The 144,179-nt window shown below is 37.9% G+C and overlaps 3 protein-coding genes and 1 pseudogene across 4 annotated transcripts; all 4 read left to right on the forward strand.

Moving 5' to 3' along the window:
• The first annotated feature begins 7,115 nt into the window (after positions 1-7,115).
• Positions 7,116-9,205, forward strand: LOC128638498 (gamma-crystallin M2-like). The gene is made up of 2 exons (XM_053690487.1): positions 7,116-7,364; positions 8,936-9,205. The coding sequence occupies exons 1-2, from the start codon at positions 7,116-7,118 to the stop codon at positions 9,203-9,205; spliced, it is 519 nt and encodes a 172-aa protein (XP_053546462.1).
• Positions 9,206-48,044: 38,839 nt separating this feature from the next.
• LOC128638505 (gamma-crystallin 2) lies at positions 48,045-50,812 on the forward strand. Of its 2 annotated transcripts, none has more exons than XM_053690508.1 (3): positions 48,045-48,053; positions 48,465-48,711; positions 50,544-50,812. In XM_053690508.1, the coding sequence occupies exons 1-3, from the start codon at positions 48,045-48,047 to the stop codon at positions 50,810-50,812; spliced, it is 525 nt and encodes a 174-aa protein (XP_053546483.1). The 2 variants fall into 2 exon arrangements, with proteins under 2 accessions (XP_053546483.1, XP_053546473.1); XM_053690498.1 differs by having other exon boundaries at positions 48,465-48,707; positions 50,537-50,812.
• Positions 50,813-67,145: 16,333 nt separating this feature from the next.
• Positions 67,146-88,085, forward strand: LOC128659488 (gamma-crystallin 1-like; annotated as a pseudogene).
• Positions 88,086-95,677: 7,592 nt separating this feature from the next.
• LOC128638516 (gamma-crystallin 1-like) lies at positions 95,678-99,643 on the forward strand. The gene is made up of 3 exons (XM_053690517.1): positions 95,678-95,686; positions 97,954-98,196; positions 99,368-99,643. The coding sequence occupies exons 1-3, from the start codon at positions 95,678-95,680 to the stop codon at positions 99,641-99,643; spliced, it is 528 nt and encodes a 175-aa protein (XP_053546492.1).
• The last annotated feature ends 44,536 nt before the right edge of the window (positions 99,644-144,179 follow it).

Genomic DNA, 144,179 nt, shown 5'->3' on the forward strand with positions numbered 1-144,179 from the left:
TCAAAATTGGAATCCACATGGATGCATTTTAGTTTTGTATAGAAACATTTTTGTAATATACCTGTACTAGCAAATATGCTTCTTATTAAATCTATAGCTGTTTCACATGTGTATTTAAGTATGCACCATGCACTAGCATTTTAAACACAGCACTTTCTCACAGAGCCTAATGTGCTTGTAGCATCTGGTAATGACTTAACTTGTACATTGATGACATGATACAAGTCGTACTGGTGCTCTGTGCTCTAGTGCTGCAGAGTAAAATGTTAACACTAAAACAGTGATAACTTTTACTAGAAACATTTCTGCCAGTACATGTATATTATAAATATGTTTCTATTCAAAGATGTAATTCATCTATGTGCATTTAAAATGTCACCTGAATGTCCCTTTAATAAGTGCTACTGGTTCAAAAGCTGCTGAATTATCTCAAGCTATGGTGTCAAATGACCACAAAGTGGCAGGCTAGGACTACTGCAGCTATTGCACCCATACAACTGAACAAGGGTTGTCATAAACTGAGGTAGAAAATATAGAGTTTCTTTTACTGTGTGTCCTATGGTAACAGGAGGAACCAAATTAGTAGTATAAGTACTAATTAAAGAATGTAGGAAATGTAGGATATTATCTACTGGTGCTGATGACATATAGTTGTTTAGAGAAATGTTTTAGTTTGAATGAATAACAGCACAATAATTCTGCATTGTGCCATTTAGTTTGTCTGCATCTTCACTTGCTTTATAAAGTATGGGGGTTGAGATAAGGAAAATCCATTATATGTCTTAACCAGGGCAACAGCTAGTTCAAAATCAGGAAGCTACAGATTATTTCAGACGGGCAAGCAAAATTAACAGTGGACAAATGGAGTTGATATAATAAAAAGGCATATGGAAAATTTGTTTCATTTAAGAATATTTATTTGGTCACAAAATCAAAGCACAGTAAAGCTGACAATTAAATCAGTTTTGAACGATGTTGGCAAATTCACAAGCATTTTTTTGTGAAAATAGAGTTCACGATTTTCTTTTAGCAATAGTTACTTTTTATAAATGATGAACTAATGGAGAAATGAGAATTGTGACCCCACCAATAAAATATGTCTGCCTTGCTCTATCATTAACATGAGTAACTTTTCATCTTGTTGCTATTCCCGGTGTTTTAGGTTCCTGCAATGGATGTTCAAATTTTCCAAGATACTTCTTTTCTGGGATTAAATACAAAGTAGTGTAGGTTTAATGGTCTTAAAATTACATGCTCTAACAAATAAGAGCACATCATTTTTTGACTATTATGACCCATTAATATGGATTAGACTGCTGCTGTTAAGTGTGGTATATGTTTTTATGGGCAATGTAAATAAGAATCACTGAATTTAATGTTTAAAAACAAGGAAATACAAGTAAAAAACAAACAAAAACTTAAAACTATTAAAAGTCAAATGGATATGTCTAAAATGTTGGTTGGGGGACATTAGGTAGACTTCTAGAAATCCAATTTTAAACATTCTATTCCATCCATGGAATTTCTAGAAGGTTACAAAACTCTAGCTGTTTGTAGAGTATTGACAGGGATATTGACTGAGAAACTCAATGTAAACCCAATGTAAAATTGTCATTATATTGTGCTTTATAATAATACCTTTGTTATTAGAACAATGATAAAAGACAAATAGGTATAGAACAATGATAAAAGACAAATAGATATAGAACAATGATAAAAGACAAATAGGTATAGAACGATGATAAAAGACAAATAGGTAAAGGCTGAAGAACAAACAGAATGATGCTATCACACTCATGACACATACACAATACACATATTACATTATTATGCCCATGCCCATGTATAGAAAAGGAAAATGCTTTGAAAAAAAAACACTGTATCTTATGGTTTCATTATAATTTGAGACTGTTCCCATTACAAAAAAGTGAGATAAAAGGTAAAAGGTAACAAATAGAGAGCAATGTAAAAAGGATCATCAATCAAGAGCAGACTCATGGAAATCACATGGTTGCCTCATTGTTCCGTTTACAACCAAGTTCCCTGTATGATGCCATTACACTGAAGCGTGTTAAGCTATGTAAGTTCTTCAGGAATATTGCCAGCGGTTTCTGTATACAGACTGTGTTTTGTAAATTAACTATATGGCCTATATGAGAGCTTTCAACATTTTGTCACACAATGAACTAAAATAATATCACTTGACAGTTGAGCATAAAGTTGCATTTTATCCAGAAAACAAACCATGCATTATTTTCATTGCTTTTGTTTGTCCCTGTGATGTATATAAAGGTCACATTCTTTCAATGTGCATTCATTCTGATCCCTCCCTGATCTACAAAGCACAACCTAAACCAGGAAAGGTAAGAACCATTATAGTAAGGGATTGATACCATATTATTTGATAATCTATAAGATCCTCTTTATGCTATTTTGAATACTTTGCACATAATTTATGGAAAACAATGATGTAAAAAGTTTAACTACTTTATTAAAAAATGTTTTTGCAATCTTTGTTCAACATAGATATGTTGAACAAAGATTGCAAAACATTTTTGAATAAAGTAGTTAAATATTAATATTAAATATCAACATCTGAGACAAACAGCTACAATAACCATTATTGTTTAATCCTGTTTGGGAAATTGTATTACTGAAATATACAACCTTGTTAAAAGCAAATGAAAATAATGGTTAGTACAATTTTTAGAGAATATCCCTTACACAAAATATGGAACAGTGATGCAAATCTTCATTTAGAGGTATAGCTATGAGTTCTCTGAACTATAACCTACACAGCAGAGTAATATGTCCTGACTAATTGTTGACTTCCAAGCTGAGAGAATATCATGAAAAATTTGCACTAGTCACAGACTAGTAAGAAATAAACTTTTAAGCAAAATAAACTAAGTGCTATTTTGTATTAGAAGAGAGATAGGATAAGTGAACAATAAATTAGCCACTTAGGTATAATATAATAAAAATAGTAAATTAGACAATAATACAAATAAATAGATTATTAGATTTAATGATAGACAATCAAATATCATAACTTTAAAAGTTTCAAAACAAAATGACTTGAAATAAAAAAAAAAAATACCACCCATACATAGTAATAACAAAATAATGTTTAGCTCTTGTTTATTAAAACTTTGATATCTCTAAGAGAGAACTAAAAATTAAATTATGTTTAGGTATTATATTTTTCTTAATGGTTTGAATTAATATATTATTTATATAAATATTATTTATTACTTTCATATATAGTATTTAGGATATAAAATATTGAATTTTCATAGTTACACTTAATTTTTACATATAATATTTTACAGCCGAAAAGTCTATTAACAACAGCATATGACAAGCTATGTCACTAATTGGCACAGTGTAAATTTGAGATCATATTTGGCCAGAAAATGAGTGGTGGAAACAATTTTGCGCAGGTGTTTGTGCTCATCAGGTGTATTACAAGTTGAAAGTAAACACGATTATGATACACACATTAAAAAAAATTACAAAGTACAGTTACACTAATGATGTTATAATGGCTCAAAGATATGAGATCTCAGGTGTTAGAAAAAAAGGCAGGCAAAGGGCTTTAACATAGAGATACTTACATATACATGCCAAAATATGTATATGTGTGTATATATATATATATATATAAATAACATTATATATATATATATATATATATATATATATATATATAAATAAAATTTGTATTTATGAATACATAGAACATATTCTTCTATGTGAAAAACATTGGAATGTAAAATATTTATTTTTCATGTCGGGTAAGCACACATGAGAAAATGAGCGCAAGTAGGGTGTTCAATTTTTTTCCCACTTTTTTTTCTCCATTGACTCCTATGGGAGAATACATGAATGCTCACGCAATATCCTAAGTTCGGCTTTTTGTGCTTGTCGGGTTAACGTGGGATTGAAAACAGTTTACTTTCTACTCTAATATGAGTGCAACCCGATGCGTGCAAAAATCTTACTTCAAGTGTATTTAACGCTGGAGCAGGAGTGTTAATTAGAGCTCCACTTGTAATCTGGCCCATTATCTTTTTTAGCTTCCTTTCACTCCAATAGGAGCTAAAAAACAACCTTCTGCTGTCATAATTTTATCTATCATAAATCCAAAATCTGACATCTTTGTAATCTTACAGATGGTATTACCTTTTTGGCAGCCTTTTTGACGGAAATCAGAAACTTGACCTATATCTTTAAATTTTGTATTTAATGTTTTTCAACACTAACTCAGATTTTCTCATAATAATGGATTAATACTTAAAAAATATCTTTTCAATTATAACTCTAAAAAATCCTTAGTTTTAAATATGTAAATCATATTAAAACACTGAATAGCATAATTACAAGGTAAATAGCATTGCCAAGATGAGCTGTCACTGCTATATTTCTGCTTTATAATGCTGCTTATTAAAATGCATTTCTTTTCTCTGCTCACGATTTCAGTTCATCATAGTGTGTGAAGTTTTCTTTACAGGGTTTACAAATTCAAAAATATTCAGTCTATTTGAAATCCTAGTAATAATGCTTTTACACCAAAGTTTTCTAACACATCTGGAGTGTGATTTTATAAGCTTTTCAAATTCTACAGTCATGCCCTATTGAATTTTTTTTACTTGTTTAAAAAGGCTTTAGTATTACCGTTTTTCCTGTATGTATGATCATTCACATGTTAATAAACATGATTGATTCTAGGTTTAAAAATATAGCGGAAACCACACATTTTACCTATGAACTGTTATATGGACATGATATGAATGGCTATTCATACATATGGTGTCAAACATTCAAACAAATTAGTTATCGTCATAAATAATTAATTAGTTAGTTGTCATGTATTATTCTCAATTTTGGCTTCTTTGCTTCCATGAGCATTAGTGAGAAAACCCCATAAAAAAGACTGACACATTAGTTTTCTATAAATGAAAGTGTTTTAAACTGTTTACTGTTTTTGAAAATCTACTGGTTTTACATATTCATATAGACTCTTCCATGATTGCATTGGGAAGGCTTAGAAATATAATAATAATAATAAAAAAAACAAATAATGAATTGACCCAGATTCCAATTCATTTGAATTCGGATGCTTATACATCATATAGTAGCTTTAGTGATTTTGTTTATGCTTTGATTTCTATGCCATTTCAGTTCTTAAGAGAAGTGTTAAACAGTTGTACTTATGGCAGGGATGAAAAAAGCCTCTAACAAAATGATATGAGTGGTACAGGAGGAGAGAATTGCTTTTTTTTTTTAAGAATTTGTTACATTGGTGCCACGTTGACATCAATAAAGTGACTCTATTGGGTGCTTGTGCTTGGATATAAACAGCAACTTTTTCACATTTGCCCTTCTAGAGGATAGAAGGGAAAGAGGTGACATGATAGAAACCTTCAAATATATGAAGGGACTTAATAAATTAGAAGCTCAAAGCATTTTTCACAAAAAAATAAATGCCAAAACAAGGGGTCACAATCTAAAATTAGAGGGTAGCAGATTCAGGAGAAATTTAAGGAAGCATTTTTTTTACAGAACGGGTGGTGGATTCATAGAATGAACTTCCATTTGAGGTGGTAAACACAAAGACTGTAAAGGAATTTAAAAATGCCCGGGACATGCATAAGGCTATCCTAAGGAAAAAGTAACATGTAATATGGGTAGACTTGATGGGCCTTTTTGGTTCTTATCTACCGTCAAATTCTATTTATTTTCTATGTTTCTGGACCATGGGAATTCCACTCAAATTAAAAGAAAAATGCTGACTAAAAAAATAGTTAAACACAGAAAATGAAAAACTATAATAAATAGGAGTGTCACAACTGTTTTTATGAGGTTTTTACATCACATTTTTTTATAGACAGTCACAGTAAACATGCAAGATAACTAATTAATTCATTAATTAAATAAATAATTATTGATAATGACTGACTAATATGTATACATTTAGTTTGTTTTCAGTTAGCCATTAACACAATCCATGTTATGTGCAGTTAATAATGTTTTTGTTATTTTATATTTAGCATCTATAAACTCCACAATGGTACTATTGAATACTATTGAAAAACCTTGTGATAAATTAGTTGTTGTGAAAGTTTCAAATAGAATGGAACATATACACATTTTAAGAAAGCCATGAAAAACAGCCTGCATAAGATTTATGACAGACTTTAATTGGGACTGTTTGTTTTATGAAAATTCTAGTGCAGAAATAAAAAATTAATGTCAACTATTCTGAGAAAAAAATATCTGTATATAATGGCGGGAACAGTAGTGGATTATGGTAATAGTATTAAACCCATGTACAAATAAGGGTCCAAAGTTGGAAGCTGCATAAACAAACTATACGCCGAAGTATTATTATTATTATTTCTTCTTTGTTTTTTTATTACTTTTACTTTTTTCATCATTTCCTTTCCTATTTCATTTTATTAATTTAGTTGATAAGTGTATCCTATTATATGGATAAAATGTATAATTATGTTTTTTAGTTTGCTTACATATGTCCTTTGATAATAGTAACAACATTTCTTAAATGTTAGCATATTTATTATATCATTGATTTGTATTAGGCAAATAGCATGTTATTTAATTGTTATTGAGTTTACAATTGTGTCAATTGGCAAAGTATGATTGGTTACTACATTCTTTATAAGCAAATCACACGGATCAACCAGGGTCTCTGAGGAAGCTCATGTGCGAAACGTGTCAGATCATGTGATATGTCCTTACTAGCTTGTTTTGTTATTTTTCTCTTCATTGGATATTTAGTGAAGAAACCTCCTAAAATGATTCTCCTACAATCTTTTCTTCTAAAATCATATTTAGTACAAGGGTGTATGCTAAAGAATTTCCCTTATTCTTTAGGAGTTAATAGTGAACAGCAGATGTTTAATTTGCCTGCATAAGTTGATACAAGCAAAAAACCCTGATAACAATGCATACAATGTTATAATAAAGCAAATTAATAGGGAGAGGTATTACTTTATCTACCTCACAGACAGTTTCTATCTCATTTTCTGGTTATTATCCCCACCAGTGCCCCCTCTTCATAAAAATGTTACTGCTTTATTTTTTCCTTCTAGATGCAGATCATATTCTATGAGGACAAAAACTTTCAGGGCCGGTTTTATGAGTGCAGAAATGATTACCCTAATCTAAGCCATTACTTGGATCGCTGTAATTCGATTCGAGTTCTAAATGGATCGTGGATGATATATGAGCGTCCTGAGTATATGGGATATCAGTATTTTCTTCAAAGGGGAGAATATCCTAATTTCCAAGAATGGTTGGGGTTCAATGACTCCATCAAGTCTTGTTTAGTAATTCCACAGGTAAGCATGGAACACAGAAATTAAAGATTTTGTAGCCAGATATAACAATGGCTTAAATCCAATAAAACATGTTAGTGGAACTAAAATCTTATAGAAAAAACTTGCCACAACATTACCACTCACAAATTAAGTAATTCACACAGCCACGAGTTGTAAGTCGCTCTCCATTATCATCAATCAAGCCTCATCTATCTCATATCCATTCATAGTTTTTACAGATTTCACATGCTTGGTCAAAGTTTAGATGAAAAACCCTTTCAACACCACAGGTAGACCACAAAATGCCTATTGCAAAGACCTTTTAAGAAGCTTTTCATTCTATCGAGCAAGACTGCTTTACCATATCTTACAATTATTTTACAATTACAAACATTTACATAAAGCAGTTTGCAATTTTGTTTTCTAGGTATTGCACATTGCTCTTATCTGGTGTGCAAGCTATCATGTCTCGGGCACCTCATACAACTCTAGATGTAAATGGCAGGAATACCCACTAACAAAATATAGGTGGAACAACGCTAAATTAATTTTGATCTTGCTTTCACAATGATGTCCCTCTGCAAACCCACAAACATCTATAAATATAGGTCAGAGACTTCATATATGCTATCCATTTACCATTCGTTCCTAGCCTAAGGTTTGTGATCACCTTGAAAAAACTTCCTCAATAATATCTTTTAAAAGGTTAATAATAAAGTATACAGGGGTTAATTTATCTTTTCCCAATATATGGATGCATATACATTATAATGTCATGTCTCAGTATATCATTTCCATATAACAACACAACAAATTGTATTTATTTTCAAATTATTAACCTGTAAGTACAGTATGGATACATACAATTATTAATTCAAATCTATGAAAAATAATAAATCTGACCTCACTCACATGCAAATGAAATAATGATGCATTATGAGGTAATTGAAAAACATCAGACCACGATAAATATGTATTTGTCTAATGAATGTCAAAACTAACAGAGAACATTTTTCTTGCAAATCAAATTATTAACCCTATGAACAAATCTGAGATGAATTACTACATAATCTATACACAATATAAACATGATGAAATAAACCACTTATTTGTGCATTGTCATATCTACTACATGCCAGATAACCTGCTTTCATCTCAAAAAGCCATAAGAAACATTATTCCCAAAGCAGTTTAGAAATAGTGCGCAAATCACTGGTTCCCAATACCTTTTTAATCTGTAATGTTTGTATGTGTGCATGCAAGATTCCAGTATTCAAACCATCCAATAGAAATAATCCATAAAAAAACACTATGACTGCACTCTCATGATTTCCAATAATAGTGCTTTGTTAACATATTGCATCTTTCTTTCTTTCTTTCTTTCTTTCTTTCCTTCTTTCTTTCTTCTACAGTATCTATCTATCTATCTATCTATCTATCTATCTATCTGTCTGTCTGTCTGTCTGTCTATCTGACTGCTTGTCTAGCTGCCTAAATATAAATAAGCTCACTTGTCTTGTGCTTGTAGTTTAACTGAACGTATGATATCCTAAGTGAAACATTTCTAACACTGATCTATTTTACCTCTACAGTACAGTGGATCCTACAGGCTGAGGCTTTATGAAAGAAATAACTTTGGAGGCAAAATGCTAGAGGCCATGAATGATTGTCCTTCAGTCTTTGAACGGTTTCATCAGAATGACATACAATCCTGCAATATATTTGATGGTTATTGGATTTTTTATGAACAACCTTATTACCGAGGACGTCAGTACTACCTGAGACCTGGAGAGTACAGAAGATTTACTGACTGGGGTGCTATGAATGCCAGAGTTGGTTCTTTCAGACTGATTAGAGATTAGTTAAAGATGTTACCTTAGTCTGTAATGGTCTGTATCAGTGCTTAATAAAAAATATTTTCAAAAATATTTCTTCGAATATCTTTGCTGTGGCCAAGAAGGGACCAATATAAATAAGCTTGAGCTCAGAGATAACCAATCACTGTGTAGAATGTTACATGCTCAGTTTAGTTTTTCCATGCTGGGGGGAGATGAACAAGCACAATTTTTGAGGTATTTTACAAAAACAATATTGCAAAATAAAGCTAAATAAATAATGAATATATACTGTAAAAATTGTTTGTAATTAACCATGGGGAATTGAACTCTGAGTTTAATGACCCTTTATTTAAGCAAAAATCTGCATAAAGTAAGAAAATGGCAGTATGTGGCTTATAGAAAATTAGTTTGTTTCTACTTAAAGGGATAGTCTAGTCAAAGTTATACTTTCATGATTCAGATAGAGAATGCAATTTTAAGCAACTTTCTAATTTTTTTCTATTATCAATTTTTCTCTATTCTTTGGCATCTTTATTTGAATGTAAGCACAAAAGCCAGGCCATTTTTGGTTCAGCACCTGGGTATTGATAATAGAAGTAAATTAGAAAATTGCTTAAAATTGCATGCTCTATCTGAATCATGAAAGTTTAATTTTGACTAGACTATCCCTTTAATATAAAAAAGGGACAGATTACTAGTGGCGTACTATAAGATTTTTTCACTTATGGTCTTATTGCGCTCAAATGAAACTTTTTAAAAAAATATTTAAAGTTAAAAGTAAAAAGTTAGTGCACGAGTGAAACATGATGATCACTAACTTCACGTCTTCGGATATCATGAAAGTGTTAACTTCTTCCCATATTTTCAATGGAGCGCGCTTTTAAAAAAACAACTAAACCCAAAGTAAATTATTAATATTTCAAATTCCATGCTCAAACCGTTTAACCTAGAAACTTGAAATTTGGAAGGTACATTGTTTTTAGGACATATGCACCCACTAAGGAAGGATTTTTGGAAATTATGTCCCTAAGGGGGTGAAAAAGGGGAGTTAACTTTTTATGAGGATAGCTATATCTCAAAAGCCGAGAATGTTACAGATGTGAAAATTGGTATTTACATTCTCCTTGAAAAACAAAGAAAACGTGATTTACCATTTCCCTAAAATCCACGTAAGGGGGGTCAAAAGAGGTGGGCTGATTTATGAGGAAACCTATATCTAAAAAACTGACGATGTATAAGAGAGATATAGCTACCGGCCACCACATACTAATTTATGACAGCCACAGTGAGGCTGCATACTACTATTATCCTTTCCCCACCAGAACATGGGATTCTACAATGTGTATAGGGGTATGTCAACACTGAACAGCATTACAACAGATATGTTATATTATTGTGCAGATACCAGAGCTAACTTCCCTTTTGATTAGTTAGAAAGCTTTCTATAGAGCTCCGCTCCGCTTGTTTCTACAGGAAGACAGTGTCCACTTAGTTATTAATGATTATCCTTTTGCAGCTGGTCATAGTAACAGTATGCCAGTGTCTGTATATTAGAGGACACAATATTTCCAGCACCATGCACCAAATTTCCAGGAGTAGTAGGTTTGCTTTCAATCCGCTCTGTACCATAGTCCAGGCCATTGTAACTTTATGTCTATATACATGTCTATACTAGATGTGAGTTATGCTACTCATTGGGTTTCTGTACCTTTCAACTTTGCCTAATTTTACCTCTAACTTACTAGAGGTATGCAAGTGATTGACCTCCTAGCTATAATTACCTCATGTCTAAGGATTAGGTGACAATGCCTTCCAGAGGCGGCGCCTTTTTGAGTTTAGATGTTTTGTTCACTTGTCCTCAATGATGGGCATACACAGCTAACCGTTACTAATATGATCTTAACTAGCCCGACACAATGTTATTGTATATTATACATTATGAAAGGGATCAAAATATATCTCAGTGCCTCTCTTCTACACATAGTATTGATCGGAGATATCCTCACTTGTTCTGTACTTAAAAATTCAGAGACCCAAAAGCTTTATCAGTCTGACATCCTGGCTGGCTCTGCCCCCCCCCCCCCTTTTATCTCTTTTAGAGCGTCTCTCGCCCGCTGAATTTCCCTCCTCCAAACCCAATAATACCAACCCCCCTTTGCTTCAATCCTCTTTGAATAGATAAACAATTTTATATTTTCCACTGCAATGTGGGGCCCATTCTTTTTCTCTTTATAATATAAAATCGAGGTTCTCCTACACACTATGAAAATCCTTACGTACACTCTAGCTCAATTCACTCTAGACTGATACTCTCACTTACTAGTTCCTTATTGTGGATGGATAACTCCTTCTACAGACAGATGAAATAATAGATTAAGCCACACACACTATAAGCAAAGTGTTCTTACTATTTCAAAATTCTCCAGGATGTATGCCTAGAGTCATTATGGAACTGCTATTCCGCTATGTCTATATGCTAAAAATGTATGTCCTATCATAATGTTGTTATTGTCTATTGATGATTTTCTATGTAACATCCTTCATAACCTCAATAAAAAATATAATAAAAAAAAACAAAAAAAACTAATGATGTTACAGATGTGAAAAACATAATTTATCTAAGAATTTACCTGATAAATTAATTTCTTTCATATTGGCAAGAGTCCATGAGCTAGTGACGTATGGGATATACAATCCTACCAGGAGGGGCAAAGTTTCCCAAACCTCAAAATGCCTATAAATACACCCCTCACCACACCAACAATTCAGTTTAATGAATAGCCAAGAAGTGGGGTGATAAAGAAAAGAGTAAAAAGCATCAACAATTTGGAAATAATTGTGCTTTATACAAAAAAATCATAACCACCATAAAAAGGGTGGGCCTCATGGACTCTTGACAATATGAAAGAAATGAATTCATCAGGTAAATTCTTACATAAATGATGTTTTCTTTCATGTAATTGGCAAGAGTCCATGAGCTAGTGATGTATGGAATATCAATACCCAAGATGTGGAACTCCACTCAAGAGTCACTAGAGAGGGAGGGATAAAAATAAATAACAACCATTTTCCGCTGAAAAAATAATCCACAACCCAAAATAAAAGTTATTCTCATAATGAAAAGAAAAACTTAAAACATCAGCAGAAGATTAGAAGAATCAAACTGAAACAGCTGCCTGAAGAACTTTTCTACCAACGACTGCTTCTGAAGAAGCAAATACATCAAAATGGTAGAATTTAGTAAATGTATGCAAAGAGGACCAAGTTGCTGCTTTGCAAATCTGAATCAACTGAAGCGTCATTCTTAAAAGCCCACGAAGTAGAGACCGATCTAGTAGAATGAGCTGTAATTCTCTGAGGCGGGTCCTGACCCGACTCCAAATAAGCTTGATGAATCAAAAGCTTTAACCAAGAAGCCAAGGAAATAGAAGAAGCCTTCTGACCTTTCCTAGGACCAGAAAATATAACAAATAGACTAGAAGTCTTCCTGAAATCTTTAGTAGCTTCAAAGCTCTCGCCACATCCAAAGAATGTAAGGATCTTTCCAAAGAATTCTTAGGATTAGGACACAAGGAAGGGATAATTTCTCTACTAATGTTGTTAGAATTCACAACCTTAGGTAAGAATTTAAATGAAGTCTGCAAAACCGCCTTATCCTGATGAAAAATCAGAAAAGGAGATTCACACGAAAGAGCAGATAGCTCAGAAACTCTTCTAGCAGAAGAGATGTCCAAAAGGAACAACACTTTCCAAGAAAGTAGTTTAATGTCCAAAGAATGCATAGGCTCAAACGGAGGAGCCTGCAATGCCTTCAAAACCAAATTAAGACTCCAAGGAGGAGAAATTGATTTTATGACAGGCTTAATACGAACTAAAGCCTGTACAAAACAGAGAAAATCAGGAAGTTTAGCAATCTTTCTGTGAAATAAAACTGAAAGAGCAGAGATTTGTCCCTTCAAGGAACTTGCAGACAAACTCTTATCCAAACCATCCTGAAGAAACTGTAAAATTCTAGGAATTCTAAAAGTATGCCAAGAGAATTTATGAAAAGAACACTATGAAATGTAGGTCTTCCAAACTTGATAATAAATCTTTCTAGAGACAGATTTACGAGCTTGTAAAATAGAATTAATCACTGAGTCAGAGAAACCTCTATGACTTAGTACTAAGCGTTCAATTTCCATACCTTCAAATTTAATGATTTGAGATCCTGATGGAAAAACGGACCTTGAGACAGTAGGTCCGGCCTTAAAGGAAGTGGCCAAGGTTGGCAACTGGACATCCGAACAAGATCCGCATACCAAAACCTGTGTGGCCATGCTGGAGCCACCAGCAACACAAATGATTGTTCCATGATGATTTTGGATATCACTCTTGGAAGAAGAACTAGAGGCGGGAAAATGTAAGCAGGATGATAACACCAAGGAAGTGTCAGCGCATCCATTGCTTCTGCCTGAACATCCCTGGACCTGGACAGGTATCTGGGAAGTTTCTTGTTTAGATGAGAGGCCATGAGATCTATCTCTGGAAGACCCCACATCTGAACAATCTGAGAAAACACATCTGGAAGGAGAGACCACTCCCCTGGATGTAAAGTCTGATGGCTGAGATAATCCGCCTCCCAATTGTCTACACCTGGGATATGCACCGCAGAGATTAGACAGGAGCTGGATTCTGCCCATGCAAGTATCCGAGATACTTCTTTCATAGCTTGGTGACTGTGAGTCCCACCCTGATGATTGACATATGCCACAGTTGTGATATTGTCTGTCTGAAAGCAAATGAATGGTTCTCTCTTGAACAGAGGCCAAAACTGAAGAGCTCTGAGAATTGCACAGAGTTCTAAATATTGATTGGTAATCTCGCCTCTTGAGATTTCCAAACCCCTTGTGCTGTCAGAGATCCCCAAACAGCTCCCCATCCCAACCTGAAAGACTTGCGTCTGTAGTGATCAAAGTCCAGGTTGGCCGAACAAAGGAAGCCCCTTGAACTAAACGCTGGTGATTTAACCACCACGTCAGAGAGTGTCAAACATTGGGATTTAAGGATATTAACTGTGATATCTTTGTATAATCCCTGCACCATTGATTCAGCATACAAAGATGGAGAGGTCTCATTTGAAAAGGAATCGCGTCCGATGCTGCAGTCATGAGGCCTAAAACTTCCATGCACATAGCCACTGAAGGGAATGACTGAGACTGAAGGTGCTGACAGGCTGCAACCAATTTCAAACGTCTCTTGTCTGTTAGAGACAGAGTCATGGACACTGAATCTATCTGATAACCTAAAAAGGTGACCCTTGTCTGAGGAATCAAGAAACTTTTTGGTAAATTGATCCTCCAACCATGTTTTTGAACAAACAACATTAGTTGATTCGTGTGAGATTCTGCAGAACATAAAGACTGAGCTAGTACCAAGACATTATTCAAATAAGGAAACACCGCAATACCCTGCTCTCTGATTACAGAGAGTAGGGCACCTAGAACCTTTGTAAAGATTCTTGGAGCTGTTGCTAGGCCAAATGTCTAGAAAAGAGAATCTCAGGAAGATAATGTTCTGGATGAATCGGAATATGAAGGTATGCATCCTGCAAGTCTATTGTAGACATATAATATGCTTGCTGAACAAAAGGCAGAATAGTCCTTATAGTCACCATCTTGAAAGTTGGTACTCTTACATAACGATTCAAAATTTTCAGATCCAGAACTGGTCTGAATACATTTTCCTTCTTTGGGGCAATGAATAGATTAGAATAAAACCCTAGACCTTGTTCCTGAAAAGGAACTGGCATGATTACCCCTAAAGACTCCAGGTCTGAAACACACTTCAGGAAAGCCTGAGCTTTTACTGGATTTGCTGGGATACATGAGAGAAAAAATCTTCTCACAGGAGGTCTTACTCTGAATCCTATTTGATACCCTTGAGAGACAATGCTCTGAATCCATTGATTTTGGACAGAATTTATCCAAAAATCCTTGAAAAACCTTAATCTGCCCCCCACCAGCTGAGCTGGAATGAGGGCCACACCTTCATGTGGACTTAGGTGCTGACTTTGGTTTTTTAAAAGGCTTGGATTTATTCCAATTTGAGGAAGGTTTCCAATTGGAAACAGATTCCTTGGGGGGAAGAATTAGATTTTTGTTCCTTATTTTGACAAAAGGAACGAAAATGGTTAGAAGCCTTAGATTTACCCTAAGGTTTTTTATCCTGAGGCAGAAAAAAACCCTTTCCTCCAGTAACAGTTGAAATAATAAAATCCAACTGAGAACCAAATAAATTATTACCTTGGAAAGAAAGAGATAATAATCTAGACTTAGATGTCATATCAGCATTACAAGATTTAAGCCATAAAGCTCTTCTAGCTAAAATAGCTAAAGACATGGATCTAACATCAATTTTGATAATAACAAAAATGGCATCACAAATAAAATGATTAGCATGTTGCAGTAAGCGAACAATGCTAAATATGTCAGAATCCAATTCTTGTTGCGCTAAATTCTCCAACCAAAAAGTTGATGCAGCCGCAACATCAGCCAAAGAAATTGCAAGCCTGAAAACATGACCTGAATATGATTAGGCTTTCCTTTGATAGGATTCAAGTTTCCTATCTAAAGGATCTTTAAAAGAAGTACTATCTTCCATAGGAATAGTGGTACGTTTAGCAAGAGTAGAAATAGCCCCATCAACTTTGGGGATCTTTTCCCAAAACTCTATAGAAATTGCTGGTAAAGGATACAATTTTTCAAACCTTGAAGAAGGAATAAAAGGAGTACCTGGCTTATTTAATTCTTTAGAAATCATATCAGAAATAGCATCAGGAATAGGAAAAACCTCTGGAGTAACCACAGGAGGTTTAAAAACAGCATTAATACGTTTACTAGTCTTAATGTCAAGAGGACTAGCTTCCTCAATATCTAAAGTAATTAACACTTCTTTTAACAAAGAACAAATATACTCTATTTTAAACAAATAAGTAGATTTGTCAGTGTCAATATCTGAAGAGGGATCTTCTGAATCAGATAGATCCTCATCAGAGGAGGATAAATCATTATGTTGTCAGTCATTTGAAATTTCATCAACTTTATGAGATGTTTTAAAAGACCTTTTATGTTTATTAGAAGGCGGAAATGCAGACAAAGCCTTCTGAATAGAATCAGTAACAAATTCTTTAAAATTCATAGGTATATCGTGTACATTAGAAGTTGAAGGAACTGCAACTGGCAATGTACTATTACTGATGGATACATTCTCTGCATGTAAAAGTTTATTATGACAACTATTACAAATGACATTCGGAGATATGATTTCCACAATCTTACAACAAATGCACTTAGCTTTGGTAGAACCAATGTCAGGCAGCAAAGTTCCAACAGATACTTCTGAGGCAGGATCAGATTGAGACATCTTGCAAAATGTAAAAGAAAAAACAACATATAAAGCAAAATTATCAATTTCCTTATATGACAGTTTCAGGAATGGGAAAAATGCAAACAGCATAGCCCTCTGACATAGAAAAAGGCAAGAGGCAAACAGCAATGGGGTATAAAATTAAACTAATGAAAAATTTGCTGCCAAGTATGACGCACAACAATATCCGGAAATTACACACTTGCGTCACTAACAACGCAACCGTGTGTAAGGCTTCCGCATCAACTACGATACCGGAAATGACGAACTTGCGTCAACGGACGTACTTTTCACGCCAAAAAAATTATTGCACCAAGAATGATGCAATAAAGTCTAGCATTTGGCGCACCCGCGGGCCTAATGCTGCCCGCAATTTGTAAGAAAAAAGTAGTCAATTTGAAAAAAAGACTAAACCCCAGGTAAGAAAAAAATATTTCTTAATATGTTTATTTCCCAAATATGAAACTGACAGTCTGCACAAGGAAATAAATGAACCTGACTCATGGCAAATATAAGTACAATACATATATTTAGAACTTTATATAAATGCATAAAGTGCCAGACCATAGCTGGGGTATCTTAAGTAATAAAAAACATACTTACCAAAAAAGACACCCATCCACATATAGCAGATAGCCAAACCAGTACTGAAACAGTTATCAGTAGAGGTAATGGTATATGAGAGTATATCGTCGATCTGAAAAGGGAGGTAGGAGATGAATCTCTATGACCGATAACAGAGAACCTATGAAATAGACCCCCGTTAGGAAAATCATTGCATTCAATAGGTGATACTCTCTTCACGTCCCTCTGACATTCGCTGTACTCTGAGAGGAATCGGGCTTCAAAAAAGCTGAGAAGCGCATGTCAACGTAGAAATCTTAGCACAAACTTACTTCACCACCTCCATAGGAGGCAAAGTTTGTAAAACTGAATTGTGGGTGTGGTGAGGGGTGTCATTATAGGCATTTTGAGGTTTGGGAAACTTTGCCCCTCCTGGTAGGATTGTATATCCCATACGTCACTAGCTCATGGACTCTTGCCAATTACATGAAAGAAATTGGTATTTAGATTCTCCTTGAAAAATAAAGAAAAATGTGTTTTACCATTTCCCCAAAATTCACTTAAGGGGGGGTCAAAGGGGGATGATTAATGAGGATAGCTATATCTCAAAAAAACAACAACGTTACAGATATGAAAAATGGTAGTTAGATTCTCCTTGAAAAATAAAGAAACACATGTTTTACCATTTCCCCAAATTCCACTTAAGGGGGGTCAAAAGAGAGGGGACTGATTTATGAGAATACCTATATCTCAAAAACCAACAATATTACAGAAGTGAAAATTGGTATTTAGAGTCTCCTTGACAAATAAAGAAACACATGTTTTACCATTTCCCCAAAATCCAGTCTCTAATCTGAGTGAATCATTAGTAGAAAATTTTCAGACAAAGTGTGAACAGTTTGTTAGTGATTGCTCGTTTAATTGGATGAGACTAATGGTTGAGGAAAATGAATTAAGACTCAAAAAACTAATTAATGAATTAGAAACCTCTAAAAATAAGGTAGATGAGTGAAAAGAAAATGATAAATATGAAAAGTTAATGACAGTAAGAAAATCAGAAGTAAGGAAAATACAGGATACAATTAAATATCATAAAAAAAGAAAATTTTCAATTGCGACTCAATTCATAAACCTTTATGTGTATAGTTTATTTAAGTGTAAATGATTTAGTGCTGGATAGAGCGACCTTTTTCCATTCCCTACCTTATCCTCATTCTTACTTAATCTTATTGTCCTTCATTTTTTTCTAACTTTTATTATATACATTAATTAATTATAGTCCCCTAGCACCAGTAATAGCTACAGGATATGCATAGGTAGCAATTATTTGTAAAATCTTCTCATTAATTAACTATGTGGTACAGTTACTTTAGATACTAATAATATTTCTGAACACACGAAGTGTTCTTTCTTTTTTGGTAAACATTGCACACATAGAAACACACAATTAAGGTTTTTGATAATTTGTAAAAGAATAGGAAAATTCTTGTTTTCAATTGAAACTTGTGCAACACTTAATTGAATAAAAAGTGAGCATGGCAGGTTTAAACACTACTGATTGGGATTTTGATATTAATGAAACTTCACAATCTCAGAAACTAATAAAAATGAAGGAGAAAATGCAATTGAAGAAATCACTATCCACAAAGCGTGATTGTTATTTTGTATAAAGAAAAACATGATTTACCATTACCCCAAAATCCACATGGGGGGTCAAAAGAGGGGGCTTATTTATGAGGATACCTATATCTCAAAAACCGACAATGTTACAGATGTGAAAATTGGTATTTAGATTCTCCTTTAAAAATAAAGAAAAATGTGTTTTACCATTTGCCCAAAATTCACTTAAGGGGGGTCAAAAGAGAGGGGGCTGATTTATGAGGATACCTATATCTCAAAAAACGGCAATGTTACAGATGTGAAAATTGGTATTTAGAGTCTCCTTGAAAAATAAAGAAACACATGTTTTACCATTTCCCCAAAGTCCACTTAAGTGTGGTCAAAAGAGAGGGGGCTGATTTATCAGGATACCTATATCTCAAAAACCAACAATATTACATAAGTGAAAATTGGTATTTAGAGTCTCCTTGAAAAATAAAGAAACACGTGTTTTATCATTTCCCCAAAATCCACTTAAGGGGGGTCAAAAGAGGGGGGGGGGACAATTTATATTTTAACAACCAACAATGTTACAGCCATAAAAATTGGTAATTAAATTCTCCTTGTAAATTAAAGAAATACTTGTTTTACCATTTCCCCAAAATCCACTTAAGGGGGATCAAAAAAGGGGGGCTGATTTATGAAGATACCTATATCTCAAAAACCGACAATGTTACAGACATGAAAATTGGTATTTAGATTCTTCTTAAAAAATAAAGAAACACATATTTTACCATTTTCCCAAAATCCACTTAAGGGGGGACAAAAGGGGGACAGATTTATGAGACTACCTATATCTCAAAAACCGACAATGTTACAGACGTGAAAATTGGTATTTAGATTCTCCTTGAAAAATAATGAAAAACGTGTTTTACCATTTCCCCAAAATCCCCTTAAGGGGGTCAAAAGAGGGGGGGGGGGGCGATTTATGAGGATACCTATATCTCCAAAACCAACAATGTTACAGACCTTAAAATTGGTATTTAGATTTTCCTTGAAAAATAAAGAAACATGTGTTTTACCATTTCCCAAAATCTACTTAAGGGAGGTAAAAAGAGGAGGGGTTGATTTATGAGAATACTTATATCTCAAAACCCCACAATGTTACAGACGTGAAAATTGGTATTTAGATTCTCCTTGAAAATAAAGAAACATGTGTTTTACCATTTCACCAAAATCCACTAAAGGGGGGTCAAAAGAGGGGTGGTGAATTATGAGGATACCTATATCTCAAAAACCAACGATTTTACAGACGTTAAAATTGGTATTTAGATTCTCCTTGAAAAATAAAGAAACGTGTTTTACCATTTCCCAAAATCTACTTAAGGGAGGTCAAAAGAGGAAGGGTTGATTTATGAGAATACTTATATCTCAAAAACTGACAATGTTACAGATGTGAACATTTATATTTAGATTCTCCTTTAAAAATAAAGAAACACATGTCTTACCATGTCACAAAATCCACTTACGGGGGGGGGGGGGTGTCATAAGGGGGCTGATTTATGAGGATACCTCTATCTCAAAAAGAAACAATGTTACAGTGAAAATTGGTATTTAAATTCTCCTTTAAAAATAAAGAAACACCTGTTTTAACATTTCCTGAAAAAACACTTTAGGGGGATCAAAAGGGGGGTGATTTATGAGGATACCTATATCTCAAAAATCAAATATGTTACAGATGTGAAAATTAGTATTTAGATTCTCCTTTAAAAATAAAGAAATGAATTTTTTAAGATTTCCCAAAAAAACACTTAAGGGGGGACAAAAGAGGGGGGCTGATTTATGAGGACACCTATATCTCAAAAACCAAATATGTTACAGACCTGAAAATTGGTATTTAGATTCTCCTTGAAAAATAAAGAAGCACATGTTTTAACATTTCATGAAAATCCACTTAAGGGGGTCAAAAGGGGTGATTTATGAGGATACCTATATCTCAAAAACCAAAGATGTTACTGATGTGAAATTTGGTATTTACATTCTCCTTTAAAAATAAAGTCACACGTGTTTTACCATTTCCCAAACATCTACTTCAGGTGGGTAAAAAGAGGGGGGGCTGATTTATGAGAATACCTATATCTCAAAAACCAATGTCACAGACGTGAAAATTGGTATTTAGATTCTCCTTTAAAAATAAAGAAACAAGTGTTTTAACATTTCCCAAAATCCACATGGGGGTCAAAAGAGGGGGGCTGATTTATAAGGATACCTATATCTCAAAAACCGACTATGTTACAGATGTGAAAATTGGTATTTAGATTCTCCTTGAAAAATAAAGAAAAATGTGTTTTACCATTTGCCCAAAATTCACTTAAGGGGGGTCAAAAGAGAGGGGGCTGATTTATGAGGATACCTATATCTCAAAAAACGGCAATGTTACAGATGTGAAAATTGGTATTTAGAGTCTCCTTGAAAAATAAAGAAACACATGTTTTACCATTTCCCCAAAGTCCACTTAAGTGTGGTCAAAAGAGAGGGGGCTGATTTATCAGGATACCTATATCTCAAAAACCAACAATATTACATAAGTGAAAATTGGTATTTAGAGTCTCCTTGAAAAATAAAGAAACACGTGTTTTATCATTTCCCCAAAATCCACTTAAGGGGGGTCAAAAGAGGGGGGGGGGGACAATTTATATTTTAACAACCAACAATGTTACAGCCATAAAAATTGGTAATTAAATTCTCCTTGTAAATTAAAGAAATACTTGTTTTACCATTTCCCCAAAATCCACTTAAGGGGGATCAAAAAAGGGGGGCTGATTTATGAAGATACCTATATCTCAAAAACCGACAATGTTACAGACATGAAAATTGGTATTTAGATTCTTCTTAAAAAATAAAGAAACACATATTTTACCATTTTCCCAAAATCCACTTAAGGGGGGACAAAAGGGGGACAGATTTATGAGACTACCTATATCTCAAAAACCGACAATGTTACAGACGTGAAAATTGGTATTTAGATTCTCCTTGAAAAATAATGAAAAACGTGTTTTACCATTTCCCCAAAATCCCCTTAAGGGGGTCAAAAGAGGGGGGGGGGGGGGCGATTTATGAGGATACCTATATCTCCAAAACCAACAATGTTACAGACCTTAAAATTGGTATTTAGATTTTCCTTGAAAAATAAAGAAACATGTGTTTTACCATTTCCCAAAATCTACTTAAGGGAGGTAAAAAGAGGAGGGGTTGATTTATGAGAATACTTATATCTCAAAACCCCACAATGTTACAGACGTGAAAATTGGTATTTAGATTCTCCTTGAAAATAAAGAAACATGTGTTTTACCATTTCACCAAAATCCACTAAAGGGGGGTCAAAAGAGGGGTGGTGAATTATGAGGATACCTATATCTCAAAAACCAACGATTTTACAGACGTTAAAATTGGTATTTAGATTCTCCTTGAAAAATAAAGAAACGTGTTTTACCATTTCCCAAAATCTACTTAAGGGAGGTCAAAAGAGGAAGGGTTGATTTATGAGAATACTTATATCTCAAAAACTGACAATGTTACAGATGTGAACATTTATATTTAGATTCTCCTTTAAAAATAAAGAAACACATGTCTTACCATGTCACAAAATCCACTTACGGGGGGGGGGGTGTCAAAAGGGGGCTGATTTATGAGGATACCTCTATCTCAAAAATAAACAATGTTACAGTGAAAATTGGTATTTAAATTCTCCTTTAAAAATAAAGAAACACCTGTTTTAACATTTCCTGAAAAAACACTTTAGGGGGATCAAAAGGGGGGGTGATTTATGAGGATACCTATATCTCAAAAATCAAATATGTTACAGATGTGAAAATTAGTATTTAGATTCTCCTTTAAAAATAAAGAAATGAATTTTTTAAGATTTCCCAAAAAAACACTTAAGGGGGGACAAAAGAGGGGGGCTGATTTATGAGGACACCTATATCTCAAAAACCAAATATGTTACAGACCTGAAAATTGGTATTTAGATTCTCCTTGAAAAATAAAGAAGCACATGTTTTAACATTTCATGAAAATCCACTTAAGGGGGTCAAAAGGGGTGATTTATGAGGATACCTATATCTCAAAAACCAAATATGTTACTGATGTGAAATTTGGTATTTACATTCTCCTTTAAAAATAAAGTCACACGTGTTTTACCATTTCCCAAACATCTACTTCAGGTGGGTCAAAAGAGGGGGGGCTGATTTATGAGAATACCTATATCTCAAAAACCAATGTCACAGACGTGAAAATTGGTATTTAGATTCTCCTTTAAAAATAAAGAAACAAGTGTTTTAACATTTCCCAAAATCCACATGGGGGTCAAAAGAGGGGGGCTGATTTATAAGGATACCTATATCTCAAAAACCGACTATGTTACAGATGTGAAAATTGGTATTTAGATTCTCCTTGAAAAATAAAGAAAAATGTGTTTTACCAGTTCCCCAAAATTCACTTAAGGGGGGTCAAAAGAGAGGGGGCTGATTTATGAGGATACCTATATCTCAAAAAACGGCAATGTTACAGATGTGAAAATTGGTAATTAGATACTCCTTGAAAAATAAAGAAACACGTGTTTTACCATTTCCCCAAAATCCACTTAAGGGGGTTAAAAGATGGGGGGACAATTTATGAGGCTACCTATATTTTAACAACCAACAATGTTACAGACGTAAAAATTGGTAATTAAATTCTCCTTGTAAATTAAATAAATACTTGCTTTACCATTTCCCCAAAATCCACTTAAGGGGGATCAAAAAAGGGGGGCTGATTTAGGAGGATACCTATCTCTCAAAAACCGACAATGTTACAGACATGAAAATTGGTATTTAGATTCTTCTTAAAAAATAAAGAAACACATGTTTTACCATTTTCCCAAAATCCACTTAAGGGGGGACAAAAGGGGGGGATTTATGAGACTACCTATATCTCAAAAACCGACAATGTTACAGACATGAAAATTGGTATTTAGATTCTCCTTGAAAAATAATGAAAAGCGTGTTTTACCATTTCCCCAAAATCCCCTTAAGGGGGTCAAAAGAGGGGGGCGATTAATGAGGATACCTTTATCTCCAAAACTAACAATGTTACAGACGTTAAAATTGGTATTTAGATTATCCTTGAAAAATAAAGAAACATCTGTTTTACCATTTCCCAAAATCTACTTAAGGGAGGTCAAAAGAGGAGGGGTTGATTTATGAGAATACTTATATCTCAAAAACCCACAATGTTATAGACGTGAAAACTGGTATTTAGATTCTCCTTGAAAATAAAGAAACATGTGTTTTACCATTTCCCCCAAATCCACTAAAGGGGGGTCAAAAGAGGGGTGGTGAATTATGAGGATACCTATATCTCAAAAACCAATGTTTTTACAGACATTAAAATTGGTATTTAGATTCTCCTTGAAAAATAAAGAAACGTGTTTTACCATTTCCCAAAATCTACTTAAGGGAGGTCAAAAGAGGAAGGGTTGATTTATGAGAATACTTATATCTCAAAAATTGACAGTGTTACAGGTGTGAAGTTAAACATTTGTATTTAGATTCTCCATTAAAAATAAAGAAACACATGTTTTACCATGTCACAAAATCGACTTACGGGGAGTCAAAAGGGGGCTGATTTATGAGGATACCTCTATCTCAAAAATGGACAATGTTACAGATGTGAAAATTGGTATTTAAATTCTCCTTTAAAAATAAAGAAACACATGTTTTAACATTTCCTGAAAAAACACTTTAGGGGGATCAAAAGGGAGGGGGGGTGATTTATCAGGATACCTATATCTCAAAAATCAAATATGTTACAGATGTGAAAATTAGTATTTAGATTCTCCTTTAAAAATAAAGAAATGCATTTTTTAAGATTTCCCAAAAAAAAACACTTAAGGGGGGACAAAAGAGTATCAGGAGACCTATATCTCAAAAACCAAAGATGTTACAGACCTGAAAATTGGTATTTAGATTCTCCTTGAAAAATAAAGAAGCAGGTGTTTTAACATTTCATGAAAATCCACTTAAGGGGGTCAAAAGGGGGTGATTTATGAGGATACCTATATCTCAAAAACCAAAGATGTTACTGATGTGAAAATTGGTATTTACATTCTCCTTTAAAAATAAAGTCACACGTGTTTTACCATTTCCCAAACATCTACTTAAGGGGGGGTCAAAAGAGGGGGGGCTGATTTATGAGAATACCTATATCTCAAAAACCAATGTCACAGACGTGAAAATTGGTATTTAGATTCTCCTTTAAAAATAAAGAAACACGTGTTTTAACATTTCCCAAAATCCACATGGGGGGTCAAAAGAGGGGGGCTGATTTATGAGGATACCTATATCTCAAAAACCGACAATGTTACAGATGTGAAAATTGGTATTTAGATTCTCCTTGAAAAATAAAGAAAAATGTGTTTTACCATTTCCCCAAAATTCACTTAAGGGGGGTCAAAAGAGAGGGGGCTGATTTATGAGGATACCTATATTTCAAAAAACGAAAATGTTACAGATGTGAAAATTGGTAATTAGATTCTCCTTGAAAAATAAAGAAACACATGTTTTACCATTTCCCCAAATTCCACTTAAGTGGGGTCAAAAGAGAGGGGGCTGATTTATCAGGATACCTATTTCTCAAAAACTAAAAATATTACATAAGTGATAATTGGTATTTAGAGTCTCCTTGAAAAATAAAGAAACATGTGATTTATCATTTCCCCAAAATCCACTTAAGGGGGGTCAAAAGAGGGGGGGAAAATTTATAAGGCTACCTATATTTTAACAACCAACAATGTTACAGACGTTAAAATTGGTAATTAAATTCTCCTTGTAAATTAAAGAAATACTTGTTTTACCATTTCCCCAAAATCCACTTAAGGGGGATCAAAAAAGGGGGGCTGATTTATGAGGATACCTATATCTCAAAAACCGACAATGTTACAGACATGAAAATTGGTATTTAGATTCTTCTTAAAAAATAAAGAAACATGTGTTTTAACATTTTCCCAAAATCCACTTAAGGGGGGACAAAAGGGGGGGGATTTATGAGACTACCTATATCTCAAAAACCGACTATGTTACATACGTGAAAATTGGTATTTAGATTCTCCTTGAAAAATAATGAAAAACGTGTTTTACCATTTCCCCAAAATCCCCTTAAGGGGGTCAAAAGAGGGGGGGGCAATTTATGAGGATACCTATATCTCCAAAACCAACAATGTTACAGACGTTAAAATTGGTATTTAGATTATCCTTGAAAAATAAAGAAACATGTGTTTTACCATTTCCCAAAATCTACTTAAGGGAGGTCAAAAGAGGAGGGGTTGATTTATGAGAATACTTATATCTGAAAACCCCACAATGTTACAGACGTGAAAATTGGTATTTAGATTCTTCTTGAAAATAAAGAAACATGTGTTTTACCATTTCCCCAAAATCGACTAAAGGGGGGTCAAAAAAGAGGTGGTGAATTATGAGGATACCTATATCTCAAAAACCAACAATTTTACAGACGTTAGAATTGGTATTTAGATTCTTCTTGAAAAATAAAGAAATGTGTTTTACCATTTCCCAAAATCTACTTAAGGGAGGTCAAAAGAGGAGAGGTTGATTTATGAGAATACTTATATCTCAAAAACTGACAATGTTACAGATGTGAACATTTGTATTTAGATTCTCCTTTAAAAATAAAGAAACACATGTTTTACCATGTCACAAAATCCACTTACGGGGGGTCAAAAGGGGGCTGATTTATGAGGATACCTCTATCTCAAAAATGGACAATGTTACAGACATGAAAATTGGTATTTAGATTCTCCTTTAAAAATAAAGAAACACATGTTTTAACATTTCCTGAAAAAACAATTTAGGGGGGATCAAAGGGGGGGTGATTTATGAGGATACCTATATCTCAAAAATCAAATATGTTACAGATGTGAAAATTAGTATTTAGATTCTCATTTAAAAATAAAGAAATGGGGGGGGGGGGCGTGTCTCTGGGCAGCACCTTGAATGGATGCAATATCAGTTGCTATGCGTGGAACATCGGTAATTTGCCTTTTATTGATGTCTAAGAGGGTCATCTATCTACCTCAACCTGATATCTTGACACTACACACTCAGCTGAATCGAATGATATAACAATATTGGGTATTCCACCTTAGATTACTGATCCGGAGCATTGAGGCCTAAGGCAGACTCCTCAGTGAGAGGCTTTCAAACCCCCCCCGGTATACTACAGGCCGGGTAAGCAGTGTATTATCACTGAAAATTCAAGACACTACTACACAAGCAATGGAACACAGTAAGATTATTGATATGATAAGCTCCATCCTGGAGTCTTATAGAGAGCAACTCTGCAGCGACATAGAGAGGGCATTTAGATACGATCTATACAGCCACGTGAAAATGGCGGAGCACCCACAAGAAGCAAACACAGCTATACATTTCCAGGAGCCTAGCGCAGTGGAGGAGGTGAGTACGGGGGCTACCGTTCATAGCAGTGGGAACACACCTATTTCTGGACACAGCAGCGAGTTCAATCAAAATAAAGAAACACATGTTTTAACATTTCCTGAAAAAACAATTTAGGGTGGACAAAAGGTGGGGGGGGTGATTTATGAGGATACCTATATCTCAAAAATCAAATATGTTACAGATGTGAAAATTAGTATTTAAATTCCCTTTAAAAATAAAGAAATGGGGGGGCGTGTCTCTGGGCAGCACCTTGAATGGATGCAATATCAGTTGTTCTGCGTGGAACATCGGTAATTTGCCTTTTATTGATGTCTAAGAGGGTCATCCATCTACCTCAACCTGATATCTTGACACTACACACTCAGCTGAATCAAATGATATAACAATATTGGGTATTCCACCTTAGATTACTGATCCGGAGCATTGAGACCTAAGGCAGACTCCTCAGTGAGAGCCTTTCAACCCCCCCCCCCCCGGTATACTACAGGCCGGGTAAGCAGTGTATTATCACTGAAAATTCAAGAAACTACTACACAAGCAATGGAACACAGTAAGATTATTGATATGATACGCTCCATCCTGGAGTCTTATAGAGAGCAACTCTGCAGCGACATAGAGAGGGCATTTAGATACGATCTATACAGCCACGTGAAAATGGCGGAGCACCCACAAGAAGCAAACACAGCTATACATTTCCAAGAGCCTAGCGCAGTGGAGGAGGTGAGTACGGGGGCTACCGTTCATAGCAGTGGGAACACACCTATTTCTGGACACAGCAGCGAGTTCAATCATCTGGAGGTTGAAACCGCAACAAGAGGCACTGCTTTATATGCCCCTGGAGTGATGCGCATGAAGTGGCGATACCGGAGGAGACAAGCCCGCAAAGCCTCACACCGATTGCGATTATTGTGAGCTCCGGACTGCAGCTTCCGCAGAAAAAAAGGTGAAATACATAGGTGTGAAACTGTCATGCACGCCACTAAAAGTTTCAGACCTAGTAAAACCAGCCTCACCTAAGCTCTCTGACAGCGGCCAACATGCCTGGGGTGTCACAGAGCATAGGGTAATCCCACTAAACCTGGAGGCTCCCTACTCAGAAACAGCATGCCGTGGGGGACACAGAGAGCAATCCCTCAGAAGTAATTTTTATGGGCCGGCAGGGAAGATTCACGAGAGACTTGACCGTATCAGCACAGGCTTCAAAGTTGGAGTCGGCTAAAAATGCTTCATTTGATCCGGGAGAGACTGGTAATCAGTTGCTTTTACAGACTGCTGCAGCTAAATTACAAAGTTAGGACTATGTATATTACGTTTTGCCTCTGGGCCCTTTTTGTCCTATTACTAGTATATATCCTCTACCAAGTTCCCAAAGGCTGGATATCTGATTCGATTTTAGAGATCTGGAATAGGGTGATGTATCTACATTGCCTTACCAAGTTGCTACGGGGCTTTACATCCTCCTATAAATCTCTCTGTGCTGTAATCTGCAGCAACTTATTTTCTACCATGGACAGTTTGGATTGAACTTTATTTGTAGTATAGTTTGTATAAGACAATATGACAGTCACTGTTATGATATATATTATAGTTCATTGATACTGTTTCACTTAAGGTCATTATGGTCTCATTGCTATGAATTTCTATGTTACTTATAGGTATAAATCATAGCCTTCTACTAACTGACATGTTATTTTCAAGTACCTACTAAGCCCAGAACTCATTGAGGTTTACATCGGCATTTTGAGAACACTTTTAGACACATTGTCCCCTAAATATATCACAAAAGGATTTGTTTATGTGCACTACCAGAGATCTGCTTATAGTCAGTTTATTGGTTAGTTAAAAATACCCTATTTTTTATGTGCCCGCCATTAGCTTAGAAGGTCAAATGGTTAAGCTTAATAATAACGCCCAAGATTTTCACTTTGTACTTTGGCTCTCCATGCTATGTACATCTAGGACATACATGGGACAGTCTAGTGAGTCGGCTGTTTTACATTTATCATCTGTACGTGTCCAAAGACGCTTTTTTTTTTTTTTGAGACCAGTGAGACTGCAATTTAACATAAGCTTATCTATGAACTGTGCCCATATATTTTTTTTTTGTGTCTATTATGCTCCCATGGTATGCTATCCTACTTCTCCCCTCCTCCTGCATAACTATAGAAACATGTGCTCTTTAAACATGTAATGGTTGTATTATGTTCCCATATGAAGACATATAAGTATCTTGCTTTATAATTAAGAATACAATGCTGCCCTTGTACTTTGTAATACCTGATTTAGGGGCTATATTGTTCTACCTGACTTATTTACCATAAGCATAATTATTGTGGTCATTGTTCATAATCCCTTGCTACGTTTCTTAATATGGGTTCATTTTACCAAACCAGTTGTTTGCATTTGGGGTCCAAAAGTGGCCCATTTTATTATTTTCTTTGCTTCCCCTAAAATTTCTTATTTTGTCTCAAATTCTTTTCAGGAGGTCCAAGAGAGGCCTCTATTTTTCATAGAGGGAAGCCATTGTTCACAACTTCATATTATATTTCAAGGGGACTCTCCTCAAATTGAAAACCTGAGGTGATCTTATTTTTGTATAATTGGGTGATTAACTGTTTGTATATTGCGACACTTAACATGTATATTGTATGTTGATTATCCTATGCTCATGATACCAAGTTTTATTCGCCTGTACCATGTTTTTATTTTTCTTTCCTTAACAACCTCAATAAAAAATTATAAAAAAAAATAAAAAAAAATAAAGAAATGAATTTTTTAAGATTTCCCAAAAAAACACTTAAGGGGGGACAAAAGAGGGGGGCCTGATTTATGAGGACACATATATCTCAAAAACCAAAGATGTTACAGACCTGAAAATTGGTATTTAGATTCTCCTTGAAAAATAAAGAAGCACGTGTTTTAACATTTCATGAAAATCCACTTAAGGGGGTCAAAAGGGGGTGATTTATGAGGATACCTATATCTCAAAAACCAAAGATGTTACTGATGTGAAAATTGGTATTTACATTCTCCTTTAAAAATAAAGTCACATGTGTTTTACCATTTCCCAAACATCTACTTAAGGGGGGTCAAAAGAGGGGGGCTGATTTATGAGAATACCTATATCTCAAAAACCAATGTCACAGACGTGAAAATTGGTATTTAGATTCTCCTTTAAAAATAAAGAAAAACTTGTTTTAATATTTCCCAAAAATCCACTTAAGCAGTGTCAAAAGGGGGGATGATTTCTGAGGATACCTATATCTCAAAAACCAAAGATGTTACAGACATGAAAATTGGTATTTAGATTATGAGAAACACAGAGAATTAACGAAAATTCAAGAAGTTCATGTCAGCGAGTGTGCAAGCCCGAACTGCACACATGCAAGGGCACATGTCGTTGCGAGTGTCGTGTTTTTTGCTATTTTTTACAATTCACAAAATCCACATGAGCGAAGACATGGGCAACAGCTATTTTATATATATATATATATATATATATATATATATATATATATATATATATATATATATATGCAAATAGAAAGAGAAAATCAATAATATAAAATACGCGCACTGACACAGTGTATCTATAAAAAAAAGGGGGGTGAGCGTAGATAAAGCTGATCTTAGCTTCTGTACTGGAAATGAAAGTTACTTAAATCACGATTCCCATCTGGGCAAATCAGCACTAGTGAAAAGCTATCTGCTTACCAGATGTAACCTCAATCTTATGAGGTAAGATGTCAGCTCTGTAAAGGTGAGGGAAGGGACTCTTCTGTCCTCTATATTACTTTTTCTGGACTTGAGTAATACCTCCACCTTGGGTCTTGTCTCTGGATCAAATATTAGTGTCTAACACATATGAGTTCATGCTGATAACAGGCTCCAATGTCTGTGCACAGGAAGAAGATTCCCTTATTTACTCCAGTTACATCAATACCTGATATCTCTCAGTGCTCTGGCCGTGTCAATCCTTTGATGACCGGAATCCTTCTGCTGCCTCAAAGTCTCCTTTTTAACTTGAAAAATTTGGGAGATGTGGACCAATTGACAAAGTTTGAAAGTTAGAAATACCCAGCAACAGCTGCACACAAAGTAAATGGGAGCCCTTCCATTTACTTCCTGTGCAGCTGTTGCTTAGGAATACTTTTGTATCAGATAGTGTATATATGAGTGTGACACTTTATTTTAATGTACTAATGTACTAATGCATGCTAATCCATTGAGTGCAAATTTTGTTAGTGCTCAAGTGGACCTGTTTACTTTCAACTTGCAATATGCATGTAAGTTAGCATTGTCGTGATATTGCTTACTTTAGAGCGTCACATGTAATCTAGCCCAAAAGTGTCTCCAATAAAAAAGGAAATACAATACAAATGCACAGGCCCTTGTACAAGTGGGAAATTAAATTAATTCAGTCATTTTACGAACAAATGGAGGTTTATCTCATAATATATTTTATTACATGGCTCCTTTTCTAGCATGTGTACCAAAAACAATATTTTGCTAAGGCAGAATAGGATTTAGGTAGTCATGTAAGATGTCATTTCCAAATACATTTTCTAAAATTATACCTCTTTGCTTTTAGCAATTTGAGGACATATATTTTATTATGACTTTATATCTATGTGTAGAAGCACATTAAACAGGTCCTGTATTTTGCCATTTATTTTTCGATTTAATTTACATTACAATCTCACAATGGCATTTAAAATATTTAAGAAATTGGCAGGAATTAAAAATCAGAGATATAACATAAAAATATTATTCCAATTGAGGTGCTCTTCTATTTTTTCTATTTAAAGCAAATGTATGAAGGAACATCTCTCTACAGTAGATATTAGTATGTGTTTTCTGTTTTTTTTTATTTTTCTCTTCCCAACATATAAAAACAAATATACTTCATAATGCTTTGAAGTTGATGGGATGGAGAGTACTAAGGTTTCTGTAGACTGCTTCCTTCATTAGTGTGTCATATGATACAGAAGGAACTTGGCAGAATAGTGTACTGGACTGCATTAGTACTGTTGATTTTTTGGTGCAACTGGGAATGCAGTCCAAATTGTGGCCAACCGAGCCATCCACTGCTTGAATCTATTATACTGATCTGTAGTTCTTACTTACACAAGCCAGCAGGTGTCACTACAATTACTATTAGGCATGATGGCTTGTAAGGCAGAGTAAACCAGATTGTGACACAAAATTCTTCATATTGGAAATAGTGTATATTAAATAACATGCTTTTTTGACTTGTTTTTAAACCTGTTTAAAAATACTTTAAAATGTGAGTATGAAATAAAAACAGACATTTAAGAACCCGATTGGCAATGGTCATTATTTACGTTTTCTTGTTTTCCTGCAAATTTCAGTACAGTCCACTAACTGGCTATACAATAAAGATGAAGAGAGGTTTAATGAACCTATATCATATATTCATATGAACAAATGGCATTGGGCCAGTTTACAAGTTGCTCTCTAATAATAGCGCAGGACGCAATACGCAATATCACTGGACTGCACTAACACTTATGTGCCTCTTGATCTTAGTTTACAAGAGAAGGGTTAGTGCGGTCGACTTTGCTTGAGTGCAACCTATACTTACAATGGATTTTGCAAATGCGTTAACTTGTGCTAATATTACAAGTTTAAAGTTATAGGTGCACTCAAGTGAATGCCGAAACCGCTTTTGATAAAAGCTTTTAACGAAACATGTCAGGCAGGGGATATTTGGGATCCTCATTTTTAACAATTATAGGAATCTTTGTATAAACAGAATTGCGATAGCAGTTGGAACTTGGGAGCCTGTTCATATAACAAGCATCTCAGTGTGTAAATCCTCACAAGCAGCAGCTGTGCAGCGTGAGTAGCATGGTTAATGTATCAAACATATGTGCAATATAGAAGTGATGTGATTAACCCAGGATTTTGTGATGTTAATATGCTTCAGATACATTGCTGCATGATACCTACAACTTACCATTAAGTTATACAACACAGTGAGAACAATCATTTTCAGTACTTTCAATATTGGTTAACGTTTACACAGCAAATTCATAGAGGTCGAATTATCAAGCCGTCAACTGTGCTGCATTCACCGGCACCAATACGCTCGCCTAACATAGCCTAACATCGCGGCCACGGACCTGAATACGATTGCCATATTTATTAAAAAAACAGCAAAAAGCTGTGCACCAAGTACTGGGCGATGAGCAGTGGACTGTTGTTAACTAACAGTCATCGATCTCGCCGCTATTCGGCTTTTTCCAAACTTTATTTATACCCTGTCACTAAACACCGCCACTATACTATACTATACTAAAATGTTTAACCCCTATCCCGCCGCATTATAATTACCTCATAATTAACCTACCCTAACTATTATACTAAAATTACATTAAACTATATTAAACTATTAATTAACCTACCCTAACTATTATACTAAAATTACATTAAACTAAAAATTAAATTATTTATATTACATATTTAAAAACCTAACCCTACTCAAATTATTTAAATCTAATATTAAAAATTACTAAATTACAAAAAAATAACAACTAAGTTACAAAAAATAAAAATCACTAAGTTACAAAAAATAAAAAACCACAGTATCAAAAATAAAAAAAGAATTACACCTAATCTAAGAGCCCTATCAAAATAAAAAAGAACCCCCAAAATAAAAAAAACCCTAGCCTACACTAAACTACAAATGGCCCTTAAAAGGGCAATGGGGAAGTTTTTTAGGTAGGGTTTTATTTGGGGGGGTTGGTTGTGTGGGTGGTGGGTTTTACTGTTGGGGGGTGTTTGTATTTGATATTTACAGGTAAAAGAGCTGATTTCTTTGGGGCAATGCCCCGCAAAAGGCCCTTTTAAGGGCCATTGGTAGTTTAGTGTATGCTAGGGTTTTTTATTTTGGGGAGTCTTTTATATTTTAATAAGGCTCTTAGATTAGGTGTAATTCTTTTTTATTTTTGTAACTTAGTGTTTTTTATTTTTTGTAACAGTGTTTTTTTATTTTTTGTAACAGTTATTTTTTTGTAATTTAGTCATTTTTAATAGTAGATTTAATTAACTTGAGTAGGGTTATGTTTTTAAATATGTAATATAGTTAATTTAATTGTTAGTTTAATGTAATTTTAGTATAATAGTTAGGGTAGGTTAATTAATAGTTTAATATAGTTTAATGTAATTTTAGTATAATAGTTAGGGTAGGTTAATTAATAGTTTAATATAGTTTAATGTAATTTTAGCATACTAGTTAGGGTAGGCTAATTAATAGTTTAACATAGTTTAATGTCGTTTTAGTATAATAGTTAGGGTAGGTTAATTAATAGTTTAATATAGTTTATTTTAATTCTAAAGGTAAGTTTTAATTTATTATAAGATAGGGATGAGTTATTATTTAATGTAAAGTAAGCGGGTTGTTAGGTTTAGGGGTTAATAGCTTAATTTAGTTTATGGTGGCTAGGTTTAGGGGTTAATAGGTTAAGTTAGTGGTAGTGATGTGGGAGGCCAGGGGTTAATAATTTTATTACAGTTGCGGCAGGGTCCGGGAGCGGCGGGATAGGGGTTAATACATTTATTTAGTTGCAGTGGGCTCCGGGAGCGGCGGGATAGGGGTTAATACTGTTATTTAGTTACGGTGGTCTATGGGAGCGTCGGAATAGGGGTTAATACTTTTATTTAGTTGCGGTGGGGTCTGGGAGCGGCGGAATAAGGGTTAATAACATTATGTAGGTGGCGGCGATGTCGGGCGGCAGATTAGGGGTGTTTTGACTTGGGGCTTACGTTAGGGTATTAGGTGTAAACTTTAATGGTTTTCTACCATAGAAATCAATGAGATATCTGGCAGCATCGAACATAAGTTTTCGCTGCTTTCAGACTCCCATTGATTTCTTATGGAATCTGCAGCCTCCAGGGTGGCTGATTGAAAACCAGGTACGCTGGTCCGGAATAGCTGCAAGCTTACCTGTTCGAAATTTGATAACTTGCAAAAGTTGTCAGATAGTGCTGAATGTGTATTCAGAACATCTGTAATGACGTAATCATCAATCTGTGTCGGATTGAGACCAGCAGATGGTATGTTACGTCACAAATTTAAACTTTTGCCGGTCTGTAGGCTTAGATAACTAGGCCGAATCAGGTTTGTCCCAATTGCGCTGCAGAATTCCAGCGTATTTGCGGTTGATGGCTTGATAAATATCCCTCCTAGAGTGAAGTATTTAGCCTAAACATGACTAAGTCTACATCCACTAGATATACCAAGTGAGAACTATTGAAAGTCAATATCCCTACTGAGTTGCCATACAGCCACAACCTATTTTCCCTATATTAATTCAATATTAGGGGAACAATTATCTTCACATGACAATAGTGATGCACTCAGGAATAGCGATAATTCTTGCAACATAAAGTAATACAAATACTATTAACTTTATATCTATATCATATCTATATATCTATAGCTATTATGTTGCAGAAACAGATGTTATTGTCATTATCTCGATTTACAATTACCCTTTAGTGTACATGATATGTTACTGAAGGCTAATATTTTATCGCTTGGAATAAGCAATAATTCATAATACTAAACTATTGCCACTCTATTCTATTAATGAATAGATATATTTCCTAATATCATCGTTAGCACAGTGTATTTCTTTGTATCAGATTATCATCACACACCTATTTATCTTTAACCTCTCCATAAACACACAGCAGACCTTGAATATTACTTATGATATGACTTCCACCTGTTTGTAGATTATTGTACACATTTACACTGTGGAATCACAGTGCAAATTAGAGACATATCATTCCCATAATCTTCTTTTAATATTTTAGTTTCCCATTTTTAACAAGTAATTTCAATAAAGCTATGTTTTTATAACTCTTTTGGTGTTTCCCATAAATGTGGATTAATTCAGATTCAATTGTCACAGTGGAACAATGGTATGGAGTGCTATACAGTATACACTTCAGTGACAGTTTGCCATTACTAGTATTGTCTTTCTCTTGGTATACAGCACCCACCCCCAAATTATAATCAGGATAATAAAACATTACAAATATATATTTTATTGGAATACCATTTGGTAGTGACATTCTCTATTTCTATCTTTTTCTTTTCTTACTTTTATTTTGCGCTAGAATATTTAGCTTAACTTCAGACCTGAAATAAACTGCAAGGGTTAAAAAAAATGTCCACAAACCACATCCAAAACACATTAAAATAAACCATTAAATGCATATATATTAACACAAAAGTTTTACAATTTTTAAAAAGGATATGGTATGCGGCAGGGTGTTTGACTGGAAAGGGCTCTAGTGTGTATATATATATATATATCTTTTATACATTTCTATATATATATACATATATATATATATATATATACATATATATATATATATATATATATATATATATATATATATATATACTGTATATGTATCAACAAGTAGGGACTGCACTCACTGGATTCAGCTCAAATAATACCTTATTTATTCAATGGTGACGTTTCGGGGTACCCAAACCCCTTCCTCAGACCAAACACATATATATATATATATATAAACACATAAATACACATGTACAGTGGGTATTGAAAAGAATCCCCCAATTGAAAATAATCGCGTTGTTGCTTTGCAGCCTGAAATAAAGACAGACACAGTTTTTGTTTATCCAGTTGTATTTAGTCAGTGCAAATTATAACATCCATTGAAACATATAACACCAACATGTCAGACAAAAATAAAGACAATTCAAAAACAGAATAACTGAGTAGGAAAAAGATCACACCCTTGTGTCAGTATTTTGTTAAAGGGCCTTTTGCTTTAATTACAGCCTTTAGTCTGTTGGGATATGTCTCTACTAACTTTGAACATCTAGACTGTGCACTATTTGCCCACTCTTCTTTGCAGAACTACTTCAGTTCCTTTACATTTGATGGTGACTGTTTTTGGACTGCAGTCTTCAAGTCATGCCACATATATTAAATGGCGTTTAAGTCTGGACTCTGACAAGGCCATGCAAGGACATTCACCTTTTTCTCCTTTAACCACGGTGTGGTCATGTTTGCTGTGTGCTTCTTCCCATTGACAACTTCCTGGCAGAGGGCAACAGATTTTCCTCAAGAATTTGATGGTATTTTGCCCCATTCATTATTCCTTATATCCTGACAAGTGCTCCAGTGCCTGCTGCAGAGAAACCCCCCCATAACAGGATATAAATACCACTGTGCTTTACTGTAGGTATGGTATTATTTGGATGGTGAGTTGTATTGGATTTCCTCCAGACATATCATTTGGTGTTGAGGCTAAATAATTCAATTTTAGCCTCATCTGACCACTTTCCATGTGGCCTCAGAATCTCCTAGGTGTGTTATGGCGAAGCTCAGTTGTGACTGCATGTGGCCTGTCTTGAGGAGTGGCTTTTTTCTTGCAACCCTCTGGTACAAGCCACATTTGTGGAGAATTTGTGATATTGTAGTCACTTTCACACAATGACGACACTTTGTCATAAATTCCTGCAACTGCTTCAGAGTTGCTGTGGTCCTCTTGGTAGCCTCTCTGACCATTTTCCTCCTGGTTCTTTCATCCAATTTGGAGCGACATCCTGATCCAGAGAGGGTCTGTGTTGTACCAAATACATTCTACTTCTTAATTATAGACTTCATTGTGCTTCTAGGCCTTGATAAGGCCTTTGATATTTTTTTGGATCCATCTCCTTACTTGTGCCTGTCCATAACTTTATCCCGGAAATCTTTTGATAGTGCCTTGCCACCCATAGTTGATTGTTTGCTTCAGTTGCTCCTGGAACGCTCTTTTCATGCTGAGCTAATCAATATGTCCACAGCTGATCACAGTTGAAAGTCAAATGGATTTGTGTGTTCCATTGAGAAGATGATTAGCTACACTTGATTGAGTTTACAAGTAATTTTAGGAGGTGATTCTGTTTTTGAATTGTCCTTATTTTTGTCTGACATGTTGGTGTTATATCTTTCACTTGGATGTTATAAGTTGCACTGAGTAATTACAACTGGATAAACAAAATCTGTGTCTGTCTTTATTTCAGGCTGCAAAGCAATAAAATATGATTATTCTCAAGGGGGGTGATTATTTTCAAAATCCACTGTATACACATATATAGACATATAAGCACTTTTGAGCCCTTCCCAATCAAATAAATATATAGATATTTCTATATATATCTGTATAAACAATATATATATATATATATATATATATATATATATATATATATATATATATAAAAAAAAAAATATATATATATATATATATATATAGACCTGCATACCTATATCTGTCTATATTCATATAAATATATAGGTATTAAAAATATATATTTTGTAAAACAATTATTGGATATATAAAAATATCTATTTAAAAACAAAAAAAAATTTGTTCTATGTAAAGAACATAGGAATTTGAAGTATTCCTAACACACCTTCTGGTTTAGCACAGTTGTTTTAGAGCAATTTCTGGTTAGTAAACAAGTAATAACTAATAGGTTTTGTTTTAAACGTCTATGGGGAAAAGTTAACGATATCCAAAGTCCTGAAGTTAGGGTGCCTCAGTCTTTCTCTCTCACACTAACTTTTTACTTTCAACTTGTAATATGCGTACTAATGCGGCAGTAATAATTTTTTTACTTTGAGCACAGTTAGCTCGTGAACTGAAAAAAATTAGCACGCCCCTTGTAATCTTGCCCATTGTTCGATATTTTAGTGTGAATTGTTCATGCACAAAAAAATGTTTTCTTTATAAATCATCTTGGAATGCTTGCAAATATGTGGAGAAGGTCACTTTTGCATATTATTAGGTACTTTTAGGTGTCAAATTTGAAAAGTGAAAAATGATGATGAAAATTTGTTGAAAATTACTGAGAAATAGATTCTTATTGCCTTTTTTTCCAGCTTTTTACAAACTAATACAGAATAGTCTTCTAATTGTTCACTGTGTTGCCATTGTTTTAAAGAACATTTATTTAAAGGAACATTAAACTTTTAAAAGATTGCATGGTATTCTTAACCAATTAAACAGTACATATAAAAAGTGTTAAAATAAATTTTGTATTGTTTTGAATCCATGATCATACCCTTTGAATATCCTCTTTTTTCCTCGGGTGTTGCTAATTAGGGAGAGACATAGGGGTCTATTTATCAAGCTCCGAACAGATCTTGATGCCCCGTGTATGGCTCGCAAGAAACACGAGTTATGAAGCAGTGGTCTAAAGACCACTGCTCCATAACCTGTCTGCCTGCTCTGAGGCGGTGGACAGAAATCGCCACAAATCAACCTGATCAAATACGATTGGGTTGATTGACACCCCTGCTAGCGGCTGATTGTCCGCGAATCTGCAGCGTATGCTGTCGGCTTTATCGATGTGTGGTGGACATGGTTCGCTATAGTGGATCATGTCCGTCCGCACAATGATAAATGGACCCCATAGAGCTACATTTACTAAGCAGTAGGGGCTGCTTTTAAGCTGTTGTGATACAGCCAAGTTGATTTTTATCCTCTCTTCCACCTCAGAAAGAATGATTAGATGCACAAGTGCAGGGGGTGGCATTGAACGAGGATATTCTTGTGCAATGATAACTGTGGGCAGTGGATGAACTGCATCTGCTGCCCAATCATCACAAAGACGGGGGACAAATCCTGATTTGGGAACCTTATTCATCTGTTTTTAACTACACAGGGGTGATAATGTGCTAAGCGATCACAGTGTAGAATGTTGTAGAGGTTTACATTATGTACTGTAGCTTCTCTGAAAGAATTTGAAACACATTTTCTCAGAGCTAAATTACACGAGAAAGAAACATAAATAATGAAATATTTTTAATAAACATAATGAAATATTTTATCAACAATTCTATTTTTAATTTGTTGTTCCTTTAACCCTTTGTGCCATATGGATGTAGGTATTATGTCACACAGTAAGCTGGCCAGAGCACTGTGTGGATGTAGTACCTCTGTTCAACACAGAGGCACACGTTGTGGTTCCTGCTTGTTAGCTTAGATACAGAAACATTGAATTTGATGCTAGATGAGAACCAAAAAGGCCTATCAAGTCTACCCATATTACATGTTACTTTTTTCTTAGGATAGCCTTATGCATTTCTCAGGCATTTTTGAATGCCTTTACAGTCTTTGTGTTTACCACTTCAATTGGAAGTTCATGCCATGATTCAATCACCCTTTCTGTAAAAAAAATGCTTCTTCACATTTCTCCTGAAAAAGACGCAACCAGGGTGCTGAAGGCATCTACCTTCATATAGTAACCATGTGAAGCCAGATCGCCAATTGATACAAAGAATGACAGTGTCTGTGTAACTCATCATTCGATAGTGGTGAGTAGGAGCGGTGGAAGGGAAGGAGGGAGGCCATGGACTGCCCAGAAGAGGAGGGAAGATGGAGGGGTGGAGTTCCCTACTCTACGTCAAAAGTGTTAGGCAGAAGAGAGGGAGAGAAGGGGCTCTACACTACAGAAAATGAACGTTTGGAGGGGGGACATGGAACGCTACAGTAATCGCTTGGTTGGGGAAGCTGAGGAGGGTGAGGGGGAACCCTACACTACAGAAAAATACCTAAAATTAATATGATATAATGTAAAATAAAAAAACAACAGCATAATTAGATACTGGCAGGCAGGCTGTGCCTAATGGCCAATCACAGTGGAAAGGAAAGGGGGAGGGTAAGAGAGCTCTTGGTGGGATCAGGAGGGTGGGAGGTTGAGGAGGGAAATCTATACTTTAAAAACTTCAATATATACGTATATATATATATATATATATATATATATATATATATATATATACACATATATATAATATATATATATATATATATATATATATATATATATATATATATATATACGTATATATATTTATGTATTTTTTTAAATTTTTAATAAAAGACCTACACTGCATACTGGCAGACTGTCTGCCAGAACCTAAGATGGTGGTGACCAGTGAGGGGAGGGAAAAAGTTGTTTGGGAGGGATCAGTTAGTGAGGGAAAAGAGCTGTTTGGGAGGGATCAGGTAGGGATCAGAAGGTAGGATGTGTCAGGTTAGAGGGTAATCCCTATACTGCAACAAAAATGAATCTTACAAGCTGACTGATTAACCCCTTCACTGCCAGAAATTTCAAAAGAGTGGCATGCAGCTACAATTTGCGGCCTTTTTATTGACAATAAACAATGGTAAAGACATGTATGTCTGCTGTGTCTGAACAAAAGGGACTGCAGAGAGGCAAACCCAAAGTGTGCGAAAATGTTGTCAATTGTTTTATGTGTTCGTATTTGGTGGCCAAATAGTGGCATCAAATATACCAAAATGGGCCTAGATCAGTACCTTGGGTTGTATACTTTATATATATATATATATATATATATATATATATATATATATATATATATATATATATATATATATAAAAATGGAGTGATAGCAAAAATGTTCCAGTACTTTAGTGAAGGGGTTAATTTAGACACAATAATATCTGTGTTGTCTGTCTAGTAATTCAGGTTTATTTTGTAGGTATCATTGTGTGATATCAACACTTTCCATTCAGCTGAAAACAGCAATGCCAGCTGTAAATTTAGCCTATTGTTATTTTATGTACAGTAAATCAGGTAATCAGGAGTGAATACATTGCCAGATTATTCCTTCTTATTAGATAATGGTCATGATTTCTAACAAAGGTTTAGGCTGAACAGGTAATCAACCAATTATATGAAATATTTTCAGCATTTTATGCATAGTGACATAATGGTAAATAAATGTTTATAAATCAATTATTAATAACTATAATGATCAAAATACCCATTGAGTATTTTCTCAGAAGATTAATAGCACATTTTGCAAATGAAAGCATTTAAAAATGTAAAGGGTCATGCAAGTTAAGAAATTAACGGCTAGATTAAGAGTTGTGTGTTAGGCTTAAAAAGCAGCGTTGGCCGGTCCTAATGCTGCTTTTTAACGCCCACTGCTATTACGAGTCTTGCAGGTACAGGTGTACCGCTCACTTTTTTGGCCAGACTTGGAAATACCGCAAATCCACTTATGTAAATTGCGTATCCTCTTTTTTTCAATAGGACTTGCATAGCGCCGGTATTACAAGTCTGACAAAAAGTGAGCGGTAAACCCTCTCCTGTCAAGACTGGTACCGCATTTTAAAGTCAGTAGTTAAGAGTTTTACACTACAACGCCGTAGCATAAAACTCTTAACTAACACCCATAAACTACCTATTAACCCCTAAACCGAGGCCCCCCCCACATCGAAAACACTAAAATAAATTTTTTAAACCCCTAATCTGCCGAACTGGACATCACCGCCACTATAATAAATATATTAACCCCTAAATCGCCGCACTCCCGCATCGCAAACATTAGTTAAAAATTATTAACCCCTAATCTGCCGTCCCTAACATTGACGCCACCTACCTACATTTATTAACCCCTAATCTTCCGCCCCCCAACGTCGCCTCCACTATATTAAAGTTATTAACCCCTAAACCTAAGTCTAACCCTAAACCTAACACCCCCTAACTTAAATATAATTAAAAGAAATCTAAATAAAATTACTATAATTAACTAAATTATTCCTATTTAAAACTAAATACTTAACTGTAAAATAAACCCTAAGCTAGCTACAATATAACTAATAGTTACATTGTAGCTATCTTAGGGTTTATTTTTATTTTACAGGCAAGTTTATATTTATTTTAACTAGGTACAATAGTTATTAAATAGTTATTAACTATTTAATAACCACCTAGCTAAAATAAATACAAAAGTACCTGTAAAATAAAACCTAACCTAAGTTACAATTACACCTAACACTACACTACAATTAAATTATTTCCCTAAATTAAATACAATTAAATACAATTAAATTTAATTATCTAAAGTACAAACCCCCCACCACTAAATTACAGAAAATAATAAACAAATTACAAGATTTTTAAACTAATTACACCTAATCTAATCCCCTAACAAAATAAAAAGCCCCCCAAAATAAAAAAGCCTTACCCTACACTAAATTACAAATAGCCCTTAAAAGGGCCTTTTGTGGGGCATTGCCCCAAAAAAATCAGCTCTTTTACCCCCCAACATTAAAACCCACCAACCACACAACCAACCCTACTCTAAAACCCACCCAATACCCCCTTACAAAAACCCTAACACTAACCCCTTGAAGATCACCTTACCAGGAGAAGTCTTCATCCAACCGGGCCGAAGTCCTCAACGAAGCCGGGAGAAGTCTTCATCCAAGCCGGGCGAAGTGGTCCTCCAGACGGGCAGAAGTCTTCATCCAGACGGCATCTTCTATCTTCATCCATCCGACACGGAGCGAGTCCATCTTCAAGACATCTGACGCGGAGCATCCTCTTCTGACGACGGCTAAGACTGAATGAAGGTTCCTTTAAATGACATCATCCAAGATGGCGTCCCTTCAATTCCGAATTCTATCGGAATTAAGGTAGAAAAAGGTAGAAAAAATCCTATTGGCTGATGCAAACAGCCAATAGGATTGAGCTTGCATTCTATTGGCTGATTGAAACAGCCAATAGAATGCAAGCTCAATCCTATTGGCTGATTGGATCAGCCAATAGGATTGAAGTTCAATCCTATTGGCTGATTGCATCAGCCAATAGGATTTTTTCTACCTTTATTCCGATTGGCTGATAGAATTTTATCAGCCAATCGAAATTGAAGGGACGCCATCTTGGATGACATCATTTAAAGGAACCTTCATTCATTCTTAGCCGTCATCAGAAGAGGATGCTCCGCGTCGGATGTCTCTAAGATGGACCCGCTCTGCGCTGGATGGATGAAGATAGAAGATGCCGTCTGGAGGAAGACTTCTGCCCGTCTGGAGGACCACTTCACCCAGCTTGGATGAATACTTCTCCTGGCTTCGTTGAGGACTTCGGCCAGGTTGGATGAAGACTTCTCCTGGTATGGTGATCTTCAAGGGGTTAGTGTTAGGTTTTTTAAGGGGGTATTGGGTGGGTTTTAGAGTAGGGTTGGTTGTGTGGGTGGTGGGTTTTAATGTTGGGGGGGATTTGTACTTTTTTTTTAGTAATTAACCATAACTGGGATCCCATACTAAATCATCCTTTTTAGCTGTCAGACTTTCATCATTCCTCACCTTAAGGTCCTACTTAAGCACATGAGTCCACCAATATGGCCACCTAAAGATCTACTTATTTTATAAACCTCTTATCCCATTTAAAAGACTTCCTTCTATATTGAACCCCCGAGCACCACTATCCCCACCTCAGTTACCTCTTATTAAATAAACATTCTCCCCACATCAAATTTAGCCATGACTTTCTGCAAACACTCCAGCAGCAAATAAGTTACCTGTTTCACTTTCTCCCATTCAAGACAGTCAATTCCATGAAATAGAATAATGAAAACCCACTTTTCAGGTTCATAATGAGAGCATCTCCACCTTGTTAACACTACTTATACCTTGCACGGGGACCATTTAACAGCAGTATTCTTCTTCATCTGAAAACATTTGAACCCCTTTATAATAGTGTGGGTCCCTTGCTATTATACCCTCCCTCCTCCCTTCTGGTCACCGGAAATAGCACGGTCTCGCTGCTGGCCCTTAAGTGGTTAATTTTTTTAAAGATATATATATATATATATATATATTATTTTTTTTAAATACTAAGCATATTTTATTCCAAGTGAAGAACATTAGAATGGTAAGTATTACAGTTAAAACACAGTAAAAGATTAAAATATTCCTTTTAATACTAATATACAGAATGTGTAAACGTGAGTGTAATAGTTTATTTTAATGTATTTATAGTGTGTTTGGTGTCAATTTTTATATTAGGTCTTCACACGCAGTATCTCAATGAGCGCACATTTTGTTTGCATTAAAGCACAACCTTTTACTTTCAACTTGTAATATATGGGTAAGTTAGTGTGGTTGCGATATTGCTTATCATGACAAGCGCTAACTTCAGCGTGCCACTTGTAATCAAGCCCAAAATGTTTAAAGGGACACTGAACCCAAAAAATTATTTTGTGATTCAGATAGAGCATGCAATTTTAAGCAACTTTCTAATTTACTCCTATTATCAATTTTTATTTGTTCTCTTGCTATCTTGATTTAAAAAAGAAGGCATCTAAGCTTTTTTCTTGGTTCAGACCTCTGGACAGCACTTTTTTATTGGTGGATGAATTTTTCCACCAATCAGCAAGGACAACCCAGGTTGTTCATTAAAAATGGGCCGGCATCTAAACTTACATTCTTGCATTTCAAATAAAGATACCAAGAGAATAAAGAAAATTAGAAAGTTGCATAAAATGTCATGCTCTATCTGAATCACGAAACAAAAAATTTGGGTTCAGTGTCCCTTTAATTATATCTAGTAAAAAAAAAGGCTATGAAACATTCTTTTGTTATCTATCTTGCTCTGTTTTGTAATTTAGGTCTAAAAATTATTATTTAAAATTCCTGAAAGTGTATTAAAAGGGGAATACCCCCTGGAATGCAAATCAGTTCAAAGTTTGCTAACAAATTGACAGTTGTAAATTGTTTTAAAACATTTAGAGCTAGATTATAAGGTGAGCTCAAAAATATTAGTGCTATTAAATAATACCCCTCAAGTTAAATTAGTAGTGCTTCTATGTTTGTGCTGGTATTACAAGTTGAAAGTAAAATGTTAGCATGCAAGCAAAAGACTCAGGCATATAACAAGACTATGCTAACTTCCTTTCCCCATAGATTTTGATAGGCCGTGCTACAAAACTCTATTCAGTCTTCCATGCAAGTGCTAACCAGAGGGAGTGCTAGAAAAACTGCACTGAAGCCAGATTATGATTGGAGTGCTTATTATCACTCATGCTTGCCTGCTAACTCTGCTCGACTTTGGATTTTTGCGAGTTTCGGATACAGCGCGTATTAAAAGTTGAAAGTAAAAGTTTTCGCTTTCGCTATCCCGACGCTAAAAAATTTGAACTTACAATATTGCAATATCGTTAGCATATTCCCCATAGACTTCAATTGAGCATGGAAATCAGAAAAAACACCTTACTTGCGTGCAAACCTGATCGTGTTTTCTCAAATGAGCTAAGGTGACATGAAATATTAATATTTCCCATTCCAATGTTCTTCACATATCATAATATGTTGTATTTATTCTTAAATACATATATCTGATGTTTTTTGGTAAAATTTATATCTTTAACCATTTATATATAGATGATTATTTATTGGTATAGATTATGAGATTATGTGAAGAACATTGGAATGTGAAATATTTACAGTAAATTCATAGTTAAACACTTTATTAAAATGTATATTGCATAAAAATGATTTTACATGTTTTCATCTATTTAAAGGGACAGTCGAATCAAAATTAAACTATCATGATTCAGACAATTGTTAACAACTTTCCAAATTACTTCCATTATCAAAATGGGCACAATTTTTTACATGCACACTTTCTGAGGTACCAGCTCCTACTGAGCATGTGCAAAATTCACAGGATATATGTATATGCATTTTGTGAGTTGATAGTTGTCACATGATGCATTAGGAAGAAAAATGTAACTAACTGAAATTTGTCAGAAAAACATCTACTACTCATTTGAAATTCAAAGTGCTTTTACATTGTCTTTTTATTATGCATTTATCGATTATTCAATTCTACTCTACTTACTGGTCCTTTAACTGCAAAAGGTTCCAAGCTACTACTGTATGTATGTACAGTATATATATATATATATACAGTATATATGTATATACTGTACATGTATTTATGTGTTTATATGTGATTTACTGTACATATTTCATATTTCACATTCCTGTGTTCTTCACTTACAGGATAATGCCATTTTTATTTATTAAATACATATTTCTATATATATGTGAATCTACCTTTACCTGTATATCTATTCCTATAGATATATAGTTATCGATATGTATTTTTCGGGAACTATATATATACTGTATATATTTAAGAATAAAAACTACATTATTTCCTTTGTGAAGAACATAGAAATGTAAAATATGTGTTTTGCTCATCATGTTTCTCAATTTAGATTTTAACGTGGTCGGGTTAGCATAGTAAAGTTATTTAGTGCTATTATATAATAACTTTCAATTTGTAATATGAGCAATGTTTAGCATTGTTGCTCTATCCATTGAAAGTATAGGATACAGATAGGATGCAGATCTTTCGTAATTTAGTGTCACTACTTAATTGTTTATATACCATGCATATATATATCTATATATAAAAATAGTTTTACTTTAAAATCTCTCTTGGTTCTAACTTCCTTCACCAGATCAAATAAATTATAAAATATGTATCACTGTTGTAAACATAAAAGACATTTTATTTTAAAAGTAACATCACAAGATAGAGTAAACCATTTAAACTTTAAAATTAAAGTGAAGATTGGGTAACTTTGTCTTTTTCCTGTAGCTATGTAGTTTTACTTTAATAGAACATAGAAGTCCTAAGTCATGTAAAAAAAAATGTAAGCTAGTGTTTAAAGAACAATAGCTGTATATGACAAAGCATGTTCGAGAGTAAGGCTTACAGATCTGTGCTAGATTTTCCATTTGCTACATTATACATGAGGAAAATCCCCCTTACTAGACAGAAATGTTCTCTTTTGTTAGATTCTGCAGATCGAGCATGGAGCCTGATGTATATAAGAGCCTTTGTACCACATTCTAACTACTGGGAACTTGCATCCACAGTCCAGCTAAAATGGGAAAGGTAACTATAATGAAATATTCTCAATAAAAATTCAATATCAAAAATAGGAAAACAGGATATTAAGTTAATATGTAACAAATAGAAAAGGCAAAGCTATTTGTTTATAAGAATACATTGCAAGTTGAATGTGATATTGTTATTAATTAATATTATATGCTGTGTATATTATATAACTAAAAGGATACTCTTAAATCTTGATGAAAACCTTTTTGATGATTTTGACAGTTTAAAGTAGACTACAGAAACATCTCAAAATATTTATTAAATAATTTTTGGATGCCATTGTGGTAGCCCTCTCTGACATTCATGGAATTAAATTTTTTTATAAGGTCTTAAAAAATGATTTCTTTTTTTTTTTTAAAGCAAACTATTTTTATTTTGTAACAAATCCCAATTACATTTGCTTTTTAGATCATCTTCTATGAGGACAGAAACTTCCAGGGCCGCTGCTATGAGTGCAGTGGTGACTGTGCAGACCTACATTCCTATTTTAGCAGGTGTAACTCCATCCGTGTAGATAGTGGCTGCTGGATGCTGTATGAACGCCCCAATTATTTGGGTCATCAGTACTTCCTGAAGAAAGGAGAATATCCGGACTACCAGCAGTGGATGGGATTTAGTGACTCAATAAGATCTTGTCGTGCTATTCCACAGGTGAGTAAAACATTTGTACACCATAGTGATTAACTTCAAAGTTCCTATAAAAATGCTGATTTATTTGTTTTAGCAATTAAGGGTCAATATCTAGTGGTTGTTTTTAAAGCCTAAATGTACACAACTACATTTAAAGGGACAGTTAATTCAAAATTAAACTTTTATGATTGAGATAGAGCACACAATTTTTTTAAAAAACTTTCCAATTCACATCTATTATCTAAATGTGCATAATCATTTTATATGCACACTTTCTGAGACACCAGCTCATATTGAACATGTGCAAGATTCACAGGATATACGTATATGCATTTTGTGAAGGTAACTGTAACTAACTTTAATATTTATGAGAACAAAATCTACTACTCATTTGAAATTAAAACTAAGTGCGTTTACAGTATCCCTTTATTATGCATTGATTGATTGTGCTATTTAGTGATTCTTTAAGAACATATAAAATGTCATAGGCTAACATTGCAAAACACGCATAGGCACCCTAAAACAATAAGACAGAATATTAGATTGTCTAGGATATTAATGTAATTAAGATATCAATTAATTATTCTACATTTTAATAATTCTATTTCATATAATTTTTGTTTGCATTTTTTCATCGTCAAATATGCTTGGTTATAACGTTATCAATTTCCAGATAAAGTATATCTTACCGGAAATCCATGATTAGCTAGAGTTTACACTCAAAGAGGCCCATTTATCAAGCTCCGAATGGAGTCTTCAGACTCGCCAGAAACAGCAGTTATGAAGCAGCGGTCTAAAGGCCGCTGCTCCATAACCCTGTCCACCTGCTCTGAGCAGGCGGACACACCTTGCCGCAATTCAACCCTATCGACTACGATCGGGTTGATTGACACCTCCCTGCTGGTGGCCGATTGGCCGTGAATCTGCAGGGGGTGGCGTTGCACCAGCAGCTCACAAGAGTATTGCTCTCCGCATTCAGCGAGGTCTTGCGGACCTGATCCGCACTGTCGGATCAGGTCTGCAAGACCTTTGATAATTTGGCCTCAAAGGCTCATTATGGATGACATTGTTCTGTAAAAGATGTAATATTCCTTATTATATCTTATGTAGATTGCATTACAACCGAAGACTGGGCATCTTCAGGTTTTACAAGGCTGATATGATTTTTATAAGAGTGGTGAGCTATACTGATATTTATGAATTACACACTTGAAGTCACACATATTGGAAGTGTACATAATATTTCAGATACCTGCAACAACATCTGTGAGGCCAGTTATATAGTAGTAGGTTCAGTGGAAATTTTGCAATAAGTCCACTTATATATTGCACACTCCATTGGTTTCATACATGTCTAAAACACTCTTTATTTTCTAGTGTACTATTGATATTAAAAGGACACACTAAAAATGTTATAGAAAATCCTAGATGCAAATCTCTAATATATTGTCACTCTGTGCTATATCTGACTTTCAAGTGTGTTCAGTCAAACTTCTGAATTACAACCATCACACTTAATATAATGTAATCTACTCTAACAATATTAAGCACAAATCTGTAAGTTTTCGAACAGAACATCATCCAAGCAATATTTACCTCCTGGGCTTTAGATGGAGAAAAAAGGCATGAACTTTCTTTCAGCTTAAACTTTTTATTTGCACATAATGTCAAGGTTTTGTAACGTTATGTAGAACTACAGTCTTTATCCTGTGGTGGTTTAAACGTTGAATAATTTTTTAACTTAATAGATTTTACATTGAATTTTGAATGTTCTGCTTAATATAAAGTGTATTCCGCTTTGGATTAAATCATTTACCAATAATTGTTTTCAATGTTTTTTTTCTATACAGCAAAGAGGACCTCACAAGATGAAGATTTATGAAAAAGAAGAATTTAGAGGACAGATGCTTGAGGTGGTGGAAGATTGTCCATCTGTCTTTGATCTCTTCAAATACCATGACATCAACTCTTGCAATGTCCTTGAAGGTCACTGGATCTTCTATGAGCAGCCCAACTACAGGGGACGTCAGTACTTCTTGAAACCCGGGGAGTACAAGCGTTTCAGTGAATGGGGCTCTCTCAATGCAAGAGTGAGCTCATTCAGAAGGGTGTTGGATGTCTGCTAGATAGTCATGTTCAGAGATAAGCTTCTTCTCTTCATGAAATAATAAAAATTTAAAGCAAAATCTTATTTTGTTGCATTTGTCCACATTAGTGCTTTATATTGAATTATCTAAATTATTTATCCCCCTTTCATAATAAGAAAGTATGCCCATCTTCTTCCTTTTAATCATGTACATCCTTCTAACTGCTTTACAAATATGCCCTCATTTGCTTATCTGCTTCCCTTCCTCTCATTACCTCTGGTTAATGTTAACCTCTTCCTTTTTAAACCAGCAATATCTCTCATCACATCAGTCCTATCAATCCTGTTACCCCATTTCTACTTTCTCTGCTCTCACCTCCTCATTTTACACCATCTCAAACATTTTACAGCCTTTAGTCAAGATCTAACTATGTTACTTCTTTTCTAATTTTTCTACTTCACAATCTCTAATTTCCTCTTCCTCCATCCCCTTCTTCTGAATAAACTACTATTTTTTATCAGATCTTCCTTTGTCACCTCACTTCTATAATTCACTAAGATGTTTCTTTCCTGTTTATCTCAACATCTCTCCTCTTATAATAATTATTTATCTCTTTTTTTTCCATTATCTTTTTTTATTCTTATACTTCTTTTTCATATTTTGAATTTAACTTTTTTCTTTTTTTATCCTATATCTTTCATCCTCTTAACTTACTGTTTTCTTTCATCAGTTGTTCTAATTCTAATTTGTTTTTGTTTTTTGATTACACACTATTTTCTCTGTCTTTATCTCTATATATCTCAATATTAAACACTAGTCTTGTTACCTTATAAATGCACATATTTAGCTACCATAAAAAGGCAAAAAAATCAATGCTATTTTTTAATATGGTTGACAAAACCATTCCAATCTTAGGACCTAAATGAGAGCCTGAAATAAGAGATTTATGTGTTATTGCTAGACCTACTTCACACATTATTTTAATCTCATATATTTCACAAGAAGCCTGCCTATAGTATGTCCATTTCATTTTACGGATGTCATAATTCAGTAAGACTTTTGGAAAGGGACCTGTTAGTTCATATGCATTCCAGATAAACATTATCTGAACTAATGACAATTTTTATTTTTCTATGTTAACATTTGTACCTAATTATGAAAAGTATGAACTTTATTTTTCCTAGAAATCCTACAATATATGTGAAAACAATTATATAATGGATACAGCCATTGTCCTATATTTTTTACAACTTACAGGGCTACAGACTTTTAAGTGTTCACCAAACCAGTTAAAGGTCCATACTCCCTTCATATAGTTTTCATTATTTTTCTAAATATAGATATATAGATAGATAGATAATACCACATAAAAGCCTTGTTTAATGAAATATTGTATTTTTCAGGGGCAAATTGAAATGAGGTACCACACTAGTTATAGATGCTTCACTCAAAGGGGTTCTAATCAAATTTTAGAAATTCTTTTATATCAAAAATGTTTATTACATTTCAGAGAACCCCAAATCTTTAAAAAATTATACGCAAAAGTCACCTGTCACAGCCTATAAAAAAGGCCTATTTCCCTGCAAACAAAAAAATGTAAAACCTATCCTCAAATCCTCACATTACAGATAATTTTATTAAACAACAAAAAACACGTGAACAAAATCCAGGGCTCTTTCACCTGCTCCTCCAAGTGTTGTGTATCTCATAATGTTTAACCAGAGAAAACATGAGGGGCACTATATTGGGAAAGCAGGACAATAGTTCAGCTATAATATAAATTATACGAATACCAACAGTACTGATAGGGAACTGATTAAACAGGGAGAGAAGGATTTGTGAAAACAAATTCATGAACCTCTCTGTCTTCTTCAACCAAGGATGGAACCTGAATAAAGGCTTTATGAATTTAAAAGGACATTGTAAATCTAATTTTTTTGTGTGTATGTTATAACATTCACAGAGAATTATTTAATCATGTACATGACTTGTAAAATACCACACCTGCCTAGATGAGAGAAATAATCTCTACAAACATATGTTACAACATTATTCTTTGTTTGTTCATTTGTAACGATCCAAGAAGTCATATCCAGGAGTCACTAGCTGTAGACTGAGCTTCATCTGAACAGGGATCTCAGGGCCCTGAAAGCTTGAAATGGTATTCTTTATTAAATAGCCAATAAATGTATCACCTGTATATCACTTTTATTATTATTATTATTATTATTTATTTTTCTTTTTACAAAATGATTTATTCTTCTTTCAGATACAGAAAAAAAAATATTAATTATAGAGTCAATTATAATTATTTAAATTAATGGGATGCTGAACATAGAAGCAACTTTCATCTACAGAAAGGTAGTTCTACTGAATTAGCGATACAAATAAAAGCATAGAAATATAGATTTTGCTTTAGATAAGAACCAGCAGGACCATCAAATCTGCCATGTTTCCTCCTATAATATAGCCTTAATTAAAGGGACATAATACTCATATGCTATATCACTTGAAACTTATGCAGTATAACTGTAAAAAGCTGACAGGAAAATATCACCTGAGCTTCTCTATGTAAAAAAGGAAGATATTTTACCTCACAATCTCCTCAGCTCAGCAGAGTTAATTCTGTGTAAAAAGTTATAAGGGCTGATGCTGTATCTGGTAGTTCCAACCCCTTACAAAACAACTTAACATAACTACTTAACTTATAAATAAAGACACGACACAGATAGCTGGGATTTAAAGACCATAACGATGGTCATATTTATTAACTTGACTTCAACGGAAGTCATTCAAATATTTAACCTGTGGCGGCATTCGAGGCCTAGTAAACTATTAGCTCCATATGACAAGAGGTCGCAGCCAGATGTTGTGGAATTGCAAATGCCAAGGGTGGGCACAAATGTGGCCCCACCCCATTCCGTCTAGTAGGCGCGGACGTCCTAAAGGATCTTCAGCCAGCAGACCCGCGGGGCGGGGCCCCCCAGGTCACGACCTGAGGACATCACCCCCGCCCATTAGCCCGACTGTCACCTCTACAGACTCCGCCCTCAATTGTTGATGGCTACGACCTCCCGCCATTAGGAGATACGTGGATGTTATGATGCGCTTCAGCCTCTAAGGCACTGGTATGGCCAAGCCCTGCAGCAAAGCTTATCCAGGAAGCAAATAAATTACGGCTAAGGTCTTACCAAGACTAGGTCAACTAACCCCATCCCTGCCTTTCGCATCTAAAGGACCAGCAACCCGTCCGGGAAGCCATCTGCCTGAATGACGCCTAAAAACTGTTGCAATAGCAATTACTTAATTAACCATTTAACAATAGGGTTGGGAGGGAGGGAAACTTTCTCCTTGCAAAATCCCAGGTGGAAGAGGCCAGATTGTTCCAGAACTTCGTTTATATTAGGTGAGCCTAAGACCTCCCCTCACTTTGCAACATTGTTGCTACTACACTACACTGGGATTTTCCACTAGCCTGTCAGCTCATCCCTTAACTCCATTACAGGAGACTCTGCTACCTTTCATTCCCCTAAGGGCTGATGCTGTATCTGGTAGTTCCAACCCCTTACAAAACAACTTAACATAACTACTTAACTTATAAATAAAGACACGACACAGATAGCTGGGATTTAAAGACCATATCGATGGTCATATTTATTAACTTGACTTCAACGGAAGTCATTCAAATATTTAACCTGTGGCGGCATTCGAGGCCTAGTAAACTATTAGCTCCATATGACAAGAGGTCGCAGCCAGATGTTGTGGAATTGCAAATGCCAAGGGTGGGCACAAATGTGGCACCACCCCATTCCGTCTAGTAGGCGCGGACGTCCTAAAGGATCTTCAGCCAGCAGACCCGCGGGGCGGGGCCCCCCAGGTCACGACCTGAGGACATCACCCCCGCCCATTAGCCCGACTGTCACCTCTACAGACTCCGCCCTCAATTGTTGATGGCTACGACCTCCCGCCACAAGAGACAGGCACTCCCACATAAACCGGGCTCTTGCCGCCACCCGCTAAATATTACTAACCAGAGCCGTTTTGAGGTCCACCAGGAAGATCGCCAGCCCTTCGTCGGACAGGTGCACCCCGTCCGGGCGATACAGCCCTTTTTTGTCCGCTGAGATCAGTTCATGGCGGACCACAAAACCCCCCTACCTCTATTACTGCTCTACCCAGCTCCCTGTTAACTTTTTTTCTAACCCTATATGCTATCCTCGGTGTGGGAAAATATCTCCAACGCAGCCGGGGGATTATGTTGGACCAGGCCAGCCTAACCCCCGGAAACGTGGTACAGATCCACTTGACATCCGACCTCATCGCATTGATGAGATCCAGAGCAGGTGCACTCCCTATATCATTTCCCCCCATGTGAAGGAGGATGATGTGGGGCTGTCCCCATCTATGTCTGGCATTCTGGAGGAGGGCAGGCAAACCATCCCACTGTAAGCCTCTACGGCCCAACCACCGTATTGATGCCTGAGACGTCGGAATCCCCAACTGCTGCCCCTCAGGAAGAGAATGGGCCTTCAGTGCCGCCCAGTGCACGTAGGAGTGCCCTATTATCCAGATACGAGAAGGACCTGTAGCCACACCTGAAAAACGGATTACATAGTCAATCACCTTAGACTAAAATTAAACAACACAACCAAACAAATGTAAAACGCCAGTTTCCTTCCTCCTACACCGAATACCCCCTAGGCCTCAGCTGGAGGGCGCACGTAAGACTTGTAACATTGGGACCTCCATCGGCCCAACTTCTGTATGCGATCTCCTTTCCAACCTAGCGTGGCCGCGCTGGTGGCAGCCCCTATTCGGAAGGAATGGGGGGTGATTCTACACTTCCCCAAACCTGCTGCAAGCGCTACCTTTCTGAGCACCGCTGCGAACTGGTACCGGGAGAGATTCGATCCGTCGGAATGCACTAAGAACTGGGCGGGGCCCCGCGGTCGCTGCGCCATGTAGGCCCTTGTACTCACAACCGGGCAGACGCCTGATGCCGAGGGAGTCAGAGTGATCCACACCCCTTTCCCCTCCTGGTCAGTCTTCGAGTGCGGGATAAACAATAACAAATTATCGCCCGCCAATTTGACATGAGCCAACTGCATACCCGTGTTAATTGCATCCTTTGAGGTTGCGACCAGCTCGCCCGGCCTGAGGGCCGCAAAGAATGCCAAGGAGAATACGCACTGAAACAGTTCTCTTTCGCCGGGTTCGACGCAAATGCCCTCGATTGCGTCCACCAGCCTGGCTAGCCTACAAAATGTGACAGGTTCACGCGCATCTTTCGCTCTACCCTCGAGCCTTCCCCAGCCCTTAATCACTTGCTTCACCAGGAAACCTTTCGTGATATTGGGCCACTCTAGCATATTGCAAAAGAAGGAGATTGCAGCTATTCTATTGGATATAGCGCCCTTCGAAGTCCCTTGCCCATGTTTCTCTGCCAGCCACTCCAAGAACAGATCCCTCGAGACCCTTTCCGGCGCTGCGCCCTGTGCGTAACAGTAACTTACCCACTCGCCCCAGTGCTGTGAATAAGCTCTCCACGTGTTCTGCGCCAGGGATGCCCTCACTAGGTGCCCTATGGACCTCCCTGCCCCGCCAACTGCCAAATAGAGTGGGGACAAGGTAAGCCAACTGCTGCTGCGTTAGGGGCCAGTCTGCGAAACTGTTCCCATTGAAACCTCGAGAGTGCGTCCGCCAGGGTGTTGTTGACCCCGGGAACGTGCCTCGCGGAAAACTGAATATTGTATTGCAAGCACCTCAGCACTAGCTGTCGCAAGTACCTAACAACTACCGGTGACGACGCGGACAACCTATTTATGGCGAAAACAACGCTAGCGTTGTCCGTCCAAAACACTATGTAGCGATCCTTTAACGCCGACCCCCAGAGCTCCATAGCCACAACTATGGGAAAGAGCTCCAGAAGTGTCAAGTTCCTTGTCAGTCCGGCTCGGACCCATGCCAAGGGCCATGGCTCGGCGCTCCATTGCCCATCCAAATAGGCGCCATAACCTGCTGCTCCAGCTGCATTCGCGTGTGTCTGCGGTGCCAACCAGCAGGAAGTCGTCCAGATAATGAGCGACTATTCCCCCGCCGGCCTCCGTGATGATGGCCCAGTGCAAGAATGAGCTAAACTCTTCAAAATAAGCACACGATAGCGAGCAACCCATGGGCAAACATTTGTCTACAAAATAATTCCCCTCGAATTTACACCCCATCAGTCTGAAAGACGCTGGGTGTATGGGGAGTAACCGAAAGGCAGATTCGATGTCCATTTTGGCTAGCAGCGCGCCCGGACCCGCCGCCAACACCAATTCCAACGCCTGGTCAAACGATTGGTAAGACACCGAGCTTATCAGTGGGTCTATTGCGTCATTGACAGAACCCCCTTTCGGATAGGACAAATGCTGAATCAGGCGGAACTTCCCCGGTTCCTTTTTGGGAACCACCCCTAAAGGGGAAATAACTAGGTCAGGGATGGGAGGTTGGTCAAATGGACCAGCAAATCTTCCCAGAGCAATTTCTTTGCTCAGTTTCGCCCTAACTTCACCCGGCATTTCGTAAGCCGACTTCAGATTCTTGTGCGACGAGGACCCCCACTACCAACCCCAATGTTGGTATCTTGAAACCTTCGCCAATCCCCGCTAGTAGGTTGGCAGCCGACACCCTGTCTGGGTAGGCCGCCAGCCAAGGTCTAATGGCGTCCAGCTTCAGGGGTGTTGGAGCTCTTTTGTCCAGCCCCCCCCCGATTTTGCCCCACGGAAAGCTCCTCCGTCCCTCCGCTTCGGGCATTCAACACCTGGGTGTTGACCGCTGCAGTACATGCAAGCGTGCCGAAAGGAACAGGAAGCTCCTTTGTCACACTGCTTCTCATTGTATTTCCAGCACTCCCTGCCTCTCCGCTTGATGGGGCCCGTTGGCCTCTGGGGCCCTGACCGCAGCAAGGGAGCTCCTGCCCCCCCCTTTTCCGGTATGAGCAGGGACCACAGGTCCAAGTCTTTTACCCCAAAGTTCAAGACCGGGTTATCGACCATCTTCCGCCTAAATTCGCTATCATAAGCACGCCACATGCCTTCCCCATATCTATTATAGATACATTCAATGATTTCCGCGTACTTAATTACATCGACCGCGGCCTCCGGCCTCTGTTCGATGTAGCAGGAGGAGAATACCCTAAAGCACTTCCTCCACTCCTCAAATGTATCTGGGCGCTGGATCTTCTTTGGCCCAGTCCCATCCTCACTACGCTCTTTATCTCGCTGCGCCTCAAGGGACAGCTCGAACATATTGACGTATTTATGATCGCGGATTTTTTGTACCGTCTTGGGTTTGAGATGTGCATGGAGGCAGTGGATCTTGCAGGGATAAGAGTCTCCCTGCAATGCCACCCTCCTGGTACTGACTGACATGTCCTGCGGCTGCGCAGCGCTCTCGCTTCCCTGGCCACTGCCCTTGGATATTGTCGCCGTGCTTTGCCCCGCTAACGGCGCAGCCTGCTCCATGTTACCTAAACCTCTAGCCTGATTACGCTCAGCCACCAATAGCCTTAACATTTTGAACATGCGACGCTGCCCCTTACTGTTAAGCCCTAATTTCTTCCCACCATCTGAGTCTGAATCAGTGCTATAGTCGGTGTCAGTGATGCGTGACAAATTAAATACATTTCTCTCACCAACTGCCGATGTTGAAGGGGTAGATGTTCCTGGTGCAGCTGCCACTGATCCGCCTGCCGGCTGTACAGATAGTCCTACTCCCGTTGTACCCGGGCCCTCTGTCCTCTGCGGTGTAGGCACCATGTCCTGTGGGGGAGAAACAAACGAGAGGGGAGTATCCAGGCCAGCCGTGTGTCCCCCTTGACTGCCGCCCCCAATCGGGGTAGAAGTACTGCCTGTCTGGGACCCCTCTAGCCCTCTCGTCATTCATATCACCACTCCATTCATTCGCTGGCCCTGCCACATAGGGGGATTCTCTGACCACACGCTCCCTGACTGAATGAACGCTCTGAGCACCTGCCGCAACAAGCCCTTTGCCCCCCTGGACCCCTGCAGTTATTGTGCCTAGCGACTCGCCCTGTGCCCCATCAGTGGGCGCATTCACCCTTGTTTGGGGTACATAGTTGCTGCTGGCACCCCCCCCTGTTATACCACTGGCGCTCCAGCAATGCGCTTCTAGCTCTCCCATAAGCCTGCTTGCTAACACTGGACCCCCTGAGCCTCCCTCTCTGCGCGCCGCGGCCCCTCTGTAAGGGACTTGCTCTGTTTGCATTGCTAGCTATTGCAGAGTGTCGCGCAGCGGAGCAGGCCCGCCCGGATACTCCCCCCTCACCTGTGGAGAGTACCCGGCTAGGCCTCTTGCGCGCTCGCTGGATGTGTCCCTCTGATCCAGGTTCCGGCCGTGTGACTACCGCGGCGCCGGAAGTGACGTCACGCGTGTCACCTGACCGGCCGGAAATGGACGCGGCGGACGCAAGGCCGCAACCGGAGCCTGCACTGGTAGTTGCAGGCTCCGACTGAGCCACCAATGATAGCGGCGGTCCGGTGAGTGGGCGAGGACCCGCAGGCCCCGCTCCAGTAGCCGACTGAGCCACCAATGAGGCATCCGGGCCGGGCCCTAGGGACCCGGCCGGATGATTTACAATACTGGGCCCTGCCTGATGAGGGTCGCTAGGCCCCCGGCCCACTTGAGGGGGATAATGAGGGGCGGTAGGCCCCGGTTCCACCCGGCTTGCCACCGGAGGCAGAACGGCGGCCGTGAGGGCCTTAAACATGCCCACTATGGCCGCCGCCGCCTCCGGCGACATTCCGGAGGCCGTAAGGGCCCCCAGGCCTGCCTCCAAAGCCGTGTCTAGGCCGGATGGGCCAGCGCTCACTGCACCCGCCTGTCCCGCAACCATCACAGTACCGGGCCCGGCGGGTGCAAGTTCAGGGGCCGGGGGGTTAGTGACCACAACATTAGGAGTTAAAGCAGATGATACTGGCCTTGTTTTCTCCGGAGTTGGTGGCACCACATCCTCATCCTCCTCTTCAATTACAGGTGCACTCCTCAAGGATCTCCCAGGGGACTCCCTGAAGCGAATGGGCACCGCAGCACTTCTCTTAGATCTAGACATTTTCGCTTGAAGAATGGCAAAACTTTCTCCTTGCAAAATCCCAGGTGGAAGAGGCCAGATTGTTCCAGAACTTCGTTTATATTAGGTGAGCCTAAGACCTCCCCTCACTTTGCAACATTGTTGCTACTACACTACACTGGGATTTTCCACTAGCCTGTCAGCTCATCCCTTAACTCCATTACAGGAGACTCTGCTACCTTTCATTCCCCTACTTCCGCTGCTGCCCAGCTACAGGTAAAAAAATAATAATGAAGAAATGAACAGCAGCCAATCAGCATAAAAAGTGCTCAGGTCATGAACTATTTTAGTGTGATCTCATGAGATTTCACTTAACTCTCATGAGATTTCATAGTAAACATCCTTAAACTGAATAGGTGTGATAAATCACACTAAATGTTAGGAAATGTCCTTTAATCTTTGCCTAACAAATGTGATTAATTGATAGGCACCTCTGAAAAAGGCAAATACTTCAATGAAAAGAAAGAATGTGAATGCTCTAAATTTAACCAGCGGTTAATTTGAGCAACTCCCAACTGTGTGTTAATATGAGGTCAAGGCTAGCAAGTATATTAGAATAACAACTTAAAATGGTCTTTTTTAGTCTCTCCTGAAAACAAATGCTCAGCAGTAAAGAGATTCCGCTTTAAACTTCTATTCAGTTAAATCTTCACTGAATGGTTATACTTCAGATGTTATATGCAAAAATTATAGTAATGGTACATGTAAGCAAGTTCGTTTGTTTTAGAGCAATGACACAGACTTAGAATCAGGTAAGTATATTTGCGGTTTTCAACCATACAGGAAGGGAGCGGAAAGGTAACAAAGTATCAGTTAATACAAACAGTATCCGGTTCTGTGGTCCCGTTCAGCCGTCTGTCCTCACTCAGAGTAGAGAGCTGTGTGCGCTCTGAGGTCCGTTACAGTTCACGTCTGTTTGATGTGGAATAGAGGAGAATGGAGGGAGTGTGTCTCAGCGTCGTGGTGACGTCATCTGAATTTCCTTGAGTAGCGAGACGGCAGTCAAAGTAGCAAGCTGTTAGCTATATTTTCCCTTTGGAAGTTTCAGGTTTGTAACCAAATACCAGTTGGCTTTAAGTATTATTAGTGAATTGTATGAAGGAGATTTTCGTTATGTTAAGTTAGAAGGCTTAACAACTGTAGATATGTTAGAACAGAGCAACAGGGGATTCCCTAGCAAACATCAATAATCAAGCACTGAAGCTTGAGAAAGGGTGTGCCTAAATAGATAAATGAAGGGGTGGAGATCTGAGTTTAAAGGCACAGGTTCATGGCAATACATGACAATAGGTAAATAAGATGAGAGGGCACAAAGCTCGCTCTTTTGCCTGTTCTGAGACAGACATACTGATTTGCTGCTTAGAAGTCCTTTACAATGGGATGTGGCTACTGAGCAATTTTTGAGGTAAAATATCTTTCTTTTTTACATAGAGATGTTTAGGTGATATTTTCTAGTCAGATTTTTACAGCTATGCTGCATCACTTTTCAACATTTGGGTATCATGGTCTTTTAATTCTTAGGCTATCTGTATGCCTGTCTTAGACATTCATGACATACATTACTGTAATTGTTCTTACAACCTCTAATGGGAGTTTATTCAATGCATAATCATCCCTTTTGTAAAGAAGTGCTTGTACACACCTCCTACACTACACTATTCCTTATAATACTGCCCTCTAGCTTAAGATCATGACCCCTTGTTCTAGGTTTTGCTTTATTTTATGAAAAATATTTTCATCTTCACCTTTGCTATGCCATTGACGGTTTCTATAATTTCATCTATCTCCCTTCTCTTCTCTTTGCCATACACATTACAATCATATAGTCTTTCTGGGTAAGTTTTATTTTTTTAGAGCATGTACCATTTTAGTTGTCCTCTATTTAACAGTTTCTAAATTCTACTATAAATGTAATGTCCTGAAAGATCTTCTTCAAATAATAGATTATGATTGACCCAATAATCTACAAAAACACAAAGAGAATTACTATTATGTAGTAGTGATGAAGACACCTGTTAATCAACCTTTATGTACTGTCATGTTCAGTATTGTTTAAACATTGGGCTCACAAGTAAAAAATGAAAATAATCAACATGCCACTTGTGCATCGCTAGTCTGAATGAGTAGTTTTAATGTACTTGTACAATGAGTGTTAGACAACGCAGGAATTTGCAAAATAAGGATGGAGAACAATGGGATTGAATCCAGAGCTAAGGATGGATTGCAGAAGAAAGAGAGAGGTCAAAGGCACTTATGTAAATTATTCAGTAGTTAGTGCTGAAAATAAAAGAATGGATTAGGATTTAATTTGTATGATAAGGAATAACAGTTTTTTGCACTGCCCTGAAAATAAAATTGTCAAGACTTAAGTTAATGAGTATGAAATTTAAAAGAGATTTAAAACACGTCAAGGTCAGTAGATGTAATTATAGTATTGTTAATGACAGGGGAGATAAGTGTAGCTTGGCTTTGTCAAGGGGGAGGGGCATAATTACCTCTAGCTTGGACTCTGATAGTTTTAGGTAAAGGTGTGACATACAGGTCCAGTGGCAGAAAACCAGCTATTAGATTGATATTCTAAAGTAACCTCAAGAGAGGATCTACAAATTTGTAAGTAATCAATATAAATATGGTATTTAAAGCCAAACGGGTAGAGACATTTTAAAAAAAGTATGTAAAGTAAATGGAAAGGTACAAAAAATGATCATACAGACACCTAATAACAAAAGTAGAAGAAATGAGAAGGAAACACAGAAGGAACAATCAAAAAGATTGTGAATTGAAGGGACCGTCAACACCAGAATGGTTGTTGTTTTAAAAGATAGATAATCCCTTAATTACCCATTCCCCAGTTTTGCATAACCAACACAGTTATATTAATATACGTTTTACCTCTGTGAAAACCTTGTATCTAAGCCTCTGCAGACTGCCCCCTTATTTCTGTTCTTTTGACAGACTTGCATTTTAGCCAATCAGAAAAAACTGTCAAAAGCAGAGGCAGCCTTCGAGGTCTAAGAAATTAGCATATGAACCTCCTAGTTTTTTTGGACTTTACTGTCCCTTTAACCACAAGAAGGAAGCATCACAAAGATTGGTGAATGTCTGAAAACAGATGATGAACCACAGTATCAAATTCAGATGGGAAGTGTGGAAGAAAAAGTAAAAATAATGATTTTGTACAGAGGAAATAAATGACGTAAGCTCAGTCTCCCTAAAATAAAGAAGACAGAAATCAGATTACAGTTATCTGAATAATGGAGTTTAAGAAAGGAAAAACTTATGTAGCTATAAATTAGTTACTATAAGACATGGAAGAACTATTTGGCATACTTGGAAGAAAAAGTAGTTCCTAAAGAGGTTTCTTTGGAACAGGTGTTATTGAATTTAATTTGAATGAATAGGGGAAGGTACCAGGGGTAAAACAGAAATAAGAGATGTGAGGAAAAGTGGCTGAAAAAGATTATATGGGATTTAGTAAAGTTTCTAGGATGAGAACATCTATCTTACCACATAAGTAAGGGAATCCTTGCTTTTATGCAAAAACCGTCAAGAAGGAAAAGGGAACATAGACAAACAATTTACATAAAACAAGTAGAGATATTTTTTGAGGTGTCACTCCACTAGGGTGGAGTTTTGAAAATAAATGGATAGTTGTAGACACGATGAGAGTCTAAAAGTGTCATGTCTAATAGTTCATGTCTAAAAGTGGCAATCTTAAAGTTAGTGGATAGGTCTTGAAATATTATGGCCATTAAAAAATATGAAAAGTAGATGTGTTAGCATAAAAAAGTAGCAGTGCTGTAATATGAGAGCATACGTTTGTAGAAATAGAAGACAGTGAAGTAAATCAGAGGTCGGGGCCATAGGTAACAAGGATATTTTGTGATTTTAGATGCCAGCTTGTCTGAGCAAAGTGCACATTTATAGATGCTGTTAAAATTAAGGTTCCTGGAACATAGATGATTGGTATTTCTTGATTTTATGAAGTTTTCTCTAAGTCTGCGTTGGATTGGCTTAGATAGGAGTAGTTAGGCTGAAGGTTGGAAGATATAAAAGATATATAGCAAGATCACAAGTAGCACTCTATTTAGCACTTTTGCTCGAGTGCAAACACCACCAAAAGTAAACTTTTAATGCAGTTAGTGTGCGTATTACAAGCTGAAAGTAAAATGTTTGCGTGCGAGCAAAAGCTGATGCATTCTAACTTCAGGACTTTGGAAATCGCAACCATGTTAACTTCTTCTTGACATAGACTTTGATTGAGAGCGTTAACTGGAAAAAACCTTATACATTATAGCACTTTTCATTCAAATGCCTTGACATATACCATATACCTTTAAACCCTTATAACTTTTTAATTTTAATATTTATGTGTATAATTTATATCTGATAGTGTATATAGGAGTGTAACACTTTATTTTAATGTATTTATGTTGGGCTTGGTGCAACTTTTTTTAGCCCTAACCCACTACACTAGGTCTTCAGTCGCGTTGACCCGACAAGTGCAAATTTAACATTAGCACACCATTTGTAATCTAGCCCATAGTAGAAATGTAATTATAATGTGATTGCTAAAATAACAGTGGTAACACAAAACAAGGTAAAATGTATTGGTGTTGTTGTGAGTACCATTATTCTGTGTAAATGTGTTTTATATTGTTGTGAGAGATCAAAACAACAAGGACGATTGGTATTTCTTGATTTTATGATGTTTTCTCTAAGTCTGTGATGTATTGGCTTAGATAGAAATAAAGTAGGAGTAGTTAGGGTGAAGGATGAAGGTTATTAATGATATAGAGCCAGATTACATTTTGTCCTCTATTTAGCACTTTTGCTTTAGTGCAAACACCGCCAGAAGTAAAATTATAATGGGCGTGGGTTAGTGTGCGAATTACAAGCTGAGATTTAATTTCAGGACTTTGGATATTGTGATCGCGTTAACTTCTGCTCCCCTAGAGTTCGATTGAGAGCACAAACTGGAAAAAACCTAAAGCGTGATAGCCCTTTCCATTCAAATGCCTTGTCATATACGGCATACCTTTGAACCCTTAGAATTTTTTAAATTTAAATATTTTTGTGTATAATTTATATCAGTTAGTGTATATATATGAGTATAACACTTTATTTTAATGTATTTATGTTGTGCTTGGTGCAACTCTTTTTTTAGCCCTAACCCTTTACACATGGTCTTCAGTTGCACTAACCTGACAAGAGCCACTTTAAGATTAGCGCGCCACTTGTAATCTAGCCCTTACTAGAAATGACAAGGTAAAACATGTTGTGTTGTTGTGGGTACCATTATTATGTGTAAATGTATTTTTTGTTGTGAGAGATCAAAAGAAGTGTTAATGATAGACATTGGAAGTAGCATTGGTGTTGGGGTGGGTTGCAGGAGTAATAAGAAAGTCTACAATTATAGTTGATATGTCGAAGGAAGTGAACTGCACCCCCCGGAGCTTTATAAATGGGCAGGTGCCCCAAAAAGTTGCTCATGTATAAGCTTGAATAAAGTTTATTCCTCTTTTTAATAAGAAACTTTTGGAATGCAAATTTATGTTTTTTATATTGCATGTTGAGGTCGGGGGAGACCTAAAAGTTGGCATCCAGGAATATATAAGTCAATTGCCTATGTGGTATGGAGTGCAGGCCCAAATCTTTTCTCAAAGGAAGTGAACTGCCACAGACAGATAGGGAAATTATCAAGAACTTTTGAATCTGGACCAGTGGGACAGTACACAAGAGAAATTAGTTTGATAAGACCAATCTCAGAATATGAAAATATGCATGATACGGTAACGGTGATTGTTTAAAAATTAAATGTGATGAAAGAAGGATACCAATTCATCTAATTTTTTCTGTCCCCATTGTTAGGGTGATGTGAAGAGCAAGGAAATTGAACAGACTATTTACAGCTGGCAAAGTTTTGTAAACAAATAGTACAGAAGTCAATATCATGTATACAATCAGCAATCAGCAAGCCTTTAAAAGGCTTCTAGGTAGTTTAACTGAATGTAAGATAACTCATTTGTTTGTGACAGCTAAACTGAGATCAACATTTAATGATCATTATTAATATTATCATATTATTCTATTCTTACTGAAATAATCAACCGGGAGATCAATTAACTACAGCAAACTTTAATATAGTTCAGCAAAGATATAGTAGAAACAAACCCACCAGAAAACACTCAGATATAAAGAAACCGATAAAGGAGAAGTTAAGCTAATCATAAAGAATATAAAAACCTGCAGGTAGTGGGCCAGGATACTCTGTAATTATCTGGATCTTAGAACAGAGGTATGAAAGTGTTTGGGATATACATTATCAAATATTTAGACTGCCTAATGGACAAAGATGATTCACCATAGCTAGGAATAATTATCTTCTGTGTTCTATTTATTCTGAACAAGAGATCATTTTGTCAGTTCCTTGTCTATTCAAGAGGGGTATTTTGAGACTTGTAGAATTGACATCATGGAACTCACTCCATTTTGGCTTATAGTAGGTTTGTTTTTTTTATTTCGATCTAAACTGTGTTAACACAGTCATAGAACTGTACAAATGTATAAATGTTCATGATTTCATTGCAAATACATGCTTGATTGGGTTTCTATTGACAATGACATTCTACTTAGCAAGAAGCTTGAGATTTTATCATTATAAAAGTTACTTTTTGCTAAATATGTTGTGAAAATTTTAAACTATAAGATATCACTACAGTGAAATATTACTGACATTTATTTACACTTCTCATTTTATTATTGCAAGCCTTTGTGCAAATAAATGTTATGTTTTCCACTTGTAACCTATTGAATTGTGATATGAGAAGATAACATAGGTATCATAATTGTTGGTCTCTTTGCAAAACCAATTCTCATTACATATTATCTTTTTACACTTTCGTTAGGCACAAATTACATTATATTAGTAATCATATCACGTATGATAAATATATAACATCAGTTACATCACTAATTGTATAACATAACATCACATGTGATATGTGTGTAAAGTCAAACTTCATCTCCCTAATAACAGTGCAGTTTGGCACAAAATAGTTTTTACTGTAAATAGAATACAGTGAAACCCCTGTTAACTAATAATAGAACTAATGCAAACTATACTGTAATCTAACTATGCAGAAAAGTATCTTTTGTCTCTGTAAATTCTGTAGTTCTAGCATTCTGTATCATATATAAGAGACTGCCAGGACAGTTTCCACTGAACACCTGCTGGAAATCATGGGTAAAGTAAGGAATTATATATATATATATATATATATATATATATATATTAGTGATGTCGCGAATAGTTCACCGGCGAATAGTTCCCGGCGAACATAGCATGTTTGCGTTTGCCGCGGTGGGCGGACATATGCAATGTTTTATCCGCCCCCTATTTGTCATCATTGAGTAAACTTTGACCCTGTATCTCACAGTCTGCAGACACATTCCAGCTAATCAGCAGCAGACTCTCCCTCCCAGACCCTCCCAGCTCCTGGACAGCAGCCATTTTAGATTCATTTGGAAGCTGCATTCTTAGTGAGAGGAGGGACAGTGTAGCTGCTGCTGATTTAATAGGGAAATCGATAGCTAGGCTAGTGTAGTCAGTGTCCACTACAGTCCTGAAGGACTCATCTGATCTCTGCTGTAAGGACAGCACCCCAAAAAGCCCTTTTTAGGGCTAGAACATCATTTTTTTAATTTATTTTTTTCCTGTGTAATCTAATTGCAGTTGCCTGCCTGCCAAGCCACTTGCCCAGTGCCACCACTCATATCTTGTGTAACAGTAGTGTAAATTTAAAAAAACAAAAACTTTTTTGACTGTGAAACATCAGTCTGCTTGTGTAATCTAATTGCAGTTGCCTGCCTGCCAGCGTGTGTGCCAGGCCCACTTGCCAGTGCCACCACTCATATCTGGTGTAACAGTAGTGTAAATTAAAAAAAAAAAACTTTTTTGACTGTGAAACATCAGTCTGCTTGTGTAATCTAATTGCAGTTGCCTGCCTGCCAGCATGTGTGCCAGGCCCACTTGCCCAGTGCCACCACTCATATCTGCTGTAACAGTAGTGTAAATTTAAAAAAAAAAAAACTTTTTTGACTGTGAAACATCAGTCTGCTTGTGTAATCTAATTGCAGTTGCCTGCCTGCCAGCGTGTGTGCCAGGCTCAAAGCGTTTACTGTGCCCACTTGCCCAGTGCCATCACTCATATCTGGTGTAACAGTAGTGTAAATTTAAAAACAAAAACCTTTTGGACTGTGAAACATCAGTCTGCTTGTGTAATCTAATTGCAGTTGCCTGCCTGCCAGCGTGTGTGTCAGGCTCACAGCGTATACTGTGCCCACTTGCCCAGTGCCACCACTCATATCTTGTTTAATAGTAGTGTAAGTGTACATTTAAAAACAAAAAAAACTTTTTTGACTGTGAAACATCAGTCTGCTTTTTTGTGTCAGGCTCACAGCTTATACTGGGCCCACTTGCCCAGTGCCACCACTCATATCTTGTTTAATAGTAGTGTAAGTGTACATTTAAAAAAATAAAAACTTTTTGGACTGTGAAACATCAGTCTGCTTTTTTGTGTCAGGCTCACAGCGTATATTGTGCCCACTTGCCCAGTGCCACCACTCATATCTTGTTTAATAGTAGTGTAAGTGTACATTTAAAAAAATAAAAACTTTTTGGACTGTGAAACATCAGTCTGCTTTTTTGTGTCAGGCTCACAGCGTATACTGTGCCCACTTGTCCAGTGCCACCACTCATATCTTGTTTAATAGAAGTGTAAGTGTACATTTAAAAAAAAAAAAGTTTTTGGACTGTGAAACATCAGTCTGCTTTTTTGTGTCAGGCTCACAGCGTATACTGTGCCCACTTGCCCAGTGCCACCACTCATATCTTGTTTAATAGTAGTGTAAGTGTACATTTAAAAAAATAAAAACTTTTTGGACTGTGAAACATCAGTCTGCTTTTTTGTGTCAGGCTCACAGCGTATACTGTGCCCACTTGCCCAGTGCCACCACTCATATCTTGTTTAATAGTAGTGTAAGTGTACATTTAAAAAAATAAAAACTTTTTGGACTGTGAAACATTAGTCTGCTTTTTTGTGTCAGGCTCACAGCGTATACTGTGCCCACTTGTCCAGTGCCACCACTCATATCTTGTTTAATAGAAGTGTAAGTGTACATTTAAAAAAAAAAAAGTTTTTGGACTGTGAAACATCAGTCTGCTTTTTTGTGTCAGGCTCACAGCGTATACTGTGCCCACTTGCCCAGTGCCACCACTCATATCTTGTTTAATAGTAGTGTAAGTGTACATTTAAAAAAATTAAAACTTTTTGGACTGTGAATCATCAGTCTGCTTTTTTGTGTCAGGCTCACAGCGTATACTGTGCCCAGTTGCCCAGTGGCACCACTCATATCTTGTTTAATAGTAGTGTAAGTGTACAAAAAATGACAGGCAGAGGCAGGCCACCCCGCAGGTGCCGTAGTGGTCGTGGTGCTGTGATTCCCTTTGGCCCTAGAATAATGCCCAATGTTCAGAGGCCACGTACCATGAACTCGAAAAGTTCTGAGGACATAGTTGACTTTTTAACACAGGACACCCAATCTTCTATAGCTTCTACTCCAAACCTTGATGCACCATCCTCCTCCAGCTTATCTTCGGGCAGCACCTCTCAAGTTACCACTCGCCCGCCTGCCACCACCACCAACACTACCACCGCAGCCGCTTCACTTGATCTGTCAGAGGAGTTATTTAACCCCTTAGTGACCAGACCACTTTTCAATTTGTTGACCATCTGGGACCAAGGCTATTTTTGCATTTCTGCGATGTTTGTGTTTAACTGTTATTTTCTTCTTACTCATTTACTGTACCCACACATATTATATACCGTTTTTCTCGCCATTAAATGGAATTTCTAAAGATACCATTATTTTCATCATATCTTATAATTTACTATAAAAAAATTATAAAATATTAGGAAAAAATGAAAAAAAAAAACATACTTCTTCTAACTTTGAGCCCCAAAATCTCTAACACATCTACAACCACCATAAAATACCAATGCTAAACAGTTTCTAAATTTTGTCTTGAGTTTAGAAATACCCAATGTTTACATGTTCTTTGCTTTTTTTGCAAGTTATAGGGCAATAAGTACAAGTAGCACTTTGCTATTTCAAAACCATGTTTTTCAAAATTGGCGATAGTTACATTGTAACACCAATATCTGTCAGGAATCCCTGAATAACCCTTCAAATGTATATATTTTTTAAAAGAAGACAACCTAAGGTATTAAACTTGGGGTATTTTGACTTTTTTCATGCAACCATTTTACCACCAATCTATGCCAAAGTTTGGGGGGAAAAATAAATAATTAGATTTTTTGACAAATAGCAATTTAAGAATACATTTACTGATAAAATGGTAAGGGTTACTGCCAAATAACACCCTAATATGTCTTCAGTAGCATCTCCTGGGCACAGTGATACCACCCATGTATAGGTGTGTTGGGTTCTCTGTGGGCTAAAAGCCCTTATTTTTAGAGAGTGCATTCCAGTTTTTCAACTTGGAATTTTCACATCGGTCATCATGCACCCATGTCCTATTTGGGACATTTCTGAAGCTGGCCAATGGAATTTACCCCCATCAAACCATATATTTTTGAAAAGTAGACACCCTAGGGTATTTAAAATGCTGGTATTTTAACACTTTCCATGCACTAATTCAACCACTAGTCTTTGTCAAACTTTAGGGTAGTTATTTTTTTGTGTGATTTTTCACACACGTATTTTAAGCATGGATTTTCAGTTCCTGTTATGTGTTACTGCCAAAAAACACCTCAATATGTGTTCAACAACATCTCCTGAGTACAGTGATACCACCTATGTATAGGTGTGTCGGGTTCTCTGGGGGCTAAATGGCCTTATTTTTAGGTAGCGCATTCCAGTTTTTCAACTTTGAATTTTCACATCGGTCATCATGCACCCATGTCCTATTTGGGACATTTCTGAAGCTGGCCAATGGAATTTACCCCCATCAAACCATATATTTTTGAAAAGTAGACACCCTAGGGTATTTCAAATGCTGGTATTTTAACACTTTCCATGCACTAATTCAACCACTAGTCTATGTCAAACTTTTGGGTAGTCATTTTTTTGTGTTATTTTTCACACACATTGTACTTTAGGCATGTATTTTCAGTTCCTGTTATGTGTTACTGCCAAAAACCACCTCAATATGTGTTCAACAATATCTCCTGAGTACAGTGATACCACCTATGTATAGGTGTGTCGGGTTCTCTGGGGGCTAAATGGCCTTATTTTTAGGTAGCACATTCCAGTTTTTCAACTTGGAATTTTCACATTGGTCATCATGCACCCATGTCCTATTTGGGACATTTCTGAAGCTGGCCAATGGAGTTTACTCCCATCAAACCATATATTTTTGAAAAGTAGACACCCTAGGGTATCTCAAATGCTGGTATTTTAACACTTTCCATGCACTAATTCAACCACTAGTCTTTGTCAAACTTTTGGGTAGTCATTTTTTTGTGTTATTTTTCACACACATTGTACTTTAGGCATGTATTTTCAGTTCCTGTTATGTGTTACTGCCAAAAACCACCTCAATATGTGTTCAACAACATCTCCTGAGTACAGTGATACCACCTATGTATAGGTGTGTCGGGTTCTCTGGGGGCTAAATGGCCTTATTTTTAGGTAGCGCATTCCAGTTTTTCAACTTGGAATTTTCACATCGGTCATCATGCACCCATGTCCTATTTGAGACATTTCTGAAGCTGGCCAATGGAATTTACCCCCATCAAACCATATATTTTTGAAAAGTAGACACCCTAGGGTATTTCAAATGCTGGTATTTTAACACTTTCCATGCACTAATTCAACCACTAGTCTTTGTCAAACTTTTGGGTAGTCATTTTTTTGTGTTATTTTTCACACACATTGTACTTTAGGCATGTATTTTCAGTTTCTCTTATGTGTTACTGCCAAAAACCACCTCAATATGTGTTCAACAACATCTCCCAAGTACAGTAATACCACCTATGTATAGGTGTGTCAGGTTCTCTGGGGGCTAAATTGCCTTATTTTTAGGTAGCGCATTCCAGTTTTTCAACTTGGAATTTTCACATCGGTCATCATGCACCCATGTCCTATTTGGGACATTTCTGAAGCTGGCCAATAAAATGTACCCCCATCAAACCATATATTTTTGAAAAGTAGACACCCTAGGGTATTTAAAATGCTGGTATTTTAACACTTTCCATGCACTAATTCAACCACCAGTCTTTGTCAAACGTTTGGGTAGTCATTTTTTTGTGTTATTTTTCACACACATTGTACTTTAGGCATGGATTTTCAGTTCCTGTTATGTGTTACTTCCAAAAAACACCTCAATATGTGTTCAACAACATCTCCCGAGTACAGTGATACCACCCATGTATAGGTGTGTTGGGTTCTCTGGGGGCTAACAGGCCTTATTTTTAGGTAGCGCATTCCAGTTTTTCAACTTGGAATTTTCACATCGGTCATCATGCACCCATGTCCTATTTGGGACATTTCTGAAGCTGGCCAATGGAATTTACCTCCATCAAACCATATATTTTTGAAAAGTAGACACCCTAGGGTTTTTCAAATGCTGATATTTTAACACTTTCCATGCACTAATTCAACCATCAGTCTTTGTCAAACTTTTGGGTAGTCATTTTTTTGTGTTATTTTTCACACACATTGTACTTTAGGCATGTATTTTCAGTTCCTGTTATGTTTTACTGCCAAAAAACACCTCAATATGTGTTCAACAACATCTCCTGAGTACAGTGATACCACCCATGTATAGGTGTGTCGGGTTCTCTGGGGGCTAAAAGGCCTTATTTTTAGGTAGCGCATTCCAGTTATTCAACTTGGAATTTTCACATCCCATGCACCCATGTCCTATTTAAGACATTTCTGAAGCCGGCCAATGTAATTTACCTCAATCAAACCATATATTTTTGTAAAGTAGACTTCCTAGGGTATTTCAAATGCAGGTATTTTAACACTTTCCATGCACTAATTTAACCACTAGTCTTTGTCAAACTATTGGGCATTCATATTTTTGTGTTATTGTTCACATACATTGTACTTTAGACATGGATTCACAGCTCCTTTTATGTGTTACTACCAAAGAAGACACCAATATGTGGTCACCAACATCTCCTGAGTTCAGTGATACCACCTATGCATAGGTTTGGTGGCTTGTTTGGGGGGTGCAATGCCAAATGTCTGACATGCGTTTGTGATTTTTTTTCACATTTAACATATTTTCTTTGCCTATCGTCTTTTTGGGGGGTTTTTTAACATACCCCAATTTATTTGTTTTCCATGAATGTGCATATATTTGAAAGGTTGACACCCCAAGGTATTGTATATGGTGTGCTTTGATGCCTTTGAAGCAACCGTTTTAGCCCAAAAAATTGGAGAAAGTGTATGGTGGTTATTTTTCAATTTTAATTTTTACAGACACATTGCTTTTTGACTACGATTTAGGAGAGACTGTTGTAAGTTATTGCAAAAGAATACTTCAGGTTGTTTTCTGCAAGGCACCCTGAGTACACCTATGCCCCCCATGCATAGGTTTGCCAGGATTTTGGGAAGGTTATGTTACAATGTTATGACTTGTGATTTTAGTTATTAACAATGAGAGTATTTCTTCTGATAGGCCTATCTTTAGTTTGGGGCCTATCACATACCCCACTTTTATTTATTGCCATAAAAGTGTATATTTTTGAAATGTTGACACCCCAAGGTATTGTATATGGTGTGCTTTGATGCCTTTGAAGCAACCGTTTTAGCCCAAAAAATTGGAGAAAGTGTATGGTGGTTATTTTATTATATTTTAACTTTTAAAAACGCATTGCTTTTTGACTATGATTTAGGAGAGACTGTTGTAAGTTATTGCAAAAGAATACTTCAGGTTGTTTTCTGCAAGGCACCCTGAGTACACCTATGCCCCCCATGCATAGGTTTGCCAGGATTTTGGGAAGGTTATGTTACAATGTTAGGACTTGTGATTTTAGTTATTAACAATGAGAGTATTTCTTCTGATAGGCCTATCTTTAGTTTGGGGCCTATCACATACCCCACTTTTATTTATTGCCATAAAAGTGTATATTTTTGAAATGTTGACACCCCAAGGTATTGTATATGGTGTGCTTTGATGCCTTTGAAGCAACTGTTTTAGCCCAAAAAATTGGAGAAAGTGTATGGTGGTTATTTTTCAATTTTAATTTTTACAGACACATTGCTTTTTGACTACGATTTAGGAGAGACTGTTGTAAGTTATTGCAAAATAATACTTCAGGTTGTTTTCTGCAAGGCACCCTGAGTACACCTATGCCCCCCATGCATAGGTTTGCCAGGATTTTGGGAAGGTTATGTTACAAATTTATGACTTGTGATTTTAGTTTTTAACAATGAGAGTATTTCTTCTGATAGGCCTATCTTTAGTTTGTGGCCTATCGCATACCCCACTTTTATTTATTGCCATGAAAGTGTATATTTTTTAAATGTTGACACCCCAAGGTATTATATATGGTGTGCTTTGATGCCTTTGAAGCAACCGTTTTAGCCCAAAAAATTGGAGAAAGTGTATGGTGGTAATTTTTCAATTTTCATTTTTACAGACACATTGCTTTTTGACTATGATTTAGGAGAGACTGTTGTAAGTTATTACAAAAACATACTTCAGGTTGTTTTTTGCAAGGCACCCTGAGAACACCTATGTCCCCCATGCATAGGTTTGACAGGGGTTTTGGTTAAAAAAAAAAAAAACAGGCCCAATTTTAGAAAAAAATAGAGTAGTGAAATGTAAAAATTTGGCACAGTAAAAGTAAAAAAAAAAAAAAAAAACCCATCTAACAGTAAACATAATAATAAAAAAAAAAATATATATATAACACCAAATGTATTTATTTTTTTAAAAATTGACCATTGTATGGTACCGCTTTAAGCAGTCCCCAATGCAGAGTGCAGGCTGTCCAGGGCAATCAGGACAGTGATGTATGGTGTCCCGTCTCTTCCCCCTCTTGGTACAGACTCTGCATTTTTTTGTGGTTTCTGCTTTGCGGCAGTAGGGGGGATTTTAAAAATAAAATGAGTAGCCCCAACTCTGCTCTCTCCCATAACCGCCCGGGGAGCAGGTGCATCATAGTACAAAATCCCAGTAATAATCTGGAGCTGAAACTGTATAAAAGTTTTTTTAACTCTGGGGTTTGCTTTTTTGAACAACAAAAAAAGCGTTGTGGGTTGCAATCTGCATTAGGTAAATTGCAACCTTTTTGTACCAGGCCCTTGTCTTCCGCATAATTTGGTAGGGCTGCAGCAGCTGATCAGCCAGATCAACCCCACTCATATGCCGGTTATAAGAATTGATGCACACTGGCTTCCTTATGATCTCAGCTCTGCCACATACAGAAACCGCCACCGTCCTCTCTGTGTGGATGGTGGTAAGAAGGTATACATCCTTCTTGTCTCTGTACTTAAGTGCCAACAGCTCCTCTTGGCGCAGAGCTGAGGTCTCCCCCCTTCGTAGCCGGGTGCGTACAAGTTGTCCTGGGAAACCTGCGCGGTTCTTTTTAATTGTACCGCAAGCTACTGTATCAAAGCAATACAGTAGCTTGAACAAAAGGACACTTGTATAAAAATTGTCTAAGTACAAGTGATACCCTTTGTTTATTAGGGGTAATATCAGGTCCCAGACAATCTTGCCAGTGGTTCCCATATGTTCTGGGCAACCTGGAGGGTCAAGGTGGCTATCCTTTCCCTCATACACCCGGAAGGCCTAAGTATACCCAGTCTCACTGTCACAGAGCTTATACACCTTTACCCCATATCTGGAGCGTTTGGAAGGAATATACTGCTTGAATCCCAGCCTTCCCTTATACTTCATTAGGGATTCATCAACGCATATATTCCTTCCAGGTGTATAAGCCTCTGCAAACCTGGCAGAAAAGTGGGTTATCAGGGGGCGGATTTTATACAGCCTGTCAAATTGGGGATGCTCCCTAGGGGGGCACAGGCTGTTGTCGCTGAAGTGCATGAAATGCAGAATCATTTCATACCTCTTCCTCGACATAGTCTGGGAGAAAATGGGGGTAGAGCAGATGGGGCTAGTACTCCAGTAGGAGCGAATGGAGGGTTTCTTTATGATGCCCATCAGCATAGTCAATGCCCAGGATTTTTTGAATTCTGGCACATTGATGGGGGCCCATTGCTGCTTTGCCAAATATGTTCCAGGCTTTGCAGCACGGAACTGATGGGCATATAAATTAGTTTGGGCGACAATGTTCCCCAATATATCATCGCCCAGAAACACTTCCAGAAACTGCTGGGGGCTAAAACCTGCCACATCTATATTTATGCCAGCATTTGCTGTGAAGGGTGGGATATCTGGCCTCTGGAGATGAGGCGTTACCCACTCTTCAGCAGCAATGGCAGCAACACGCCTCCTTCTGGCAGGGGGGCTAGCAGGGGGGCTGGCAGGGGGGGTAGAAGGGGGGCTGGCAGGGGGCTAGCAGCCACAGATACATCACTATCAGTTGAGACTGCATCTAGTGATGTATCTGAGCACATGGCAGGGTCAAAATTGGGGTCTGAGTCAGAAATAGAGGTATCTGACTCTGACGCAAGGATGGCATACGCCTCCTCAGCACTATATCTTTTCTGTTACATTTTTGTATCTGTCACAGAAAACAATTACTAAAAAAAATTAAATTAACTAAATTAATTAACTAAATTAACTAGCAAAAAAGTACAGCTATGCTACTGCCAGTGATTTATAGCGATCACTGGCAAGCTAGCGGTTAATGGCTCTGAAAATTAAATTAAATTAACTAAATGTTTCTGAAAAGAGCCTTTGGGTTTTTTAAAAATTACAACAACAAAATTAACCCCTAAAAAAATGCATAGACAGCAAAAAAGTACAGCTATGCAACTGCCAGTGATTTATAGCGATCACTGGCAAGCTAGGGGTTAATGGCTCTGAAAATTAAATTAAATTAACTAAATGTTTCTGAAAAGAGCCTTTGGGTTTTTAAAAAATTACAACAACAAAATTAACCCCTAAAAAAATGCACAGACAGCAAAAAAGTACAGCTATGCAACTGCCAGTGATTTATAGCGATCACTGGCAAGCTAGGGGTTAATGGCTCTGAAAATTAAATTAAATTAACTAAATGTTTCTGAAAAGAGCCTTTGGGTTTTTAAAAAATTACAACAACAAAATTAACCCCTAAAAAAATGCACAGACAGCAAAAAAGTACAGCTATGCAACTGCCAGTGATTTATAGCGATCACTGGCAAGCTAGGGGTTAATGGCTCTGAAAATTAAATTAAATAAATTAATTAACTAAATTAACTAGCAAAAAAAGTACAGCTATGCTACTGCCAATGATTTATAGCGATCACTGGCAAGCTAGGGGTTAATGGCTCTGAAAATTAAATTATCTAAATGTTTCTGAAAAGAGCCTTTGGGTTTTTAAAAAATTACAACAACAAAATTAACCCCTAAAAAAATGCACAGACAGCAAAAAAGTACAGCTATGCAACTGCCAGTGATTTATAGCGATCACTGACAAGCTAGGGGTTAATGGCTCTGAAAATTAAATTAAATTAACTAAATGTTTCTGAAAAGAGCCTTTGGGTTTTTAAAAAATTACAACAACAAAATTAACCCCTAAAAAAATGCACAGACAGCAAAAAAGTACAGCTATGCAACTGCCAGTGATTTATAGCGATCACTGGCAAGCTAGGGGTTAATGGCTCTGAAAATTAAATTAAATTAACTAAATGTTTCTGAAAAGAGCCTTTGGGTTTTTAAAAAATTACAACAACAAAATTAACCCCTAAAAAAATGTACAGACAGCAAAATGCAGCAAAAAAAAGTGCACCTATGCTACTGCCAGTGATATATAGTGATCACTGGCAAGCTAGGGGTTAATGGCTCTGAAAAGAGCCGTTGGTTCTATATTTTTTAACAAATAAAAGAAATAAATCTCTCTCTCTGCTAAATACAGGTGTCTCTCTCTCTCCAACAAAATGGCAAGTGAGGAGAGGGAGGGAGATCCACACTGATCATAGTCAATATTTACAAATATTGACATGATCAGACAAATGGGGTATTTTATTATTATTATTTTTTTTAGGGTGGGAGGCACAGATTGGGTGACCCTAGCTTGCCCCTATGATGATGCAGGCTAGGGACACCCCCAGAGGCCCCATGATGCACTGGGCATCGCCATCTTGGATGCCTAGTGAAGGGGGAGGGGGGGGGCTATTTGGGCTTTTTTTTTTATCCGTTTTTTTTTATTTTTAATTTATTATTTAATAACCAACTAAGTGCCTCGACCCACCGAGGCACTTAGCACACAAGCAGAGCATCGGAAGCGTGTCCGATCGCTTCCGATGCTCTGAAACACTGCCGGGCTCCACGTGGAGCGAAACCGGAAGTGATCATTCGTGGGGGAGTGATCAATCCGGTCCCGGCCATACGTCCTCGGTCGTTAAGTGCTTTTTTTTTGAGGACGTATGGCATACGTCGTCGTTCGTTAAGGGGTTAAACATCAGATGGAAGAAATGAGTGATGCGCAACCATTATTGCCAGAGGATGTAGATAATAGGGATATGTCTCAGTCAGGCAGCATTACACACATGGACGTATGGTGTGATGATGATGATGTTGTACCCGCTGCGGGAGTTTGGTCTGTCACTGTGAAGCGGGCGTAACCCTTACACTACCTGATCGATACAACATCATACCTGATGATTTAAAGCACGTTATTCCAAACAATTTAGGAATGTTAGGTGATTTATGCCCTTTATGGATTAAAACCAGACTCTGCATCAACTATGTAATTTTCTGTTGGAGTTTTGCCATGGATCCCCCTCCGGCATGCCACAGTCCAGGTGTTAGTACCCTTGAAAAAACTTTCCCATCACTATTGTGGCCAGAAAGAGTCCCTGTGGGTTTTAAAATTCGCCTACCCATTGAAGTCAATGGGGGTTCGCCCGGTTCGCAAACTTTTGCAGGAGTTCGCTTTCGCAGTTCATGAACCTAAATTTTTAGGTTCCCGACATCACTAATATATATATATATATATATATATATATATATATAATTGTGCATGCTGATTAATATGGAATCATGGAATCAGTGAATATTAACAAACTCAGCTTCATTCTGTGGGGATATATAGCAAAGTAAATACAGCACATTATTTAAGATAAAACTATATGCAACTATACCAAAACATTTTTTTTTCTTTCAGATTATCTTTTATGAAGACAGGGACTTTCAATGGCGTTCCTAAGAGTGCTGCAGTGACCAAAGTGATCTGCAGCCTTACTTCAGCCGATGCAACTTAGCCCATGTTGTAGATGGCTGTTGGGTGGTTTAGGAACACCCTGGTTACATGGGATATCAGTATTACCTCAGAATAGGTGACTATCCCGATTACCAAAAGCTGAATGGGATACAATGACTCCATTAGGTCCTGCTGCATGATTCCACAGGTACAACCTACATTTTAGCTACCACAAATCTGAATATTACACCTTTACAAAACAAATAGAAGGGAAATGCAAGAACATTTAATAATTATTTAAACAAAGGTTTGGCCCAGACTATTAGGTAAACATTTCTTTGTGTGAGAACAATGTTTTAATAAATTATCAAGTCTCACAAAATAACAGTATCCTTTTATAAAATTAACCATGGTTTAAGGACATACATTCTATTTTATTTGAGTATGCAACCAACATTTTCATTATATATAGCCTACAGTTTCTTTTACTCATTGAAGGTGTTCAACATAGAGACACAAATTAAGAAAATGTAGAGGAGGTAAACATGAGATAGGATGAAGTGCTAACACTGATTTTCATGCTATTAAAAAAAAAAGACAACATGAATATATTATGACAAATTATTCTTTTTTATTATTTTTTTAGGTATAAAAGCAATAGAAAATTACATTATTGAAGGCTATAGTGAAGAAACAAGTATGACATTTAACACCTTACATTAGAATGCACTATAGAGTTACATGTATTAATTGCCAAAAGGACAAGACCCCATCAATGTAAAAAACTATTATAAATAATAGCCCTCCTTTGTAAACATGAGTTTGAAGTGGAATGCATATAATTTTAACCTCACTTATAGGCCCAAACTCATTACTTGCTACAAATCAGTTACAGAGCCACAGTGAGTGACATAAAAGTTCATAGGCTAAAACATCAAAATAGCTAACAGTGTCTGATCATAATCTCCGACTTACATATATTCTCCCTTGACATCATCAACTATCATTAGATAGCACCTTTTTATTTAAATCCACCAATGTGCTTCATGCAAAATATTCCCTAAATTCCAAGCCACTGCCAGCACAAAACCATTTTAATTTCCTCCTAAAGATAAACCATTCAAATAATAATAATAAAAACATACGCCTAGATTACGAGTCTTGCGTTAGCCTTAATAAGCAGTTGGTATTACGCCCGCTGGTATTACGAGTCTTGAAATGACAGGTGTACCGCTCACTTTTTTGGCCAGACTCGGAAATACCGCAAATCCACTTACGTCAATTGCATATCCTATTTTTTTAATAGGATTTGCCTAACGCCGGTATTACGAGTCTTCCAAAAAGTGAGCGGTAGACCCTCTCCTGTCAAGCCTGGTACCGCATTTTAAAGTCAGTAGTTAAGAGTTTTATGGGCTAACGCCATAGCATAAAACTCGTAACTAAAGTGCTAAAAAGTACACCAACATCCATAAACTACCTATTAACCCCTAAACTGAGGCCCCCCACATCGCAAACACTAAAATAAAATATATAACCCCTAATCTGCCAAACCGGACATCGCCGTCACTATAAAAAATCTATTAACCCCTAAACCGCCGCACTCCCGCATCGCAAACACTAGTTAAATATTATTAACCCCTAATCTGCTGTCCCTAACATTGCCGACACCTACCTACATTTATTGACCCCTAATCTGCCGCCCCTAACGTCGCCGCAACTATATTAAATGTATTAACCCCTAAATCTAAGTCTAAACCAAACCCTAACACCCCCCTAACTTAAATATAATTTTAATAAATCTAAATAAAATTACTACAATTAACTAAATTATTCTTATTTAAAATTAATTACTTACCTATAAAATAAACCCTAAGATAGCTACAATATAACTAATAGTTACATTGTAACTAGCTTAGGATTTATTTTTATTTTACAGGCAAGTTTGTATTTATTTTAACTAGGTAGAATAGTTATTAAATAGTTATTAACTATTTAATAACTACCTAGTTAAAATAAAGACAAATTTACCTGTAAAATAAAACCTAACCTAAGTTACAATTACACCTAACACTACACTATAATTAAATTAATTCCCTAAATTAACTACAATTAAATACAATTAAATAAAATTATCTAAAGTACAAAAAAAAAAAAAAACACTAAATTACAGAAAATAATAAAATAATTACAAGTTTTTTAAACTAATTACACCTAATCTAATCTCCCTAATAAAATAAAAAAGCCCCCAAAATAATAAAAAGCCCTACCCTATACTAAATTACAAATAGCCTTTAAAAGGGCCTTTTGCGGGGCATTGCCCCAAAGTAATCAGCTCTTTTACCTGTAAAAAAAAGTACAAATCCCCCTTCAACATTAAAACCCACCTCCCACACACCCAACCCTACTCTAAAACCCACCCAATCAATTAATAAAACCTAACACTAACCCCTTGAAGATCACCCTACCTTGAGAAGTCTTCACCCAACCGGGCCGAAGTCCTCAACGAAGCCAGGCGAAGTGATTCTCCAGACGGGCAGAAGTCTTCATCCAAGCTGGGAAGAAGAGGTCCTCCAGACGGGCAGAAGTCGTCATCCAGACGGCATCTTCTATCTTCATCCTCTTCTTTCGACGTTGACTGTAGAATGACTGTAGAATGAAGGTTCCTTTAAATGACATCATCCAAGATGGCGTCCTTTCAATTCCGATTGGTTGATAGAATTTTATCATCCAATCGGAATTAAGGTAGGAAAAATCCTATTGGCTGATGCAATCAGCCAATAGGATTGAACTTCAATCCTATTGGCTGATCCAATCAGCCAATAGGATTGAGCTTGCATTCTATTGGCTGATTGGAACAGCTTAATCCTACCTTAATTCCGATTAGCTGATAGAATTCTATCAGCCAATCGGAATTGAAGGGACGCCATCTTGGATGATGTCCTTTAAAGGAACCTTTATTCTACAGTCGACGTCGAAAGAAGAGGATGCTCTGCGTCAGATGTCTTGAAGATGGACCTGCTCCGCACCGGATGGATGAAGATAGAAGATGCCGTCTGGATGAAGACTTCTGCCCGTCTGGAGGACCTCTTCTTCCCAGCTTGGATGAAGACTTCTGCCCGTCTGGAGGACCACTTCGCCCAGCTTCGTTGAGGACTTTGGCCCGGTTGGGTGAAGACTTCTCAAGGTAGGGTGATCTTCAAGGGGTTAGTGTTAGGTTTTATTAAGGGGGGCTTGGGTGGGTTTTTAGAGTAGGGTTGGGTGTGTGGGTGGTGGGTTTCAATGTTGGGGGGGTATTGTACTTTTTTTTTACAGGTAAAAGAGCTGATTACTTTGGGGCAATGCCCCGCAAAAGGCCCTTTTAAGGGCTATTTGTAATTTAGTATAGGGTAGGGCTTTTTATTATTTTGGGGGGCTTTTTTTTTTTTTTTTTTTTTTTTAGTTTTCAAAAGAGCTTTATTAAACTTGTCATGTTTACAAGTAAAAATATGCGAATAATGAAAACCAAAAGAACAATACAGATGCAAATATAGCAATGCGAGGACACAGTCCGTCCTCTAAACTGTCTATAGACATACATTGTGAAATAAATGATATACTGTTCAAGGAAGTACTGATAACACCATCATGAACAAAGATATTTAGTGGTACTGTATGACACAGTTGGGGGAGACCAAAAGGTCTCTTGGCCAAATAAAGGGGGGAAGGGAGAAAGGTCTAAGGGTGAGATGAGGGGGTAGGGAGAAGGGTTGAGTGATATGTCATCGGTCGTAGGTGGGTGTTTCAAAGGAAATCCAACTGGGTCTAGTCAGAACTATCCCTAGGTCAGATCTCTCATTCCCTCCGGGAAAAGCTAAGAGGGAGTGAGGACATTAGGTCTCCAGGTTGTATCATAAATGTCTTTCCAGTCGGTCCATGTAAGCTCAAATAGGTCAGAATTACCTAGGTTGTAAAATATGCTTTTTTCCATATTATATAAGTAGGCCATATAGGAGCAAACTCTCGTCCAACTAGGTGAGGGCTCTGATTTCCAGTCACAAGCAATCAGGTGTTTGATGGACATGAAGAGGTATATACTAATGTAAGCATGGTGTTTAGGGATAGAATGGATACCTATGTGTAATAGGGCAACTGCAGGAGAGCTACGTAAGGAGATTCCCAATTTGGAGAGGACTCCAAAGCATTTTGTCCATAAAGGGCGTATTTTAGGGCACTCCCACCAAATGTGTAAAGAGTCCCCTCTCTGGCCACAACCTCTCCAACAGTTCGGAGATGCGCTAGGGAATATTTTAGCTAGCCTGGTGGGCACATAGTACCAATGGGCCACCAACTTATAATAAGTTTCAAATAGGGTGGTGCAATGTACAGCTTTTTTGGTTCGTTCGAGCGCTTGTTCCCAATCATCTTTTTTATTTTATTAGGGGGATTAGATTAGGTGTAATTAGTTTAAAAAAACTTGTAATTATTTTATTATTTTCTGTAATTTAATGGGTTTTTTTTCGTACTTTAGATAATTTTATTTAATTGTATTTATTTGTAGTTAATTTAGGGAATTAATTTAATTATAGTGTAGTGTTAGGTGTAATTGTAACTTAGGTTAGGTTTTATTTTACAGGTAAATTTGTCTTTATTTTAACTAGGTAGTTATTAAATAGTTAATAACTATTTAATAACTATTCTACCTAGTTTAAATAAATACAAAGTTGCCTGTAAAATAAAAATAAACCATAATATAGCTACAATGTAACTATTAGTTATATTGTAGTGTGTAAGAACACCCGCTCAAAAGAGGATATTAAGTGTATAGTGATGGATTACCTGACACACAAATATACAGGCAGGTAAACCAGTGCACGGAACCCACAAAAAATAGTATTGTATATATAAGAAAAAATAAAGGTGGCTTAATCCAGCACTAACTATTAATACACCTCTAATAAATAATTGAAAAACTGTAAAAAACCCACAGGGAGCTAGCTTAGGGTTTATTTTATAGGTATTTAGTTTTAAATAGGAATAATTTAGTTAATGATAGTAATATTTATTTAGATTTATTTAAATTATATTTAAGTTAGGGGGGGGTTAGGGTTAGACTTAGTTTTAGGAGTTAATAACTTTAATATAGTGGCGGCAACGTTGGGGGGCGGCAGATTAGGGGTTAATAAATGTAGTTAGGTTGCGGCGACATTGGGGACGGCAGATTAGGGGTTAATAAATATCATGTAGGTGTCTGCGATGTTGGGGGCAGCAGATTAGGGGTTCATAAGTATAATTTTGGTGGTGGCAATGTCCGGAGCGGCAGATTAGGGGTTAATAAGTGTAATATTAGGGGTGTTTAGACTTGGGGTTCATGTTAGGGTGTTAGGTGTAGACATAACTTTTATTTCCCCATAGGAATCAATGGGGCTGCGTTAGGAGCTTTACGCTGCTTTTTTGCAGGTGTTAGGTTTTTTTTCAGCCGGCTCTCCCCCATTGATTCCTATGGGGAAATCGTGCACAAGCACGTTCAGCCAGCTCACCGCTACCGTAAGCAGCGCTGGTATTGAGGTGAGATGTGGAGCAAAATTTTGCTCTCCGCTTACTTTTCTGCGGCAAACGCCGGGTTTGTAAAAACCCGTAATACCAGCGCTGTCTGTAAGGGAGAGCGGTGAGCATAAACTGCTCGTTAGCACTGCACAGCCTTACCGACAAAACTCGTAATCTAGCCAATACTATTTTGAAAAAAACACCTTACCGGATATCTTACAGAAGAATCTTTTATCTTCAACTACTTCCTGCAAACCAATAGCAGGTCTCCTTTTTTCCAACTTCACAACAATCCTATAATTTTTAGGGGATCCCTACTTGAAATATTGAAAATGAGAAAATCTTGATTGGCTAGTCTGAAGAAAAAATAAAACCTGAGCCTTCACACTCTTACAATTTTTTAATGAGATCATGTAGAGGTTAAATGTACGTTTTTTTTGTGTGGAAGGGCGATCTTATTGGGGGGCTGGGTCAAAAGATAGATTATCATAGACCATGATCATGGTTAGGCATTGTAGGGGTGGGGCAGGATCATGGTTAGGTATCATTGTACTTAATGAAACCACACATCAGATTAATTGTAGTGGAGCAGGCCACAATTAGGGTTAATTACTGGGGTTTAGGTTGCAGTTAGCAGGGTGAAGTCATAGATTGGGTTAATGGGCTATAACAATAGTATTTATTAATAAAGCTAACTGAGTTATAAAGCATAGGGTTACAATCTCCTTGGCTGCTGCTCCTACCAAAGTAAGAAGCATTTATTTCTTACACACTCACAGTGTACTCTCACTAAATAATATAAGTTTGAGTATGATTAAGTCCCAAAAGTGGAGTGATACAAAAATATACTGTTGCTAGATTTTTTTGCATAGCAGCTCCATTTGAGCAACTTGCATAGAATCTACTTTTGTGTTTCTTTTTCTCTCTCATCCACAATTACACATGCGCATGCATGTACACACATACACAGAAATTAACTTTTCCCCTGACTAATACATTTTCTTTCTCTGTTGTTGTATATTTTTTGTGATTTAATGGCTTTTGTAATGTAATTTTAAGAGATTGAGTTGTATTATCCCTTTAAGATTATATTTTGGTCCATTCACAAAACACAAAAAAAATATGGTAATTACATGAAATCTTTCACAGTTGTTGGAAAATCTTAAGAATAAAATAATTATTAAATGGAAATCTTTTTTTTACTGAAGCTTTAGATCTTTGATAGAGATAAAATGCATTTTGGTAGTATTGTGGGTATATAAACTTTTCAAAGTCTACAATGGTGAATATCCTGAGTCCAAAAAGGTATGAGTGAGCTGGTGTTACACCTGGACTATTCTAAATGAAATAAAGTGCAAACTTCACTGAAGAGTAAGAGGCCTATTTATGAAAGGCCTGTCGGACATGACCCAACATTGCGGATCATGTCCGACAGACCTCGCTGAATGCGGAAAGCAATACGCTCTCCGCATTCAGCATTGCACCAGCAGCTCTTGTGAACTGCTGGTGCAACGCCGTTCCCTGCAGATTCACGGCCAATCAACCGCTAGCAGGGGGGTGTCAATCAACCAAATCGTATTTGATCGGGTTGAATTGCGGCGATGTCTGCCCGCTTCCTCAGAGCAGGTGGAGCAAAGATAGGAACATAGAGAGGCGTCTGTGTGTATTAGTAATAAACAGAGTCGAATAAGAAAAAAAGGGCCCCTGTACCAGGGTACTCACATTTCTTAAGAGCACTCAGACAGTGCTATTAGGTACAGGCTGGGTATTTATACAGCAACCCAGCTTACTGTTCTGCTGAATACAGACACTCAGGGATGCAGAGGCCCAGGATAACAGGAGCCAAGGGATTACAGGAACAAACAATTGCTAAATTTTCAACAGCTTAACACTTCCAATGGAAGCGATTGGTAAAAAGCAAGGTTCTAGGTTAAAAAGTTCATCAACCAATTTATTAAAAAAATCATTAAAAAAACATATTAAGAACAGGAACCAGATAGGCAGGGTATAATGACAGACCCCCCTAATAAAATGCTACGCGTTTCTCAGCGCTTCAAATGCTGTAGTGCTTTTCAAGCTCTTCTGTGTAATTAGGACATGTTATGGAGCAGCAGTCTATAGACCGCTGCTTCATAACTGGTGTTTCTGGCAAGCCTGAAGGCTCACCAGAAACACTGGGCTTCAAGCTCCATACAGAGCTTGATAGATAGGCCACAAATAGTCATGAAAGTGCATTAATAAACAGTGCAGTGTGACACATGCACCTCTATGGTGTCAAGTTAAGATATTGGTTGCAATTTGAGTAAATAAACTCTCACAACACATTCCTGAGAGATTAAAAATTGGAAGAGATTGGGGTTAATCTGATTTTTATACTAACAATGCAATCTGTCTTCATTATGTGATAAATGTGTTTGGACATAATGATTGCAGTATGAACTTTTAGAAATATAAATAAATATAAAGAATATAAGATAATATATTTTTCAATAGCCAAACTACACCCACTACATATTTGGAGGAGGCAATCTGGATTTGTTATAAAAGTAGATATGGCTAGTCAATTTCATTATGTTAACAAACTTAATTGGTTTACTGTTCGTATCTAATATTTTCTGCTGAAGTCAGTTATGTACAGATATGTGGCTGGGTTAGGGCTTTGATGCCTGCCATATGCATTATCAATTCTAAGCATTGAAAAGTTCTTCCTTTTCAGACATAAATTAGAGGAAAGGGAAACAAAATATATAGTAAAAATATACTGCAAAGTCTTTTTTACTACACATAATAATTTCATTTTGCAATCTAAAAAGTGTTTACTGCCCCTTTAAGTGCAATAGTATGGGGCATTGTCTTGTAAGCTCGACAGTTACTGATTCTCAGCTTGCAAAAATATATTAATTTGTTATAGAATACATCACCTAACAAATATGTACATATTTTTCAATGCTTTCTACTACATCATCATGGTTTATTTAGGATACAAATCCATGAGAGAGAAGGCTTAAAAGGCCAGATGATGGAGTTTACAGAAGAATGTCCACATGTTTTTGAAAAATTCCATCACCATGATATCCACTCCTGCTGCTGCATTGTAGTTGATGGACACTGGATCTTTAATGAGCATCCCAATTATAGAGGACACCAGTATCATTTGAAACCTGGAGAGTACCGAAGATATCATGAATGGGGTGGAATTAACAGCAGAGTGAGCTCTTTCCGTCGAGTGATGGATTTTTACAAAAGTGTGATGATCTTCCCAAATAAAATGCAACAATTCAGCATGTATGTTAAGTCTTTATGAAGATGATCTGAAATTATTAACTGTGTTCTCGCTCACAACATGGTGTCATATGGTTTACATGTAAATTTGTTCAAAGATACAAACATACTATTAACAACACCACTTATTAACACAATGGACATTGTTTGGAATTTTATAGGGTCAAAACCCCAAATGTGACCGTTCCAAGCCCACGGTCTCATAAGTCTGAGAAGTTTACTGGGCTTTTCACAGTTACAAAGGTGCCAGTTTTAAAACCATTATCCAATGCAATCTGCTCCAATCAAAATTAATGTGAATTGTGACCTAAATTCATCACAGTGGGTGCCAGTGCAACTTAAGGCAGTGTAGGTATACTCTATGATCTTTGACTTCCAACCAAACCAGTTAAAGGTCCATACTCCCTTTATGTAGATTTGTATTTTTTTCCTAAAGATAGATATAGATAGATAAATAGACAGATTATAGATATAGATAGATGATATACATAGATATATGTATATATTAATATAGATAGATGATAGATATATAGATAGATGATAGATAGATAGATAGATAGATAGATAGATAGATAGATAGATAGATAGATAGATAGATAGAAAGAATATATGTTCTGTCGGGCACACAAAGTCCAGTCTTTAAAGTAACAGCAATAAAAAAGATGAATCCAAAACAGTAAAGATAAAAGTAACTGTAATAATAGGCATACGCTAAACAACAACTTATATAAAAGTGCAGAATGTTTGCATTAATGTATGCGTGTAAGTCCAGGTGTTTTTTTTTTTCTTTAACAGTGGATCCTCATAACTTTTATTTCAGTTTACTGGTTATAGCTATATAAATTATTCTAGGTCATCATAACTAAAAATGTATATTGATTTTCCTGTTAAATAGGAAGAGCTATGATAACTTAGAATTGTATACTCAATGCATAAAACTACAAAAACGTCATATACCATAAGTCTGGGTACATGACTTTTATAAGGAAAGTTATTTTTATGTATCATATTTTTTTAAACAAAAAAATAGGAAAATAAAGGGCCAGATTACAAATGGCACGTTAAAAGTTATGTGCAAGCGAAAAGGGGTTTATTGCTGGTGTTTGCATGTGTCGGGTGTAGCGCTCATAATATAACTTGAAAATAAACGCAAATGCGTGAGCACAATTGATTTACGCTTGAATGATTACCTCATTTGCAGAGCTCTGGTTAACTATGTTGCGAAACAAAAAAATAAAAAGTATTTTACAAAGTACAGTTACATCCATAATAACACTAACATAAAATATTTATTGATATATTGCTCAAAAAAGTTATAAGAGCTCAAAGATATGAGGTCTCAGGTGTTAGAAAAAAAAAAGCAGCCAACGGTTTTTACCTTTGTATTTATATATGTGTTTATATGTGTGTACATCTGTATTAATATAATTATATGTGTATATATGTATTTTCAGACATACATACAAATATAAACACATAAATACATATGTACACATATATAGACATATATAAGTGCATTGGAGCCTTTTGGAGATAAGTCAAGAAAAACAGATGTAAATACATATTTATGCAATATTCATTTTAATAAAGTGTTATACTGTGTATTTATTGTAAATATTTCACATTCCAATGGGTTTTTTTTAAATAGATATTCCTATATATATCTGTATATATCTATACCTATATGTAATTATTTATATATATATATATATATATATATCAGTAATGAAAGGTGCACTGACTTTAGTTGCATTGATTGCATTGAGTTCATGCTGTGGGGCCTGTATTTTTAATATAGCAAATCTAAAATGTTAGTTTTTAATTTTACATAAGAGCAAATACCCTACTGCAAAACTTAGACGTAATGCAGTTACTGTTAGGTTAAACAATTTTGAATCATAAAACATTTAAGTTATATTGCACTGGGGTGTACTCACTTCTGTTGTATACTGTATGTAGAAATATGTATTTATGAATAAATAGAACATATTCTGCTATGTGAAGAACATTGTAATGTGAAAATATTCATATTTTCATGTCAGGTTAGTGTACTTGAGAATATGGGGCATATTTATCAAGCTTCGAATGATGCCCTGTGTTTCTGGCGAGCAGTTATGAAGCAGCGGTTACAAAGACCGCTGCTCCATAACCTGTCCGCTTGCTCTGAGCAGGCGGACAGACATCGCCGGAAATCAACCCGATCGAGTACGATTGGGTTGATTGACACCCCCCTGCTGGTGGCCTATTGGCCGCTAGTCTGCAGGGGGCGGCATTGCACCAGCAGCTCTTTTGAGCTGCTGGGGCAATGCTGAATACGGCAAACGTATTGCTCGCCGTATTCAGCGAGGTCTGTCGGACTTGATCCGCACTGTCGGATTAGGTCTGACAGACCTTGATAAATATGGGCCTATGTGATCTGTTTTTCGCGTGAGTAGAGTTTTTTTTCACTTTTTTTGCTCCATTGATTTCTATGGGGGAATACGTTAACGCAATTGCAGTATTCTAAGTTTGGCTTTTTGCGCACATTGGGTTAGCACGTGAGCGAAAACTTTCAACTTGCAAAATAGGGGGGACACTTACAATAATATTAAGTACTCACTCAAGCAAAAAAATTAGGAGGTTTCCTGGTTAAAGTGACAAGAATTCTCAAAATTGAAGTGTGCATGGGTATGTTTGAATTTACTCCCCCTAGAAAAAGCTTGTACAATGCTGTTAATGCCCCATGCAAATGGATGGATTGGCCTTCCAGGGCACCAGGAGATCTCCCGGTGGGCTGCAGCAGCTGGGGCTGACCAGCTACAATTTAAGGGGTGGTGCTGCTGATGAGGAGATGTAGCTGTATCATCTCTTTTCTCCTCTGAGCTATACATATTTTGTGTGTTCGCATTGCATGGAAGCTTTGCGCTCTTAAGAGCACGCTTCCATAGGCTCCAATAGAAGCCTCATTTGCATGCCGATAATCACGGCAGAGAACCTAGCACACCGAAGAGATATATTAAAAGTGATAACACAGTCCCCATAGACCACAATGTAACATCCCACAGCCACACTTTAAAGTGAATGTACATTTGAATGAATAAGTGCCCGTTTTTTTAAAAATACTATTAAAAACAGGGGCAATTCTTATTCATTAAAATTTACATTGAAGCGTTTTTTTTAAAAAAACTTACCTTTTTCTTTAGGAAAACCAGACTGGTGATCCTCCACCTGCTTCTCCTGCTGTAATTAGCGTATCGATGATGAAACCGGCTTCCTCCAATCGTTGCATGGCCTCACAAGCTGGATACCTTGAAGTGCTTGCAACAATTGTAGGAAGCCAGTATTGTCACTGCGGTGCTAAGTACAGAGGAGCTGCGGGCGGAGGATCGCCGGTCTGGTTTTCCTAAAGAAAAAGGTAAGTATTTTAAAAAAACTTTTCAATGTAAATTTAAATGAAGACTGCCCCTGTTTTTAAAAGTAATTTTTAAAACTGGGCACTTGAAAAAAAAAAAAAATGCTGCTATATTTTATAATAAAAAAAGTAGCAAGATTTTTTATTTTGGGGCAACTGGGGACATTTCCCCCCATGATTCTATTTCATATAAATTATTATTGATCACCTGATAGCACTTCTCCCCATCATAGGGCCAGATTATGAGTGGGTTCGCTATTTAGCGATTTTGCTAGAGTGGTAATTGCGCTAGAAGTAAACTGAGTGCGTCAGCTTACGCTGGTATTACGAGTTGAAAGTGAAAAGTTATTGCTCTTGCGCTAACCCAATGCATGCAAAATGCTGCACGTGTGATAACCTATTCCTCCATAGAAGCAAATGGAGCAAAAAAAGGTTGAAAAAAACCAACACATAACTCTTGCGCAAAACTGATTGCATATACTCATGTGTGCTAACCAACATTAAAATATGAATATTTCACATTCCAATGTTTTTCATATAGCATAATATGTCCTATTTATTCATAAATATTTATTCATAAATACATATTTATATATACATCTGATAAAAATTTTGGTACAATATATATCTATACCAATATATATAGATGATTATATATAGTAGATATATACAGATATATAAAGGAATATCTATTTATAAATACTTAGAACATATTCTGCTATGTGCAGAATATGGGAATGTGAAATATTTACAGTAAATACACAGTATAACAATGTATTAAATATGAATATTGCATAAATATGCTTTTTCATGTTTTCATCTACTTAACTGCATAGGGCTCCAATGCACTTATACATATGTCTATAAATGTATACATATGTATTATGTGTTTATATATGTATATATGTTTGTAAATACATATATAACATATAAAAACATAAATACATATGTACACACATATCAAGACAATTATATATAGATACATATACATCTTTAGAGATGTATATGTATGTATCTCAAAGTTAGAAGTCCTTACCTGCTTTTTTTCTGATAACTCATATCTCATATCATATTGTGCAATATGTTTTAGAAATATTTTTTATTAGATGGTGTAACTATACTTTTTATGTATTTTTGATGTGTTTTGTGAGACTTTTTTTGTTTTGAGACACAGTTAACCACAGCTCTAAAGATGCAGTAACCCAATGAATGTTAATCTTGATTTCTCTCAGTGATAACCTGCCTCTTAGGGGGACAAGTTCTGCCTTGATAAAAACTTCTCCTTTTATCATTTAAGAGTTCCTTGCCCCTCTAGGTCAAACAGTGAAGATATAGGATATATGTTAGAGCCAATCCCTGCCAGTAAAACCTAAAAACTAACCAGTAAAAACCCCAGGCTAGTGATCGCAGGGGCATGTGACACATAATGGGACACCCAAGTGAAATTGCAAGTAACTGGAAAAGTTTGTTTGTGAGCGGCATCTGACCATGGAATAGGTTGTTATTATTATTATAATTTATTTGTATAGCGCTTCAAATTTCCATAGTGCTCGGTACAGAGATAGGGGTATAAAATGAAAATGATTTGTGATTAAATACAAAACATAACAGACTAAACAAAACTAGTACAGAAGGAGGAGGGCCCAGCTCCAAAAAGCTTTTAGTCTTCAGAAGAGCTCACAGTCTACAGGAAGAGTTTACAGTCTATAGGAATATTTTACAATCTACAGGAAGAGTTTACAATCTATAGGAAGAGTTTACAGTCTACAGGAAGAGTTTACAGTCTACAGGAAGAGCTTACAGTCTAAAGGACAAGTTTACAGTCTACAGTAAGAGCTTACAGTCTACAGTAAGAGTTTACAGTGTACAGTAAGAGCTTACAGTCTACAGAAAGAGTTTACAGTCTACAGTAAGAGTTTACAGACTACAGTAAGAGCTTACAATCTACAGTAAGAGCTTACAGTCTACAGTAAGAGCTTACAGTCTATAGGAATATTTTACAGTCTACATGAAGAGTTTACAATCTATAGAAAGACAGTCTACAGGAAGAGTTTACAGTGTACAGTAAGAGCTTACAGTCTACATAAAGAGCTTACAGTCTACAGTAAGAGTTTACAGACTACAGTAAGAGCTTACTATCTATAGGAAGAGCTTACAATCTACAGGAAGTGTTTAAAGTCTACAGGAAGAGCTTTCTGACTACAGGAAGAGGTTACAGTCTACATAAGAGCTTACAGTCTACAGGAAGGGTTTACAGGCTACAGTAAAAGAATCTATAGGACGAGCTTACAGTCTAAAGGACAAGTTTACAGTCTACAGGAAGAGCTTACAGTCTAAAGGACAAGTTTACAGTCTACAGGAAGAGCTTACAGTCTAAAGGGTAAGTTAGCAGTCTACATTAAGAGCTTGCAGTCTACAGGAATAGTTTACAGTGTACAGTAAGAGCTTACAGTCTACAGAAAGAGTTTACAGACTACAGTAATAGCTTACAGACTACAGTAAGAGCTTACAATCTACAGTAAGAGCTTACAGTCTACAGTAAGAGCTTACAGTCTACAGGAAGAGTTTACAGTCTATAGGAATATTTTACAGTCTACAGGAAGAGTTTACAATCTATAGGAAGAGCTTCCATTCTACAGGAAGAGTTTACAGTCAACGGAAAGGGCTTACAGTCTATAGGAAAGGTTTACAGTCTATAGTAAGAGCTTACAGTCTACAGAAATAGTTTACAGTGTACAGTAAGAGTTTACAGTCTACAGTAAGAGTTTACAGACTACAGTAAGAGCTTACAATCTATAGGAAGAGCTTACAATATACAGGAAGAGTTTACAGTCTACAGGAAGAGCTTACTGTCTACAGGAAGAGTTAACAGACTACAGTAATAGCTTACAATCTATAGGAAGAGCTTACATTCTAAAGGACAAGTTTACAGTCTACAGTAAGAGCTTACAGTCTACAGGAAGAGTTTACAGTGTACAGTAAGAGCTTACAGTATACAGGAAGAGTTTACAGTGTACAGGAAGAGCTTACAGTCTACAGGAAGAGTTTACAGTGTAAAGTAAGAGCTTACAGTCTACAGTAAGAGCTTACAGTTTTTAGGAAGAGCTTACAGTCTACAGTAAGAGTTTACAGACTACAGTAAGAGCTTGCAATCTATAGGAAGAGCTTACAATGTACAGGAAGAGTTTACAGTCTACAAAAGAGCTTACAGTCTACAGGAAGAGTTTACAGTCTACAGAAGAGCTTACAGTCTACAGGATTATGCTTTGGCAGGTAAAGGTGGCTCCTACATCTCTTTTGATGAATGCGTGCACCAACATAAAAACTAAAAGTTTTATTTAGGATAGGAATATAAATAAAAAAATAATTGAATACACTTTAGTTATGTGCAAGCTATAATACAATAATAAAATGCTCTAACATATTTGAGCATTTTATTTTGGCTCTTGTGTGTCACTTTAAAAATCCTTTAGATTCAGTAAGAAAACAAAACAAAACAAAAAAATCCTTTAATACTGTTACCTCTGTATACAGCATCTTCACATACCATTGGTTACTGATGGTTCTATTTGTTGAAATATATTTGCAGTAATTGTGCATTTAGCTCTTGCACAATGATTTAGCAGTGTTTTTTTATAATAGCAGCTACTTATAAAAAGTCCCAAGTATCAAGGACAAACATAATCTAATCAAACATCCAATGATTAGATTTGATTTTTCTTTATTTGCAAAAAGGAGTTTATTTTTACAAAGGCTCATTAGTATATATTTTAAGCAGCTCTGTGTATGAATTATTGATAAAAATGAAACTCCCTTCAGCTGATTATTAACAAAAGTTGTTTATTTTAAAGTAACTGCTTTGCTTTTATTATGATCAAAACGGCATTTTCTTTCTATGCTGTAACCATTAAAACAGCTGAAACAAACAAAATAAAGGCTGAAGATAAGCATAGGTTTATCTACAGCAAGAAAACAATAAAAGTACGTTAGTACAGGGTCATTCTCTTTGTTATGTTTCATGCACTGAATACAGAAAAGAAGCTACTCAGCAAAAGTCTAACGACCACTCAAAGAGCTGTCTATACAGTCTGTTTACTGAACCATACATGGCTCATTATCATGTCAATTCTGTAGGTTTAACACTAATAAGAACAGGACTATATAAAGCGAGATGTATTTCTATTTAATTGCACTTTGGTTTAATATCTCAACAACAGAGCATCATGGGGAAGGTAAGGACAAATACAATTCTAATTGTTTTACATGTACTATTCTTTTTAATATTTCATTTTCTTTCTTTTTTTATGGCAAATAGATTCTCCATTTTGTGGAGGCCACATTTCCCATACACAAAGAGATATGGAAGAAAATATTTTTAAACAAAAAATGTACAATTCTAATTTTTTTGACCAATAGATGTATATTGTTAATAGCAGCTTAAATAGTCATTAGTGCAATGATGAATACTGCACGATTTACATGAGGAATAAAGTGATGTAAAGTGGCTAGAGTACATTTTAATGTTGACACTTTAATATGGACTGGGATTAGGGCCGTTTGTTTTCTGGAATTAAATAATCATTGATTACTGCCCTCACTCAGAATGAATGGTTCATTGGGGCCTATTTATTAAAGGTCTTGCGGACTTGATCCGACAGTGCGGATGAGGTCCGCAAGACCTCGCTGAATGCAGAGAGCAATCCGTTCGAAGCTTGATAAATGGGCCCCATTGTTCTTATGTCTCACTAAAGCTTAGTAAAGTTTTCAGCAAACAGTTCTGACTACCATTTAAAAAAAAAAATGAAAATATTTAAAATCTTACAATGTATTTTGTTGAAATCAGGGTATGTTTTAGATACAGTTTGCTGTGGATTTAAAATGAAATTTTCCAATATATTTATGAGAGGATATAAAGATGTGAGATCAGAAATCTAGTGCACAAGTGTTAATGAGACAATAAAGTTCAAAACAGGCTTTAGATAAAGTATGCCACTGTTTCCTGTTATCAAATTTGCTTTGTTCTCTAAGTATTCTTTGGTGTTTTTAGCACTCTATGGCATCAGTGCTTGCAATAATATTTGTAGCAATGTTACACTATATATTATTTTAAACACTGCTGCCATAGTGCTGAAGACATGTACAGTATATGCCTGAGTTCCTATGAGCCTACCTACCTAAATACCTACCTAGGTTTACTCTTTAACAAAAATAACAAGATAATGAAGCACATTTAATAATATAATTACATTTGGATTTGGTTTAATTCTCTATTTATACTATGAAAAAATAAATGTAACTACTTTTCTTTTATTAATGCTACTTTCTTAAAGAAACAATAAAATAGGCCTGCTTTTGACAACAGCTAATGTGCACTGGTATTACAAGTTCACAGCACTCGTGGTTGCATTGCTGCGAAGCATTGCGCTCGCAAGAGCACGCTTCCATAGGATCCTATGGGAGCCTTGTTCTGATGCCGTATATACACATATTAACACATAAATATATATGTACATAAGCATATACATATATATTTACAGGAAACACACAGTTCCCATAGACTGCAATGTAAAGGCACTGTTCAGTGCTGGGTGTTTTTCTAACACCCCACTCCCACCAACTTTAGCCTAACTAACTGCCTAGTGCATTAATTTTATTAAAACATAAATATGCTGCTATCTTTATTTTTTTAATAAATTACACTACATGGTATTTTGGGGGCATTTGGGGCACATTTATAAAATTAATCAGAGAACGGATCTCTGGTTAATTTTATAAGCGCTAATTGCTAATGCGAGCTCGCGGTAGCAATTACCAGCCACTTGTAATGTCTAATAATTGCTTGTAATTAGCCTGTTTGCGGTCACGCGATAATTTAGCATTTCACCAAATGTGTTCTAGCTCCCAGTAGTGCATTGCTGCTCTTTAAGCAAAAGATAACAAGAGACAGCATTTTATTTATAACATAAGTAAGATAGAACGTTGATTAAATTGTATGTTCTATCTGGATCATGAAAGAAAAAATTGAGTTTCAATTCCTTTTAACAATGCACGTCCCCTGTCCAAACTCACCCGGTGCAAAAAAAGCATAATATTTATTTTTACACTCACCCAGCTCTCCCATTTATTTTAATGCCTGTAATTTCTGTATTAGTTTAAAGAAACATAGAGCTATAATTTTGTCTTTGTATTGTCTGTGTATTGTAGGAGGCAACATAGGGGATATCACACCCACCTGATATTGTTCTGTTTATATATTTAAGTCAGGTGATCACTGTGACTATGTTTTTTATATTATATTAAAAACTTGAATAAACATTGCAGTTTCATATTATAAACCTTTTTAAGGTTTCTGCTGAGAAAAATATTTTTAAATCAATGGTTATTATTTAAGACTTTTACCATTATAATGAGCTTGAAATTATAAGTGGGCTCACATTAATATTATTATAAAATTCTGACTAAACTTATATTAATTTTGTGTTAAAACCTTTCATGGCAGATCGTCTTCTATGAGGACAGAAACTTCCAGGGCCGCTCATATGAGTGCAGCTCAGATTGCTCTGAACTGAACTCCTACTTCAGCCGTTGTAACTCCATCCGAGTGGAGAATGGACACTGGATGCTGTATGAGCACCCTAACTACAGGGGTAACCAGTACTACCTGAAAAGGGGAGAGTACCCAGACTTCTCTCACTGGACAAGTAACAACGACTCTATTAGATCCTGTCGCATTATTCCACAAGTAAGCTTATGCCAGGCATGGGGTAAAATTTGCATTTTTATTTATTATAAGATTATGTTTTTAAACTATTGCTGTTATCAGTTTACATAATATACTGCATGTTCATTGATATGGTGCAAAGATATACCTGTTTATTACATAGATTAACTTAGATTTGTTAACTATCCTATTATGAATATCATGATAATCTAGTCACTTCCTTTATGTCTCAAAATCTAACTAGCATAAAGTCTGAAGTGAAATACAGATGGGCAGTTATATTTGTCCATGTGTGTGTAATAACACTGTTTCTGTTTAATTAATAGCTTATATTAACCATTTATCTTCAATAATTAACTGACATTAGCATCAGGGAGAAACATAACATATAGATATAAGTAAATAAAAACAAACCAAGCAGCATACAGGCAAGAAGTTTACATTGAGGTTAGGAAGAGACGTAAGTGTAAAGTCCAAATTTTTTTCTGAAGGGACATTCTAAGCATAAATGCATTACAATTTTGAACAGAAGCATTTCTGCAATACATTTGTATTAGCAAAAATGCTTCCAGTAAATGGCATGACAGTTTTAACCTTTTAACGCTGTTATGTCGTTCTATTCTGTCATAATTACACTGGGCTTTAAAGCCGTTATGATGGAATAAAACGTCATAGCCAACGGCTGTCCTGAAGCCTTCTGTGCTTGTCAGATTTGATCATGGTATGGAGTGCATTCCTAGGGTTATAGGGACGCCCCCCAGACCCGATCCAATAATTGAAATATCGCGATCGTGTGCACGATCGTGTGATTTCAATTTGTCTACATCGGAACAGTTGTTCCGGTGTAGACACTTTTACCCCAACAGGAAAGGGTTAATAAAGCTTTTATTGTTCATGATGAATGCGGAACATGCATTTGTATGGGCTGTGCACCCACAATCAGACACTGTACCTGGTGGCTTTGTATATTGCATCTGTGATGACACAAATTTAATGTAAAACAAATTTTAATGTATTAGAAATTTAAATGTAGTCATGTGCAGTTCTTGTTTGAGTAGAATGTTTACATGTTGCTAAACTGATTGCAGGCCAAGTGGTCTAAGATACAAATGTGTAACTAAGTTAAAATATTATCTAATTTCAAAACTAAATAATGATAAACAAATTCGCTTTCTCTTTATAACATTTACAGCACCGTGGAACTTTTAGGATTAAGATCTACGAGAAGGAAGAATTCAATGGTGTCATGCAGGAGTTTACTGAAGATTGTCCTCATGTACATGAAGAGTTCAGGTATCATGATATACAGTCCTGCAATGTCCTGGAAGGACACTGGATTTTCTATGAAGAACTCAACTACAGGGGGCGCCAGTACTACCTGAGACCTGGAGAGTACAGGAGATACTCTGAGTGGGGGGCCTCAAACTCAAGAGTTGGCTCTCTCAGACGTGTCCAAGAATTCTATTAAATGATTTACTATCAGTTTGGCTATTTGATAATTAATAAAAATAAGAAAGCATTGAGATGTGATGTTGCTTTTCTTTTGCTGACAGTCATTAAGGATAATCTCACTATCCCAAGCTACACCTTTTGTATATATTTCTTGTCATTTATCATTACACCAAATAAAATATAATCTTATGTCAGACCAGCACTGTTATCAGCGTAACAAGGAACCACCATGAGCTACTGTCAAGCTCACATCCAATATGAATAATAGCAAAAGGTAGTCCCATAGCATATAACAATCCTTTTATTTCTTCAACATGGGGATTCAGAGACAAAACACAATGTTTCAGGGGTGTTCCCCTTAACCCCTTAAGGACCAGCGACGTACCCTGTATGTCACTGGCCTTTTTTTGGGACTTGATTGTTTTATAGCTCGGTCTTTTACCACCAGCGCTGAGACTGCTCTATTCCACAAAGCCTGCTGGAGGGAGTGCATTAATAGCGTGTTCTTGCTAGACTAATGCTATTATGTCCTGAAAAAACCCTTAACGACCAGTGACATACAGGGTACATTGTGGTCATTAAGGGGTTAATCACGGGATACTAATTACACATCCCCTGCCATTTTTTTTTAGCCCAAATCAATAAAACAATTTAAATCGTAGCTTAACATGTTTTCTCATAACACTAGAGGGCAGCAGAGTGTTCAATCTCAAGATAACATTCCACAAATGTTACAAAGCATCCTATTCTATTCTAAACAAAGCACACAGTAATGACCAAAATAAATTACTTGAAAGGGTTGTGTCACTATTTCCACAAAATATACAATATCAACACCAAAATTGTTATTGTTTAAAAAGATAGATAACCCTTTACTACCCATTTCCCAACATTGTTATATTAATATACTTTATAACATTCAAACCTCTAAGTTTCTGCCTGTTTCTAACCCACTGCAGACAGTCTCTTATCACATGCTTTTTTATTAGCTTTTCACAAGAGACTGCTAATTCATGCGTGCCATATAGATTGTGCTCACTCCCGTGGAATAGTGGATAACACAGCACTAATTGGCTTAAATGGAAGTCAATAGATAATAAATAAATAGCCATGTGATCACTGGGCTGTCAGAAGAGGCTTAGATACAAGGTAATCACAGAGGTTAAAAGGTATATTATTATAACCATGTTGGTTGTGCAAAACTGGGGAATGGGTAATAAAGTGATTATCATTTTAAACAATAACAAATTTGGAACTGTTACTTTAACTCACCACTTGTAAACGAGTGCAGTGAGCATGCTAATAGGGTTATCTGCACTATTCATTAAAAGTATCGGGTGTGCTAAAAAAAATTGCCAGCATTAAGATACGTCGGTTAAAATATTTAACCATACATTTGTAATTCAGCCCAATATGTTTTTGAGGCAATATTATTCTTGATATAAAGTAAAGTATACTGTCCTCTGAGGTGCACAGTAAGGCCTAGATTTGGAGTTTGGCGTTAGCCGTGAAAACCAGCGTTAGAGGCTCCTAACGCTGGTTTTAGGCTACCTCCGGTATTTGGAGTCACTCAAAATAGGGTCTAACGCTCACTTTTCAGCCGCGACTTTTCCATACCGCAGATCCCCTTACGTCAATTGCGTATCCTATCTTTTCAATGGGATTTTTATAACTCCGGTATTTAGAGTCGTGTCTGAAGTGAGCGTTAGACATCTAACGACAAAACTCCAGCCGCAGGAAAAAAGTCAGTAGTTAAGAGCTTTCTGGGCTAACGCCGGTTTATAAAGCTCTTAACTACTGTGCTCTAAAGTACACTAACACCCATAAACTACCTATGTACCCCTAAACCGAGGTCCCCCCACATCGCCGCCACTCAATTAAATTTTTTTAACCCCTAATCTGCCGACCGCCACCTACGTTATACTTATGTACCCCTAATCTGCTGCCCCTAACACCGCCGACCCCTGTATTATATTTATTAACCCCTAACCTGCCCCCCACAACGTCACCTCCACCTACCTACACTTATTAACCCCTAATCTGCCGACCGCAAAGCGCCACCACCTACGTTATCCTTATGTACCCCTAATCTGCTGCCCCTAACACCGCCGACCCCTATATTATATTTATTAACCCCTAATCTGCCCCCCCACAACGTCGCCTCCACCTGCCTACACTTATTAACCCCTAATCTGCCGACCGGAGCTCACCGCTATTCTAATAAATGTATTAACCCCTAAAGCTAAGTCTAACCCTAACACTAACACCCCCCTAAATTAAATATAATTTTAATCTAACGAAATTAATTAACTCTTATTAAATAAATTATTCCTATTTAAAGATAAATACTTACCTGTAAAATAAATCCTAATATAGCTACAATATAAATTATAATTATATTATAGCTATTTTAGGATTTATATTTATTTTACAGGTAACTTTTTATTTATTTTAACCAGGTACAATAGCTATTAAATAGTTAAGAACTATTTAATAGCTAAAATAGTTAAAATAATTTCAAAATTACCTGTAAAATAAATCCTAACCTAAGTTACAATTAAACCTAACACTACACTATCAATAAATTAATTAAATAAACTACCTACAATTACCTACAATTAACCTAACACTACACTATCAATAAATTAATTAAATACAATTCCTACAAATAAATACAATTAAATAAACTAGCTAAAGTACAAAAAATAAAAAAGAACTAAGTTACAAAAAATAAAAAAATATTTACAAACATAAGAAAAATATTACAATTTTAAACTAATTACACCTACTCTAAGCCCCCTAATAAAATAACAAAGCCCCCCAAAATAAAAAAATGCCCCACCCTATTCTAAATTACTAAAGTTCAAAGCTCTTTTACCTTACCAGCCCTGAACAGGGCCCTTTGCGGGGCATGCCCCAAAGAATTCAGCTCTTTTGTCTGTAAAAAAAACCATACAATACCCCCCCCAACATTACAACCCACAACCCACAGACCCCTAATCTAACCCAAACCCCCCTTAAATAAACCTAACACTAAGTCCCTGAAGATCTTCCTACCTTATCTTCACCATACCAGGTTCACTGATCCGTCCTGAAGAGCTCCTCCGATGTCCTGATCCAAGCCCAAGCGGGAGGCTGAAGAGGTCCATGATCCGGATGAAGTCTTCATCCAAGCGGGAGCTGAAGAGGTCCATGATCCGGATGAAGTCTTCTATCAACGGCATCTTCAATCTTCTTTCTTCGGGAGCCATCATCTTCCATCCGACGCGGAACATCCTCTTCTCCCGACGCCTACTAGCCGAATGACGGTTCCTTTAAGGGACGTCATCCAAGATGGCGTCCCTCGAATTCCGATTGGCTGATAGGATTCTATCAGCCAATCGGAATTAAGGTAGGAATAGCCAATAGAATGCGAGCTCAATCTGATTGGCTGATTGGATCAGCCAATCGGATTGAACTTGATTCTGATTGGCTGATTCAATCAGCCAATCAGAATATTCCTACCTTAATTCCGATTGGCTGATAGAATCCTATCAGCCAATCGGAATTCGAGGGACGCCATCTTGGATGACGTCCCTTAAAAGAACCGTCATTCGGCTAGTAGGCGTCGGGAGAAGAGGATGTTCCGCGTCGGAGGTCTGCAAGATGGATCCGGAAGAAAGAAGATTGAAGATGCCGTTGATAGAAGACTTCATCCGGATCATGGACCTCTTCAGCTCCCGCTTGGATGAAGACTTCATCCGGATCATGGACCTCTTCAGCTCCCGCTTGGATGAAGACTTCAGCCGGATCATGGACCTCTTCAGCCCCCCGCTTGGGCTTGGATCAGGACATCGGAGGAGCTCTTCAGGACGGATCGGTGAACCTGGTATGGTGAAGATAAGGTAGGAAGATCTTCAGGGGCTTAGTGTTAGGTTTATTTAAGGGGGGTTTGGGTTAGATTAGGGGTATGTGGGTGGTGGGTTGTAATGTTGGGGGGGGTATTGTATTTTTTTTTTTACAGGCAAAAGAGCTGAATTCTTTGGGGCATGCCCCGCAAAGGGCCCTGTTCAGGGCTGGTAAGGTAAAAGAGCTTTGAACTGTAGTAATTTAGAATAGGGTAGGGCATTTTTTATTTTGGGGGTCTTTGTTATTTTATTAGGGGGCTTAGAGTAGGTGTAATTAGTTTAAAATTGTTGTAATATTTTTCTTATGTTTGTAAATATTTTTTTATTTTTTGTAACTTAGTTCTTTTTTATTTTTTGTACTTTAGTTAGTTTATTTCATTGTAGTTATTTGTAGGAATTGTATTTAATTTATTTATTGATAGTGTAGTGTTAGGTTTAATTGTAGGTAATTGTAGGTATTTTATTTAATTAATTTAATGATAGTATAGTGTTAGGTTTAATTGTAACTTAGGTTAGGATTTATTTTACAGGTAATTTTGTAATTATTTTAACTAGCTAGCTATTAAATAGTTCTTAACTATTTAATAGCTATTGTACCTGGTTAAAATAATTACAAAGTTGCCTGTCAAATTAATATTAATCCTAAAATAGCTATAATATAATTATAATTTATATTGTAGCTATATTAGGATTTATTTTACAGGTAAGTATTTAGCTTTAAATAGGAATAATTTATTTAATAAGAGATAATTAATTTCGTTAGATGTAAATTATATTTAACTTAGGGGGGTGTTAGTGTTAGGGTTAGACTTAGCTTTTGGGGTTAATACATTTATTAGAATAGCGGTGAGCTCCAGTCGGCAGATTAGGGGTTAATAATAAAGTTAGGTGTCGGCGATGTTAGGGAGTGCAGATTAGGGGTTAATACTATTTATTATAGGGTTAATGAGGCGGATTAGGGGTTAATAACTTTATTATAGTAGCGCTCAGGTCCGGTCGGCAGATTAGGGGTTAATAAGTGTAGGCAGGTGGAGGCGACATTGTGGGGGGCAGATTAGGGGTTAATAAATATAATATAGGGGTCGGCGATGTTAGGGCAGCAGATTAGGGGTACATAGGGATAATGTAAGTAGCGGCGGTTTACGGAGCGGCAGATTAGGGGTTAATAATAATATGCAGGGGTCAGCGATAGCGGGGGCGGCAGATTAGGGGTTAATAAGTGTAAGGTTAGGGGTTTTTAGACTCAGGGTACATGTTAGGGTGTTAGGTGCAGACGTAGGAAGTGTTTCAGCATAGCAAACAATGGGGCTGCGTTAGGAGCTGAACGCGGCTTTTTTGCAGGTGTTAGGTTTTTTTCAGCTCAAACAGCCCCATTGTTTCCTATGGGAGAATCGTGCACGAGCACGTTTTTGAGGCTGGCCGCTTGCGTAAGCAACTCTGGTATCGAGAGTTGAAGCTGCGTTAAAAATGCTCTACGCTCCTTTTTTGGAGCCTAACGCAGCCTTTATGTGGACTCTCAATACCAGAGTTATTTTTATGGTGCGGCCAGAAAAAAGCCGGCGTTAGATTTTCGGGTCGTTACCGACAAAACTCCAAATCTAGCCGCTAGTGTTTACAATGTCTGCCTATAAGGTCAATTTAGCTGTAGCCGCTTATTACATTTGCATTTTATTACTTTCTCATACAGGGAATCTTTTATCAAAACAATCTTTTCAATACTCCACAAAACTCCATATCTACCTTTTTTTTTAACAAACAAATTTTTTTAATCAGCTTTGAAACCCTACAATAATCCATGCTGATTTATGATAGACACACGTTTGTTATGTCGTCAGACACAAAAGCAAATTCTAGTAATGAGCAAGAGAACCCCAATTTCAATACATTTGAATTTCCATGTAAAGTATCCAGCTTGACTTTTCACAGACATATTGCAGTTTACTTTATTTAAAGGGACATGAAACCCACATTTTTTCTTTCATGATTTAGAAAGAGAATGCAATTTTAAACATCTTTCTAATTTACTTCTATTATCTCATTTGCTTTATTTTCTTGATATTCTTTGCTGAAAAGCATATCTAGATATGCTCAGTAGCTGCTGATTGGTTGCTGCACATAGAAGCTCTGTGTGATTGGCTCACCCATGTGCATTGCTTTTTCTTTAACTAAGGATATCTAAAAAATGAAGCAAAATAAATAATAGAAGTAAATTGTAATGTTGTTTAAATTTGTATTCTCTGTTTCTGAATCATGAAAGAAAGATTTTGGGTTTATTGGCCCTTTAAGAATTCCATAAATTAGCTAAGCCGGAAACACTGATTTTTGAATGATGAATTTACATTACAATTTATATGAATGATATACTGTACTTATATGTATTTTATTTAAAAGCAGTTTTTAAACGGTCTGTGTGTGTGCGTGCGTGCGTATTTGTGTACATGCATGTGTGCGCGCGTGTGTGTGCAATTGTGTGTGTGTGTGTGTGCATCTGTGTATGTGTGTGTGTGCGTGCATGTGTGTGTGTGTGTGCATGTGTGTGTGTGTGCATGTATGTGTGTTTATTGTATGTGTGTGTATTGTATGTGTGTGTATTGTATGTGTGTGTATTTTAATATAATGTATGTTTTTATTTAGCTAGAAATCCAAAAAAGATATTTTTCTATTGATTCATATATCTCACAAAAAGACGAACTGGCTCAGTCAGACGGTGTCTGCACAGGAATAAACACTGGCAAAAGTGTATTTGAGTGTCTGTATTTCATTATGGAAAATGTTGTAGTGGAGTCTCATGTATTTTTGGAGATAAAAGTATTTTGAAATATAGGATTACATTTCCTTTGTAATGACTTGTAATGTTATAAAATTGTTTGTAATATGTTCATTGGATATTTTGGTAGATTCCATGTCTACCACTAAATATATTTCAACATTTCTTATCTTTGGGTAATAATTATATTGCCATTTTAGGCTAACATATGAGATTAGAGAACAGCAAATGGCTGACATTAGAGCTAATCAGTTGGGTTACAGCTTTGAAATACAGTTTAAGGGGGGAGGTGGATTCCATGCAATCAAACCTATTAGAAACCACTAGTTCCTACTAAACAATTTGACAGGCTGATAAAATATATATGAAGACTAAAATCTACAATCAGTTGCCATACAATGAAAGGAATAGGAATGAAAACATTGGAGCAACAAAAATGAATGTAAATGGTGTTGATGATTGGAGCATTGCGACCTAAATAGCATTATAAACTAATCAAACATAAAACTTCTAGAAATATTATCATTTCTGGCCTTAGGAGAGTATTTTGACTCCAGTTATTCTGCATGTATATTGTTTTATAGTAATATGAACTGCTATAAAGGGATGGAAGATTAAAAAATAAAATGTGCGTGGGTGCATTTCAATTTTAAATAGAGGCATTTATGCATTATAGTTACATTAGCAAAAATGCTTCTATTAAAAGTCCAGCCCTGTTTATTGGTAACCTAGATCACTTGCATGGGTTTTTACATGAAACAGAAGTCCCAAAAAGCAAAAACATTTAAAAGAACAAAACAAAAACAAAAAAAAACATGATTTACTGTATTCTAACCTTGTGTCACCATCTTTTTACAGTGTTATTCTACAAAAGGCAAACATAATTATTTACAGTGAAGAATGAAACTTTTGACAATATTTTAAACATTGCCACTTATTGCTTTCACAATTTATATTGCAATAACTGCTAAAATCCTATTTTAGAAGATGAAATACGTTGCTGCTACATTATTCTTAATTCTTGATGAAAATCTAACCAAAATGGAAAATGAACTTTTCATAATGAATGAACATGGAATTAGAAAAACAACATCTTTTAACAAACATCATTGTTTTTTTTAGCATATGAACATAGCGTGTTTAGACCTGGGAACCAGTATTCAAACACAATGCCTGCTCAGAGAATTTCTCTGGTGTGTATTTCATCTGTGAAAATTTAATTTTTCTCATACATTGCACCGCTGACTATCTTAGAAGGTGTGCTGTGTATGAATGCTGATGCACGTGCTCTCACAGCATATGTGTTTATGATGCTGAAAAACAGTAATACGTTTCACTTTACGCATTTTTGCTAATAGAAGTATATAGCAAATGCCTCTATTTAAAACTGAATTTTAACTATGCATAGTTTTACCTTTCTATCTCTTTAAAGTATCATTAAAGTGTGTAATTTTAGCACTACTCACCCTTCAAGTCTATGAATCACATTACAAGTGGCACGCTAACAGTTACCCGCGTGCAATATCGGGTTTATTGTGGCTGTTTGGGCATATTGTATGTAGTGCGTGTATTACAAGTTGAAAGTAAACGTGATTGCTTGAGCGCAATTGAATTTAACATTAACATGCGTTGGGATAGCTCAACCTCAGAGCTCTGGTTAAAGGGACAGTCCAAACCAGATTTTTTTTTGTTTAAAAAAATAGATAATCCCTTTATTACCACTGTCCCAGTTTTGCGTAACCAACACTGTTATATTACATGAAAACCCAATTTTTTTCTTTCATGATTCAGATAGAAAATATACGCCTAGATTACGAGTTTTGCGTTAGAGGCTATGCAGTGCTAAGAAGCAGTTTTATCTCACCGCTCACTTACATACAGCGCTGGTATTACAAGTTTTCAGAAACCCATCATTAAAAGACAAAAAGTGAGCGTTGAGCAAAATTTAGCTCCAAATCTCACTCCAATACCAGCGCTGCTTAAGTCAGTGGTGAGCTGGTCGTACGTGCTTGTGCACGATTTCCCCATAGGAATCAACGGGGAGAGCCGGCTGAGAAAAAGTCTAACACCTGCAAAAAAGCGTAAAACTCAGTAACGCAGCCCCATTGATTCCTATGGGGAAATACATTTTATGTCTACACCTAACACCCTAACATGAACCCCGAGTCTAAACCCCCTAATCGTACACTTATTAACCCCTAATATGCTGCCCCTGACATCGTCGACACCTACATTATACTTATTAACCCCTATTCTGCTGCCCCCAACATCGCCGACACCTACATGATATTTATTAACCCCTGTTACGGTTACCCTTAGTCTCACTGAGAGATGGACCGCTTAGTAGCCTGGAACCCTATTGCTGAAGAGGGGAGAAGCTGCTTTCCATAGTATTCTATATGAGTCTCGCAAATATAGAATAATCCCCCTTAGCTGTAGTACAGCTAGGATACCCTTCTGCCCACAAAAACGAGTCAACGCTGTGATTGAGGGTCAACCAAGAACTCAGGACTGGGATGCCCAGCCTGCTTTTTTTATTGAGGTTACATGCACACAGGGCACTCCCAGGGGGGGGGGAGCATAAAATCCCCCATCACACATTTAGATAGAGAGACAATGTCCTTTGACAGGCCACAATAGGATTACAGTACTTCAGATAACAAGTTACACATAAGAAAACAATGCAGTTCATCTTATCAATTAGCAGTCTGACTCCGGAGGTGATTAGACAATGGGATTGTTTATCACTAAACTTAGAGCTGAGGCCAGCAAACTTGTATTTTCAAAATAGTTTCTAAAAGCTGAAAAAAAATTAACTCTTTATGAAATGATACTTGTTACGGTTTTCTTGGAGCCCTTCTTAGGCGCTGGCTTGGCTGGTTCAGGCATTGCTGCTGGGAAATAAGCTCTTCACAACAAAATAACTAATGCTTCTGTAACAGTGCTCCCTTTCTGTGGAACACTCTGGCAGACACGGTCTGACTCCTTTTCGGGGCAGACTAAGGCTGTCCAGACCGCTGGTTATGCGGGGCTGAGGTCGGTTTGTCTGGACAACCCATCGGCGTTGCCATTCTGTTTCCCAGGTCTGTAAGTAATGGTGAAATTGAAGGGTTGCAACGATAAACTCCAACGTAATAGCCTGCCGTTATCTCCAGAGACCCGGTTCAGCCACACCAACGGGTTATGGTCGGTGACCAGAGTGAACTCCTGCCCATATAAATAGGGAGTCAATTTCTTTAATGCCCACACCAAAGCCAAACACTCCTTTTCGACCGCTGCATAGCTGACTTCGCGGGGCAGGAGCTTCCGGCTGATGTAGGCAACTGGATGCTCCCCTCCATCTTCACCTACTTGGCTGAGGACGGCTCCCAGCCCGAACATGGAAGCATCTGTATGGACGATAAAACGTTTGTTAAGGGCTGGGGCCGCCAAGACAGGAGCGTTAATTAGAGCATTTTTGAGAGCCTGGAAAGCCGTTTCACAGTGGGGAAACCACAGGACCTGTCGAGGTAAGTTCTTCTTGGTCAAGTCAGTCAGGGGTTTGGCAAGTGTGCTGTAGTCTGGTACGAACCGTCTATAGTACTCTGCTGTGCCCAGGAAGGCTAGGACCTGAGTCTTAGTGATGGGGGTGGGCCAATTGGCGACAGCTTCTATCTTGGCCGGCTCTGGTCGCTGCTTTCCACACCCCACCCGGTGACCCAGGTACTGTACCTCGGCCATCCCAAAGTGGCATTTTTCTGGCTTCAGGGTCAGGCCAGCAGCCCGGATCTGATCCAGAACAATTCCTACGTGAGCTAAGTGGTCCTCCCAGGACTCACTGTGGATCGCTATGTCGTCCAGGTAGGCGCAAGCAAAACTCTGGAAGCCATCCAGGAGCCTATCCACCAAGCGCTGGAATGTAGCTGGGGCATTCTTCATCCCAAACGGCATTACCCTAAACTGATATAAGCCGAATGGGGTGACGAATGCCGACTTGGGGATAGCCTCCGGGGCCAGGGGAATCTGCCAGTAACCTTTGGAGAGGTCAATAGTGGTCAGGTAATTTCCCCTGGCTATACGATCGAGTAGCTTGTCTACCCTGGGCATAGGGTAAGCGTCCGTCATGGTTTTTTCATTGAGCCTCCGATAGTCTATGCAGAACCGGGTGGTCCCATCTTTCTTGGGCACCAAGACAACTGGGGAGGCCCAGGGACTATCGGAGGGCTCAATTACCCTGAGTTGCAGCATCTCATCGATCTCCTTCTTCATTCCTGTCCTAACTACTTCAGGGATTCGGTACGGAGCCTGGCGCAAGGGAGCTTGTCCCGGAGTTTCTACCTGGTGGGTGGTTAAAGTAGTGTACCCTGGCTTCGGGGAGAAGGTGAGGTGTTTGGACTGTAGGAGTTGGTTGAGCTGCTCCCTTTCAGTGGGGCTAAGTCGGTCTCCTATCTGAACCTGAGCCACTATACCTGTGGGGAGACTCTTTTCTAATAGGTCTGGAATGGGTAGACTGTCGGGGTCTTCCTGAGGGGAACAACATACGGCCGTCACGTTCTCTGGTCGCTCAAAATATTCCTTGAGCATGTTTACATGGAATGTCTTTCTAAGATTGTTGTTGTGGCAGCTAGCTATCACATAAGTGGTGTCTCCCCTTTTCTCTACGATCTGGTAGGGACCCTGCCAGGACGCCTGCAATTTCTCTGTCTTCACCGGCTTAAGTACTAACACCTTTTGTCCTATGGTGAAGATTCTCTTTCGGGCCCCCCGATCGTACCATACTTTCTGTCTTCTCTGGGCTGACTGGAGATTAGCCCGCATGGATTTGGCTAATTGCTCCATTCGGTCCCTGAGTTCCAGCACGTATGGCACAATGGGGACACCGTCAGTAGTGATGTTGCGAACCTAAAATTTTTGGTTCGCGAACCGAGGACTCGAACTTCCGGTATTGTTTGCGAACGTGCGAATCGCGCGAACCGCCATTGAATTCAATAGGCAGGCGAACTTTAAAACCTACAAGGACTCTTTCTGGCCACAATAGTGATGGAAAAGTTGTTTCAAGGGTACTAACACCTGGACTGTTGCATGCTGGAGGGGGATCCCTGGCAAAACTCCCATGGAAAATTACATAGTTGATGCAGAGTCTGCTTTTAAGCCATAATGGGTCTAAATCAACTAACATTCCCAAAGTGGCTGTCTCAAAACATCCCGGACAGAAGATAGATTGATAGTGATAGATAGGATAGATAGATATACATAGATTGATAGTTAGATAGAATCGATAGAAGAGAAATAGATATATTTGTTAGATATATAATTACCCTAATAAATTCTAATAATCAAACATGCGTTCTTGGACCCAACTAGCTTGTGTCAATTAGTACTTTTCTTAGCACTTTAATCCCTGTTCCCCCCCTATCGTGGGAGTTCTATATGGCCTGCCAGATTACCCTGAAAAATTATAATAATAAGACATGTGGTCTGCTATCTATTTTAACGAGGTTGTGTTTTAAGTACTACCATTCTTAGCACTTTAATCTCTGTAACTCCCCCTATTTGGTGAGGTCCTGGATGATTACCCATACAAAATATAATAATAAGACATCTGCTCTTGGTCTGCGACCCATGGTAACTATGTTGTGTTAATTAGTAATGTCCTTCGCATTTTAATAGCTGTTACTCATACTCACCCTATCGGTGGAGGTCTATATGGCCTGCATGATTACCCTTACAAAATATAACAACCAAACATATGTTCTGGGACCCATGGTAAGTAGGTTGTGTTATGTAGTACTGTTCTTTGCATTTTCATACCTGTTACAACACCAAATGGTGGCAGGTCTATCTGTCCTTCATGATTAGCTGCACCCAAACCCAAAAAAAAGCCGAGTGGTCTTAGACTAACACCCATGGCTAACTCTGTTGTTTCAATTAGTACTATTCTTAGCACTTTCATCCCTGTTATGGGCGGTCTACATGGCCATCATGATTAGCCGAACAAAATACTACAATCCAACCTTTGCTCAGTCTTCATAGGCCCTTCATTGTCTGTATTTTGATAGTACAGTTCTTATTATTTTTATAGCTGATACAACACCGAATGTTGTCAGCTCTATATGGCCTGCATGATTAGCTGCACCCAATACAAAAATAAATCCAAGCGGTCTTGGATTAACACCCATGGCTAACTCTGTTGTTTCAAGTAGTACTATTCTTAGCACTTTCATCTCATCATCCCTGTTACTTCCAGGACTCTCGGTGGTGGTGGTCTACATGGCCATCATGATTAGCCTAACCAAATACTACAATCCAACCTTGGCTCAGTCTTCCTAAGGCCCTTCATTGGCTGTATTTTGCTAGTACTGTTCTTATTACTATGGTGGTCTACATGGCCATCATGATTAGCCTAACCAAATAATACAATCCAACCTTGGCCCAGTCTTCCTAAGGCCCTTCATTGGCTGTATTTTGGTAGTACTGTTCTTATTAGTTTAATAGCTGATACGACACCGAATGGTGGCAGCTCTATATGGCCTGCATGAATAGCCGCACCCAAAGCCAAAAAAAAGCCAAGCGGTTTTGCACTAACACCCATGGCTAACTCTGTTGTTTCAAGTTCTACTATTCTTAGCTCTTTCATCTCATCATCCCTGTTACTTCCAGGACTCTCGGTGGTGGTGGTCTACATGGCCATCATGATTAGCCTAACCAAATACTACAATCCAACCTTGGCTCAGTCTTCCTAAGGCCCTTCATTGGCTGTATTTTGGTAGTACTGTTCTTATTAGTTTAATAGCTGATATGACACGGAATGTTGTCAGCTCTATATGGCCTGCATGAATAGCCGCACCCAAAGCCAAAAAAAGCCAAGCGGTTTTGCACTAACACCCATGGCTAACTCTGTTGTTTCAAGTTCTACTATTCTTAGCACTTTCATCTCATCATCCCTGTTACTTCCAGGACTCTCGGTGGTGGTGGTCTACATGGCCATCATGATTAGCCTAACCAAATACTACAATCCAACCTTGGCTCAGTCTTCCTAAGGCCCTTCATTGGCTGTATTTTGCTAGTACTGTTCTTATTACTACATGGTGGTCTACATGGCCATCATGATTAGCCTAACCAAATACTACAATCCAACCTTGGCCCAGTCTTCCTAAGGCCCTTCATTGGCTGTATTTTGGTAGTACTGTTCTTATTAGTTTAATAGCTGATACGACACCGAATGTTGTCAGCTCTATATGGCCTGCATGAATAGCCGCACCCACAGCCAAAAAAAAGCCAAGCGGTTTTGCACTAACACCCATGGCTAACTCTGTTGTTTCAAGTTCTACTATTCTTAGCTCTTTCATCTCATCATCCCTGTTACTTCCAGGACTCTCTGTGGTGGTGGTCTACATGGCCATCATGATTAGCCTAACCAAATACTACAAACCAACCTTGGCTCAGTCTTCCTAAGGCCCTTCATTAGCTGTATTTTGGTAGAACTGTCATCCTTTTGAATAAAAGATTACAGTAAAGGGATTGATTTTAGAAACCCACAGATCATTATTTGCAACCGTGAATTTAGAAAAAAAAATTGATTACACAGCCGTGACACTTATTTATGCTCAGGCCTTTTTAATACAAGGGTCCCGGAGCCTCAACCGAAACAACAGCATGAAAGAGGAGATATGTCATCCTTTTGAATAAAAGATTACAGGAAAGGCATTGATTTTAGAAACCCACAGATCATTATTTGCAACCGTGAATTTAGAAAAAAAAATTGATTACACACCCGTCACACTTATTTATGCTCAGGCCTTTTTAATACGAGGGTCCCGGAGCCTCAACCGAAACAACAGCATGAAAGAGGAGATATGTCATCCTTTTGAATAAAAGATTACAGGAAAGGCATTGATTTTAGAAACCCACAGATCATTATTTGCAACCGTGAATTTAGAAAAAAAAATTGATTACACAGCCGTGACACTTATTTATGCTCAGGCCTTTTTAATACAAGGGTCCCGGAGCCTCAACCGAAACAACAGCATGAAAGAGGAGATATGTCATCCTTTTGAATAAAAGATTACAGGAAAGGCATTGATTTTAGAAACCCACAGATCATTATTTGCAACCGTGAATTTAGAAAAAAAAATTGATTACACACCCGTCACACTTATTTATGCTCAGGCCTTTTTAATACGAGGGTCCCGGAGCCTCATCCGAAACAACAGCATGAAAGAGGAGATATGTCATCCTTTTGAATAAAAGATTACAGGAAAGGCATTGATTTTAGAAAGCCACAGATCATTATTTGCAACCGTGAAATTAGACAAAAACATTGATTAGACAGCCGTGACACTTATTTATGCTCAGGCCTTTTTAATACGAGGGTCCCGGAGGCTCAACCGAAACAACAGCATGAAAGAGGAGATATGTCATCCTTTTGAATAAAAGATTACAGGAAAGGCATTGATTTTAGAAACCCACAGATCATTATTTGCAACCGTGAATTTAAAAAAAAAAATTGATTACACACCCGTCACACTTATTTATGCTCAGGCCTTTTTAATACGAGGGTCCCGGAGCCTCAACCGAAACAACAGCATGAAAGAGGAGATATGTCATCCTTTTGAATAAAAGATTACAGGAAAGGCATTGATTTTAGAAAGCCACAGTTCATTATTTGCAACCGTGAAATTAGACAAAAACATTGATTAGACAGCTGTGACACTTATTTATGCTCAGGCCTTTTTAATACGAGGGTCCCGGAGGCTCAACCGAAACAACAGCATGAAAGAGGAGATATGTCATCCTTTTGAATAAAAGATTACAGGAAAGGCATTGATTTTAGAAACCCACAGATCATTATTTGCAACCGTGAATTTAGAAAAAAAAATTGATTACACACCCGTCACACTTATTTATGCTCAGGCCTTTTTAATACGAGGGTCCCGGAGCCTCAACCGAAACAACAGCATGAAAGAGGAGATATGTCATCCTTTTGAATAAAAGATTACAGGAAAGGCATTGATTTTAGAAATCCACAGATCATTATTTGCAACCGTGAAATTAGACAAAAACATTGATTAGACAGCCGTGACACTTATTTATGCTCAGGCCTTTTTAATACGAGGGTCCCGGAGCCTCAACCAAAACAACAGCATGAAAGAGGAGATATGTCATCCTTTTGAATAAAAGATTACAGGAAAGGCATTGATTTTAGAAACCCACAGATCATTATTTGCAACCGTGAAATTAGACAAAAACATTGATTAGACAGCCGTGACACTTATTTATGCTCAGGCCTTTTTAATACGAGGGTCCCGGAGCCTCAACCGAAACAACAGCATGAAAGAGGAGATATGTCATCCTTTTGAATAAAAGATTACAGGAAAGGCATTGATTTTAGAAACCCACAGATCATTATTTGCAACCGTGAATTTAGAAAAAAAAATTGATTACACAGCCGTGACACTTATTTATGCTCAGGCCTTTTTAATACAAGGGTCCCGGAGCCTCAACCGAAACAATAGCATGAAAGAGGAGATATGTCATCCTTTTGAATAAAAGATTACAGGAAAGGCATTGATTTTAGAAAGCCACAGTTCATTATTTGCAACCGTGAAATTAGACAAAAACATTGATTAGACAGCCGTGACACTTATTTATGCTCAGGCCTTTTTAATACAAGGGTCCCGGAGGCTCAACCGAAACAACAGCATGAATGAGGAGATATGTCATCCTTTTGAATAAAAGATTACAGGAAAGGCATTGATTTTAGAAACCCACAGATCATTATTTGCAACCGTGAATTTAGAAAAAAAAATTGATTACACACCCGTCACACTTATTTATGCTCAGGCCTTTTTAATACGAGGGTCCCGGAGCCTCAACCGAAACAACAGCATGAAAGAGGAGATATGTCATCCTTTTGAATAAAAGATTACAGGAAAGGCATTGATTTTAGAAATCCACAGATCATTATTTGCAACCGTGAAATTAGACAAAAACATTGATTAGACAGCCGTGACACTTATTTATGCTCAGGCCTTTTTAATACGAGGGTCCCGGAGCCTCAACCGAAACAACAGCATGAAAGAGGAGATATGTCATCCTTTTGAATAAAAGATTACAGGAAAGGCATTGATTTTAGAAACCCACAGATCATTATTTGCAACCGTGAAATTAGACAAAAACATTGATTAGACAGCCGTGACACTTATTTATGCTCAGGCCTTTTTAATATGAGGGTCCTGGAGCCTCAACCGAAACAACAGCATGAAAGAGGAGATATGTCATCCTTTTGAATAAAAGATTACAGGAAAGGCATTGATTTTAGAAACCCACAGATCATTATTTGCAACCATGAATTTAGAAAAAAAAATTGATTACACAGCCGTGACACTTATTTATGCTCAGGCCTTTTTAATACGAGGGTCCCGGAGCCTCAACCAAAACAACAGCATGAAAGAGGAGATATGTCATCCTTTTGAATAAAAGATTACAGGAAAGGCATTGATTTTAGAAAGCCACAGATCATTATTTGCAACCGTGAAATTAGACAAAAACATTGATTAGACAGCCGTGACACTTATTTATGCTCAGGCCTTTTTAATACGAGGGTCCCGGAGCCTCAACCGAAACAACAGCATGAAAGAGGAGATATGTCATCCTTTTGAATAAAAGATTACAGGAAAGGCATTGATTTTAGAAACCCACAGATCATTATTTGCAACCGTGAATTTAGAAAAAAAAATTGATTACACAGCCGTGACACTTATTTATGCTCAGGCCTTTTTAATACAAGGGTCCCGGAGCCTCAACCGAAACAACAGCATGAAAGAGGAGATATGTCATCCTTTTGAATAAAAGATTACAGGAAAGGCATTGATTTTAGAAACCCACAGATCATTATTTGCAACCGTGAATTTAGAAAAAAAAATTGATTACACAGCTGTGACACTTATTTATGCTCAGGCCTTTTTAATACGAGGGTCCCGGAGCCTCAACCGAAACAACAGCATGAAAGAGGAGATATGTCATCCTTTTGAATAAAAGATTACAGGAAAGGCATTGATTTTAGAAACCCACAGATCATTATTTGCAACCGTGAATTTAGAAAAAAAAATTGATTACACACCCGTCACACTTATTTATGCTCAGGCCTTTTTAATACGAGGGTCCCGGAGCCTCAACCGAAACAACAGCATGAAAGAGGAGATATGTCATCCTTTTGAATAAAAGATTACAGGAAAGGCATTGATTTTAGAAATCCACAGATCATTATTTGCAACCGTGAAATTAGACAAAAACATTGATTAGACAGCCGTGACACTTATTTATGCTCAGGCCTTTTTAATACGAGGGTCCCGGAGCCTCAACCGAAACAACAGCATGAAAGAGGAGATATGTCATCCTTTTGAATAAAAGATTACAGGAAAGGCATTGATTTTAGAAACCCACAGATCATTATTTGCAACCGTGAAATTAGACAAAAACATTGATTAGACAGCCGTGACACTTATTTATGCTCAGGCCTTTTTAATATGAGGGTCCTGGAGCCTCAACCGAAACAACAGCATGAAAGAGGAGATATGTCATCCTTTTGAATAAAAGATTACAGGAAAGGCATTGATTTTAGAAACCCACAGATCATTATTTGCAACCATGAATTTAGAAAAAAAAATTGATTACACAGCCGTTACACTTATTTATGCTCAGGCCTTTTTAATACGAGGGTCCCGGAGCCTCAACCAAAACAACAGCATGAAAGAGGAGATATGTCATCCTTTTGAATAAAAGATTACAGGAAAGGCATTGATTTTAGAAAGCCACAGATCATTATTTGCAACCGTGAAATTAGACAAAAACATTGATTAGACAGCCGTGACACTTATTTATGCTCAGGCCTTTTTAATACGAGGGTCCCGGAGCCTCAACCGAAACAACAGCATGAAAGAGGAGATATGTCATCCTTTTGAATAAAAGATTACAGGAAAGGCATTGATTTTAGAAAGCCACAGATCATTATTTGCAACCGTGAAATTAGACAAAAACATTGATTAGACAGCCGTGACACTTATTTATGCTCAGGCCTTTTTAATACGAGGGTCCCGGAGGCTCAACCGAAACAACAGCATGAAAGAGGAGATATGTCATACTTTTGAATAAAAGATTACAGGAAAGGCATTGATTTTAGAAACCCACAGATCATTATTTGCAACCGTGAAATTAGAAAAAAAAATTGATTACACACCCGTGACACTTATTTATGCTCAGGCCTTTTTAATACGATGGTCCCGGAGCCTCAACCGAAACAACAGCATGAAAGAGGAGATATGTCATACTTTTGAGTAAAAGATTACAGGAAAGGCATTGATTTCAGAAACCCACAGATCATTATTTGCAACCGTGAAATTAGAAAAAAACATTGATTACACACCCGTGACACTTATTTATGCTCAGGCCTTTTTAATACGATGGTACCGGAGCCTCAACCGAAACAACAGCATGAAAGAGGAGATATGTCATACTTTTGAATAAAAGATTACAGGAAAGGCATTGATTTTAGAAACCCACAGATCATTTATATGACCTGTGTAATAGAAAAAAACATTCATTAGACACCGGTTACACTTATTTATCCTCAGGCCTTGTTAATACGAGGGTCCCGGAGCCGCAACTGAAACAACAGCATGAAAGAGCACATATGTCAATCTTTTTGAATTATAGATTACAGGAAAGGCATTGATTTTAGAAACACTGAGATAATTACTTGCAACCGGGAAATCAAAAAAAAAATTGAACAGACACCCAGTACACTTTATTATCCATAGGCCTTTTCAGCAGATGCTCCAGGACCCTCAACAAAAACAAGAGCAGGGAGCTGGGCATAGGAGTACAATGGAGTGTGACAATAATAATCTGAAGGTGAAGATTGCATAGTTGTGGTATTTTAATTTTGTTATTGTGGGAACTTAGTACTTGCAATGACCTTGCTGTGGTGAATCCATATCGCAAATGTGTTATTTAAGGCACTGTTTGTCTATTTTTTTGAATATCAGCATTTGTTAAATGAAGCTCAACTTAGGCTGGTGAGAAACGACCTTTCTTCTGGCTGTTTGCAAATGTTGTGGCTCTGGACAAACATGTGAATAAGGGGCCATCAGCCATATTCTGCACGCAACCCCTTTGATGATTGACGATAAACATGTGTCACCTGCAATCAGAGCTCGTTACTTCTGTCTAAATCATCTTCCTGGTATGGACAGGCCACTGTTTCCCACAGCAAGTACGAATTTTGAAATACAAGATTGTCTTGAGTATGGTAGGAAACCAAAGTTTATTTAATTCAGTACTATCTATCACCACAAAAAATGAACTTCTTGAAGCAACAAAAATGCCAGCAATTTCATGTGCTTATGGATGACAAGGACGTCATGTCCTTTGGTGCACAGAGATGGAGACGATTTTTGCCCTCCCTGTACACTACCCAGATGTCTCAACCATCACCAGAAACACAATACAGCCACTCTTGTGAAGTTCCTGGTGTTCCGGTACCCATCTCTTTGCGCTCCTAAAGGAATACTTTATCAGTGTTTTTGTATACATCCGACAACAGCTTCGGAGACTGTGGTGACGCACATGTTATTTACTGTTGTTCCAGCTGTGGCAATATCAATTGGCATGAAAAAGTTAAGATTTGTGGGTTGTGGAGCCTATAGCTGTTAAGGTAGGACGTGTGTTTGAGGAGCTCCAGGTCTTACAAGTTACTTTGGAGTTAGTTTTCAACCTTAATTTAATTTTCTTTTTGGGATTCATAGTCACACTTTCTGGGGCTATCCAAGAGGAGCCTGGTAAAAGCACTAGTAGTCACCCCTTATATCAACGGGTACGGAGACCTGTTTTTTGCGTTTCCAATATTGCGCCATACCACAAATTAATCATGAATGAAAAAAAAAAATTAAAATTTGGACTAGTGACGCACATTTTATGCACGCTGTGGCAATTGCAATTTGCAATAAAAATAATCTGCTAACAACAACCACTACCTACGACCACACCTGACTCCTGAAGTCATGCTTCAGTTATTAAGTCAAGTTAAATTAATTTTTTTTTCTTTATTATGCTCAGCAGAGGCTCCAGGACCCTTGACAAAACCAGCAGCAGGAAAGAGGACATATGGCATCCTTTTGAAAAAAATGATTATAGGAAAGGCATTGATTTTAGAAACACAGAGATCATTAGTTGCAACCGTGAAATCACAAAAAACTTTGATTATACACCAAGTACACTTATTTATCCTTAGGCCTTTTTAGCAGAGGCTCCAGGACCCTCAACAAAAACAAGAGCAGGGAGGTGGGCATAGGAGTACAATGGAGTGTGACAATAATAATGTGAAGGGGAAGATTGCGGAGTTGTGTCATTTTAATTTTGTTATTGTGGGAAATACTAGCAATGACCTTTCTCTGGTGAATCCATATTGCAAATGTGTTTTTTAAGGCACTGTTTGTCTATTTATTGAATATCAGCATTTGGTAATTGAAGTTCAACTTAAGGCTGGTGAGAACCGACCTCTCTTCTGGCTGTTTGCAAATGTTGTTGCTCTGGACAAACATGTGAATAAGGGGCCATCAGCCATATTCTGCACGCAACCCCTTTGATGATTGACGATAAACATGTGTCACCTGCAAGCAGAGCCCGTTACTTCTGTCTAAATCATCTTCCTGCTATGGACAGCCCACTGTTTCCCACAGCAAGTCCGAAGCTTGAACTACAAGATTGTCTTGAGTATGGTAGGAAACCAAAGTTTATTTAATTCAGTACTATCTATCACCACAAAAAATGAACTTCTTGAAGCAACAAAAATGCCAGCAATTTCATGTGCTTATGGATGACAAGGACGTCCTGTCCTGTGGTGCACAGAGATTCGAGGATTTTTGCCCTCCCTGTACACTACCCAGATGTCTACAACATCACCAGAAACACATCTCTTTGCGCCCCAAAAGGAATTCTTTATTGTTGTTTTTGTATACATCCGACAATAGATTCGGAGACTGTGGTGACGCACATGTTAGTTACTGTTATTCCAGCTGTGGCAATATCAATTGGCATTAAAAAGGTAAGATTTGGGTGGGCTGAGCCTATACCTGTTGCGGTAGGACGTGTGTTTGAGGAGCTCCGGGTCTTACAATTTACTTAGGAGTAATTTTTCAACCTTAATTTAATTTTCTTTTTGGGATTCATACTCACACTTTCTGGGGCTATCCAAGAGGAGCCTGGTAAAAGCACTAGTAGTCACCCCTTATATCAACGGGTACCGAGACCTGTTTTTTGCCTTTCCAATATTGCGCTGTACCCCAAACTAATCATGAATGAAAAAAAAAAAATTAAAATTTGGACTAGTGACGCACATTTTATGCACGCTGTGGCAATTGCAGTTTGCAATAAAAATAATCTGCTAACAACAACCACTACCTACGACCACACCTGACTCCTGAAGTCATGCTTCAGTTATTAAGTCAAGTTAAATTAATTTTTTTTTTCTTTATTATGCGCAGCAGAGGCTCCAGGACCCTCGACAAAACCAGCAGCAGGAAAGAGGACATATGGCATCCTTTGGAAAAAATGATTATAGGAAAGGCATTGATTTCAGAAACACAGAGATCATTAGTTGCAAACGGTAAATCGAAAAAAACATTGATTAGACACCCAGTACACTTATTTTTCATTAGGCCTTTTTAATAAGAGGCTCCCGGAGCCTCAACCGAAACAACAGCATCAAAAAGTACATATGGCATCCTTGTGAATAATAGATTACTGGAAAGGCATTGATTTCAGAAACACAGAGATCATTAGTTGCAAACGGTAAATCGAAAAAAACATAGATTATACACCCAGTACACTTCTTTATCCTTAGGCCTTTTTAGCAGAGGCTCCAGGACCCTCCACAAAACCAGCAGCATGAAAGAGGACATATGGCATACTTTAGAAAATTAGATTACAGGAAAGGCATTGATTTTAGAAACACAGAGATCATTAGTTGCAACTGTGAAATCTAAAAAAACATAGATTATACACCCAGTACACTTATTTATCCTTAGGCCTTTTTAGAAGAGTGTCCCGGAGCCTCAACAGAAAGAACAGCATGAAAGAGGACATATGGCATCCTTTTGAAAAATAGATTACAGGAAAGGCATTGATTTTAGAAAGACAGAAAAAAATTGTTACAAACGGGAAATCTAAAAAAACATTGAATAGACACCCAGTACACTTCTTTATCCTTCGGCCTTTTGAGCAGAGGCTCCAGGACACTCAACAAAACCAGCAGTAGGAAAGAGGACATATGGCATCCTTTGTGAAAAAAAGATTATAGGAAAGGCATTGATTTTAGAAACCCGGGGATAATTTGTTGCAACCGTGAATTTGAATCAAAAAAATGGTTGGATGGACACCCAGTACAATTCTTTCTCCCTAGGCCTTTTTATAAGAGGGTCCAGGACCCTCAAACAAAACACCAGCAGGAAAGGGGACATATGGCATACTTTTTAACAATACAGTAAGAGTACAGGAAAGGCATTGATTTTAGAAACCCATAGATAATTTTTTGCAAATGTAAATTTGAATCAAAAAAATGATTCGATGGACACCCAGTACACCACTTTCTCCTTAGACCTTTTTATAAGAGGGTCCTGGACCCTCAAAAAAAACACCAGCAGGAAAGAGGACATATGGCATACTTTTGAAAATTAGATTACAGGAAAGGCATTGATTTTAGAAACACAGAGATCAGTTATATGACCCGGGAAATAGAAAAAAACATTGATTGGACACCCAGTACACTTCTTTATCCTTAGGCCTTTTTAAAAGAGTGTCCCGGAGCCTCAACAGAAAGAACAGCATGAAAGAGGACATATGGCATCCTTTTGAAAAATAGATTGCAGGAAAGGCATTGATTTTTGAAAGACAGAAAAAATAAGTTACAACTATGAAATCTAAAAAAACATTGAATAGACACCCAGTACACTTCTTTATCCTTAGGCCTTTTTAGCAGAGGCTCCAGGACACTCAACAAAACCAGCAGTAGGAAAGAGGACATATGGCATCCTTTGTGAAAAAAAGATTATAGGAAAGGCATTGATTTTAGAAACCCGGGGATAATTTGTTGCAACCGTGAATTTGAATTAAAAAAAATGATTGGATGGACACCAGGTACAATTCTTTATCCATAATGCCTTTTTATAAGAGGGTCCAGGACCCTCAAACAAAAAACCAGCAGGAAAGAGGACATATGGCATACTTTTGAACAATAGAGTACAGGAAAGGCATAGATTTTAGAAACCCATAGAATTTTTTTTTAAAATGTAAATTTGAATAAAAAAAATAATTCGATGGACAGCCAGTACACCTCTTTCTCCTTAGGCCTTTTTATAAGAGGGTCCTGGACCCTCAAAAAAAACACCAGCAGGAAAGAGGACGTATGGCATCCTTTTGAACAATAGAGTACAGGTACGGCATTGATTTTACAAAACCAGAGATAATTTTGGTCAAATGAGAAATAGAAAATAAAAATGAGTGGACACCCAGTACACCTCTTTCACCTTAGGCCTTTTTATAAGAGTGTCCAGGACCCTCAAACAAAATACCAGCAGGAAAGAGAACATATGGCATACTTTGGAACAATAGAGTACTGGTACGGCATTGATTTGTGAAACCCACAGATAATTGTTTGTAAAAGTGAAATAGCACCAAAAACCATGCTTGGACTCCCACTCCAGGTCATTCACCTTCAGCTTTTTTATAAGAGGGTCCAGCACCCTCAACAGAAACAACAGGTATGGCATCCATTTTAGAAACCCAAAGATAATTGAGAGGAACCAGGAACATTTTTATAAAAACTGGATGGGGCAACCATTACTACAGGTCGTTCTCCTTCAGCCTTTTTATATCATGGGCCACGACCCGCAACAGGCACAACAGCATGAAACAAAACATATGCCACCCTTTTGCACAATAGAGTACAGGTATGTCATAGATGGAACACAGAGATAATTTAGATCAACCAAGAGGTGGATAAAGATGCTTGGTCGGTCCTACTCTTTCAAATTTGTTGCATTTTGCGTTCAATTGAATGGTCCACTGGATATGAGTGGTGTGTAAAGTTGTACAATTCGTAACAGTTTAATCACTAGTGTTATGTGCCTTATTTTTTTTATTTGAGTTTTGTACCCACAGAGATGCAGCAGAGGCCAGAAAAATTAGGAATGTACAAATGACTGAAACATTGGGGTATTGTTGGAGCAACTGCTGTAGCAGCGGCCAGAAAAATCGATGTTTGTAAAACATTTATAAAGTGCCCTAAAAGCTTGTGGCTTGAACACTAGTTGTTGGCAGATAAGTCAAGCAAGTCCTCCATCTTTATAACCAAAAAAAAAGGCCAGCCTGTGTACCAGTTGTAGCCCAAGGCAGCTCATATCATCATCAGTAGTTTTTTATTCAAATGTATCGCCCAATGTCAGTCCCTTCGGGATCCAGCCCTCATTCATTTTTATAAAAGTGAGATAGTCAAGGCTTTTTTGACCTAGGCGACTTCTCTTCTCAGTGACAAAACCTCCTGCTGCACTAAAAGTCCTTTCAGACAGGACACTTGAAGCGGGGCAGGCCAGAAGTTCCATTGCAAATTGGGATAGCTCAGGCCACAAGTCCAGCCTGCACACCCAGTAGTCAAGGGGTCCATCGCTCCTGAGAGTGTCGAGATCCGCAGTTAAAGCTAGGTAGTCTGCTACCTGTCGGTTGAGTCTTTCTCTAAGGCTGGATCCCGAAAGGCTCTGATGATGCATGGGAGTTAAAAAGGTACGCATGTCCTCCATCAACAAGACGTCAGGAATGCGCCCGGTCCTTGCAGCCGTGGTCGTGGGAGGAGGAGGATTAATTTCATCTCTTCCCCTGTTACATTCCCGTGGTGCTGTGACATCACCCTTATAAGCTGTATAAAGCATAGTTTTTAATTTATTATGAAAATGCTCCATCCTTTCCGACTTGCGGGAATTTGGTAACATTTCAGGCACTTTATGCTTATACCGGGGGTCGAGGAGCGTGGACACCCAGTACAGGTCGTTCTCCTTCAGCTTTTTTATACGAGGGTCCCTCAACAGGCACGACAGCATGAAAGAAACCATTTGAACAAGGTTGGATGCTGAGCTAAGCATGTCGCGTTCCTCCTCCTCACTGATCTCACTGATGGTATCTTCTTCCCCCCAGCCACGTACAACACCACGGGTACCAGAGAGGTGACAACAACGAGCACCCTGGGATGACTGTTGTGCTCAGTCTTCCTCCTCCTCATCCTCCCCAAAGCCACATTCCTCCTCTGACTCCTCTTCTTCACAATCCTCTTCCTGCGTTGCCGCAGGTCCAGCAAGCAATGCTGATTCGGCTGTTTGTGGGGGTGATGGACACCACAACTCTTCCTCTTCACACTCATCTACTGCCTGATCCAGCACTCTTCGCAGGGCACGCTCCAGGAAGAAAACAAATGGTATGATGTCGCTGATAGTGCCTTCGGTGCGACTGACAAGGTTTGTCACCTCCTCAAAAGGACGCATGAGCCTACAGGCATTGCGCATGAGGGTCCAGTAATTTGGCAAAAATATCCCCAGCTCCCCAGAGGCTGTCCTAGCACCCCGGTCATACAAATACTCATTAACAGCTTTTTCTTGTTGGAGCAGGCGGTCAAACATTAGGAGTTTTGAATTCCACCGTGTCGGGCTGTCGCAAATCAAGCGCCTCACTGGCAGGTTGTTTCAATGCTGGATATCAGACAAGTGCGCCATGGCCGTGTAGGAATGCCTGAAATGGCCACACACCTTCCTGGCCTGCTTCAGGACGTCCTGTAAGCCTGGGTACTTATGGACAAATCGTTGTACAATCAGATTACACACATGTGCCATGCACGGCACATGTGTCAACTTGCCCAATTTCAATGCCGCCACCAAATTACTTCCATTGTCAGAAACAACCTTGCCAATCTCCAGTTGGTGCGGAGTCAGCCACTGATCCACCTGTGCATTCAGGGAGGTCAGGAGGGCTGGTGCGGTGTGACTCTCCGCTTTCAGGCAAGTCAACCCCAAGACGGCGTGACACTGCCGTACCCGGGATGTAGCATAGTACCTGGGGAGCTGGGGGGGTGCCATAGATGTGGAGCAAGATGCAGAAGTTGAAGAGGACTCAGCCGAGGAAGAGGTTATGGAAGAGGATGGAGTAGGAGGAGTAGAGGAGGTAGCAGCAGGCCTGCCTGCAAGTCGTGGTGGTGTCAACAACTCTTCTGCAGAGCCACGCATTCCATGCTTGTCAGAAGTCAGCAGGTTTACCCAATGCGCAGTGTAGGTGATATACCTGCCCTGACCATGCTTTGCAGACCAGCTATCCGTGGTCATATGGACCCTTGCCCCAACGCTGTGTGCCAGACATGCCATAACTTCCTTTCTCACAACAGAGTACAGGTTTGGGATTGCCTTTTGTGAAAAGAAATTTCTGCCAGGTACCTTCCACTGCGGTGTCCCAATAGATACAAATTTTTTGAAAGCATCAGACTCCACCAGCTTGTATGGTAAAAGCTGGCGGGCTAAGAGTTCAGACAAGCCAGCTGTCAGACGTCGGGCAAGGGGGTGACTTTGAGAAATTGGCTTCTTACGCTCAAACATGTCCTTGACAGACACCTGACTGTGGGCAGATGACCAGGAACTGCTACGTAAGAGAGACTGAGTGGAGGATGGTTGAGAGGGGGCAAGGAGGACAGCACTGGTTGACGTAGCTGAAGATGCTGGAGCAGGAGGAGGAGGGCGGCTTTCACTTTGTGTGCTGCTTATACTCATGTGTTCTTCCCATCGGCCTTTGTGATGGGAGACCATGTGCCTTCTCGCAAAGCAGTTGTACCTAGGTGGCTGTTGGACTTCCCACGACTCAGTTTCTTTTGGCACAGGTTGCAAATGGCATCGCTGTTGTCAGAGGCAGACACACAAAAAAATGCCACACTGCTGAGCTCTGCGATGACGGCATTCTGGTGGTGGCAACAGCATGCATTGATGGGCGTCGGCGGGCTGTCTGGCTGACCCCTGGTGATGATGCATGCTGTCTGACTGTGCCACTAGCTCCTTGAGACGACCTCCCCGTGCTTCCAAATCGTCTCCTCCTCCTCCTCCTCTCTGTCTCCCCATCTGAACTTTCCCCCTCTTCTTCTTCTCTTCTAGCAGGCACCCACGTGACATCCACCGACACATCATCATCAACCGCTTCACTTGTATCTGAAACATCAAGAAAGGAAGCAGCAGCGGGTACAACATCACCATCATCATCACACCGTACCTTCATGTCGGTAATGCTGCCTGACTGAGACTGATCACTATTATCTACATCCTCTGTCAATGATGGTTGCGCATCACTCATTTCTTCAAAATGATGTGTCAATAACTCCTGTGACAGATCAAGTGAAGCGGCTGTGGTGCTAGTGTTGGTGGTGGCGACAGGCGGCGGAGTGTCACTGGTCACTTGAGACCTGCCCAAAGCACAGCTGGACTTAGATGGTGCGTCAAGGTTAGGAGGACTAGCAGCGGAAGCTGAAGAAGATTGGGTTTCCTGTGTTAGCCATTCAACTAGGTCCTCCTCAGAAGTTTTTGCATCCCCCCTGGCACCCAGCGTCTGAACAATGTGCATATTTGTAGGGTCTAAAGGAATCACAGCACCACGACCACGACCACGGAACCTGCGGGGTGGCCTGCCTCTGCCTGTCATTTTTTTTAAAATGGACACTAACAATACTATTACACCAATTGAGTGGTGGCACTGTGAAAGTGGGCACAGTATACGCTGTGAGACTGACAACAACAAAAAAGACAGATGTTTTAAAAATCACAAATTGTTAATTTTTTGAAATATTACTAGTACTGTGGCAACAAATATGATTGTTTGGCACTATTTGGCAAATGAGCCTGTCTGGCACACACGCTGGGAGAAAGGAAACTGCAATTCAATGGCACTAGGAGACTGAAGAATCACAGTCAAAACAGTTATGATTAACAAAAATTACAATCCTGTTACAATAAATATGAGTGGTGGCACTAATTGGCTAGTTGGGACTGGCACACAGGCAGGCAGGCAGGAGGAAAATGCAATTCAAGGGCACTAGTAGACTGCAGATTGACAGCCAAAACAGTGTTGATTGACAAATTTTGCAATACTGTTAAAAGAAATATGATTGCTAGCACTAATTGGATAGTTGGGCCTGGCACACAGGCTGGCAGGCAGTAGAAAAGTGCAATTCAATGGCACAAGCAAAATGAGGATTAAGATCAACCATCAAGATTTTTTTTATTTTAATTAGTAACTATACTGTGACAATTAGGATTGGTGTAAATAGTTGGCAAGACGGCCTGGCACAAAAGGATGGCAGGCAGGAGGGAGATGCAATTCAAGGACACTAGGAGACTGATTAATGACAGTCAAAACAGTGATGATTGACAATTTTTGCAATACTGTTAAAAGAAATATGATTGCTGACAACAATTGGCTAGGTGAGGGCCTGGCTCACAGCAGGCTGCAAGGCAGGAGGAAAGTGCTATTCAATGGCACCAGCAAACTGAGGTTTCAAATCACAGCAACTATTACCAAAAATTTTAATTTTTAATTATTAGAATACTGTCACAACAAATATGATTGATGTAAATATTTTTTAAGTAGGCCTGGCACACAGGCTTGGAAGGCTGTAGAAAAGTGCTATTCTAGGGCACGAGCAAACTAAGGATTAAGATCATCAACAATAAAGATTTTTTTAATTTTAATTAGTAACTATACTGTGACAAAAAATTAGGATTGGTGTAAATAGTTGGCAAGACGGCCTGGCACAAAAGGATGGCAGGCAGGAGGGAGATGCAATTCAAGGACACTAGGAGACTGATTACTGACAGTCTAAACAGTGATGATTGACAATTTTTGCAATACTGTTAACAGAAATATGATTGCTGACAACAATTGGCTAGGTGGGGGCCTGGCTCACAGCAGGCTGCAAGGCAGGAGGAAAGTGCGTTTCAATGGCACCAGCAAACTGAGGTTTCAAATCACAGCAACTATTACCAAAAAATTTAATTTTTAATTATTAGAATACTGTCACAACAAATATGATTGGTGTAAATATTTTTTAAGTAGGCCTGGCACACAGGCTTGGAAGGCTGTAGAAAAGTGCAATTCAAAGGCATGAGCAAACTGAGGGTTAAGATCATCAACAATAAAGATTTTTTTAATTGTAATTAGTAACTATACTGTGACAAAATATTTGGATTGGTGTAAATAGTTGGCAAGACGGCCTGGCACAAAAGGATGGCAGGCAGGAGGGAGATGCAATTCAAGGACACTAGGAGACTGATTACTGACAGTCTAAACAGTGATGATTGACAATTTTTGCAATACTGTCAACAGAAATATGATTGCTGACAACAATTGGCTAGGTGAGGGCCTGGCTCACAGCAGGCTGCAAGGCAGGAGGAAAGTGCGTTTCAATGGCACCAGCAAACTGACGATTCAAATCACAGCAACTTTTACCAAAAATTTTAATTTTTAATTATTAGAATACTGTCACAACAAATATGATTGGTGTAAATATTTTTTAAGTAGGCCTGGCACACAGGCTTGGAAGGCTGTAGAAAAGTGCAATTCAAAGGCACGAGCAAACTGAGGGTTAAGATCATCAACAATAAAGATTTTTTTTAATTTTAATTAGTAACTATACTGTGACAAAAAATTAGGATTGGTGTAAATAGTTGGCAAGACGGCCTGGCACAAAAGGATGGCAGGCAGGAGGGAGATGCAATTCAAGGACACTAGGAGACTGATTACTGACAGTCTAAACAGTGATGATTGACAATTTTTGCAATACTGTTAACAGAAATATGATTGCTGACAACAATTGGCTAGGTGGGGGCCTGGCTCACAGCAGGCTGCAAGGCAGGAGGAAAGTGCGTTTCATTGGCACCAGCAAACTGACGATTCAAATCACAGCAACTATTAACAAAAATTTTAATTTTTAATTATTAGAATACTGTCACAACAAATATGATTGGTGTAAATATTTTTTAAGTAGGCCTGGCACACAGGCTTGGAAGGCTGTAGAAAAGTGCAATTCAAAGGCACGAGCAAACTGAGGGTTAAGATCAACACTAAAAATTTTTTTTATTTAAATTAATAACTATACTGTCTGACTGTGACAACAATTATGATTGGTGTAAATAGTTGGCTAGACAGCCTGGCACAAAAGGCTGGCAGTGGGAGGCAGGAGGTAAATGAAATTCAATGGCCCTAGGAGACAGAACATTTGCAGTCCAAAAAATTATGTTTTTTTATTTTTTTATTACTGTTACAAGAATTGTGATTGGTGCCACTAATTGGCTACTTGGGCCTGGCAGACAGGCTGGCAGATATGAGTCGTGGATGGTAGGTAGGGCAGTAATTTAACACAGTATGCTGTGTAAGTGACAAAAACACAGGACTGATAGAAAATTAAGTTACATTACACTAGCAAAATATTTTCAAATTTTAGATTTTAATATTAAAATTATTTTAAGAAGTGCAATGCACATATGACTCTATGAGTGGTCGCACTTGCTGGCTGCTACGTAGGGCAGCAATTATAACAACAGTATGCTGTGTAAGTCAGATAGACAGTTAGACACAGGCCTGATAGAAAATACAATTAGATTACACTAGCATAATGATTTAAAGACTTTTTTTTGGAAATTTTAAGAAAAAGGTTAAGCACATACATATGAGTCGTGGCTGATAGCCTTGGAAGGGCAGCTATTAAAAACAGTAGGCTATGTATGTCGGATACACACACGCCTGATAGAAAATACTATTAGATTACACTAGAAAATATGATTGAAATTATTTTTTTTGGGGGGGAATTAAAAAAAGGTTAAACACATATGAGTCATGGCTCATAGACTAGGGAGGGCAGCAAGTAAACACAGTAGGCTCTCTATGGCCTAGATTTAGAGTTCGGCGGTAGCCGTCAAAACCAGCGTTAGAGGCTCCTAACGCTGGTTTTGGCCGCCCGCTGGTATTTGGAGTCAGTGATTAAAGGGTCTAACGCTCACTTTACAGCCGCGACTTTTCCATACCGCAGATCCCCCTACGCCATTTGCGTAGCCTATCTTTTCAATGGGATCTTTCTAACGCCGGTATTTAGAGTCGTTTCTGCAGTGAGCGTTAGAGCTCTAACGACAAGATTCCAGCCGCCTGAAAATAGCAGGAGTTAAGAGCTTTCTGGCTAACGCCGGTTTATAAAGCTCTTAACTACTGTACCCTAAAGTACACTAACACCCATAAACTACCTATGTACCCCTAAACCGAGCTCCCCCCACATCGCCGCCACTCGATTAAAAATTTTAACCCCTAATCTTCCGACCGCCACCTACGTTATACTTATGTACCCCTAATCTGCTGCCCCTAACCCCGCCGACCCCTATATTACATTTATTAACCCCTAATCTGCCCCCCACAACATCGCCGCCAGCTACTTAAAATAATTAACCCCTAATCTTCCGACCGCAAAGCGCCGCCACCTACGTTATCCCTATGTACCCCTAATCTGCTACCCCTAACACCGCCAACCCCTATATTATATTTATTAACCCCTAATCTGCCCCCCTCAACGTCGCCGACACCTGCCTACACTTATTAACCCCTAATCTGCCGAGCGGACCGCACCGCTACTATAATAAAGTTATTAACCCCTAACCCGCCTCACTAACCCTATCATAAATAGTATTAACCCCTAATCTGCCCTCCCTAACATCGCCGACACCTACCTTCAATTATTAACCCCTAAACTTCCGATCGGAGCTCACCGCTATTCTAATAAATGTATTAACCCCTAAAGCTAAGTCTAACCCTAACACTAACACCCCCCTAAATTAAATATAATTTTAATCTAACGAAATAAATTAACTCTTATTAAATAAATTAATCCTATTTAAAGCTAAATACTTACCTGTAAAATAAACCCTAATATAGCTACAATATAAATTATAATTATATTTTAGCTATTTTAGGATTAATATTTATTTTACAGGCAACTTGGTATTTATTTTAACTAGGTACAATAGCTATTAAATAGTTAAGAACTATTTAATAGCTACCTAGTTAAAATAATTACAAAATTACCTGTAAAATAAATCCTAACCTAAGATATAATTAAACCTAACACTACCCTATCAATAAAATAATTAAATAAACTACCTACAATTACCTACAATTAACCTAACACTACACTATCAATAAATTAAATAAACACAATTGCTACAAATAAATACAATTAAATAAACTAGCTAAAGTACAAAAAATAAAAAAGAACTAAGTTACAGAAAATAAAAAAATATTTACAAACATAAGAAAAATATTACAACAATTTTAAACTAATTACACCTACTCTAAGCCCCCTAATAAAATAACAAAGCCCCCCAAAATAATAAATTCCCTACCCTATTCTAAATTAAAAAAGTTACAAGCTCTTTTACCTTACCAGCCCTGAACAGGGCCCTTTGCGGGGCATGCCCCAAGAAGTTCAGCTCTTTTGCCTGTAAAAGAATAAATACAATACCCCCCCCCCAACATTACAACCCACCACCCACATACCCCTAATCTAACCCAAACCCCCCTTAAATAAACCTAACACTAAGCCCCTGAAGATCTTCCTACCTTGTCTTCACCATACCAGGTTCCCCGATCCGTCCTGGCTCCAAGATCTTCATCCAACCCAAGCGGGGGTTGGCGATCCATAATCCGGTGCTGAAGAGGTCCAGAAGAGGCTCCAAAGTCTTCATCCTATCCGGCAAGAAGAGGACATCCGGACCGGCAAACATCTTCTCCAAGCCGCATCTTCTATCTTCTTCCATCCGGTGCGGAGCGGGTCCATCTTGAAGCAGGCGACGCGGATCCATCCTCTTCTTCCGATGTCTCCCGACGAATGACGGTTCCTTTAAGGGACGTCATCCAAGATGGCGTCCCTCGAATTCCGATTGGCTGATAGGATTCTATCAGCCAATCGGAATTAAGGTAGGAATTTTCTGATTGGCTGATGGAATCAGCCAATCAGAATCAAGTTCAATCCGATTGGCTGATCCAATCAGCCAATCAGATTGAGCTCGCATTCTATTGGCTGTTCCGATCAGCCAATAGAATGCGAGCTCAATCTGATTGGCTGATTGGATCAGCCAATCGGATTGAACTTGATTCTGATTGGCTGATTCCATCAGCCAATCAGAAAATTCCTACCTTAATTCCGATTGGCTGATAGAATCCTATCAGCCAATCGGAATTCGAGGGACGCCATCTTGGATGACGTCCCTTAAAGGAACCGTCATTCGTCGGGAGACATCGGAAGAAGAGGATGGATCCGCGTCGCCTGCTTCAAGATGGACCCGCTCCGCACCGGATGGAAGAAGATAGAAGATGCGGCTTGGAGAAGATGTTTGCCGGTCCGGATGTCCTCTTCTTGCCGGATAGGATGAAGACTTTGGAGCCTCTTCTGGACCTCTTCAGCACCGGATTATGGATCGCCAACCCCCGCTTGGGTTGGATGAAGATGTTGGAGCCAGGACGGATCGGTGAACCTGGTATGGTGAAGACAAGGTAGGAAGATCTTCAGGGGCTTTGTGTTAGGTTTATTTAAGGGGGGTTTGGGTTAGATTAGGGGTATGTGGGTGGTGGGTTGTAATGTTGGGGGGGGGGGTATTGTATTTATTCTTTTACAGGCAAAAGAGCTGAACTTCTTGGGGCATGCCCCGCAAAGGGCCCTGTTCAGGGCTGGTAAGGTAAAAGAGCTTGTAACTTTTTTAATTTAGAATAGGGTAGGGAATTTATTATTTTGGGGGGCTTTGTTATTTTATTAGGGGGCTTAGAGTAGGTGTAATTAGTTTAAAATTGTTGTAATATTTTTCTTATGTTTGTAAATATTTTTTTATTTTCTGTAACTTAGTTCTTTTTTATTTTTTGTACTTTAGCTAGTTTATTTAATTGTATTTATTTGTAGCAATTGTGTTTATTTAATTTATTGATAGTGTAGTGTTAGGTTAATTGTAGGTAATTGTAGGTAGTTTATTTAATTATTTTATTGATAGGGTAGTGTTAGGTTTAATTATATCTTAGGTTAGGATTTATTTTACAGGTAATTTTGTAATTATTTTAACTAGGTAGCTATTAAATAGTTCTTAACTATTTAATAGCTATTGTACCTAGTTAAAATAAATACCAAGTTGCCTGTAAAATAAATATTAATCCTAAAATAGCTAAAATATAATTATAATTTATATTGTAGCTATATTAGGGTTTATTTTACAGGTAAGTATTTAGCTTTAAATAGGATTAATTTATTTAATAAGAGTTAATTTATTTAGTTAGATTAAAATTATATTTAACTTAGGGGGGTGTTAGTGTTAGGGTTAGACTTAGCTTTAGGGGTTAATACATTTATTAGAATAGCGGTGAGCTCCGATCGGAAGTTTAGGGGTTAATAATTGAAGGTAGGTGTCGGCGATGTTAGGGAGGGCAGATTAGGGGTTAATACTATTTATGATAGGGTTAGTGAGGCGGATTAGGGGTTAATAACTTTATTATAGTAGCGCTCAGGTCCGCTCGGCAGATTAGGGGTTAATAAGTGTAGGTAGGTGTCGGCGACGTTGTGGGGGGCAGATTAGGGGTTAATAAATATAACATAGGGGTCGGCGATGTTAGGGCAGCAGATTAGGGGTACATAGGGATAACGTAGGTTGCGGCGGTTTACGGAGCGGAAGATTAGGGGTTAAAACTGTAATGCAGGGGTCAGCGATAGCGGGAGTGGCAGATTAGGGGTTAATAAGTGTAAGGTTAGGGTGTTTAGACTCGGGGTACATGTTAGAGTGTTAGGTGCAGACGTAGGAAGTGTTTCCCCATAGGAAACAATGGGGCTGCGTTAGGAGCTGAACGCTGCTTTTTTGCAGGTGTTAGGTTTTTTTTCAGCTCAAACAGTCCCATTGTTTCCTATGGGAGAATCGTGCACGAGCACGTTTTTTATGCCGGCCGCGTCCGTAAGCAACTCTGGTATCGAGAGTTGCATTTGCGGTAAAAATGCCCTACGCTCCTTTTTTGGAGCCTAACGCAGCATTTGTTTTAACTCTCAATACCAGAGTTAAATTTATGGTGCGGCCAGAAAAAAGCCCGCGGAGCGTTAACAGCCCTTTTACCGCCGAACTCTAAATCTAGGCCTATGTCAGCAAAACACACAGGCCGGATAGAAAATTAGATTTGATTACACTAGCAAACAAATTTAAACTTTTTTTTTTTATATATTAAAATTAAGGTGAAAGAAAAATAGATATGAGTGCTGGGTGGCTGCCTGGCACAGACCAATTAACCAAAAGACTGAAAAAAAAAGAGGTATATTAATGCTGAGTGAGCCTGACAAACACAGGCATGATAGTAAATGTAATTAGATTACACTAGAAAAATATTTTTTTGTGTTTTTTTTTTTTAAATTAAAAATAATGTTATAAACGGATATTAACACTGCTGGCTGCTGGCTGGCACAGAGCAATGAACCAGAGTATATGCTGTGTGACACTGGCCTGATAGAAAATGAAAAAAAATTACACTAGAAAAATAATTATATTTTTGGGTTAGTTAAATTTAAACTAATGTTGTTAGGGAGATATCAGTGGTGGCAGTAGTCACAGCATATGCTGTGAGCCTTAAACACACAGCTGAAAGCCAGGCAAATGCTAATAAAAAAAAAAAGAAATAATAAAAAAAAAACGGCACAAAATATAGCCCTAAAAAGGGCTTTTTGGGGTGCTGTGCTTGCAGCAGAGATGAGTGGAGTCCTTCTGGACTGTAAATACACTAGCCTAACTATGTTTTTCCTATTAATGTCAGGAGCAAAAACATAACACGTCCTATCATTAAAAAAGCAAGGTCGTTATGAGTCTAAAATGGTGGATTCCAAGTAGCTGGGAGTGTCTGTGAGGGAGTGTCTGATGTTGATTGGCTCTAATGTGTCAGGCGGCTGTGACATAAAGGGTCAAAGTTTCCACAATGATGACACATAGGGGCGGATCAAACATCGCCATGTGTTCGCCCACAAATGCGAACGCGAACAAGCTATGTTCGCTGTGATCCGTTCGCGGGCAAACAGTTCGGGACATCACTAACCGCCAGTCTCCATCTCTCCCTCCCAGTGCTCCCGGATCAGGTTTAGGGGTCCCCGTACCTTTCTTCCGTAGAGCAACTCGAAGGGAGAGAACCCTGTCGTTTCCTGGGGCACCTCCCGATAAGCAAATAGGAGGTGCGGCAGGAAGCGTTCCCAGTCTCGGTATTCCTGAGTGAACATCTTGAGCATTTGCTTGAGGGTCCCATTGAACCTCTCACACAGCCCGTTCGTCTGGGGGTGGTATGGGGAGCTCAGGAGGGACTTAATTTTGCAAACCTGCCAGAGTTGTTGGGTCAATTCAGCCGTAAATTGGGTGCCTCGGTCGGAAAGGATTTCTTTTGGAAATCCTACCCGGGAGAACACCTGTACTAGTGCATTCGCTACCGTATCCGCTTGTATGTTGGATAGGGCGACAGCCTCTGGGTACCTGGTAGCGTAGTCCACTACGGTAAGAATGTAGCGCTTACCGGAGGGACTAGGGGTAGCCAGTGGTCCCACTAGGTCAATAGCAACCCGGCTGAATGGTTCCTCTACAATGGGCATATTTACTAGATGGGCTTTAGGGTGATCGCCTCGCCTTCCTACTCGTTGACACACATCGCAGGTGTTACAGTAAGTTCTGACGTCAGTGTGTACCCCTGGCCAAAAGAACGTGTGAGTAATGCGGTGTAGGGTACGGGTTATGGCTAGGTGGCCTGCTAAGGGGATGTCGTGGCCTATCTTGAGGATTTCTTGACGGTATTTGTGGGGCACTACCAGCTGTCGCCTATGCTGTCCCCTTTTCTCTGTCCAGCGGTATAGTTTCCCTTTTTCCCATAAGAATGTTTCTGCCCCGCCCCCTCTGGTCTCTGCTCGTTCCCGGTACTTTTGTAAGGTCTGGTCAGTCTTAGACTCTGTCTCGAAAGCATCTGGGGTGTCCCAGGGTATGGGGCCTAACATGTCAGGCAAGGTCGGGGTAGGTCTTACTTGTGTCTCCCGCACTGGTGAGAGCTCTCGCTCCGTCCGGGCTTGGGCCCGTGTAGACACTGGGTCCGCCTCGTTCTTGCATACTGGAGCATAGGCAGAAGTCATGGGGCCCAAATCGTTGCCCAGTAGTACTTCGGCAGGTAAATGATCCATTATGCCCACGTTCACAGCCCCCTTTCCCGCTCCCCAGTCAAGATGCACTTTAGCTGTTGGAATATTGTACACATCCCCCCCCGCCACTCTAACGGCCACAGTCTGTCCGGATCGCTTGTGCTCTGGCACCAAATGACTCTGTACCAGCATGATAGTAGCCCCTGTGTCTCTCAATCCCTTGGTAGATCGCCCCTCGAGCCATACCTTCTGCCGATGGTGCTGGCGGTTATCTGAGGCAGCATATACAGGGTCCGCCTCGTGAAGCGGCCCCAAATATTCCTCCATAGGGGCCTCTTGGTTAACACAGAGGGCCTGGGCCGGACGATATGACCCAGAGGGGTAATTGTAATTCCTGGGTGTCTGGTGCGTATTAAGGGGGCAGCTAGCCATGAAATGCCCTGGTTGCTTGCATCGGTGGCAAGTCGGTCTGGGACGCTCAGAGCTGTTATTGGGTGGTCCTGAGTGTTGGGCGGGCCCTGCGGGCACCGGGGCTCGGAATTCAGCACGAGGGGGTGCACGGTAAACCTCTCTGGGTTCGACCCGTGCTGGAGCTCGGTAGTTCGTGGGTTCGTGAAGACGGGAGTCATAATGTTCATCGGCCAATTTGGCTGCTTCTTCTAAGGTAGAAGGCCGCCTGTCTCGCAGCCATTCCTTCCCTTGCCGTTCCATGCCATTATAAAAATGTTCTAAGAGAAACAATTGTAAAATTTCCTCACCAGTCACCGCTTTACTTCCGCTCATCCAGTGATTTGCCGCTCTCCGCATTCGGTGCGCCCATTCCATATGGGTATCGTTAGGCTTCTTTTTCGTGCCCCGAAACTGTCGGCGATACGTGTCCGGAGTTACCGCGTACCGTTGCAACAGTGTCTCCTTAACTAGCTCATACTGTGTCACTTCCTCAGCACCCAGAGTACGAAAGGCTTCCAGGGCTCGCCCGGATAGTTTTCCAGACAATATCGTGGGCCACTCCCTGGTGGGAATCTGGTGGAGGGCACATTGCCTTTCGAAGTCGACCAAATATTAATCAATCCCTGTCTCGCTCTCTAGGAAGGGTCGAAATGCCGCATAGGGTATCTTGGGCCTCCCAGCATTTTCGACAGGGATGATTACCTGCGGGGCTTCAGCATTGCGGTGTGCGTTCGCTAGGTTGAGTTCGTGGGCTCGAGTCTTTCGTATATCCTCGTCCGCTTCCGCCATCAACTGCTGTACCAATTCCATGGAGGGGTTCGGCCCGTACAGTGAGAGCCTCTCCCGAACAATCCTGTTTTTTTCATCACTAATCGTGGTCGGTGTTTCCGCCATTGTGAAGCTCTGATCCAGTTCAGTCAATTCTGCGATCAGCTCTCTCCTCGGCCGGTTGCTGGCGTAACCCCCTCTGCTTTCAAGTAAATCCTTTAGGGTTGTACGATTCAATTTTTCGTAAGCGCTCTCCATCCGTTCTGTACCTCTCCTAGGAAATCCAGGAAAATCCTACCGCTGCCGCCAAATGTTACGGTTACCCTTAGTCTCGCTGAGAGATGGACCGCTTAGTAGCCTGGATCCCTATTGCTGAAGAGGGGAGAAGCTGCTTTCCATAGTATTCTATATGAGTCTCGCAAATATAGAATAATCCCCCTTAGCTGTAGTACAGCTAGGATACCCTTCTGCCCACAAAAGGGTCAACCAAGAAATCAGGACTGGGATGCCCAGCCTGCTTTTTTATTGAGGTTACATGCACACAGGGCACTCCCAGGGGGGGAAGCATAAAATCCCCCATCACACATTTAGATAGAGAGACAATGTCCTTTGACAGGCCACAATAGGATTACAGTACTTCAGATAACAAGTTACACATAAGAAAACAATGCAGTTCATCTTATCAATTAGCAGTCTGACTCCGGAGGTGATTAGACAATGGGATTGTTTATCACTAAACTTAGAGCTGAGGCCAGCAAACTTGTATTTACAAAATAGTTTCTAAAAGCGGAAAAAAAATTAACTCTTTATGAAATGATACTTGTTACGGTTTTCTTGGAGCCCTTCTTAGGCGCTGGCTTGGCTGGTTCAGGCATTGCTGCTGGGAAATAAGCTCTTCACAACAAAATGACTAATGCTTCTGTAACAACCCCTAATCTCCCGCCCCCAATGTCGCCGCAACCTACCTACACTTATTAACCCCTAATCTGCCACCCCCAACGTCGCCGCCAATAAAATAAACATATTAACCCCTAAACTGCCGCACTCCTGCCTCGCAAACATTAGTTAAATATTATTATTAACCCTTAATCTGCCATCCCTAACATTGCTGCCACCTACCTACATTTATTAACCCCTAATCTGCCGCCCCCAATGTCGCCGCCACTATACTAAATGTATTAACCCCTAAACCTAAGTGTAACCCTAACCCTAACACCCCCTAACTTAAATAAAATTTAAATAAATCTAAATAAATATTCCTATCATTAACTATATTATTTCTATTTAAAACTAAATACTTACCTGTAAAATAAACCCCAAGCTAGCTACAATATAACTAATAGTTACATTGTAGCTATCTTAGGATTTATTTTTAGTTTACAGGCAAGTTTGTATTGATTTTTACTAGGTAGAATAGTTATTTAATAGTTATTAACTATTTAATAACTACCTAGCTAAAATAAATACAAAATTACCTGTAAAATAAAACCTAACCTAAGTTACACTAACACCTAACACTACACTATAATTAAATAAATTAACTAAATTAAATACAATTACCTAAATTAAATTAAATTAGCTAAAGAACAACCGCCCCCTTTAAATTACAGAAAGTAATAAACAAATTATAGATATTTAAACTAATTACACCTAATCTAATAGCCCTATTAAAATAAGGCCTTTTGCGGGGCATTGCCCCAAAGTAATCAGCTCTTTTACCTGTAAAAACAAATACAAACAACCCCCCCAACAGTAAAACCCACCACCCACACAACCAACCCCCCAAATAAAATACTATCTAAAAAACCTAAGCTCCCCATTGCCCTGAAAAGGGCATTTGGATGGGCATTGCCCTTAAAAGGGCAGTTAGCTTTTTTGCCACCCAAATCCTAATCTAAAAAATAAAACCCACCCAATACACCCTTAAAAAAAACCTAACACTAACCCCCTGAAGATTGACTTACCGAGAGACGTCTTCATCCAAGCCGGGCAAAGTAGTCCTCCAGACGGGCAGAAGTCTTCATCCAAGCCAGGTAGAAGTGATCCTCCAGACAGGCAGAAGTCTTCATCCAGACGGCATCTTCTATCTTCATTAATCTGGCGCGGTACGGGTCCATCTTCAAGACATCCGACGCGGAGCATCCTCTTCTAGCGACGACTAAAATAGAATGAAGGTAGCTTTAAGTGACATCATCCAAGATGGCTTCCCTTAGATTCAGATTGGCTGATAGTATTCTATCAGCCAATCTGAATTAAGGTAGAAAAAATACTATTGGCTGATACAATCAGTCAATAGGATTGAAGTTCAATCCTATTGGCTGATCCAATCAGCCAATAGGATTGAGCTTGCATTCTATTGGCTGATTGGAAAAGCCAATAGAATGCAAGCTCAATCCTATTGGCTGATTGGATCAGCAAATAGGATTGAACTTCAATCCTATTGGCTGATTGCATCAGCCAATAGGATTTTTTCTACCTTGATTCCGATTGGCTGATAGAATTCTATCAGCCAATCAGAATCTAAGGGACGCCATCTTGTATGACATCCCTTAAAGGTACCTTCATTCTGTTTTAGTCGTCGCCAGAAGAGGATGCTCCGCATCGCATGTCTTAAGGGTGGACCCGCTCCGCATGGATGAAGATAGAAGATGCCGTCTGGATGAAGACTTCTGCCTGTCTGGAGGACCACTTCTGCCAGGTATGGATGAAGACTTCTGCCTGTCTGGAGGACCACTTCGCCCGGCTTTGATGAAGACGTCTCCCGGTAAGTCGAACTTCAGGGAGTTAGTGCTAGGTTTTTTTAAGGGTGTATTGGGTGGGTTTTATTTTTTAGATTAGGGTTTCAGGGCAATGAGGAGCTTAGGTTTTTTTAAATAGTATTTTATTTGGGGGGTTGGTTGTGTGGGTAGTGGGTGGGTTTTACTGTTGGGGGGTTGTTTGTATTTTTTTTTTACAGGTAAAAGAGCTGATTACTTTGGGGCAATGACCCACAAAAGGCCCTTTTAAGGGCTATTGGTAGTTTAGTTTAGGCACGGGTTTTTTTTATTTTGGGGGGGCTTTTTATTTTAATAGGGCTATTAGATTAGGTGTAATTAGTTTAAATTTCTGTAATTTGTTTATTATTTTCTGCAATTTAGTGTTTTTTTTTTTTGTACTTTAGCGAATTTAATTTAATTTAGGTAATTGTATTTAATTTAGTTAATTTATTTAATTATAGTGTAGTGTTAGGTGTTAGTGCAACTTAGGTTAGGTTTTATTTTACAGGTACTTTTGTTTTTATTTTAGCTAGGTAGTTATTAACCCCTTAACGACACGCGTCGTACAGGGTACGTCTTGCACAAACTGGTCTTTAAAGATCAGAGCGACATACCCTGTACGACGTTGGGATTGAAAGCGGCTGGAAGCGATCCTGATTACTTCCAGCCGCATTCCGGTTATTGCAGTGATGCCTCGATATCAAGGCATCACTGCAATAACATTTTTCCCCATCCGATGCAGAGAGAGCCACTCTGTGGCCCTCTCTGCACCAGACATCGATGGCTGCAATCGTTGGAGGGTGGGAGCCGACGTTGGAGACAGCCATCAATGTATTGCTGAGTGCAGAGGTGGGCGGGATCGCTGGGGGGCGCGGGCGGGCGCGTGCATGGGGAGGGAGCGGGTGGGAACCATTATACTATGGAACAGAATTTGTTTGGGGAATAAAATTGTTTGGGGAGTAAAAACTTTAACCGATATAATCTAAGTGATCTGGGAGGGGGTGGTGGTTTAGTCTTGGGGGGGGGAAGCTACGCTACAGAAAAGTGGGGAAAAAAATAAAAAAAAATATATTTTTTTGTAAACTGGGTACTGGCAGACAGCTGCCAGTACCCAAGATGGCTCCCAATAATGTAGAGGGGGAGGGTTAGAGAGCTGTTTGGGGGGGGGGGATCAGGGAGGTTTGGGGCTAAGGGGCATATGCTAAAAAAATAAAAAAAATGAAAGATACTTTTTATTTTAGTACTGGCAGACTTTCTGCCAGTACTTAAGATGGCGGGGACAATTGTGGGGTGGGGTAGGGAAGAGAGCTGTTTGGGAGGGATCAGGGGGTCTTTTGTGTTAGACATAATACACGTGTGATGTGCAGCAGCATTTAGCAGCCTTCTAATTACCAAAAAGCATCGCCAAAGCCATATATGTCTGCTATTTCTGAACACAGGGGATCCCAGAGAAGCATTTACAACCATTTGTGCCATAATTGCACAAGCTGTTTGTAAATAATTTCAGTGAGAAACCTAAAATTGCAAAAAAAATTAAGTTTTTTTTTTTTAAATTGGATTGCATTTGGCGGTGAAATGGTGAAATGGTGGCATTAAATATAGCAAAATGGGCCTAGATCAATACTTTGGATTGTCTACTACACTACACTAAAGCTAAAATTAACTCAACAAGCTCCCTACATGCTCCCTAATTAACCTCTTCACTGCTGGGTATAAAACACGTGTGGTGCGCAGTGGCATTTAGCAGCCTTCTAATTATCAAAAAGCAACGTCAAAGCCATATATGTCTGCTATTTCTGAACAAAGGGGATCCCAGAGAAGCATTTACAACCATTTATACCATAATTGCACAAGTTGTTTGTAAATAATTTCTGTGAGAAACCTAAAGTTTGTGAAAAAAATTGTGAAAAAGTGAAAAATTTTTTTTATTTTATCGCATTTGGCGGTGAAATGATGGCATGAAATATACCAAAATGGGCCTAGATCAATACTTTGGAATGTCTTCTAAAATATATATATATATATATATATACATGTCAAGGGATATTCAGGTATTCCTGACAGATATCAGGGTTCCAATGTAACTAGTGCTTATTTTGAAAAAAAGTAGTTTTGAAATAGCAAAGTGCTACTTGTATTTATTGCCCTATAACTTACAAAAAAAGCAAAGAACGTGTAAACATTGGGTATTTCTAAACTCAGGACAAAATTTAGAAACTATTTAGCATGGGTGTTTTTTGATGGTTGTAGATGTGTAACAGATTTTGGGGGTCAAAGTTAGAAAAAGTGTGTTTTTTTTTCATTTTTTCCTCATATTTTATAATATTTTTAATAATAAATTATAAGATGATGAAAATAATGGTATCTTTAGAAAGTCAATTTAGTGGCGAGAAAAATTATATATAATATGTGTGGGTACAGTAAATGAGTAAGAGGAAAATTACAGCTAAACACAAATGCCGCAGAAATGTAAAAATAGCCTGGTCCTTAAGGGAAAGAAATTGAAAAATGGCCTTGGTCCTTAAGGGGTTAAATAGTTAATAGTGTCTTAAAGGTTTAACTAAGACTTTTAACTTCAAAAAAAGCAAAATTCAACGATTTAAGGAAATCATTAAATAATATAAGTTGGGACAATGTATTCTATAATAAAAATACAG

The sequence above is a fragment of the Bombina bombina genome, chromosome 1 (assembly GCF_027579735.1).
Source record: "Bombina bombina isolate aBomBom1 chromosome 1, aBomBom1.pri, whole genome shotgun sequence".
Classification (NCBI taxonomy): Eukaryota; Metazoa; Chordata; class Amphibia; order Anura; family Bombinatoridae; genus Bombina; species Bombina bombina.

What these genes read in the sequence shown, in the direction of transcription:
- LOC128638505 (XM_053690498.1), top strand. An exon ending in CTTGTCGTGCTATTCCACAG is followed by an intron (nt 48,708 to 50,536) that starts GTGAGTAAAACA and finishes TTTTCTATACAG; the next exon opens with CAAAGAGGACCTCACAAGAT.
- LOC128638498 (XM_053690487.1), top strand. Translation starts at nt 7,116, where the DNA reads ATGCAGATCATATTCTATGAGGACAAAAACTTTCAGGGCCGGTTTTAT. An exon ending in CTTGTTTAGTAATTCCACAG is followed by an intron (nt 7,365 to 8,935) that starts GTAAGCATGGAA and finishes TTACCTCTACAG; the next exon opens with TACAGTGGATCCTACAGGCT.
- LOC128638516 (XM_053690517.1), top strand. An exon ending in CCTGTCGCATTATTCCACAA is followed by an intron (nt 98,197 to 99,367) that starts GTAAGCTTATGC and finishes TAACATTTACAG; the next exon opens with CACCGTGGAACTTTTAGGAT.